Genomic DNA, 116,824 nt, shown 5'->3' on the forward strand with positions numbered 1-116,824 from the left:
CAGGTGACCAAAATGTTCAGTGATTTCACTTACTACTTTTCCCAGGAGTGGCGAGTGGATCCAGAACCATTGTGCAATCAGGAGGGAAATCATCTCTCCAAAAACGTGTCCTCCACCAGCCAAAATACATTTTGAAGCTGAGTAGGAAACATACATAAGCAGTGATTGCAACATAGTCACCACTGCAGACCATATAAAGAAAATTAGACTTAATATTTGGACTTAATGTCATATTCAGCAGCTTCTGCTGATGTAAGAAACCAATGATAGGGTGCTTTGTGCATGTGCGTGTTAATAAACTCTTTCTGCTTTTACAGTGGGACGTTTGAAAGCCATGAAAATAGAGAAGTTTCTGCTGTGCTATTTGCTCATAAACTCATAAAGAAAAAATTATGGCTTTTTACTAGACTTTTTGACCCAAGTCAAAATCATCTGGGGGAAGTGCTCAGTGGCACATAGAGTTCCCCAGGCGATGGTTTGCAAAAAAGGAATAATCACAAATCTCAGGTCTTTCCACTTTGCCCTTTGTATAGTATGAAATTTCTTATAGGGTTTTCCTATACTATAGGTTTTCCTATAGGATGCTGCCTCCCTGCGCCCCAGGGCAGCTGCGCCGAGGGCCTCCTGCAGCGCCCGCGTGAGCAAACGGCCTGCTCCCGTGCCCGCAGCGAGCAGCGGCTCCTTGTTGCCCCCGCTGCAGACTTAGACATGGAGGACAGTGCCTGCAGAGCGTTTTTAAAATGCGGTCTGGTTATGTAGGACAAACCTCATGGTGCCAAACTGACTCACCGAGATAAGAGTCCCTTTACAGTCAGGGCAATGCCTGCACCCGGCAGTGCAGTCGGGGCTACGGACAAACACGTTGCAGCACTTCAGCGGTCTGGGTGTTTGTCCCCAGGATGCAAAGTCCCTTCCAAACTTTTGTTTTCTTTCTTTCAACCAGCACACGTGATTTTCTAACCCTTTTGGCAGCACTGTAAATGTTTAAGCTCTCCTCTAACTGACGTGGCAATACAGCTCCTTTTTGTGCTGTGACATGTCAGCTAGGACAGGCCTGCCACACACATCCGTTATGAGACGGGCCAACAAGCCTGGGTTTCAAACAGCAACCAACACATGGTTTGTTCCCACTCCAACATCTGGATTAATTGCATTGCCCCCTCATTTGGCTCAGTGCCCTCATTCTCTGCACCAGTTCAGACACCCACTGGCCCATGGCTCAAGCAATTGCATTGCTGGTTTGCTTCTAATATCAGCACTATTGGTACCAACTCCTACAAACTTTGACTGGCTTCTGACCTTAGCGATACTTTATCAACCTCCTGGGGAAATCTGAGCAACTTAATAGAGTCACTCAGAGCAAATTAAATCCAACCATGACCTCAGTGGTGCTGAGGTTCCTGTAGACCAACACCAGTTTTGACCTGAGACATTTTAATTGGTCACTGCAGAAAAAAAATGAAGCTAAACAGGTATGAAGTTAATTTTCGAAAGTGCAGTTTAACTCAGGAAGAAAGTAATGGATCTACTGTGAGATGCACAGAACAAAGGGCAGCTTTGCTTTGCAAAAAGATTAGAAAGAGATCCAGTATGCTTCCTTCCTAAAAGCTCTGTAAATGCATCAGCACCTCCAGCTTTCATGGAATGTTTCTGTGCTGTTGCCGTACCTTTTGGTGGGTTTTGGGACGTTGATTACTTTTCTGTCATAGCGTGTGCAAGAGAAGTGCCCCCCACATTAATGCTTTCTTTTTCACTTGCTTCTCCTTTCTTACCCTCTCAAAGGCTTAGTATCTGGCAGCTCCTCAGACTCCCCTCTGTTACGAAAGCTAACAGCAAAGATTGTAATGAACTGCTGAAAGGCTTCCAGGCAAGAAATGCTCCGAGTTTGATTACAAAACAGAAAATACGAGTGGTGCCTTGTGAGAACGGCTGGTTTCCAAGGAGAGGAGCTGACTGCACAAGTGACAACAGTGCAACCCAGCGTGGAGGAAGCGCAGAGGTGAGTGTGCTCAGAGCAAGACCGCAAAGAGGGTAAATACGAGTGACTACAACCGCCTGGCAAACAGTCCTGTTTATGCCACTTGCTGGACACAAGGTAGTGCCTTTTGAGTACAAGGACAGGGCAAATTTATGAGGTACTTCCCCATGCACTCTTTTGTGGTCCAATCCTTTGCAAATCAGGGACTTTCTGACCTAGACATCATTCCTATGAATTCAGAAGCACTCACTGAAAATCCAGCTTTGCTGGGAAACGACAAACTTGTGGCAGGCCCAATATCCTGGCCCAAGGATAGCTGCGGTTTGAGCAAAGAACCACAACCCTCAACTTCCTAGTTTCCGGTCATGCCACACACCCTCTGTCCCACCTCAGCCATCTCTTTCCCCACAGGAAAGAATTCAAGCTTACTTAGCTATTCCTGCTCCTGAAGGCCCAGCACAACAACAATGACATATGTGGGTGTAACCACAGTTTCTACAGAGACATTTATTGGAAGGATATAAAAATAAAATGAATAATAAAAATAGAGTGTAAATTTTAATAAGATGTATTTAATCATGTCTCAGGCAAATAGTTCCACATGTGTTACTTGGTGGGAGATGAGCCCAGAAGACTGACAGCATGGCCAGATTCCCTGATGTGCCCAGATCGACCAAGCAAAACAAAGCCTTGATCCCAGAAACAGGTTACGATCCTTCTTTCTGCACATCTTTCTGGTCCCTTTGCTTCCTAAGCCTCTGTCAGATCTGCTCTGCTTGACAACAGCTCTCACCAGCACGGGCATTATTTCATCAACCAGTCACTGGAAATATGGAGTAGGGCTCTGTGTAGGTATCTGCAGAGTTCACTTGAAACATCTTCTGAACTGGAGAGTAACCCTCAGCTCATACTCTCTCGAAAGAGAGAACCTGTTCCTCTTCTCGTTATGCTGATAATGGTAGTAAATACATGCAGTATCAAATCACTTAGGTTAATACAGAATAATTGTATAAATGAGCATCTCAGGTCTTTAACTGTCTTCCTGCTGAAGTTGTTTCCATTCAAAAGTTCCATCCAAACTTAGATCAAAATTATCCTTCTCTTGCTCTCGGGAGAGTTCCAGAAACACCTGAAATGGTCAATATAAACCTCTAATTATTTCTCTGATGCTCATTAGACACTGCAACACAGCTTTGTAGGAGGTACAGCTCTGCAACACCCACAAGAGCTATGTGAAGTAGCTTTAGGAGGTGGGGAACAGACACAGTGGCTGAGACACCTGTGCTTTCTGGTTTACCCTGCCAAGAGATGCAACAGCAGACTGCCTACAGATAGGTGTTACCCATCAGTGGATTGACATAAGTAATCCTCAACTTTGCCACAAACCTTGTACAAGCAGCGTTAATCTGCTGTTTCAGGAGCAATTAGAAAGGCCAGGCACTGGCATTTTATCTATCCATCCACCCCTCTGGACAGCAATGCAACTGTGCATTCATCTTGGGTGAGTAGAGCCAGGCACGAAACCTAGGCTTGTCCCCACCATGCCGCTTTCCAGTATGTGACGTGTTGCATTGGAAGAATAATAATTAAAAAAAAGAACAAAAACATTTTTCACCACTTAACCCCCTCTCAGAGTAATCCTCCCCCTGACACACACCATGAGTGTGCACAACAGAGCCATCACCCCACCACCCCAGGCAGTTTCTCTGAGGAGCATCCTCCTGCCGCAGCGCTGGCTCTGGCCACTCTGCAGCTTTCGATCCTGCACATCCTTTACAACATGTCTAGCTTTGAAATCACGTGCCTGAGCCAAAATATTCAAAGAGAAGCTGTACTCCTCGAGGTTGAAGGTTCTTTTGGCTGTGGAGAAATAAAAAGAGAGTTGAAATTTACCACACCGTGTTCCACCTTTTCAAAAAGTCATCATGTTTTGCTCTTACCTTCCTCTAGCTTGGAGAAAGACTGAGACAGGGGCAATGCATCTTCCATTGGGACCTTGTAGACTAGCAAAGATGGAAACCTGGAAGAAAAAGAAGTAAAGGTGACTCTTGTTCTGTATTGAGCTTCTGGGGTTAAAAGTTTAGGTCACACTATGGAGCTGGACATTTTACTTTATGGATTACAGCAAGGTTGGACCTAGTGACATTATCTAATCAAATCCCCATACGGAGACTTGGACCCATTCATCTCTCTCAACCTGAGATCCTCTATTTGGTCATTAAACTCAGCACATTTTTAGGGAGGAGGCAGTTTTGCAGCCACTGTTCATCCTGTATTTTATAGTTACCGCTCCTGACGGGCTGCACTTGGGAAAATCCTCAAAATCTCAGCATGCAGAAGATCAATGTGCTCTGGGTCCTTGACTTTAATTTCCAGTAGGTAACCTTTGCCGAACTTGTTCTTCAGGTACTGAATGGAGCCAATGCACCTGCAGAGGAGGGAGGAAGCACAGTGAACGGACAGAGATGTCAGCATGGGGGTACAATGAATCCTTTGGTACCCAACCATCTGGTCATTCCCAAAGGACACTGTACTGCTTCTCTCACTATTGCAACTAAGGGAAGTCCACAGTAATGGACTCAAGTTGGGGAGGCCAGAGGAGCACCCCTGCTGCTCCATGGACCAGAGAGGGGCAGAGACGTGCTTCCTAGCTTGGCCACGAAGGGTGAGCAGCCATGCATGCCGGCCTGCGCTGCAGCCCACCGTAGCTGCCCGGACACCATGATGGCCACCCGGTCGCACACCGCCTCCGCCTCCTCCATGTAGTGCGTTGTCAAAATTGCTCCTTGCTCCTTGTTTTTCAGTGCGGCACGAATTATTTTCCTGAGGACACAGAGGGACAAAAAAAGCCAACAATTCCTAAGTATATCAAATGCTTCTAATTATACCTTTGCTGCTCTAAATGCTTCTTCTCCTAAAATAAGTATAAAAAGATGTAACAACTTCAGACTGATGTGCGCATGACAACTCTGAAAAACATGACAGAAGTTTTTAATCTTGACTCAAGCCCTTTCATGGATTCTTCTGAAACCCACGTATAACTGTTATGAAACTAAATTGGCTACTGGGCTGAATTCACACGAGGGTTTTTCCTTCTCTTTGCACAGACTTTAAGCTAGGGAGAATCAGGAAAGCGGAGTTTCCAGAATCAGGAAAGCAGAGTTTCCAGCAAAACTGTTGGCAAGTGGCCAGTAGCACTAAGCACAGATTGGGTGAACCTCTCTCTACCTATCTTTGGGTACCTGCTCTTGGCTTCCAGCAGCGTGGTGCCCGAGGCACTACTCACCAGATGCGACGCTGCCCGTTGGGGTCCATGCCGGTCGACACCTCGTCCAGGAGCAGGACCGTGGGGTTACCCAGCATGCACACTGCAAAGCACACCTACAACAGGGAAAGATTTCTGAGCCAAATCTTCCATGTTGCCTGGAACTCTGTGTGCGCAAGCACCTCTGGGCAGCATTTAACTCCCTCTATCTACGAGAACCAGGGTTCTGATTTACAGGAAATGTGAACTCAGAAAACACTAACTTACATCACCTTCAAATTGTGTTTCCTTTATTTCCCGACACAGGAGCTGTGCCAGTTTGACACCAAACCATGCAGCTCAACCTTGTCATCCACATCTCCATAACCTGAGGTAACTCTACCTTTCACAACAACTGTAATTTAAAGAAATTAGGTAATTTGGCAAACGATCTATGGAAGAACCCCTGACACAGCGACATGATTGTCTCCAACCCGACACAGCACGGACACACGTCAAAGCCCTCCATCCTCACGTGGGAGGGAACATGAGAATCTCCCAGGTAACTTGGAGCAGAGGTATGTCCACTGCCCACCAAAGTGATTTTTCATTCATGCTATGAACATTGCAGAGCTCACTACAGGAAAAACAAAACACACCTTTCTGGTTATCCCAACAGATAATTTTGTGGTTGATTTTTTTAAATGCTCCTGAAGCTCCAGAGCATTCACTATTCTGTGGGGAAATGGAAGAAAAGAAAAAAATATGAACACTTTTATTATTCCCAACTCAGCTCCCTCATCTGAAATTCCCAAAACAGTAAGAAAAAGAAACTTTCTTCCTCCTGCCTCTTCGTTTCTGCTTATTTTCATTAAATCTTAAAATTTGTTATTATAACATAAGTGAATATTTGAAGCAAAGTGTACTGAATAGGTGACAATCTCTTTTCTAAAAATAATCATTAGCATTAATATCATTATAAAGTCATTCTACCTTGCCTGCATTAGTTGAGCAGGCAGTACTTAAGCACCTTTCTTGTAGTGCCAAACTATAAAGTCAGAGGTTTTAGAAATCCTTCTCACAGGTAAAATATTTAAGAGGATTTTAGAGGTAAATTTATCCTTACTAAATGTGCATAGATGAATGGGAAATTTTCCTGACTCACTCACTCAATCAAGGCATTTAGCACTAAGGTATTTTGGCAGCATAATTTCTTGAGTTTCTTTCAAAGGTTGTTTCTGGCCCCCCAGTGAAATCTGACGTTGTAGTTCCCTCCCCATGCCCTCGGACTGGGGGAATAAAACGTTCACTGACAACTGGAACCACCTTCCCTCCGTACCGGTTGACAGCGGCAGCTGTATCCTCCTTCCTCACCCCTTTCACGGCAGCGTAGGCCTCCAGGTGCTCTTGCACCGTGAGGTTCGGCCAGAGCGGGTCCTCCTGAGGGCAGTAACCCAGGAAAGCCGGCATGTGGTCCTGAAGGTGGGAGCTTGCTCCGTCTCTCCTCAGCATCAGCACCTGCACAACCAGGCTGTTCGCTTTGCTCTCATATAGCCTTTCCCACGTACAAGTATAAGGTTCAAAGAAAGACTATGGGCTTCAGCACGATTTAGGAAAGGAAACCCAAAGGGCGAGAGAGTGATTTTGCAACCCTCATTTACATAAATACGAACAAGGTAAATTAGGGGAGATGGATCCCTTCCAAGATTTAGTTAGGCTACTCAGGGTAAATCAGCCTCCAAAGATGCCTATTTCTCTCCACTGACTGTAGAAGTTAGGCTTTGATTTAGAATTTAGTTCAATTTCTAGCTGTTTAACATCATTTAAGATTTAAACAGGTATATAGAAGAGTTGCAAGTCCATCACCTCCATTCAGGAAATGTGCAGATGCATCACTGATTTATTTCTACTTTTTGGGCTAAAGACCATGATGTGTGGAATGAACTTATGCTTCTTCTAGTTGTTCTATTCTATTACTGCTTGTCAAAGTCAGAAGTAACTCACAATAATTTACATCAATAATTTTAACAGCATAATGCATTCGGCTAAAACCTCAATCCCTAACATTGCTTGGACTGAAAATTTTTGCTCAGCCTAGCAATATAATATAGCTATTGCTTAGCTTTGCACTTGCACTTCTCTTGCGAGTCTGTCCCTTTCCTCCAGCCTACAGGTGCCTCCTACCTGCCCAGCAGTCAGTGTCGTCTCTCCAATAATCATTTTGATAGCTGTGCTTTTACCAGCTCCATTGGGCCCCAGAAGTCCTAATACTTCTCCTGAAATCAATATGCACCATTTCTTAGTAAGACTTACCATTCAATAAATATATCAGGTGCAATCACCATAAAAAAAGAGCATGCTAATACCAAAGATCTTGTAAAAATAAAAAGCAATATAAGGACCATGCCGAGAGTCCCTAAATTACTTTTCAACTCTTTATAGCTGATCCAGTGATATGAATCTGAGCACTGATCCAGGTCACTCAAAAGCCACTGCAGAAGTGACTTGTGTAGAAGGGGTTTATGTAAGCTTAGATACTGTAGAGTCAAAGGTAACAAATATGAGGTATTCCCACTGTTCACTAATGCATCAGCCACAGACCAGACATGCCTTAACCACGAAGCAAGTAGATTTGACCTTTATGTCCTCGTTCAATAGCTGAGACTCTCTAGAGAATTAACTTTATAAATATGATCATGGTCTTTAAAATAGTCGTAGTAGAACAGTACCAGTTCTCACCTTTTTTAACACAGAAGGAGACATTTTTGGTTGCCATCTTCTTCTCCTTCTTAAAAACAGAACCAGCTTGCTTTATTTTATATTCCTTACACAGATTGCTGACAATAACAACTGATTTCTGAAAGTGAGGAGAAAGAAGAAAGAATAGCGTAATATAGTGGATACCATTAAGACTTCAGTAGTATTTTTCCCTTACAAAAGGAAAAATCCTTCTTCCAAAGATCTTTGGATTCATTTTCTAGTTCTCTGAGAATATGAGGTGCAGCAGGACACTTAACCATCCTCTTAAAAGCTTTCTTCTCTAGTCTGATGGGATCCACACAGTCCACTTGGGGGTTTGATTTTCCCAGTGAGACTAATACAGCCAGAGCACTGACTTGCCTTACTAATAACTTAATATATTTTTGCCAGCAGGCTTCTTACTAATATAAAATAAAGAGAGAAGAATAACACTTAGTTTTACCTCCTCCTGACTTGGAGATGCTATGGCATTTCTCACTGCTGTTCTTTCAGCTTTAACATCTTCATCTTCTTCTTCTAGCTCCTCGGGGTTCTGGTGGCTGGTCTCTTTTCTTGGGGAAATCCTGCAAATCCAACAGGTCCATCTTAGCATTTTATTCTTTACCTTAGTTCCCACCAATGCATTTTGGATAGACCAGGGCTGAATGTCCCTCTGGTTTAGTGTTTCTTGTGCTTTCTATTATTTATTGTAGGGCTTTCTGTATTATACAAAGCAGCAGGTTGGTATGTCCACACAATGCAGGCAACACCAAGTGGAGATACTAACAAGCTCGAAAGCCATTTAGTATTATCATAACACTGTAGTATTTAAGGGGCTATTCTGGTTATAAAAAAAATCACCAGTATTAAAAAAAAATAGGGACAAAGGCAACAATTTTTGATTAAAATGTTGTCTTCAAGGAAAAGCAGTGCAGTAGGAATTTATATCTCACATGTGCCTATGGTGCATGTGTATTTATACAAACCTAAATATTGGGTCCTTTCTCAGAACTGCTCTTCCATATTTTATCTCCAAATATCGAAGTAGAAAAATGAAACCCACAGAATGGATATAAGGCTGAAAAAAAGAGGTTGCCACATTAATAGCCTTGCCTTCCGCCCTACTATGGCTGAAGCTGAAAAGATGGTGGCAATGTTATAAAGTATGCGGGGAAAAACACAATATGTGAAAATAAAGTCCATTAACATCTAGACTCAAGGTAAATCCTGAAGACTGTGAACTCTGCTAACACTTATTAATATTGCAAAAAATATCACTGGTAAAAAGAGAAACACAATTCAGAAAATAACAGGACAGCATTAAGGCATGACCTGGGCTTATTTTGCTTTCCCTTCCCCATTTCAAAACAACAAAATTATTTTTGTATAGGTGGGTAATCTGTCATCCTGATCCACCAAGATCCTCCTTCCGTGTAAAATGAGCTCAGTTTTTTTGCCTCCCTTCCTCACAAGTGACGACGTGGCAGCAGTTAGTGCTCTCTGAATGGATGAGCTGCAATTTGGGTCTGAGCCCATCCTGAAGCTGTCAGGAGATGCTCCATCCCAGTGCGGCCGCTGATCCAACGTGAAACTTCTGTCACATTAAGCGTGGGGGAATTGTACACGTGTTTACATTTGGCATCTTTTAGGAAATGAACATTCCTAAATAAAGGTAATCTTAAATGTTTTCTTACTGCAAAGACAGCTATTAGTACGGAATTCTTTGGAGTCACATCAGTTATTTCAGGGTCTTCTACAAAAATCTGTAAGAATAAAAAAAATACACAATGAAGACCTGTGATTCTTTAGTATAATGCTGGCTAATGTTAGAACAGTTAAGTACAAACAGCAAACACTTCAGAAATATACAAAAGCTTCTGATTTACTCAAAATGTTCAAAACACAGATGAACAAATTCCAGAAAATATCACGGTGCTAAATACAAGCATCAGCTTCTCCTTTTTAGGAATACTGGTCTATCACAGGAAAACATCTGTTCTCCTCTCCTTTAGGGTCCCAATGGAGAAGAGACAGAGGGAAACAAGAAAGAAGAAGAGAGTCTCCTATTTGGACTTACACTCTTAAGTCATTTATAGCACAGAAAGATATGGTCTTGTGTGTAGCTGGAGGATTTTGCTAAATTAATAGCTGCCTTTCCAGTACCACCTCTCAGCTGAGACGGAGTAAAGCATCATGTGAGTATTCTTAATTCTCACTCTTTCTATGCAAAGTCAGAGATATAAGCTCAAATTTTCTCTTATGATTGTTCAAGCCAAGATATTTGACTTTGTATGGAAAGAATTAAGAGTGCTTACCTAATCTATAGTCATGGCTCAACTGCAAGAGAAGTAGCCCCTAGCAACAGTGAACAGCTGGAGAAATTATTTCTGTTCTGAAATGGCCATCTAATGATGCACTCTGGTGACTCGAAAAGTCCCACCAGTAAGAGAAAACTAATGACCCTTCCTAAACACAGTTTGCAATTACCATCAGATTTTGTCCTCAAGAATACATGCTTTTGTTTTATGTACAAATGCATCTCGTAGCTCAGCACCATAGCTTACCTCCTGGCAGTTGATCACGAAGCCCAGCAGTGGGTGCAGAGGGAACAAGAGAGACATGATATAGAGTGAAGTTCTAGGATCCAATGAGTAATCCATGACTCTGCCGATAACAAAAGAAACCAAACCTACCTAAAAATGAAACAAGAAGGCAACTTAGTTGACAGAAAGTATTACAGCTCTTCACCGGTGCTAAGAATTGCATGCATCAATATTTTTAGTTCCCTGTTGAGTTGCTGACAATGGGCAACAAACACAAAGGCAAGAAACACTGAGGGTTCAGGAGCTCCTCAGCAGTCTCTGCCTGAGTGAAGGCTGCTGCTTCGGATCTGCCGGAGAAACTCCTCCCCAGATGCAGGCCTGCTTTGGGCAGGAGAATGAGGTACGTGATCCCTTCCTCTTCTTTCCCAATCCTGGTTTATACCAAATATTCCACCTTCTTTGATATCAGGCTTAGGCTTTCTGTTTCTAACCCGAGGACTCGCATCTCAAAGCTTATGTCATGCAGACGTGAGGTATTGAACAGAGCGATAAATAACCTTACTGACTTCCAATCCTGCACCAGCTCAGTATGGGTCCAAGGGTTTCCCCTGTTCATGGCAGGTTAATCATAAGAGGGGGAACTATGTGGATCGCTTCATGGCTCTTCCTGGGACTGGCTGCCTTGTTCCTACTTCCACAGCTAATCACCCTCCCATGCAAGGTGGACTCCTTAAATAGGCACTTACACCCTGGTTACAAACTGGTTGAAGCTGGTTAAATAATTGACCAGAACAACAGAAATTCCCCATTGGTTTGGTTTTGAAACTTCACCATGAGCAAAACACTGGGCAGGAGAGAAAGAATTGCAGCATTTGTAATGAATGATCTAAACTGTGAAATGACTTCTCTTTTCCAGAGGGGTGAAAGCAAAGGGCTGGGGGAAAGTAGAGGGACTGACACTGAACAGGAAAAGGCGAGACCAGTTTGTTATAGGATTGCCTGCTATAAAATACATGTCTTTATCTATGTCCTGGATATACATTTGGTATTTTGACTTCTAATTCATCCTCAAGAGCTCAAAATATATTTTTGTAAACCCTATACTACATTATCTAGCCATATACTTACCACTATCAGGATAAAAGACCAAAAATCACAGTTCCATCCTTTGCGAAACAGGAAGGAGATTAAATAGATGAAGAGAACAATAGACATTCCATAGCCAAAAGTAGCCATAACCTATAAAGGAAGAGCTTTTATTAGAGAAGATGGAATGGTGTAAAGAACCAGAAACCCATGCACATCAATGTGGTTCGGTTTAAATATACATACATTAAGATCAGAGCATTCAGAAATTAATGCAATTACTGCTGAGTATAAAGGACTACAGTCCTTTCACTCCATAGTGAATCAGTGACCACCAGAATTGTATTTACCAGCAAAAAGAGGCTGCCGACGCTCCCAGAAATCTTGTTACTCATTGCGAACTGAAGCCCAAACATTGAGAAGAGAAGGAGCCAGCTCAGAGGGATGTCCACCAGTGCCTGGCCACACCAGTACGCTGAGGGCAAGAGCCCTGAAACCCGTAGCTGGGAGCGAGCTCCTGTCTATGGATGCACACAGAAAAGGGCAGCTTACTGCAGGCCCCTGGTTGACCAGTTACACCCTTGGGAACAACTCCATGGGAGTTGTTGTTGTATTGGGAACAATATAAACCAGGATTGTTTTTTTCCTGTCACCACCACAGTATTATTCATCTACTGGTTGTGTTTCTCCACTTGTGATAGAGCACAGTGACAGCGCCATGTCCTTGACCTCAAACAAGATGCCTTGTTGTCCAGGCAGCCTGGCCCTGAAACACTAATGCCTCCCCAGGACCAGCTCACCAGTCCACTTCTCTCCAACCTCAGCCTCTGCCGAATGCAAAGCTGCTTATGTCCATCTAAAGAAAAATACCTCAAACAGCATGCCACATTCAAATGGCCTAGTGACAATACAGTTGCAATCCCTTCTTCCCACCCAAGACCTGCTCCATTTCAAGGATTACCTTGTAATCCTGCAAGTAGCCCATTGCAAAGTGAGGAGGAAAACCAGGGAACAGAACCAGCATATAAACGAGGTAAAAAGAAACAAAGTAATCCCAGAATTGTGCATCTATCTGAAAATAGAAGAACAAACCATTTGTAGAAAACAGACACATCATAACAGATAGATACCACAGTTAATCTTACTGCATTTTCATGATTTAAAATACAGTACTAACACAAAATGGGATTTGATGTCAAATACTGGGGGGAGAGAGGTTTTCCCCTTAAAAGACTAAACATAGCCCTACAAAGGGCTTGCCACCTGTGAGGAGAGATGGGTAGTGTAGGTCCCACTCCCATTCCAGATTGTGATAAACTACACCTACGGATCAATTGGGCCACAGCTTGATGAACGTGACACAGAGAATAAAGGACCTCCTTCTCAGCCCTGGAGAAACCTCGCAGCCTCCCTCTCTGCTTGGCACCCCTCAAGACCCACAAGGAAAAAATTAGCATTCCCCAGATGTTCTTGCTCACTTCCCTCTCCCCTCCAGAGAAGCTGCTGCTAGTCCCAGGGACTGCCCAAAATCAGATGTGGTGCTGGTGCTGGGAGATTTCTGTCGGGAAAGGAGGAGGCCCATGAAAGTAGTAAGGAACTGTCAAGATAGAAGGTTATGGGGAATTATCTCATTTTACAACTAAAGGTTAGTCTACACAGCCTTTATTGATGGACTTGAACTCACAGCTGTCCATGATGGATTGGTCACGTCCTATCAAAGATGCTATTATGCAGCTTCTGGTCCAGAGCTGGTTTGCATCCAGCTATTTGAGAGCACAGGCAGAAGCTGTGTAGTTGTGCATGGACAATTGTTAAGTTTATCCTTAGGATCACTCCTGAAATCAACAGTGCTTGTTCCATAGCCACCGCTGATGAAGGTAGATCATTTTGTATAAACAACCTCACATGGCTTCCTCTTATTGAAACCTTAAGTAATTTTAAGAACAGTTGTTTGACACATTCTGGCTATCAGACTCTGACACTTACAGAGAAAAATGGATGACTCCAAATCCTAATACGCGCAGTGGAATTGAAAGTTCTCAGCAGAGCATTGCTAATGATGTTCACGAGCACTGGAAAACAGTTGATGGCCTCCATGTGGCATAATACACTAAACCTGTAGTTCTTCAAAGAGCAAGAAAACAAGATGAAAACCCAAAGCTTTTTTTTTTTTTTTTTTTTTTTTTTTTTTACTGCAGGGAAGCAGTAGAAACGAACATGCCAGGGGAATCCAGAGCTGAATGAATTTTGCCTATACCTCGGCTGCTAAAAAAACAAATTACCAGGTACTAAAAGTCTGTCTAACTGTATTACAAAAATAGTAAGGTTTGAGGTGGAGGACTGGAGAGATGAGGCCTCCTCTAGCATGTAGTCTACTGGTTAAAACACTTTCAAATCTTTGTACCCGTATCTTATTCAATAGGACCATCACACAGGTTCAACAGAATTGATTGTAGCATCTTGCTTAATTATTAAATTATTGGGAAGAAATGGGAGGAGGAGAAGAAAAATCCTTACCTGACCTTCTCGAGACACTGTTATAGCCCCGTTGTGTTTTAACTCCTCTGTGATATTTTCTGCACTTATAATTTCCACTGTTAGATCTTGACTCTCTAGAGTGTGGATAAAGTCTTCAATGCCTGATCCTAGCGTGCAAGCCAAAAGTGGAGGAGTCATAATATTGAACTATTAAATATTGAATGAGACTGCCTTTTTCTTTTTTTGAATCCATGATAACCAAACGAAAACAGAGAAAATCTAATGACTATGGAAGTCAGACAGCACCTATGAGGTAGGTCATTGCACTTTCTGTGTAATGAATGGATTCTGGTCTCAGCAACTGAAATTTTGCATTGTCATTTTTTTGCTGCTCTTCTTGACCTACTGCAAAATGTCATTTCCTTTCTGATGGTCTGATGAAGTAACAGTATCATACTCTAGCAAAATAACATAGAATAACACACACACATAGAAATGTCAAACGTAAAACACTGGAAGTGGACCATTCATTTGACCCAGCATCAGTGGGCCTTTACTGGAGTATGGTGCTTGCTTTCAGGATCCCACAGTTCAGAAAAACAGAAATTGTTTAGATAGAGGTCTGGATCTGGGGCATGGAATTAACTGGGGAACATCTTGGGTCCCCTTTAATCCTATTTGCTAGGATATCCCTTTTCAAGTCAGTATCTCATCAGCTGCTAAAGCAAATGGAGGCTTCAGTCACAACCCCTTTAGAATGACAATTTCTGTGATCTTCTCTCATTGAAACTTTCATCACCTCTTGTATTCTCTTCCTCCTACAACCATCTGCCCTTTCACTTATTTTTCTTGCAACAGTAAAAAACCCAAGAACAGAAAATAATGCTAATCAGCCTATTTGTTCCACACACCTGTTTTATTGAGGATGAGCAGGGTGGTAATCTCTGAGTGAGCCTTCTTGCCAAGTGGAAGAAAATACTGTGCAGATGACAGCTCCCAGGCACTTACACTCTGCCATGCAGCAATCAGGGCCATTTGCAAAACCACAGGAAGCAGAAAAACCACATAGAGCAGCAAACTACAATGAGAAAGAGATGAATAAACCTTTTGAAAACAGACATTTTGCAGACTGCATTTCTGTATTGGAAATAATATACTACGTTTAGCTTATCCAACACCTTTGCTGTTAAAAATATTTTAGCAATTTTATTTTCAGAAGTTCTAAAACCTTCCTCATTCACAAGAGTACTCAAAATTCAGCAGGAAGAGGGCCTCAAGATCTAAGCAAGTCATATTTTTAGAGTCCCCTTCAGACTTGCCTAAGACATAAGTTTTTCATAAGCCAGCATTTCCCCTCTGTTTCTTGTGCCCTGCCGGGAAATGATAGCATGCCAAACTGAAGACCAATGAGACCAAATGAGTTCAGGCACTGACAAGGTGAGAGAAGTTAAAAAAAAAACACTATAGAGGAAGTTTGAAAGTAATATTTTTTCCTCCTCTCCTTTTATACCCAAGTTTATTTTAAAATCCTCTCCCCCACCCAAAATAAAACTGTTCCTAAATGGGTCTTTTCTTCAGAAAGAAAATGGGGTTTCCCTTGCACATATCACTCCATATAGGAAAGAAAATGCACAAACTAAACGAGGTCTCAAAATTGTTAAAAATCAAGTCGTGGCTGAAAAATCAATGATTGGAGAGGCGTTTGTGTGTGAGGGAGATTTTATATTACTGGCACTGGAAAGGAAGAAATTTTCTTGTTCTCTGAGTGAAGCAGATCACCAAGATCATTCATAGCTATGACCTGATTTCAGTTACTCCAAATGTTCACTGAAATGGGGTGTGAAAACTGCAGCAACTGTGCTGTTCACATCACTTTCTGAGACTTCAGATCTGCAAAAGAGAAGCGCTTTGGTACTTACATTGACCCGAGGTTTTTCAATGAACCCTTAAGCTTTAAGAGATGAACTCGTGCCATGGCATAGACCTGCTGCCTCCAGAGAGCCATGTCACTCACAGTCGCCTCTACGATATCCGAGAGCAGCAGGGCACCCTGCTCCAGCTCATCCGGGGACCTTGTTCCTGCCTCTGCCCACTCCTCGCCAAAGACATGGTTATCTGCAGAGAGTTTTCAACGTGCACAGTTACAGTTGAGATCAGCTTTTACATTGTAATGTGTGAAAAAATAAGAGTGCCCTAAACAGCGAACTATTTGTGGCATGGCAAATGTTACTGTAAAGCAGCCTTTCTCTTTATCTGAGAAGTGTTTATTTCGGAGCCGTGATCGTACCTTCTTGATGAACTGTGGTTTCTTCCTCCAGTTTCAGGAAGACATCCTCGAGGCTTGTCATGTTAACTCCATAATTGATAACTCCCTGGTCAGAGCAACTGTCGAGACCGCTGAACAGATCTGCATGACAGAAATAATGCAAGTGCCTTCAAGGTATTCAAACACAAGCACAGATCTCTGGAGCAGACTCTGGTGCATCTGAAGTTGATCTGACTGAACCATCTCCTGGTCATAGGGAAAACGATAAAGCAATGAACTGACAGAATGCAAAGGGTTAGGAGGAAACTGCCATATTCATAATTCTTTGAAGATTTTTTCCATTTAGCAACAGAGTTTCAGACTATGTGTCCTCTGATGCAATGGGGCTAAGGGACTTTCAGCGTGAATGCAGCCGTGCATCATGAGTTACGGAGAGTGAAGGTCTTCCCACGTGCAGCAGCAAGCACAGAGCAATACAGGCTGCATGGGAAAGGCTGCATACACATTCTGGCTCTTTGCTGAGCTGAAAGAAATAAAATCAATCTTCAAATAACAACCATACACTAAGCTCTGAGGCTACTGAGTTTCCTCATCAAGGTTCACCATTACAAACAGAAGACAAGCGTTGTATATTTTGATCTTAAATGTTTGGAAGTTAAAATTGTGGGAGGGGCCGGGGGGGAATAAAATGGAACAACTATAAAAAGTCCTTACTTGACTTTCATAGAACTTCTCCTTTCCCATTTCTCTCTTTCTACATTTCTAATTACCTTTTTTCATGGCAATGCTCAATTATTTTAGTATACATTACCTGGGAATTTATTCACATTTTCCAAAGGCAGTTTATATCTCAGCTCATATTGACTGTGTCCTGAGAATATGGTGTTTGGGATGTGCCATTTAACCAGAGCTGTCACATTCTCTAAGTCACAAGACTCACTGACATGGATCCTGTTCAATTTTAAAAAGTAGATGGTTACTTTTGAACAAAAACACTGTATTTGCTAGGATGTATTAAATCAAAAGCTCAGCATACTTCCTTCATCCCTTACTCTAGAGTAAAATAATGCTACTGGTTGCTAGGACTTCTGTAGTTACCTTAAATGATAGCCAATCCCCCATTTTTTCTTCAAGAACAGAGAAGAGCCAACACACTTTAGCCTCCCATGTGAGATAAAAGCCTTGCGATCTAAAGAAACAAAAAGCCAAGAAGTTTATACTGTAGAGCAGGGATTCAAAACACTTTTGCAACTGAGCCTCATTTGAGAAGATCAATATGTTCTGCACTTTTCTGGGGCCGGTTCCCTTTCCCCCAGCCCACTACCATGGCCTTTTTGGCTTCTGCCACCCATGGAATGGATGGTGCAGTAAACACAGAAACATTCATCTCCCTGGCATGCTATCCTCAAACTCAATTCCAGCTCGAGCACGTCTGCCGGAGCTCAGTCATGTGAACTGAGAATCTTACCAGGGATACACACAGGAAAATAGCAAATATCCTAGAGAGGTTAATTCACACAACATGATTAGAGGAGAACAGATTTACAATGAACTTGGGTATAACGGGTATTGCCAGGGAAGCAGAACAAATGCCCTGCATTGCTAAGGAGAGTTTTTTATTCCCCTAGCAAGGCTAAGTCTTGCTGTCCTTATTGACCTGGAGTTTCTGTTAAAGGCAAAGATAGCAACTGCCTAGTGCTATCAGTGCCAGCAGAAACATTGTCATGCATTTAACAGGACCAGGATTTCATTCCCAGGTAGTTTGGCCTGGGGAAGGACTTCGTGCTCAAGGCTTACTCTGAAGAGAAGCTCCTGAATGAGCCCGTGCTTACCTGCGAGGATATCAGCCTCATCCATGAACTGGGTGCTGAACAGAATCACTCGCCTGCTTCTGTGCTCCTTGAGGAGGCTCCACACCTGATACCTGGAAAGGGGATCCAACCCAGCCGTCGGCTCATCCAGTAACAAAACCTACAAAAGGAAGAAATTGCCATTTGAAATCAGACATTCTTCCTGGCCAGGAGTTATTGCATGTCTTGTGGTTTTTGGTATTCTCCTGAAAACCTCAGGTCCTGGAGTCAAGAAAGGCCATCTTTTATGCAAAGGCAACAATTCTGGGACCTGTACAGTGACCAGGGAAGTATCTGTATTAAAACTAGGCCAGCAAAATCAGGTTTATGAATTTACCATCTTTGAAGTATAATCATAAGAACTTTAAAAGATACTGAAATCACGGGTGAGCTTGTAGTTAAGTATGTGCATAACATTTCAGTTAGGTTGGACCCAGCCTTCCAAATATTACACAGCTGCATCTGCTGCTTTACCTGGGGATTTCCAAGCATGGCTATTCCAACGGATAACTTTCGTTTTTGTCCACCACTCAGTTTCTCAGCTTGAGTGTCTTGAATGTTGCTGATATCCAGCAATTCCAAAATGTTTTGCACCTAGAAAAGCACAAGAAAGTCCATTTCAAGCACCAGTATTCTTTTGGTCCTTTTTTAGCCATGAAGGAGATCTGATTGCACCTGAAGGTGAAATTTCTGTGTGCGCTCACTGAGGGTGAGCTCCTACACACACTGACCCCACTGTTGGCAAGAACGGCTGCAGCAGGGCCTAGTACATCCCCCTCATCTCCTTGGGATGAGCAGAGCCATCACCTTGGTTGCACCGAGCCACCAAACTTGCCCACCCCAGCTTGCATTCTGGTTAAAGCTGGATACTTGCTTTTGTTTTTGGAAGAAACTGTCAGCTAGACCTTTCATATTTCCCAATGCAAAACAAACCTTTGCTGAAACGTGGGATTTGCCTACAGTCTAACATTTTCATCAGAGCACTGTGCAATGATGCTTTTCAGGAGAACATGCGCACTCACCTCACGCTCTACCTCTTTGGACTTGATGCCCTTGATTTCAGCAAAAGTCCATAAATTTTCTTTCACTGTTAAAACTTCAAACTGGACGTTGAATTGTGGGCAGATGCCAACCATCTCTCTAATTTCTTCCCTGTCTCCCATTTCAGATAGCTTGAAGTCGTATATGGTTGCAGAACCTGTTTACAGGAAAAAACACAATGAGGTGGAAAGAACTTTTCTTTATCCACACAGCTTTTAAATCAAGCCACCCCTCCACCATTTCACCTCTTGACATCCTACCTTCAGAAGGCAAGGTAAGTCCACTGAGCACATTTAACAGCGTCGTCTTTCCAGCCCCACTGTGACCAAGTAAGGCAGTGATCTGGCCCTCATAAATATTTAAAAATAAACCTAGAATAAAAACATTAAGTTTGGGAAAAAATGAGCTTTTACTTGCTTCTGCTCATTGTCACAGGCACCAGCAAGACAAGTCAAGAAATATAAAAACTAAGTAGAAATGATCTGTCAGAAGTGCATTAAGCAAACTGAGGGATAGAGTTTTGCAAATCTAGAGCTAAATTCATAAGAAGTTGCTCTGGATTTAGCAGAGAAGACAGAAGTACAACAACTGAAAAACAAAATATCAATTGCATCAACTAATATTTTAAATAAAATTTCAAGCTATACAATTATTGCTGTTTTACTTTGACTGAAATGTTTGCACAACTATTTTTCTTCATCTTTAACAGGAATCAATATCACAGCTTTCATACCTCTTAAGGCTTCTGTACTCTTGTCTTTCTGTTTATAAACTTTTTTAATATTGTTGAGTCTAAAAGGAAGGTAAGAAGAATATTATCTCAGGATTTCCATTACTACATTTCCCTGGTAGCCCTTCACACATTCTTATGCATCCTAATTCCCAGTGTCTTATGTCTTTTTGTGTCATTCCTGTCATTTTAAATAGACATTGAGATTCAGTAGGATTTTGCACAAACACAAATGTGTACACAAAGGGGAATATCAATATGTGGCATGCAATAACGGAGCATCAAGCCTTTCACGGACAAGGTTGAGCCCATTGCAACAGACCGCCCTTTCGCTGCCCTCCGGCTTCTCCCTGTTGTCACTAATGAACCTTTAACAAAGTCCACAGCAAAAAAAACCCAAGTGAAGGGTTTATCTGAATTTCACCACTCGTGACTGGCCTGAGTTACCTATTTATCTCATCTGCATTTTAACTCTAACTTTTCTCCATGAAATGCTTTGCAGAAGTGTCATTAATGTGAAAACTGCCCAGATAAAGCAAAACAGAACTGGTGGCAGAAGCAGGGGTGGTGTTAGTGGGAGCACTGGACCTGAGCTACCGAACTAAAACAGCGTGAATAGCAGCTCCTCTCTCAACCTGATGGCCTCCTTCCCCGTGAATTCGGGGGGCACCGGCTCTACATCATCACCGAGTAGCTCCTCGGGGCTCGCTTCAGCCTGGGGCCTCTCTCTGGTGGAGCCTCTCCTGCTCTTCACCCAGTACGAGGACTTCAGGCAGAAACAAGGGGGATCGGGGATGCCGTATTTGCCTAATAGGAAAGCGAAGAAAATGACCTGCGATCAATCAAAAACACAGTCAAAGCACTGTTCTGGATCAAACACTCAGGAGGGTCTGAAAAATACTTGGCTGCCTCAAAATTGTTACTTCGTATTGCTAAAAAGAGAGTTTGGGGAATTTTCATTAGTGTGCTTGGGATCTGGGCCAAGAAGGGCAGGTTCAGGACTATTTCTAATGAACTGTCTTTCATTCAATGAACTAAGATACTGTCCAGTACATTACAACACTGTTTTCTCACAAATAATTCTACAGCAACATAAGAATAATAAAAAACCACTAAATACTTCACCGCCTTTGATATAGGAATTACCAGTCTAGGCCAGGAGTAGGAAAGTCACTCAGCAATATAATATGTTTTTTTAGAAACCAAAGCCTATACTAGCTGACACAAACAGTGGAGCATCCTCTCATTTCCCTGAAGAGCTATTACACACAATCAACATAAATCAAAAGTATACAAGAAAAAACTATAGTTGTAAGTATACATCATACTTACCAGGCAGAACTTTATCAAAGTAGATAGCTAACAGCAGATACAAGACAGAGTCAAAGATCAGCATAATGTAAGTTGAAAATAAAAAGTATGACTCCTCCATAAGGTTAGAAAAATAGAAACCTATTCCATATTTTTCTAAATGGAAAACCTGAAATAAAGGACAAAGTAGAAGAGTTTTCAGGCTGGAAAACCATGAGCTTATCATCAAACTATAGATGCAATGGACTTGTTAACCCAGAAATCTTTCAGAAGTGCAGCACTGCCCCCCCCCCTTTTTTTTTTTTATTTCTAGTGAGAAAAATAAACAGATTTACTCCAGTTAGAGATCCTATGTTTCCATTCAGAATTTTCCAGAATAATCCAGATCAGAATTTTATAGAAATATGATATTGGATATAAGAAATACAATATTGGCACACTTACAGAATTGCGATGGTGTGTGGCATCTAATACAAAGACGTTATAATTTTACACAATGACTGATTTAAACCTATGGCAAATTTGTAGTAAACTCAGTGCATCTTCTGGTGGTGCACAATTCTCCTCTCTGACAGGAAATCAAAAGATTAAATAACTGGCTCTGACTGGAGCCAGAACGCGGCATTTGGAGCTGTCGAGATGCGACTGGTGGAAGATTGAGAAACAGAGCAGAATTACCCCAAGAGGGGATGGAAGAGGGAGAGCCATGGCAGAAAACACGAACCGTGTCTGCACAGAGTTGCTGTTGCCAGGAGGAGAATCGCTGCAGCAGGGGCAGAGAAAGGCAATGACCGAGCAGCAAAGAGCTGGCATCTCCGAGTCAACTCCGGTCTGGCCCAGGGATCAACCCCAGCAGATAATGGTGCTCTTGAGCCGTGGCCATGAGCTCTCTCTCGTTCACGTTGTGTGTGACATGGACCATGACTTCCTTTCTGTTCATCAACTACTTAAATTAGGGAATGTGGCTGAGAGGTTGGAGCCCCTCTTTGCTGCCCAACTGCAGGTCAGCTCACACTGAGATTTCTAAGCAGCACGTGGAAATAAATGAAAACTACCCGCTGAAGATCTTTTGAAATGAGGGCTATGACTTCCTATGTCTTTCTCCACCACTGAAGCACAGTAGGGTCTTTTATTGCCATTACCTGTGATAAAATGCACTCTGCCTTCACCCCAAGAGGACCCAGCTATTGAGAAAGCTCGATTAGGGAGATAACGCACCATACCTTTGCGATTCCAGCATTAAATGCAAAAGGACAAAAGAGACTGAGAAACCACTTCACAGGTTCGGAAATATTTTCTACCAGCACTGCGAGGCTTAAACATCCAAAGACAAAGGTGAAGAGGAACCCGATGGAGCTGACAATCTTAGAACTCCTTAAGAGGGAGCAGAGCAGGAAAACAAAGTGGATCTGTAAGAAATGGGAATTTTTCATTGGTAAGATGCATTTCCAACGCTACCATCCCCAACCTGAGACATGGGACATGGCAGGTGTGTGCCAAGGGTGTGCACCAGAATCACTGTGCTGAAGGGGCTGTTCTCCTTCTGAAGTGCCTCTAAGGCATATCAGCACGTACATACAGGGCCATTTCAACAACTGAAGGAACATAAATATCCTTAACTAGTAGCATTTCTACTTGCCAGGCAAACAGATCTCTGGTGAGCTGAGTCCATGTAATAAAAATACACCAGAATAGTTCTCAGTGGGTAGATCTGAGGTTTTGTTTGTAGCCAGTCTACTGCCTGCCAGATCTTCAGGCTGTAATTCAAATCACTGCCAATTATGCAATACAACTGAGTCAGAGAATCCACTCATCTATTTTTATTGGCACAACCAGGAAAAAATACAATTCTGAGTGACCGTGCAAGTGGCTCTGGAGTAATGTTTAGGCTAATCAAAATATTAATAAATTACATGGTGAGAAAATTTGGCTTTAAAACCCCAACTTACACATGCTAGGCCATACAGGAAAAACAGCAGTACGATTGCAGGAAAGCTGCTAAGGTAGAAAGCATCCTGCACAGTGACGGCTGTCAGCAGGCAGGACATGACCAACACATAGACAGCATACAGCAAACTCCAGGAGAGCCTGAAGATGGAAAGATGGTATTACAATTTTAATTAAAAATTGTTGTTCGAGCTTCATCTGCATGGGAGAACCATTTAAAATTATAATATTAAGTATTTCCCAGGATGAACTCATTCACATTCTACATAGAGTAGACAGCATGACTGACTTTAGGTGAAAATGCCCAAAGAGGAAGAATACCCCCCACTCCCCAGCTCAACCCTTATGGTTTGTCCTTAGCACTGGAGTGAACTTACAAACTCATTGAACTTGTGAACTCATTGTGCAAGTACCCAAAGGTACATTGATTTTTGGTAAATAGGTACTTTAGTTATATTACTTAGTTTTACTATTGAGGAACTCACCAAAATGCTATATCTTGTAATCCCATCATCTTCATCAGCACTTTGAGCTTCTTCTTTTCTCTTACAATATTCATTGATAAAAAATGCATGAATGAAGAGAAACACATCACTATAGTAATCATGAAATAACTGTACTCCAACGTAATTGAGGAGATGACGCTCCGGGATCTCATACGAACACCAGCAATTGATTTCATTTCTTCCCAGACGGAATGATTTACCACCCCCTAAAGGAATTCAAGGTAGAAATCTTTCATATAGTGAGGTGCAGTTTTATAATGAACCTTCTGATTCATCAGCCCCGGAATTATTTTTAACGCAGGTCTATATAAAGCATAAACAAGTACAGCAATAAGCCCTGTGGGAAGTGCTCGCCTGACTCGCTCAGCTGTCTGCTCCTCAGTCAGACTCCCTTGTAGTCTGTTGAGAGAAATAAATCCTTCATCTCATCCCGAGGTAAATATCCAAAAGCACAAATGACTCACACTGCCCAAGATCCTGTTTCTCTCCATGGGTATGAAAACAGTCTAGATGGCTGCATAGCTAGACAGAATGACCCCTACCCAGACACATTTTTGAGGTAGAATTTGGAAAGAAAGGGCAAGAAATGACAGACAGGCCTACTCTAAAAGAAAATCATCCAGCAGGCATTCATACCACCCCAGCTGGATAAGGACCCAGTTTCCAGCAGGAACTGCCTTTTCTTTGGAATCTGGGATATTCTCTACATCAAATAGTAGTATTGCATTCGGTTCACAGCCTTTAAGAGCAATTGTAATTTTGAAGAGAAACAACAGTAAACACAAATCTTCAAAGCAAAATTGAAAGCATGTTATTTTTTGCAGGGAACCTCGAGGTGGAGGAACTTCTGATTCCATCCAAGTTCCTGCTGCCACTGCCAATAATATTCCAAAAGTCTCTCAGGCATCCGAATGATTTCAGATATTTGTTCTTCCGCAGAATTTTCTGACACGCCTATCCCTTGCTATTGTCATAGAGCAATTTGTCTTTTCTAGACCAAGTGGAAAGTAAAAGGAAACACACTTCAGTTCATAAATTTGATTTACCTCTATAATAGCAGCGTTGATACTGGACTGCAGGGACAGGAAACCTTTGTACCAATACCTCGGGCTGTGACAGTATTGTTCTGAGAAATTATAACAGGTATCTGCAAGGATGAAAGGTTGATATATATGAATTACTCCAACAAAGCTATGCCTGTCCATGCCAGGCAATCATATGCTCATAAATATATGTTTTGAATTACCTATGAATCCAAAGTTCTCATTTGGAATAATCACATTCCCAGTAGGAAACCTGAGGTGATAGGAGAAGTTGTCTTTAAATACAACCCCTATAATTTTGTTATTTGAAATCCATGCTTCCTCCAGGGCTCTCTCATTTTCCACTGCCTCTAATTTTATACCTGTGGTTTATAAGAAATACATTGCAATAAGTTTCAGCAGGTCTGAAAAAGTGAGCATGGGCACTGGGTATATATTCTGCTTTTGTCAGCTTTGCAACTCCCCCTTTACAGTTCTTCTCACCCGATGAGGTACATTTGCAGTACCTTTAGATAATTCACACTTAACCAGTTGAGAAGAAGGATTCCTCAAAATAATGAACCAATGTGTCTTAATAGTATTATTCTATATAGTGAATATCTTGTAAGGCAGAGCTGCTTTTCACAGAAGCATAAGCTGAGCTCACTAGTCATTTAAATACTACTAAATACTAGAAGAAATATTTGGGAAAATGGGAGATTTGGTATGAATTTTCTCTATTGACTGAAGATACTTAAACCCATGAAAACACAACACAGGTACAATAGGTTAAATAATGACAAATCTAAATATTTAAAAGAGAAAACCTACCTATCATTATGGAGTCCAAGGCCACCTTATTCATTATCTGCCTTGTGGTCACTGTTACGGGCGTATAGGCAACAGTAACCCCAGTAGCATCATAGACAGGATCATCAAGTTGCCCAAGATAAGTGTAAGGCACTTCTGGATGGCGGCTCTTCATTGTGAACAAACCTACTATGACTATCAGAGGCAGAAAGAACAGAGACAGGATCCACTCCTAGGCAAGGGGAAAAAATGGAGAAGGGAATTTAATAACATAACAATATAAGAGAACACACTCTCTGTGGAATTAAGACATAAACAAGAAGCACTGGGTCACCCCAGCTTCTTAGAGGTGGATTAACTAAGAATGTCTTTGCACCGCGTACATCACTTCAGTGAATTACCCTGCCCAAAGAGCCCATCGGTGCTTTCATACATTACATAAATGACATAAATACAATTTCTTATAAAAGCAAAGTCTCACAAAGTCTTCATTACCAGCTGGGTTTTTTAACTTTGCAGAAAGAAATTGGGGTTTAGAGAAAGGCAGGGAATGGATGCTCTTCAGTGTTTAGCTTTTCACTGTTTTGTTTTCAGTTTTTTAACTTACCTGAAAGCTCTGCATTTTCATCCTCCATTTGATAAGCACATTCTTCCACAAGAGAATTTTTGTTTGCTGGAATATGCTCATATTTCTCTGAAGTCTCTTCATCTCTGAACCTACGATTTTTTTTTTATTACTTTCAAATACAACAAAAAAAAGAACAGCAGTGACTGTTTTATTTGCACAACCTTTGCAATTATGTCAGTGCATAGTATTCTTTTTAAAAAACATTTTATGGCAAGAGAGAGAACTGAAGCAACTTAGACCGCGCCACATGGATCGATGCCCCAGCCCCGTGCGTCGAGCACAAGGCCAGCCCCACAGCACAGCTTTCAGCAGCAAGGGACCGCTGCACCCGGAAAGGCTTGCGTTGTCCTCAGCATACTCCTAATCCTTGCAGCTCAGCATTAATGATTATAACCAAAATTTCACGTTTTGAGGTTTCTGCATTAAGGGGGTAGGAACTATTCCTAAGTTGGCTTCCAAGGACCTTTTTGCCTTCTTCGGATGCATCAGGGATATGATGTCTGGTTGCTTAGCTGGTGTATTTCCCACTGCGGCATGCCTGCAGCATGAGCTGTACTTCGCTTCCTCAAACGCAGTGCAAAGACCCCACAGAGTGGTCTGCTCTTGCACAGGGATTGATACCACTCCTGCTTTCTGCCCATGATACGCTATTTATTTTGGAGAGCTGAACTATCTACTCCAACTCAAATCTTCAAATTGGGAGGAGGTATTTATGAAACGTAACAGAGAGACCAGACTGCATGATCCATTGGCTTGGGAGGCCTTAATGTCCAAGAAATGACAACTTTGTCATTTAAAATCACCAAAATCTTTTTGCGTGTAATTCTAATCTGCTATAGGCTTCACACCAAGAAGTGTTGAGCAACTCCTGGATGTGGTACAGGCTGAGCTCATCCTGAAATCGGTTTTCAACTGAAGGCAGCTTGGAGTTATGAAAGAACAAACCCTTGGACACACACTCAGAGAACTGTTGCAGTCAGGGATATTCGTGGGAGGAGAGAGAGAGAAACCAACAGCCACAAACGTGCCTTGGTGTATTACTCCAAAAGACTTGGCATCATCCTTAAACATTTCGGGCCAAAGCAAAACAATAATTTGTTGCCTGGATAATCATTAATGGTGGTACTGGAAGCTTAAAAAACTAGGCATAAAGAGGGTTGTTTGAATCACTTTTGCAGATGAGATATGCTCATGTGAGCTGTTAGTAAAATAATCATGAGTAATTTAGCAGAGTAAAAGGACTTAATACCCAAACACAAAAGGTCTATGTTTATAGCCAAACTACTCTTCTATCATATATGTAGCTAAAAAACACTTTCAAGCAAAATGGTTTCCTGATCTTTTGTAATTAAACTCTCAGGTAGAAATATTGGAGTATTTGTATACCCAACCCTTTTAAACCTTCGTAGCATATCAAAGGAAGATGCATGTTCTCCTATTCCCTTTGGGAAAACATCGCCTTGTGGTGCTGACTGGCATGTTGGGGTTTATCTTCTTCCAAATACTTATATAAATGTTTTTCCTCTCCCTTATTATTCTCCACTCTACCTCTAACCCTACCAATAGCTGCATTTTATCACAAATGGAGGGTGCAAAGGAGAGAGAAAAAAGACCAAGAACACACACATGGGTTTCTCGGGCAAGGAAATGCATCACAAGCCAAAGTGTTTACAGTAAAGTTTCTTATTCCTGTCCCTCTGGAGACACCTTCCGTGAGGAAATTGCGAAGTTAAGTTCTTAGTCACTTTGTCACCTAGCAGAAGTAGGCTGTAAGTTGAGTATACCACCACAATGCATTTCCACACTTAAAGTAGGATTTCCGTGGCAAGTAAGGTAGATTTCTAGCCTTTCTTTTATTTCGATATTCATGCAGAATAATGCTATCTTGACATGCTGACGCACAGCTGGAGTTTCAGCTTCGCACCCAGAAACCCTGTGCAGGAAGGGAAGCTGAAGCTTCCGGACCCCCCGGACCTCCCTGCCCTGCCCCAAAGCACCGTCAAAGGTCAAACACTCGCTGGAAAACTTGGCAAAACTGACTTCTTGCGTCTAAGTATTTCAGTGGGAATTTTTAGAAGTATAAGATGGACGTAGCTTTTTAAAAATTCTGTGCTTAGTTTGCTCGGCATGTAGGAAAAAATACACTCAAATATACTGGATTGCTTAAAATACTGCAACTAAGCTGAACTTTACCACATCCTCTTAAAGCAAAGATGCAGAAATATATGCTCTGTCATAAACTGAAGCCTATTTATGCACTATTTCATATCAAACTAAGGCTAAAAAGACTTTAAACAGTCAATAACCTTTATCAAAAGTTTAACTGAGCCTTTTAGAATGAAAGGCTCCAGGTGACCTACCTACGCACTCATATTCTCACACAAAATTATTTACAGAGTTATTAATTATCAGATGTTTTCATCCCTTTTAAATAATTCTTTAATCCAAAAAAAAAAAAAAAAAAAAAGACAACTTACCTTAATGGGAAGGTTTGAAAAATATCCCGAGTCCGTAGCTCGTAACGTGCCCGTAAAACACCCGCCGTTCAGCTTCCCCCAGACGGACTTGCCTGTCGCTGCGGCGCTTCGCAGGCTCCTCTGCTCGTACGCTCGTATTTTTTAATCCTGGCGCTCCTGCCCAGAGGCATTCCTCATGCCAGCACTTCGCTTTTCACTGCCTTTCCCTTCTTCTCCCCCCACTCTCTCTTCCTCCTTGGCAGATCTTCAGATTTATTTATGTTATAAAAAGCAAACAGAGCATATTGTTGTCGAGCTGCTGAAGCAGATTCTCTGAAAAGTTACTCAGAAAATTCTTGAGTCTTAGCCAAGAAAGGGAAAAAAAACCAAAACAAAACAAAAAACACTTCACAAACCTTACAAAATCCTTTATCTGGCAAACTCCGTTATGTTTCTCAGTGCAGCAGCAGAGGTTTGAGTCAAAAGCAGTATTATGGCACACCGCTCGAGACGGAGGAACAAATGTTGACCCTTGCTTATCTCCGAACGGCCACGGTTTTATTTGCAAACAACTGTTTCAGTGAGATGAGCACCCGCGTGCCAACACCAGTGACGCATTGCCACCTGCATGGAAACACTCCTGCGCTCTTTGGATTACAGGAGAGCTCATAGACTTTAAAATAAGCTTCTCCTGACTAATGGGTGCGCTTCTAGAGAGAAACCTTCTGCTTTCGCCCCTAGACTGGATCCCCAGCTCTGGAGCATCCCTGCTCCTCCTCCGCATGTCCCTCACTTCCCAGCTGAGCAAGGCTTAAAAATCCAGCAGTGGGAGGGAGCAGCAAGCAGCCTTGCTGGGACAGAGGTTGGGCTTGCAAACGTGAAGGGGGCCGGATCTGCTTCCCCTCTGCTCTGCGTAGAGAAAAAGACAAGAATAATAAGGTTTAAATAATGTTCAGATGTCTCAACCAGACCAAGGCAGATTTCAGAGGCATAAGTCAAGACACAGAATCAAGTTAAGACCTGCCTCTGGTATATGCCTCCTAGGTGTAGAAACCCTTCCTCCTCCTGTTCACCTCCTCCTTGCAAGGGAAAAAAAGAAAAACAAATTTTTGTTTTAAGCAGGGAAGTAGACATATCAGGTCTGTCAGTGAGTCTCAAGCAAAGACACTTCCCTGCCCATCTCCTTAAAAAAGGCACTTACTTTTGAAGATCCCCATGAAAAGCAGCTCTCTGGGTCTGCGCGGTGGCTTTCCCCAGCAGGAGCAGCCCATTGCTGAGCCGCTGCAGCCACCTGCTGGTACCCGCTAGCCCGCTCTGCCTGCATCCGTGCCTGCATCCTCCATCTGCATCGTTCACACATGCTTCCGCCCCTGCATCATCCACACATGCATCATCCACCTGCATCGTTTGCACATGCATCCACCCCTGCATCATCCACCCCTGCATCTGTGTGGCCTGGGGAGCTTGCAGCACAGGTGAGGGTCTCGCTGCTGCGCCTGTCCCCAGGGACAGCACTGCCCCAACCCCACGCGGGTCCCAGCCTGTTCCAGCAGGCTGGGGGCGTCGGGGGACAGGGTGCTGGGGCGCACAAGGAAATGCCCAGCTGCCCAAACAGAAGGACAGGTTATTGGTCTGCTTTCCATTTTCAGGTTTTGTCCTCCTGAGAGGAGCAGTGGGGTGAGGTGGGACCTGGTGGGAGCCTCCTCCGGCTCTGTCTTTCCCCTGCCATGAGAAGCAGGGAGCAGCAGTGCTTTGGGCTCAGCGGTGATAGACCCGTGACCCCACATGCAGACAGTACACAGATGCTCAGCACCAAAGTCTTTGAGCTCAGCATACAGGAGAAAAAAGAGATAACAGCTTTGCACCCCCAAGGGATGAGCAACCATCTCCTCACCTCTGGCCCCCAAATTCAACTTAAACAAAAGGACCGTGCAAAACTGGTCAGGACCTAACATCACTCCCCTCTGCGTGTCCCCAGGGGTAGGGATCGGAGACAGGCCAAGCTGGCCCAACAGCATCTGAAACACATAGTGATAGCTGCTTTGGGGGGACAAAACACAGTCCTGAGCACTTCCACTTGCCCACGAGCACCAGAAAGCACCACCTGTAACACCAGCCAGGGGAAGTTTCTCAGCACCAAGAAGGCTAAAGCTCTGGTTTCCACACTCTGCGAATGAGTGACTGTTTAAGAGACATCCTCGCCGTTCACACATTATTTCCCCCTACAACTGCTTCCACGTGCACAGCAGCAGCATCCACGCCTCTTCTCCACCAAGCAAGCGAGTCTGGTCTTTCAGCTTGTTTTGGTGAGCTGACTTGTGAAGTAAAATTTGTTCTGGTAGGGTTATTCCTCAACAAAACAAATCTCACAAGTCAGTCTGAACAGGGGTACAGATGAACTGCAGATACCAATGGCAGAGAATCAAGGCTTTATTTATTTAAAAAATATATGTATTTCTTTGGTACAGCAGAAAACGTGCAGAGCTGTATGTGTTGTGACACTGATAACCAAGTCCCAGGGCTGTATCAATACACATTAATAATACTGATAAAATATACTGAAAGATTTCCTTTCTGGCTTAAAGGGCTCTGGGATGAAGTGGTCTTCAAACCTGAGCTCCACTGGATGCTGCATCCTGGTCACGCTCCCTGGGGTTCTTGGTGAGCTCTACAAACACCTGCAATGGACCACAACAGAAATGATCCAGTTATTTCTGAGGACCTGACAATACCAACACTGATCATACTTTTTTTTTTTTTTTTTGGAAATGAAGGTAATTTCTGATCTTGCCTATAAAGTTTTCTTTTCCAGCTAGATTTATGCTATTTCTTTTGACTTATACGAGATACATTTCTCGTATGCACAGCATTCTCATTTGCAAAGGTTTAAATCAACACTATAAAAGGCTGATCTTTTTTCTAAAGTATCAGTACCTGTTTGCCATTTCTGGAACTTATTTACAAATCAACATTTCCCTTCAAACTGTACAGTGAGATTTGAATTTAATTGCTTCTTCATGATGCCTTTTCAGCAGTAGAGTAACATCTCACTTTCAGGAGTGTCCCTAACATTTTCAATTACATACTTAACTGCAGTAACTATTTCTTCTCCAAAAAAACTAATTTAAGCAATAATTTGGCAATCTTTTTCCTGCATTTCAAGCTCCACAACAATAAAATATGCTTTATAAACCAAATGAAACTTTCAGCAAGATAAAAGCACAGTGCATTCCTACTTTCTTAACTCTGAGTATGCACACAGTGGTAAGGGCTTTCCCATTTCACTTTCAGCACTTAAGCCTGGCTAAGTCACATTTTTGGAACATTTATCTCTGACTCCCGGTATGCAAGAAGCCCAGACTCCTAAATAGCATGCTCTGAATCACACCTGAAGCAGCCCAAAGCAGAGGGTGTGAACATATTCTCAAGCCCTTTCTGCACTATGTAACTTTTGCATGACCTACCTGTTGCAAGGTGCGCAAAGACAAGCTGTACTCCTCAAGCCTGCTATTTTGTTTAGCTGTGGAGGGATGGAGAAGGAATTCTTAAAAACCAAATCTGAATGAGCAATTTGTAAGCAATCTTCATACTCAATTGATTGTTTCCTTTTACCTGCTTCTAGCTTGGAGAAAGACTGGGACAGAGGTAGTACATTTTCCATTGGTATCTTGTAGATCAAGAAAGAAGAAGAACTACAAAAAAAAAAACAAAAACATCATTTTGTGACTCGGCACCGTGGTTTAGGAGCATTCTTATGGCTACTGTATTCTCAGGTAAATCACTGAGCAGAGCCACTAGGAGCAGTGCAGTGGCTCCACAGGGTGTCCGGCCAGCTCCCCAACCCCGCGCAGCCCCGCGGTGCAGCGACCTTTCCTGCTGAGCCGCCGCGGGGAAGAGCCGCAGAACTTCGGCGTGGACAACATCGCTTTGCTCCTCATCCTTCATTTTGACTTCCAGGTAGTAACTTCCGCCAAACTTACGTTTCAGATCCTCAACTGAACCGATGTAGCTGTAGAGGAGGGAAGAAGGAAAACAGTGCTCTAACCATCATAAGCAGCAAATAAAGCTATCACCAGATGTAAGCAGCAGATATACTGCTCTTCTGCTCTTATTCTTCAGCTATTTACACCACGTTCATTACACACTTGGGTCAAACCAAACCAAAATGAACATTTTCTATTAGATTAATAAGAGTAAACTAAAAACATTGATTAGGACAGCGCCTGAGCTGGAGGCAACCCAGTGAACGATGCTACGCCAGTGCCCACCGTAGCTGCCCCGACACCAGGACGGCCACCCGGTCGCACGTCGCCACGGCCTCGTCCAGGTAATGCGTGCTGAGAACGGCTCCCCTCTCCTTGCTTTTCAGTGTGGTCTGAATTGCTTTCCTGGAAACAAAGGGACCACAGTTATTTCCAGGAACAGCTACGGAAAACTTCCTGTTTTATTTTTCCTCTCAAAAACCAACTGAAACAATAAAATAATAAAAAGTGGATGACCATTTAAAAGACTTCAGTAGCAAAGGAAATTTCCATTAACAAACAAAAGACCAATGCTTTCCTTACTTTGCTCAGAACAACTTCTATAATATTGAGTTTGTACAGAGAAAGCAGTTACTAAATACTTTTTGTGCCTGCTTTAACTAAAATAAATGATTTGAGCACAGAGTTCATTTTCCTTGGCCTAGCTCTCATTACTGCTTAAGTTATCTTGCTTAAAGATGACATGTGAATGCTAATGCAATTTGTCATGTCAGCATCCCTCCAAATTTTACAGTTTCAGGTAAAACAGCTGTTGAAAAATAACCATAAATACTAGAGCTGAATGGTCAACTAGTTTTTGAAAAGGAAGAAGTATCTGTAATTTTGTTGCAAGCTCTGAAGAAATTAGGAGTTTCTTCTTTTGTACCAAATGTATGGTTTCAGCTGGAGCCTACTAATATTTTTTTGATGACGCTATCACTAAGATCAAATCTGATGGCTAGTAATGGCTTACTGCCTGCTGAGTAAGGGGTTTAGTAAGTGGTACCCTGTGTAACTAGGAAAAGGGAAAATATGGACATACTCTTTCACTGAAGCAGAAGCTATTTGCTTGTCCAACGGTTACTACAATAATGAGGATCAGACCCATTCTGTCACAGCTGTACATCCGTAATCTATTATATGCCTCTTTGTTCTGCTAAAATAGCACTACTCACCACATACGGCGCTGCCCTTTCGGATCCATGCCCACTGACGGCTCGTCCCAAAGCATGACTGTTGGGTCACCCAGAACGCTCAGCGCAAAACACAACTGAAATGGAAAGACACCAGGGTAAGGTCTGTTTTTACTTTGCCTGCGCAACTACACTAGAACCAGGGAGCCGTCTCTGTACATCTTAATTCCTGTAAATCTTTCAGGAGCTAAATCTCTTCATTCTAAAATACAGCAGGAACAGAGATTCAGAAACTGCCCCCAGCTGTTCTTCGTTAATGTTTTAATCTTACAAAATCAGCTTCCCCCAAACATCCAAGTCTGACAAAGATTTAAAAGTGGTTTTCCATCCTATTTACTGGCAGATGCACGTTACGGGGCACAAAGAAGTGATTACCTGGTAAATCCAATTTGTGGTTACCATTTATCAAACACAATGCCTTGAGAGTGGGGAAAGAGGAGAGTGGGGAATCCTGCCAAACAGGATTCAGAAGATATTGATGAAAATAAACCAGGCTAGAAACATACTTGCAGCATGCGTTTCTGTGTTAGAAGGAACCAACTCCCTTGTAAGGGCTATAATAATGCATGCTCCAGGTCTCTTGTGGCACAGAAAGCAGTGAACATCTCTGCACGACTGGGGGACAGAGCAAGGCCAGGCTGACTTCACTCCCTCCTTGACTCCATGGATCTCTCGTTAGCATGTCATGTTTGCAGAACGGGTTATACAAGACAGAATTTTAGGCTTTCTTCCAAGAAGAAAATTTCTACTGAGTGAAACAAAACTTCTACAATGTCAAGGACCACATTCTGCTCTTGCTGACACCAGTACAGAAGCCAAATAACTCCATGAGCCTGAATGAAGGTTTTTTGTGCATCATATTTGAGAAAGAAAGAGCAGGGATTTGGTCAATTACAAAACACAAATCTAACATACCTTTCTAGCTTCTCCCACAGACAATCTCTTAACTGCTGTTTTTAAAAGCTTCTGAAGTTCCAGGGCCTCTGCTATGCTGTGGAAAGTGGAATAGAAGACAACTAAAATACATATCTCCATTTGCTAACAGTGTGGTCTGAGGAACCCTGGAATCAAAGACTAATATACTCATCACCTTGGGTTACTTGGTGATTATATTCCTAGTTCTACTGATAAATTAAGGAATTCTTGCAGAAACTCACGACAGTAAGTACGGCTAGTCAGAGAAGGGGAGTTATTAATGTAAAGGCCCAAAACTGAAGCAAGATCAGATGCTTTCTGAAGCTTCTCTAGATAAACTAGGGTGAAAATCTTCATAGACGAGGGATTCAAACACTATAATGTAGCAGACCTCATCTGAAGTCATGTTCCTCCAAGGTAAGGAGGCAAATTCATTGCAGGTGCTGTCTCTTATTCACACCAGCCAGGTTTATTAGTGAAACCACTCCCTGTCTTTTAACTCTGGAGAGATGAAGAGCTGAAAACAGAAATCATTTGGCTTCATACCAATTGATGTTAACAGCTGCATCTTCTTTCCTCATCCCTTTCACGGCAGCGTAGGTCTCCAGATGTTCTTGCACCGTGAGATCTGGCCAGAGCGGGTTCTCCTGAGGGCAGCACCCCAGGAGCCTGGGGCTGTCCTGCCGTGGAGAAGAGGCAGCTGCATCACTGCCCTTGATCAGCACCTGCACAAACACACACCATTGAAAGTGGTCTGGGTTATTCTGGCATGAACAAATGAGCCCCTTGGAAACTCTGTAATGTTTTCTCCTGTATTGCAGCATGAAATAATGTGGACCTCATAAGCATATGGAAAAGGAAGTCCAGCATTATTCAACTGATAATCTCCATCAGTCATGACATCTGCTCATCTGAATGCAGGAGGGTGTTGTACAAAACCAAGGGTGCTTACCACCACAAGCACAGGCTTTGGGTAACAGTACCAACATAAGACTATTATCTCCTAATAATACTTTTTTTAATTTCAAACATTCAGTCCCAAATCTGTAACAGCAATGGTATTTCCCTCCAGCACATTTCATTAATCATCATGCACATAATTAAATGATGGATTGTTACTGGCCCAACCCTATTCGCATTTGGTTTTAATTTCCTGGCTTTGCAAGGCTTTATAAAAAAGAGTGCTGTTTTCTAAGATGTCAAAATTTTTTATAGTGCTTGTGAAATTTCAAGATGGGCTTCAAATCCACATTGAAAATTTTGCGTAGCTCAAACCTTTGAGACTATAACATTAGTTTTAATGGAAACTAGAATGCATTTTGAGGCCATCAACATTTTCTTTTTATTTCTGTAACTATCCAAGGTTGAGTATAAAAAAATTCCCTGACTACAAGGCTGCATTGCCGTTCTGCCTTTTCACATCCTTCATTTATAATGACATCAAGGTTATTGCCCAACTGCTCCAAAGAAATCACTTACCTCCCCAGCAGTCAGCGTTAGGTCTCCAGAAATCATATTTATAGTTGTGCTTTTTCCAGCTCCGTTGGGTCCTAACAGTCCTAATACTTCTCCTGCAACAAATATGCAGGAATTGTTAATGAGATTCTCTCCCCTGTGTGCTAGACAGTATCTAAAACTACAAAAGAAGAAAGGGATATTCATTAACTTATGCCAGAAAATTAAACCCACGAATGTAAGAACCCGGGTGCAGAAGAGGCAGTGTGCCTTAGGCCTGGTTATACATGAGAAAGTTCTAACAAAAACATGGTCTCCAAATGTGACCTTCACATTAGACAGTCAATTACAAGGGTTGCAGCAAAGCACTTGAACCTTTTTTAACACTGAAAGAGAGATTTTTGACGGCAACTTTCTTTTTCTTCTTTGAAAAGCAGCTGGCTTTCTTGTCTTCATATTCCTTGCGCACACTGTTGACAACGATAACAGGATCCTGTGTAGAAACAAAATGGGAAATAAAAAACCCTCCTGCTATCATGAGACAGCTCACCTGTTCTTGCCATTATGTATGACTCTAAAGAGAAAGATACTAAACTAAAAATCCAGGAAACAGAACAACAGAAAAATGGAAAAAAAGTAGAATGTGATAAAAATCTAGTTCCAGTCTTTTCTGCACCAACTCCCTCTGCTGCCAGGGGCATTGAGGGCTCGACTGCAAGGTTAACACTTGGAAATCAAAAGATCAATAAACAAAAGTGCATAAACTAAGAAAGCAGAGACAGACCAGAAGATGGAGCGTGAGAAAGGAAACAACCCAGAACATTGGTTTTACCTCTTCCTGTGGCAGAGACGCTATCACACTCCTAACTCTCTCCCTTTCAGCTCGAACTTCTGTAGCTTCCTCTCCTGGATGGTCCCTGTTCTGGAGGGCGACCGCTTTCCTGCAGTGTATCCTGCGAGCAGAGGAGGACAGAGGACGTACACTGTGAATCACTTCCAAGAGTGTTTTACAAGTTTATTCCCAGGGTAGCGACAGCACAGTACCCCGCATGATTTATTTGAATTAGGGGTGCCACTCCACAGACAGTATTTGCTCAAATATTTATTCATGGAGGGGGGGAGGGCAAATCACGGTGATACACATGAGAAAATAAAGGATAGCATTAGCTTTTCTTCAATCAGTATTTACTCTTCCCCTGCTCAACACATGCCAACAATCTGTTCAAGGAACAAAATACATGACCCAGATTTTTAAAGCTATTTAGGCATCTAACTCCTAGTTGATTCACATTTATCAATGTTTGAACAATTAAATACTTAAAAAAAAATCAGATGATCAGAGAGCAGTTAGCAAATAATCCTGGCTTGACAAAGCTTTAGAGAAACTGCCTGTCCTGCAGAGAACAATACTGAGGCATTTGAAATGGGGTTTACATGTTTGATTTCAATTTACGGTTAGTAATTCAGCCAACTACAGCGAAATATCCTGAAATCACAACTGTGAATAAAAAAAAAAATAACATTTATTATTCTCTTGAGTACACTGTAAAATAACTAACTTGATATTGCAACATACTGGACTGGAATTTGCCTTCAGATACATTCAGGGAAGCTCCAACAAGTTAAGTCTGAAACTGTAGTGACCCAAAGGAATACAAAATTCCTCCCTTAGTTCTCAACCGCAACACCCACCCAGGCAAACTGGTTAAAACTAAAATTTTGGCTTTATTCACACTTTGCACATTTTTTTTTAGGCTCACAGTAGGGCTAACTGGGAGTCATGCTCTTGCTCCTTTACTTCTGCTGTCAGAAACAAGCAACGAGGGCCTTGCCTCGCTCGGAGGGCCCGAGCCCACCGCGGGCACCCACGCAGCCTTGGCCCTCAAAGCACACCCACGCTGCTCTGCTCGGCACAGACCTGAAGATGGGATCGCTTCTCATAACTGCTCCTCCGTATCTCATCTCCAAACAGCGAAGGAGAAAAGTAAAAACCATGCACTGGATATAAGGCTAAAAAAACAATAATGAATTAGGTTGGTACGGAGACAAGTAACACCACATTTGATTAATTTTAACTATAAAGCGATGCTGAGACCTATCTCATTTACTTCAGATACTGAAAAGGTAGTCATGTAGGTCTAAATTAAAGCTCAGGGAAAGAAGTTAAATTGAAGCTTCACATACATTTCCATTTCATAGGCAGATCATTTACGAAACCCTTGACTTTATACTGCAGTTTTAGCTCAAATGATCAGCAACCCAAAGGACTCTTTTCGAGGTCCCTTACAGGATCAGAGACCACATCTTTCTTTTGAAGAAGCAGCATTACACTGTTAGTTCTTTAATAATAACTTTTCACATGTTGTCTGAAAGTCTGCCTAGGTTCTGCCTTATACATGAGCTCCATTTAATCCCCTCATCATTTTCCACATATGGTATAGCATTTTATGGGCACATGAGACAAGCCCTTGATTCCTTGGATTTACCTCCCCTTCATTCAATACGAAACTTTTACCACATAAACCATGCTTCATTGATGGGAAGAGTTATGCAAACCCAGTGCAAGTCCATCACATCAGAGCAAGAACCTTTTACGAAATAACCATCATCAAATTGCTCCTTACTGCAAGGATAGCTACAGAGATGTTACTCCGTGGTTTGTGATGACCGTAACTGTAAGTAACGTACAATTCCTACAGGAAAAAAAGTATCAGTCGATTAGAAAAAACTCCTTAGCGTGGCTCCATTTGTGCAGGGTGAAAACAGACATTTGGCACCTAAGAGAGGCCCCATGGAGCGCGACCAGTATGCTTAGCCCGCTATCTCCCTCCTGGCAGTGGCAAAAAGCAGCTGCCCGGGGAAAGGAGCGTGCAAAGGTGCTCAGTTCTGCCGCCTCCCATCCTGCCCCACACGCACTGCAGTTTGCAGCAAGGTACCGGAGGGAGAGAGCCGCAGCACCGCTCCAGCCCCGCGCAGTTTAAAATGTTACTGATACGTCACAGAGCAGGATCAAAGTAAGTCTGGATGTAGGGAGATTTGGCTTTTTTGCAGGATTGAGGAGGCTTGTTCTGTACCTGTTTTTCTGGGCTCATACTCCCTCAAAGACCTATAGCTTCCACGGTTATGGCTAAAATGCAGGTGCCCCAGGTCAGCCAAATTAGAACAATCTTTTCCATCAATACTTCTCTCCTCCCAGTGTTTTTGTTTCCTTTGGTCAGTTCTCCCCATCACCCCAGTTCCTCCACCCTGACTCCCTTCCCCTTCCCATGCTAGTTTTTCTGCCAAAGTACATTTTAACAGCTTTTTATAACTAAACAAAAAGGATGAACAATTCGAATTTTGGTCACTTCCTTTACTCCCCAGCCTGAATGATTTCTTTGTTGTCTTTTCTCACTCTTTTGTCTCTTGGACAGTTGGCACTTTGGGACAAGGAACTTGGAAAGTGCTTCATTTACATGAGTAGCACACCCTTCTAGGTTGTGCCACAAAGAAGCTGTATTTACTTTAGTAGAATATGTTTACTTACAGGTAAAAAGAAGGTGATCCAGCCCAGCAATGGAAACATAGGAATAAAAGCAGAAAAGATCAAAAAGATTTTTTCTTCATGGTTACTAAACATAAAGAAAATCAAGGTAATCTGAAATAAAGCAGAAAAGATATTTCTAAAATTCATGAGCTGTTGCTAAAAACTAGTTTGTCATAGATTTTGGTTATTCTGCTGAATATCAGTATGCTTGGAGCGAAACCTCAGGTGGCTTGCTGTGTAAATCAAATATCGCAGAGTGAAGATTCATTTCACTTACCAGAATAAGGGTGAAAGACCAAATATAACGATTGTTCCGTCTCTTTTGAAATGTAAACGCAATTAAATAGACGAGTAGAACAAGAGATACTCCATTACCAATGATGCAAACAATCTAGAGAAAGAGACTGATATTAGTGACAAGGAGATGGATGTGAATAAAGTAAAACCCATCTACAGCTGTTCACTTCAGTTAAAATACTGAATGATTCTAGATCACAAAGCACTTTGAACGGTATCTCATTGCGAGGACAGCTTCCTGATTCCCATCGTACAGAGAAATATCCTGAGACAATGGCTTAGAGGTATAGTCAGACGTGCTGAGTAACTGCAGCTGATGAAGACAACGTGCACTGAGATGGCAGATGAACAACAAATGATGATGATGATGATGCTGGCACTGAGGAAACTCACTGTAAAATAAGAGAGGGGAATTTGTAGCTGACTGTTTTGCAGCAAATAAAGTATTCGAGCTTACCAAAGAAAGAATCATCCTGGCATTCAAGATGGTGACGTGACAGAACACAAGCAGGATCCCAAACATGATGCTGATGAGGGCCCAGAAGAGAGGGACGTCCACCAGCGCCTGCCCACACCAGTATGCCGAGGGGGAGAGCCCAGTGAGCCGCAGCTGGGTGCGAGCCTTGAGCTGCAAAGGAGAAAGGGAAGCACTTCAGCAGAGCTGTAACACGAGGCATCCAGCTTAGCTGGTGGGGGTCTGGAAATAGCTCAAGAAAATAGAGATGAACAAATCCATTCCTGCTCACCCTCTTCCTCTAAATACCCTCATTCCTCCCTCCACTCCCTTGCACAGAACATTGGAAAAAATCACCATGAAAATCTAAATCAAATTATCTCGGGGGGAGAAAGACTGGTGCTATTTCTGACCACAAACACCCAGGAGGCTTTCAGATACCGAAGTTAGCTGCCGGTGGAAGCTGAATGCCCACAGGCAGGACTTCAGTATTCAGAGCCCTGAGCTAACTCCAGAGGAAAAAACAAAAAAAACCCACCAACCAAAACCCAAAAAATTTCCCAACTCCAAAATCTTCATTAATTGACAGCCAAATTGTTCCCGGCCCAAGCTAATTCTCTGAGATGAAGGCTAATGAGCTTTGACACAATGCTATGTTCACGTGGCTGTATTTCTTCTGGGACACCAGACTAGTAACCCTGGCCAGCCTACTGCGTAGAGACACTGTTCATACAGAGGCCTCCTGTACGGAGAGCACTGTGTTGTAGACATGTATGCTGCATCTCCCCTGTGCCTTCAAAAAAACCCAACTCCCTTTGTTTTTTCTCCCTAGGATTCTGAAACTACAGAACAAAGTGAAGAGATTAAAATCTATCCAGAGACATCACATTTGCATTCATTTCTCCTTTCAGTGCATGCTTTTTACCTTGTAATCATCCATGCTACTCACTGCAAAGTGAGAAGGCAAACCAGCAGTCAAAATCAGCATGTAGAGGAGACACCTGGAAAAAATATCACTCATTGTAGATGGGTCTTGTACCTATGGAAGAGAAATTCACAATTCAGAAATCATCGATAATCAACACTTCCCCAGTAAAAAAATCTAGCTAGCACAACCAATATTCATCACACCTGCATGCGCCATGTGACACATAGGCAAAGCGCCATATAGCACAACTAAATAAACAATGAAACAATAGTATTTATGGTAAATCATTTCAGTTTAAGGACACAAAACAAGGTAATAAACAGAAGCATTTAGCTTCTTAAAATTTTCAGGAAGTACTTTAATTACTGAAAATTGTTGAGGATAAGGATCATCCTTTTTCATGCTGATGCTTGCCAAATGGAGGCTAAAACACGATGGGGCCTACAAAGTGCTAGGTGCTATTCTCCTATGGCATTGCAAACACAGCACAAGCTTAAAACATGTCTCATGGCACTGAAACCCTATGGAGAACTTAAAAACAACTAGAGAAAGGAATTCTCTTTAAACAACCCATGTAAAGACCACTGAGAAATGCCAGTAACTGACCAGCAGCTGGACTTAATACTGCTGACCACAGCCCTTTGAGCTTGCTGGTCCCACCAGGCTTCCACCCACCTTGCAGTCCACCCATCCAGTCCTTATCGCTTCAATTTGCTAACTATTTCTAATAATTTCCAGCAAGAAAGGTAGGACACTTACCATAAAAAAGGGCTCACTCCAGATGCGGATGTGCGCTGTGGAATTGAAGAGCCTTAAGAAAGTGTTGCTGAGGATATTCATCAGCACTGGAAAACAGTTGATGGGCTCTGCACTGCACATGATCGTGTATTGGTAGTGCTGAAGACATAAGATCAAAAGACATTACCTTCAGGCCTATGAGAGTTGAGAGGAGGAGCTAACTCTAGCGAGGATTTTAGGGAAAAACAAGGATAAACGCAACCACGTTTTTAGGAAGAGTGAGAACGCCGAGACCTGAAAGCATGCTAACAGTGATCATTAGCAAAAAGATGGATAAAGACAACTTTTTTTTGGAGAGGAGCACAAAAAACTTTGTTGATACTCTTCTTTAAAGACTACTGTAAAAAAGCTTACAGTGGAAAGAACATGTTTTCTCCCAGAAATAAAAAGCTTCCAGGGATTAAACAACTCCAGGGAGAGAAGTTTCAGTTTATTCTGGGAGGGTGGAGGACATCTCAGAGAAATCTCAGAGGAAGAGCAGGGAGCTAGTGCAGCTTGAACCTTCAATCCTGTGTGCCATCTGGGAGAGATCCTATGGACGGGCAGAGCTCAAGGCTGCCATGCTGCCTGCAGAGCCATGAATCTAGGCAGGAAAAGTATTCTCAGTATCCCTATTTCTCTTGCACTGAGAACAGTAGGACTCAGTACACCTTTGCAGAAACTCAGAGGTGGATTAATGGCAATGAACACAGGTGACAGTGTCACTCCTCTGAACACTGGGGAGCACCTGCATCAGGGTCCTGCTGAGCCATGCAAACAGAGCTGGAGCCAACATCAGGCATTTATTAATTAAATATGATCCCAGCTTCCCACAAACAGAATTACCGATAACATCTAATACGTCAAATAAGTGTTTTTCCCTTTTCTGATCTTTGCATTTCACTGTGCCTCATTTAAACACATTTCAGAGAATCCTGTTGACACAGAGGATGAAAGAAGAAAAACTGTCATTCACCTTGCCTTCCAGGGATATTTTTATAGCTCCATTATACAGTGGCATACTTGTGATGTTTTTCTCAACAGCTATTTTTGGCACTATCTTTTGTATCTTCAAAGCATGAATGAAATCCTCAATTTCTGATCCTGAAATCAAGCCAAGAGTAGAAATTAGAATAATTGGAAGGTTTTCTTATAGACCATTTCTTACAGACAAGTTCCCACTCGTAAAGCAAAGGAGAAGGATGTTGAAAAAACCCATACAGATCTGAGCAAAGTTTCATTTTATTATCCTTTCAATTTTTATTGAACTGATTAAACATAATAAATATCTGCATAGTTAATTTCATTACTGTTACTTTAAAATTATTATTTTAAATTTTGGGTATTCAGTTATCATCATTATAATTGGATTTGCTTTTGCTCAAAAGAAAACACCTCCCAAAGCCACAAATGTATAAAGAAACGTACAGAAAAAGTAAGAACAGTTAGTTTTATCAACTCTAAGAAGACTTAGAGAGCTGCAGAAAGCAAATCAACATCACATGTTCTTCTTTCACCTGTGTCATTGAAGATGAGAAGATTTGTTGACTTAATATGAGTTTTCTCTTCAGTGGGAATAAAATACAAACTAGCAGTCAGTTCCCAGTTACCGAAGCTGTACAACAGTTGAAATCCAATAATAAAGATAAGCATAGGAAAGATAAATATTCCAAGGAACAGCAATCTAGACAGAAAAACAGACCATAAATGGATCCAGAAGCATTCTACCTTTCACGTATGACAGTTATGTGATACATGCAGAGGAAGGCAACAGAAGATTTAAGAAGGGAAAACTTAAGTAATTCAGAGTTCTACCAAGAGGTTCTAACCGCTCTCATTACTGTATTTTTTTAAAAACAATTTCCAGCTAATTCTTAGTTTCCAAAAAATCTCCACCAGTTTTTAAGCCTTCCCTCAGTCACTCCAGGGTACGTTCAGATACTTTGACAAGTATCAATGCCACAGACTAAGCAAGAGCTCCCATACTTACAAGGACCTGAGTAATTTTCCTTCATGCTTTAACTTTAAGCAGCGAACTCTTGCCATCGCACGAACTTGTTGTCTCCAGAGCTCCAGGCCGCTTACTGTGGCTCTCCCTCTCTCCGAAAGCGTCAGAAGGCTTTGTTCCATCTCCTCAAGGTTAAAGCAGTCTCCATCTTCTGTGTGTTCATCACTAAAAACACCATCATCTACAAAGAGGTTTCAAAGGACATGTTTTAAGCCCGAACAATCAAAAAAGATTTTCTGTTCTAAATCTAAGAACACTCATTTTTAGCAAGAAAAGAAACAATGACAGAGAAAAAGGGTGCTAATTTACACAGAGCATAGTTGGGTGAATTCAGACTGGCTGAACCTGGGCTCGTATGGCTACATATGCAACATCTTAACTGGTCTTGCGAATTGCCCTCTGACAAGTTTCTCTCTTCCTACCTCCAGGTCTGGGCAGTATAACTTTCAGAGTCATTACAACACCATTCTCCAATTCTCATACTTAAAAGCCTGTGAAAATTGAGACTGAATCATCTAGACTTCTCTGAAAGGATATTTGTCACTAAAGAAAATCTGAATTCTTAATGTAACTGCTATTCTTGACCCACTGAAAACTATGAAAAGTCACATTTAATAGAAACTCAGTATGGATTCAGTTTAAAAAAAAATGTATATTTGGAACCTTAATCACGTCAAGCTTGCAAATTAGAGTCAACATTTTACCTTCTTGATCAACAGCTTCCTCACCCTCCAGCTTCAGGAAAACATCTTCCAGAGTTGTCCTGCTAACCTCATAATTAATAATCCCCTGCACAAGACTGCTGTCGAGATGGCTGAACAGATCTGCACAACAGAAACAGCACAGTCAGATGCAACCCAGGGACCGAGGCTAGTGCTGAGCAGAAACACAGACTGGCATGATTATCGCTGTACTTTCTGGGCTTCAAAACCACTCATCTGCATAATTTAAAAGCCACAGCAAAATGATTGTGCTCTTTAGAGGTAAGAGTGAAGAAGTATAAAATTCAGAGTTCTCAATTACTACAGGCCTTCCTGGCAGGAAAATCTTGTCTTGAAACCACAGAAGAGTCACTGGAAGTCCAGGCTTTTAAGAGAGTGGATTTTAGTTTGTAGATTAGTTGGCAGATTTTCTTTTGTTAATCTGCAGTATTAGTACCTTCATTAGAGGTTTTCTTTAAAGCTGATATTTATGCAGCTCTGGGCTCCCTAATCATATGTAGTACAGATAAGGGAACATAATCACGACCTTCTCAGCAACTTTGCTCTCTGGTTTTCCCACCACTGAGTGTCCCTTTATAACCCCAGTGCAACTACAGGTGTTTGTTACCTGGGAAGGTAGCAGCGTTTTCCACAGGTAGTGCGTAACACAGTTCATCCCCCTTCTGTCCTCTGAACATGGCATCAGGGATATACTGTCTGACCAGGGATGACATGACATCAGGGTTACAGAGGTCATTTACGTGCATCCTGTTTGTATTAAGAAGCAAATGCAGAGTCATTCAATAAGAAAAAGAATGCATGTTTCATCCAGTTAAAATACTAAAACAGCAGTTGTTCTTCAAGCCATGGGGAAACCTTCAAATCTAGGCAATATTTCAATGGGAATTCTTATAGACAACTTCCATCTCTGCAGTGCCCCTGTTTTTACCACGCATACAAGAAATAGTTGAGGTTAAGAATAATGATCCTGGTCAGCAATGCCAAACCAAGAACACAAATTAAAATCCAAAGAAAAGCAACTTTACATTAAAGTCATTGTATGTCACTGGCACTACAGAGTATGTGGAAATTGCAATTCATCTTTCTCTGGTCCCCTTTTGGCTGCTAGGAGGTTGCAAAGTCATCTTAGCTACATGTTCAGAGCTTTCAGGATTGGGTCCAAAGCAAAGCAGCTTGCTATCCAAAGCAAGACATTTTTGGCAGCCTTAAAGCCTTCTAAAATGAATTGTCAAGATTTCTATTTATATGGAAACTCTATAAGAGACACAGACCCTATGAGCAAATACCACATCAACTAGAAGAAGGTTTTCATAAAAGTAAGTGATGACCAAAAAGAGAAGAATTTACCTTAAATGATAGCCAACTCCCCATTTTCTCTTCAAGTAAAGAGATGAGCCAACACACTGTAATCTCCCATTTGAGAGAAAAGCTTTCCGATCTAAGGAGGTATGAATACAAAGGATTTAAGTGGGATTTACAAGAGTATAACAGACCAGCTTCTTTCAGCTCCTTCTGAACTCAACAGTCATTTTAATAATGAAGTCAAGAGAAGTAAAACCCGGTCAGTGCTGAAGTTTTTTGGGTTTTGCTGTTGTTTTTTTTGTTGTCTGCCTTTCTCCTAAACACCAAGGTTACTCTTAATTATTCATTCTTACATCTTATAGAAAATTTCCCATGCAGTCCAAGAGCAATAAGGAAACAGGACAGCTATTAATTCAGACAACATCAATAATTTGCATGGGTGCTGCTAGTGGCAAGTTCAGATATAATATAACTGCTTCATACTGAAGCAGTGGGTGAACTGCAAGGTCTTGGAAGAGTACTTCAGCCTGGTTTTATCTTTTACTCAGTCCAGGTTGGGTAGTCGCTATCAGATAAAACTCGTCTAGCAAGCATAGACCGCATCTCATCAGGACTCCGTAGGTGGTGCTCTGCAATGGGAAGCCCTCGCTTCCAAATCATATTCAATCACAGCATGAAAATCTGGGCTCACCAGCATGAATATCAGCCTCATCCATGAACTGGGTAGTGAAGAGCGTCACGCGACTAGCTTGATGTTCCTTCAGAAGACGCCAGACGTGGTGCCTGGAGGAGGGATCTAACCCCACTGTTGGTTCATCTAAAAGCAAAACCTGCAAAGGTGAGTGAGATCAGATCTTCATGATCCTGGGTGTCCAGCCAGCATGTCCATGTTTACACAGTCCCATTTGAATGCTTTTTAAAATCTCATTCTAAAGATAAAATGCAACCCCAAATGACTGCCATTTTTTATTGCTCTTTCTCCTAATTTAATATTACACTTTTTGTTTAAAATACGGTTTTCATTGACCTAGATTCCTTGTTCCTTTTGGCAGCCAGGTGAATTAGTAGGTGAGCAGATTTTTTTGAGTGCCAAGGGAAAAGAAGTACAAATGTCTGTGCCAAATCACAATGCAAAACCATGTACTAAACCTTTGTGTATGCATAAATACGATCTGCTTCCTACCTTTGGATTCCCTAAAATTGCAATTCCAAGAGACAATTTTCTTTTTTGTCCCCTACTCAGAGTATCAGGATGGACATCCTGAAGATCGGTGAGATCCAGTGCTGTCAGAACTTTCTGCACCTTGGCAATACACAAAAACAAAGGCCAAACTTCAGTTTCAAGGTTTGGAGACCATCTGCTGAAAATACACACTGGGAAGTAGCAGCTGAGCCTGCTACAATAGCTCCAAAATATTAGGCACTTTTTGTTTCATATGCGGCTACAGACAGTACACAAGAGTATAGCTTCAAGATTTAAAACTTAACTGCTTTAAATGGATTTCCATTGAGACAAATATTGCAAATCAGACTGCTAACTCTTATGATATGGGAATAAGAGAGAATTAAAACACACTTCTCCCCTAAATCAGGGCTAGTCTCATTTTCAAAGAAAGAAACACTGGTGATAATCTTTTATAAATCTAGCTCAACAAACTCTTCAAGATGCTGTAAAACAGAGGCCAGTCACCAAACACATACTAACCTCTTGCTCTACTTCCTTCTTCCGAATCCCTTTGATGTGAGCAAAAGTTCTCAGGTTTTCCTTCACTGTTAAGACTTCAAAATGTAAATTTAATTGTGGGCAAATCCCAACGATTGCCTGAATTCTTTCCATGTCCTGTATTTCAGATATGTTGTAGTTGTATATCATTGCAGAACCTGTACACAGGAATAAGTGAAACAAATTTTATACTGTACAGTATTTCCCAGTCATACAGGGAAAGCACACTGCTTTGTGTTCATACCTTTGACATTAAATCCAGGATTGTGACTGTTTCTCAGACGTTTAAAAAAAAAAAATAAGGTGGGAAAAATAACTTTCTGTTGTCCAAAGCTTTTAATACCCGTCAAAAATATTTCAGAGCACCAAATCTCTCTCTTAGGAACTAAAATATATTTCCTGTAGATATGCAGCTCAAGGAAAACATTGGACATCCAGATGGGAAATAACCATCTGTGCAAGTTTGCACACCCAAGCATATCCACAAGGGATATATAAGTCCTGAAGCATTTGTTGAGGTAACAACCTGCACTGACAATGAGCTAGACTAAATGACCCAAGAGAAAGCTGCTGCTTTTTTTGTTGTTTCTTTGTTTGTTTCTTCACCCTAGTAAACTTGAAAGCCAGAGAGCTTCTCATCTTCAGCATATGGGTCCATCATCTTACCTGCTGAAGGCTGGGAAAATCCGCTGAGCACATTTAATAGAGTAGTTTTTCCAGATCCACTGTGACCAAGTAATGCAGTGATCTGGCCTTCATAAACATTCAAGGACAAGCCTAGAATATAAATAGGATAACATTAGAATGAAAGTCTGTGAAGGAAATAGATTTGTACCTGTAGTTTATTGCCAAGTATGATAGAGGAGGGTCATTTCTTTTGAAGAAAACAGGCAAAAACAGATCCCAAAGCATGGGTTGCATCTTCAGAATTTATTTTACATGTTGAGAGGGTTGAGGTATTTTTACATAATGGTTTATGGCTGCAAATACACAGCTTTTGAGGAGACTCCTGCTATTGCAAAAACTAATAAGTAGTAATTTTTCTGGAGTGAACAGGAAAATAAGATAACACACTTTTAGGAATCTGCGGGTAACTTGCACCAACAGAAATAACTGCTGCATAATGTATTTTAACTTCACAGTGCTGAAGGCAGAATTAAGTATATCCAAAACATTTCAAAATAATTTTGATTCATAAATAGTGCAAAGTGAAATTAAAACATTATAAAACCCCTCTTACCTCTTAGAGCTTCTGTTCTCTTGTCCTTCTTTTTGTATGTTTTTTTAATACTGTTTAGTCTAAAGGAAAGGCAAGCAAGCTGTTACTACTGAATCTCACAATTCTGGCATGTTTCTTCTGCCTAGAAGTAACCTACAAAAGCTATTGGAAGGATATTTCTCAACCTCCTCCTCAGATTGATTCTGCTTGCCCTCATCAGAGGGTTAGTATATTTCCTCATGAAAAAAACTGCTTTATATAATTCATCTCCTAAAAGCAGATTTAGTTAATGCAATTTTCTAAATGATGGCAGAAAGTCTGAAAGTCGAAGTCAACAAATGATAAATTAATGAAGCAGGAGGCCACAGGGAATGAAATATTACATGGTTGTATAATCAAAGGTGATCATAATGCACATGTGCAACAGGGCCTGATGGCCACAGCACACAAAGCCCTTTTCTTTCATTTCCTAACTTATGAACACTTGACTTAAAAACCTTTGTAGAAGTTCCTTTAGCACTTTTCCATCCCTAGGCTTGCCATCCTTCCTTTCCCTGGAGCATCTACAATGATGTATGTATTATTTTAGCAGGTATGTATTTACTTTATAGTCATCAGTTTTGGGCAGCAAAAGCAATGGGCCAAACTAACTCCATAAGGATGTAAATAACAGTATCTTATTCAACACGCTCCATCCGTAGAACTTAAAGATGATGGCAAAGGGGAACAGACTCACTGCCGCTGCTCTGCAAGGAGGAAATTGCTAGGCAGCAGGTAAGTCACTGGCACAACCAGGAGCAGACGCTGCATGCCCTGCTCAGTGTTTAGATCCAGAGGATGGCATATCCAATAAATGTCCAAAAGTACCCATAGGGAAAGAATGAACATTGAACAAACTCTCCATTTGCAGTATAAATTGCTGCCAGTTTTTCTCACATAAGCGACAACGAGGACTCCAGAGTGCTCCACACATCCAGTGGGCCAAATTATAACCTATTATGAGCAATAAGGACTTCTCTGCTTTCAAAAGAAGTGACAGAAGAATATCCAACCATTGACCTTACTGTATTTTAGACAGCTCATTCTAACATTCACCAGTGCAATAGTGACTATGCTATCTAGACTCAGATATAACATGTAGGGGTTGTTTTTCATGCCTACAAGAGTCTTTACCTGATTGCTTCCTTCCCATCAAACTCTGGGGGCATCGGCTCCTCATTATTACTGAGGAGTGGTCCATGGCTTTTCCCACTGCCAGTTCTCTCCTCCGTGTATCTGCTCTTGCGTTGGAACCAGTATGATGGTTTCAGGAAGAATGAAGGAGGATACTGAACTCCATATTTGCCTAATTCAGAAACAGAAAAGGTGAAATATCACCCCAAAATTGCTATTTGACAATTCAACTTTGACAAATGCCATATTCAGCCATCTCTTCTTCTACAGGCACAGAATAAATGCCTTTTGGCGGAATAGAAAGCTTGGTGATTCCTGCAATCAAAGTTGCCCACTTGTCCATATCTGTAAATGCACGCAGGCAACAATCACAGCAAAGACCTTGCTGATCATCTCTTTACTTGTTTTTAAAACATATTCTGAACCAAAGTCCTACAACATCCTTTTAAAACCCAGTGGTTAGGTCTGCTGGGGTAGATGTGAGGGATCTCAGTGCCTTACTGCAGGATTTAGGTTCCTTTTGGAGGCTGTTTCTGAGACAGAGCCAAATTAGGTAGCTATATGCATCCAGCCTTTGGGAAAACAGGATTCTTCCCAACAATTTCTTCCTCATGAATATGGCAATTCTAGTTTTCAGCCCCTCATGTAGTGTGGCATGGTACGTTTCCATCAAGATGCTGTTCCACAACCTGACCAGCTTGCTTCTGAGACATCTTTTTTGCTGTTCCACATAGATTAGAATTTTCTCAGCTCTATCCCACTGCTACTTCAGCACCTCACCCTCTACGAGAGGGGAGGGTTATAGAAAAAAAGTGCAAGTAGATTCATATTCTTTCCCTTACATTTCTACTTACCAGGCAAAACTTTATCAAAGTAGATGGCCAACAGCATATATAAAACACTGTCAAGGGTAAATATGATGTATAGGTTAAAGAAAGGGTACAATTCTGGTGCAAGCGCTGCTCCATATTTTTCGAATTTTATAACCTGGGGGGGGGAAAAAGTACAAATCAGATGCAACACTTCCTTTAGCCCGAGAGACTATATGCAAGCCCCTGTTGTGTTGTCAGGACCTTTTCTTCACCATAAACCAATGCCTACTTGTGATCATGACCTTGTTTTCAAGCTCTGCAATACTTTGTGACCAGAAGTATCAGAAGTGTTCCACTAAGCAGAATTCAAATTTTGTGTAGAAATTACTACATAGGAAGGGTGACGCCACATGGTATCATCCAGGGAATCAGTCAGACTTCACTGGTTCTTGCTGAACTCAGAACCCGCCGGACACATCCCATTGTTGCAACATTTTTCTAGACACAGAAATTTATGGTATATACAGAGCTGGTAAAATTCACGATGCAAATGAGAGTCTAACTGTGTTTGTTACAAATCTGTATGTTTATACTTTTTGGAGTCAAGCTCTCTTTTTACAAAACACTTAGCACAGAGTTGTCCTGATTGGGTCACTGTAGCAATGGAAATTACATATGACAGCTACCCTGTCAACTGTCCCAAGTCTGCAGGGTGTTTGCTGTAGGTTAAACTTTTATGATGTGCTGGTTTTATTTTGAGCATACCTTTGAGATCCCAGCCGTAAAGACAAAAGGGCTGACGAGACTAAAAATCCATTCTGCAGGCAGAGGTAGTTTTTCATACAACGTCAAAAAGCCCAGACATCCAAAGATAACATGAAGGACAAACCCCAGAAAACTAGCAATATTATACTGCTTTAACAATGAGCTGAGCATAAAATAGAAGTGAATCTGCAGAAGAGAAAAACAGTAATTAGCAGGATGCATTTTTGCTGACGATTAAGGAACACCACAAACAAAAATCTAACAAGCAACATTAGAGACATGGTTGGGTTTGGTTGTCCTCTACAGATCACATTCTTAGAAAGTGAAATCAAAGACCACTGTGTGCACATGGCATCTCGCAAGGCTCGCCTCATTTAGCAGGTGGCTGTGATATAGGGACAGATGCTCAGACCCCTCTCTGCCTCCTGAGTAGGCTGGACATGAGGCAGCCCCAGCCCCAGCGCCGTTCAGCACCAGACTTTCCATTAATGTTACTGCTGAAGCCTCTCTCTCTACTGCAGGTATGTTAAACCTGGGATGATCCGTGCACTCGACACTGGTTGCCCATGCAGTCTCTAAAGAAATTACCATTTTTCCTTGGAACGTCCCTGCTCTGTATAAAATGTGAACATATGAAAATTGAGAAGTTTTTGATTTGAAGTCAGAACCTCCCAAAATTAGAATGATATTTTAGCTTACCAATTTTAACAACAAAACCCTAAGCAGCGCAGCAGCAGTTTTTTTGTTACTTCCTCCTACAATGCCCTGCCCTAGAGTATTCTGTAATCTAAGTTTATAAATACTTTAATTAGCAAGTGGAAAAAAATCCTTGCATCATTTAAAAACACAGAAGCAGACTTACAGATGCTATGCCATAAAAGAAATAAAAGAAAAATATTTCAGCAAAGCTGCCTTCCAAGAAAACTTCTCGAATCGTGACCACTGTCAGCAGGCTTGATAGTATTGCAATGTAAACAGTGTATAGCAAGCTCCAGGATAACCTGCAAATGAAGGCACAGTTATTTTTATGTCTGTAAACGACAGCAGTTGCCATGACATATCTGGTACAAGACACTCTTTTTAATGCAAATGCTTAGTAACTCTCTAAACACGCTTCCGTGTACAGTTTCTAGCCCAGCGCGCGCCAGCAGTGTGCTGTGCACCTGCGAGGCTGCAAAGCCCCGGACGTCCCCTCCTTGCCAGAGGAGGTGCAGAAGCGTTTTTGCTCCCTGTTGCACTGAGGTGGGAACACGGGGTGCTGCCTTACATCTACCCACGAATCTGCAGTGCAACGGCACAGGCAAGAAGCCAAGGGGCATTTAAATGGAGGCTCTGCAGCCAGGACTATTTATTATGTTTTTCCTAATGACCTAATATAATCATGCTTAGAAGGCTTTGGAAGCAAATCTTTCCTGCTTTGGTAGACCACTGATCATTTCCAACGTACTCCTAAATTTCTCATTTCCTCACTTTTTTGTTCTCTGTGCTTACTGACTCATTTCCTGTAGGCATACGAAAACTAGACTCCAAGATCTTTGCTGCATGGAGCATGCTCTACCTCTCTGTTTGGAGGAGAGAAGACCTTTATATAACAAAAACATAAATCCGGTATCAGAGTAACATGCTTGGAAAATCAGGTCCTCCAGCAAACGATACACTACCGATAAAAGCAGCACAGGTTTTTATGCATCGCTACAACAACACGCGAAAGCTTGCTTCAGAGAGTCCGCGCACACGGCTAGACGATCACAACCGACTGCTGCTGGCATCTCCTGGATTCCTGCTTCTCAGCTGAGTGGTGGCAGCAGACCCATGTCCATACCTGACATACACGCTCAGGTAACGTGCTTACTTACCATTGGGAAAGTATAAAGAGCTCATACACTGCAAGTTATTGCATCTCATGACCAGCAGAAGAAACTCTAAGCCCTGGTAGCTTCACTGCTGGCAGCCGGGCAGTTGAGGACACTGAGCCCATGCATGGCAGGTGGTCTCCTGCTCAGCCCGTCACTGGGGCTCCCCGAGTTTGGAAATGAAGCTGAGCTGCCCTACGGACTGACACTTTTATTCTAGCAAATACAATTCCTGCAATTATGTCCACTTTATCTCCTTCTATTAGACTTACCAGAATGCAATATCTTGTAAACCCATTGCTGTCATTAAAACCTTGAGCTTCTTTTTCTCTCTTGTAACCTTCATTGATAAAAAGTACATGTATGGAGAGAAACACAATAGAACGTAAAAAATGAACCAAATATATTGAAATTTTTCTAAAGGCTTCATCAAGGGTGATTTCAGACGAATGCCACTAATTGACTTCATCTCTTCCCAGACAGAATGATTTGTTTTCACCTAAAGAGCAGAAATTAGCCATTAATTTGATTTTTCATAATGAAACAGTCAACATCAGAATAAAGACCTATTCATAAGCATTAAAGTTATTAGCTTTACAATGACAATGTTAAGTTCTTAAGTGGCAAATTAGTCTCAATATTTAATATATTTCCATATTTCCATGTAATAAATAACTATGCTGCCTTGAGCTATGAGTACAACCATGATCTAAAAAAACCCAGATGGAACAGAAACATAACAGAAGCAGTACAGAAGTTATAGTATAGCTAAAGGACAGGAAATGCACAGCTTCACTGCTCTGTAAATATTGTGTTTGGAGTCAATCAGTTTTTTATGATGAAACAGCTTTCCACTGAAAAACAGAGTTTGGAAAACAGTGAATATTTCAAATTTATTTTTCAAAATGGACCAATTTGATAAAAACCAAAATCTCAAAAACAAGACAAAAGTTTTGGCTATGGTGTTTCCATTCATTTTACTGTAACTTTTCCTGTAAATTTGCAAAAAAATAAAGGAAAAAAAATGAGGAAACAAAATGACTTTTGCCTCCACAAAGGGATGGTCAATCTCTAAGTGAGCCACAGTCCATAGTTACTCCACGGCTTGGTTCTGACTGCTAATTTTCAGTGTAATACAGGAAATCTCTTGTACCCAAATCATAGGTGCAATTTGCCAAGATGATCCATCGTTCCATTAACTTTTGAATCACACTAGTATTTAAAAATTAATGATCACAGAAAATGAACTGTTTTTTTTTTTCTTTTGTAAAGTTGAGTAACTTGGAAAAAACAAACAGAAAATATATTTTCCACCATGATCATACTTACTTCTATTATTGCTGCATCAATGCTGGACTGCAGTGATAAAAATCCCTTGTACCAGTATGAAGGAATGCTGCAATAGCTTTCTGAATAATCGAAGCAGGTGTCTGTAGGAAAAAAAGAAAATGAAGCATTTAACCTGTATATGTACATATACATACACATACGCATATACATCTACACACACACACACGTGTGTGTGTGTGTGTGTGTGCGCGCGTGCGCGCATATGGTGGGGGAGGTGACAGTATATTTAACCTCAGAGTTAGAAAATTAAGATTTAGTATTACTCAGTCTTTCCCCTGGAGCTGCCATTTTCCCCCAAGAATGATGCAGTTTTGGGAGTTGATGGCTCTGGCTCCATGGACCACCTGATGCAACATCAACATCGTCTTCACCGTGCTGCAGAGCCAGCCAAGCTCAGCCTTCCCAGCACTTCTGGCAGACACTCTCCTATTCTGTTTCAGATGGTTTATTTCTTTTAGTCAGCAAATAGGGGTGCGTTTGGTCTTACCAAAGAAAGATGTGGACAAATGTGTGTGCATGTTTATTTTTTAATATATTAAATGTGTATCAATATATTGATATGTTAGAAGTAGGTTAGTGCACACAATGTTCATTTTCAATGCATGATCTGACACGGTATGACACAGAGGGAGCGTGAGAGCAAGGAATTTTGAGAATGTGTGTTAACATTTTTTTCCTGCCATTTAAATTTCTTTTTAAGGAAACAAAAATTCAAAAACCCAATTGTTATACTTTCTTGAAGTATTTAACACATACAGCCTAGATCCCTTCCAAGTGGCAAGGCAGCACAGAGATTCATCTAAGCAGTTTGTTACATAAAATCAATTCTACAGGTTCATTTATTTCTGTTACCTATATCATCAAAGGCATCATTTGGAATTATCACCCTGTAGCTTTTAAATCTGAGACTATAGGAGGAGTCATCCTTAAAAACAACACCAATAAGGTCTCTACTCAAACTTCCATTTGTTTCCAGGATTTTCTCATTTTCCACTTCTTCTGTTTTTATACCTGTCATTTCCAAACAAAACAAAACAAAAAAAACACAGCAGAATTTCTGATTAGTGATACAACAACATGAAAATACGTGTCAGCCACATTTTGTACTCCTATAAATTGTGTCGGCCAATCCTCCCCCCTCCCCAGTTTTGTTTGTTGTTTTTTTTGGGGGGGGGGTAGCTTTTTTTTAAGGTATGCAAGGGACTCTACTCAATATATTCTGCAATGAATTATCAATAAGAGGAGATTCAATAGACATAGAAGGAATTTCTCTGAAGCCTTTCCCCCCACTGTTAAATAAAATACTTTGGTCTGGAAAGACTCCCGGCCATCTCCCTGATCATCAGTCAGGTGTGTGCATTGTAGCTGGGCCAGCATGAAATCAAATCTTTGGCCCAGAGACAATCTGCTAAGAAAGGACCAAAAAAGGTGACAGCTGCAACCAGGCCCCTAACACCAATAGTGCAGACTGAAGTACTCGTACCATCAGGGTGGAACAGATACTGTAACTATAAACAAGGATTTAACAGCAGCATTACCCATCATTACAGAATCTGAAGCCACTTTATTCATTATTTGCCTGGTGGTGCTTGTTACAGGTGTATATACAAGTTCAGCTCCAGTAGCATTAAAGGCAGGATCATCTAAGCGTCCAAGGAATCCATAAGGGATTTCTTGCCGTGGGAGAGTGGATACCATTATTGATGATATGAATATTGCGAAGATAAAAACCAGCGACGTAATCCATTCCTAGATGAAAGGGAGGAAATAAAGGTGAGCAACAGCACAGTGTTTTGAAGTTAGGTGGTATGGAAGAAGTCTGGTCCTGCTTCAAGGACTCTTCTCATTAAGCGCTGATCTGACTGCAAGGTCCAGGTCCTCCAGACATTAATGTTTTCTTTTTGTAAATGAGGAAGAGCTATTTTGCAGGTGTAATAATTTTAGAATAAAAGGAATGTTTGAAGTGAAAAACATGTTTTCTTAGTACCAGAGCCAACGAGATCTGCAGATCATTTTGTACCAGTAATTGTGAATTGGACATTGTGTTCTTCTGGACAGCGCAGAAATCAGATCAACAACTGAAAGCAATAAGCCAGCTTTGAAGCAAGCTGTTATTATGCTGTGATATTGTTGTGTCACTGAAATAATTGTAACTGCTGACATTTTCCAGAGAACCACATTATCAGCTGAGGCTTTTCATACACCACCTGCTAGAAAAACAACACAGCATAAAAACACTTCACAGTGGAAATCCTATCTTCTCCTTGGTAGGACAGATACTTGCCTGAAAACTTTCCATTTTCATCCTCCATACCATAAGAATATTTTTCCATAAGAGAGCACGAGTTTGTTGAAATATTTTTGAGGCTTTCTCACATATTCTCCGCATTTTCCCAGCTAGGATGAGAAATAAAAGAATATCATTTAGAATAACACAGATTACTGAAAGTTAATATATTCATTTGGGTAAACTCCACTTCAGAGAAAGCCAAAGAACATGGCAAAGGTTAAGAGCTTTCCCTGTTTTACAGTTTGGACATCCAAGGAGAAGATCAAAGGAAATGGTCCAAGATCGCACAAGAGGCCACAGAGCTGTGCTGGACACAGCTGTCTTTCAGATTCACAAATTAATCCTACTTCATCCCAAAGAGACTTAGCAGAAAGATGCATTTAACTAGCTATAATTTGATTCATCAACTACATAAAATGAACAACAGAAACGCTATTCTCTTCTGTACTAAAAATTTGAAAGGAGTGGCAAATAAAAGAAAGAATGTTTAATTCTCAAAACATTTTTTATCCAGTTATTCAAAGCACTTAAAGTATCTATAATTCGCAGCAACAGCGTGAATTCCAGCTTTTGAGCACAGTAGTTCTGGTTTACACCGCACATCCAGCTGAGCCTCAAGCCCTGCACTTTGTGCAGCGGAGCGATGCACTGCCTCAGACACGCGGAGTTTGCTGGCAAGCCACCGCTCACGCCGCCGGTTCCCGACGTCGCAGCGAGCCCCAGAGCTCCCCGTTACGAACGGCCCGTCTCCCCGCACGGACCACAGCGGGAAGGCAGCTGCCATTCGGGAGGCCAAGTTAGAAACTTCGGTCAGATGCTAAAAGTGGCTAAAATAGACGCTGTCACCATCTCCCTTAAATGAGTTAGAGACCTACTTGTCACGCTTTCACACAAACGCTAACATAACTAATAACAGCTCTGATATAGCTAGAGCAAGGGAATATTAAGAAAACACTGGTTTGTTCCTTTCTACCCACCTAAATACTAAGCAGGGAAATACTGGAGTTGGGGAATTCTTATTTCAGCTCCAGCTTTGAGCACACAGCCACGCGGCAAACATCCGGGGCAGGACCAGCAGCAATTTCAGAGTTACACCACCTTCCCAGAACAAGAGCTGGGGAAGGAGCCTCAAAACATATTTTTGTATTTTATCCTTTAGAATGACTGAAACCCAAACCAAAGCAACCTCAAATGCACTGTGCTCTTTTCCCTTTGGACATCATTTCCTGATTTCGCAGATTGGGCAGCTGAAGTTAATAAACAATTCTACTACTCTGTTCCCTTCATTGTTTGTTTTTGGAAGAATTAAATATTTGCATACTCCAGGGGCAGGGGATCCAGAAACTCTGTTTACCCTTCGACTGTTAGCATAAAGTCTTATCTCCATGGAGCTCTGCTTTTTTTGCCTGAAACTTTCTCCTGTACTTAGACATCACAGTCTACTATGAAGGTTAAAGGCAATTAGGAAATGATTTCTAGGAAGTGCTACTTTTTTGCACAAGTGTGGATTTCACTCTTCACGAACCAAAACCAGCAGCCCCTCAGCAACAAGATATTTGGGCAGTAAACAAAGTTTCACGCTGGAGTATTTGGGGAACAAGAAAAACATTATGGTCTTGTAAAAATTGCACTGAATTTCTACAGACATAACAGAAAAACTTCATTAAAAAAAGTCTAACTAAATTTGTACCAGTTTTATCCTGACAGCAAAAATAAGGTTAAGAAGCACATATCCCCTGCAACCTGAAACATTAAGTTGCCAGAAAGTCAAACAGACGATGATGCCTACAAATGCTGTATGAACTTTGTCAGGAAGAATTTCAATTTCAATTTGATATTAAAAGACAAAATTTCAGCAGGAAAGATGCATGCCTACATCTGCAAGACCTGAGATTTGAAACAGCAGGTTTGGAAGACATAAAACAAACAGCCAGAAATATATTTTGAAGTAACAACATTTGAGAAGCCATTACCTAGAGCATCACTTGTAAAAGTAATGGTATCACTAAACGTCCCTGGAAAAATTTCCTATTTGAGGACTCAATAAATGCACCCACACTTCTTGTTCTCCAGGAACGCAACTCCTAATTACTGCAGTAGTGGGAATTTGTGTCTAGTCTTGTTATATCAAAGGTTGTCCCAGGAAGGCATGTCCCATATAAGCACTTCATTTCTTCATTTACTTACAGTCTCAGGGATTTCCTAGTTGGCACCTCCTCAGATTTTTCTCTTAAGAAAAATTAACAGAGCACATTGTGACTAACTCCTAAAAGCTGCTCTTCAGGATTACTGGCAGGAAACTTCCAGTGCTGGCCAGAAATACAGAAACGTGGGTTGCATCTTGCTGTGCTTCCAAGGGGAGCCGCTGACTTTCCAGGAGGCAATGATTAGTCCCTGCATGGAGGGAGCGCGGAGGTGACCACGTTCTCTCAGTGCAGTCCTGTTTACAAATTACTGCAAAACCAAAAAACTGCAGCTGGCTCCTAAACAACCCTATCTTTACCACCTGATGAATGTAAGACAGTTTTGTACTAATTCCCCTCTTTAATACACAGTTTTTAAAACTTTTTTTTTTCCTATTTTCAGCTGCAGAAAGTTAGCTCTAAACCTGTCCTGTATCAGAGTCCAACATTTTAATTTATACAGAGAAGGGAACTTTGACAATCCCCATTTTTAGAAGCTGTTACTGATGATAGCAAGGCCAGGGGAGGGAGGGGAACGAAGGGACAAGTAGTTAGCTGGCAGCACCTAGAGCTGGAGCCTTCAACCTGCAGTGCTCAGCCTACAGCAGTAGATCTGCAGCAAGAATCACAATCCACACACATCCAGAAAAGGAGAACATTTTTGTTCCTTTGCCTCTTAAACATTTGGAGAGTACAGCTTTTGTTCTTTTAACATAACACTGTATTAAAAGAATAGGAACAAAAATCATGAAATGAAATGCAACCCCCCCATGAAAATGCAACAGGTATAGTTTTTTCTGCTTACAAAACAGAAACATGGAACTTCTTACCTGGTAATGTGTTTTCCATTAGAAGTATGTCTCCTGCAGCTCTGAGATGTCTGGGCTCTTCGTCTCTTTGCGGTCCTGGAGATGGTTCAGCACTGTAACACAGCCTGCTGGCCTTGCCTCTCTCCAGCCTGACGTCACGGAGTTAGTTCACAGTGGTGCGAACGCTCTCAACATTTCTGGAGCAACAGCAATGATTGTGCTAACCAGTGAGCTATCTGGAGTAACACCTACAAACCAGATTGGCCTCGAGCTTGGAGATATTAACACTACATTTTGCTGCATTTTAATATGACGCATGCATAGTGTGTAATATCATAGCACATTTCTACAGGGCTTACAACCTATGTATATATCATGAAATAAAGTGAAGAAGTATCAAAACACAAGCTAAGTGTGAATTGACATAAAAGTCATTTTTAAGAAGAAAAATACTCGATTGTAAAAAAAAAAGTCCACTCAATTTTGCCATACTGACAACAAAAAGACACTTTCCAACAAAATAGTTTTAAAGGAAAAATTCCGACCGGCTTAAATGTTTGTTCATGCATTTACCTTTGCTAAGGATTTCCCATGTGCTCCGATCAGACTGGTGGAGAATTGCAGCAGGAGTGCTGCTGTGTGCTGAGATGGGGGTGGTCACAAGTTCCTGACCTTACTCCAGCTCGGTGGTGAAGAAACCAAGTCCTTGCCTGGTAGCAATGAATTATCTGGAGGGAAAATCTCCACCGCCTTTTTCCTATCTTGCTTAGGGACTGAGTCAGCAAGTATTGCTTCCTCTGCAGAGACGACTCCTGTGTCCAAGGACCAATGGTATTTTTTTTTCTTGTTTTTCTTCACCCCTTTTTGTTCTTAATTATTTTTGAGTTTCCACTCCTTTTCATCGCTTTTCCAGCAGCTGCCACACAGCTGGAATCAGGACAGGGAATTTATTTATTTTTTTTAATAGGTTTTCAGTGGATTTACTTTCAAAATAGGGAGGTAAGGAAATCAGATAAGCCAGGAAACACAAATGAATTGGAATTGTGTATACCCACATGACAATTCAAGTAGTTAGAAGAACGTAATTTGATTGTGCTGGAACTTCAACAGCTTAAGGACTCTGCATCTGATTTGCAGAATTAGGTAAAGAAAACAAAAGCAATCTGGCTGTCGCTTAAGAAAAGGCCGTAGCTCTTTTGCAGCTGCCGAGTTTGTCATTTCCAAGGAATGGGGTCTTTAGAAGAAGAAAGCATTGGTACTTCACTAAACAGTATTATAATATTTCACACCCACACGCACACCCACAAACACACTCTCTCCTTGGAATAGCTGGCCTAGTGCAAACAGCTCTGGCATACCTTCCTATCATCTCCAGAAAAAGCATTTTAACATAAAAATGACCTCTGTTCTTGGGACTCCTTTGGGTTTATCTTTCTGTGTGCTGGAGGACTGCTCGGGCTCTGCCGATGAGCTAGGGCTCCACATAAATCTAACTCTTTGGAGCTTCACTGAAAAGCAACTAGATAGCACGTATCATCACAGAATCACAGAAGGGTTGAGGTTGGAAGGGACCTCTGGAGATCATCTAGTCCAACCCCCCTGCTCAAGCGGGGTCCCCTACAGCATGTTGCACAGGATCGCATCCAGGCGTGTTTTGAATATCTCCAGAGAAGGAGACTCCACCACCTCTTGGGGCAACCTGTTCCAGTGCTCTGTCACCCTCACAGTGAAAAAGTTTTTCCTCATGTTCAGATGGAAGTGTCTGTGTTTCAGTTTGTGCCCGTTGCCTCGCGTCCTGTCGCTCGGCACCACTGAAAAGAGTCTGGTCCCATCCTCTCGACACCCTCCCTTCAGATACTTGTACACATTGATAAGATCTCCTCTCAGCCTTCTCTTCTCCAAGCTAAACAGGCCAAGCTCTCTCAGCCTTTCCTCATAAGAGAGATGCTCCAGTCCCCTAATCATCTTTGGGGCCCTTCGCTGGACTTGCTCCAGTAGTGCCACATCCCTCTTGTACTGGGGAGCCCAGAACTGGACACAGTACTCCAGATGGGGCCTCACCAGGGCTGAGTAGAGGGGGAGAATCACCTCCCTCGACCTGCTGGCAACACTCTTCCTGAGGCACCCCAGCATACCATTGGCCTTCTCGGCCACAAGGGCACATTGCTGCCTCATGCTTAACTTGGTGTCCACCAGCACTCCCAGGTCCTTCTCCACAGAGCTGCTTTCCAGCAGGTCAACCCCCAACCTGTACTGGTGCTGGGGGTTATCATCTTAAAATCCTGTCAGTAAGATCACTAAGCAGCTGCACCACAAGGTTTTCGAGGAGGGAATTCAGGGCCAGCCAGAGACAACAGCCCTTCCAAATCTACCAGGAGGAGAAAGGGATATGGACATGGAGTCAGTGCCCTCAGAGGGGAACACTCGAAACAATTAATTTTAGAAAAAAGGAGAACTGAAAGCTACAGAAAACTGTCCCCTGACCCCCCCCCCCCCAAAAAAATAAAATAAAATCAGAACTAGGGGCTTTCTGAAGATTTCCAAGGCAACAAACACTACAGGAAAATTAACTGATCTTCTCTTTATAAAATGACAAGCTATCCCTAAGACAACACTGAATAAAAATTAGTATGAAAACCTGGAAAATTCAATCAAGTGCTGGCTTGATTTCTTCAGAATTAATTTTTCCTGATGGGCACAGCAGTGTCCTCTCTAGGCACAAGCACGAACTCCTGTTGTTGCATTAGGTCCTCAAATGACCTGCAGTGCTGGAAGCGAACCCGTCCTCCCCGGCCCCACGTCTCTTCAGCAATCATCGCATTTCAGGCAGGGGCCTGAACCTGCAAAACCCAGCGCCTCTCCCCTCGCACCCACCCAGCCACACAGTGAATTTGTCTGAGGCACTGATCCAACTGAAAATGAACTGCTTTTCTTGGTGGGGTGAGTTTTTAAGTGGATAAATGTGATTCATCTCCACAGATGCACAATTACCAGTGCCGGGAATATGCAACTGCCTTGGGATCACTTTTAGCCAAAGTCCGAAGTTGCACTGAACTGATCTGGCTGTGAAATGCGACACTGCTGTGGGGTGCTGAATCCAAAGTATCGCAATATCATTTTTTTTGGTGATTCATTACCACCAATTACAAAACACTGTACTTTCCTGAATCTAATTAAAAACATGATCTTAATCCCTGCATTAAAAAGCCAGTGATTAAACCCACCGTTTTCACGATCTATTCAGCCTCATCTTCACAACTTGGAGTGGCAAATAAAACTAAAGGAACTTAAACAAAACCAGGAACCCCACAAAACCCACAGACCAAACACAAATAAGGACCAAATCCAATAAAGGATTTAGGTGTTAAAAGGAAGACTCGGGATTTAGATACCAAATCCCAGACTGCAATCCAAAAACCTTCCGTCTGAGCTGCTGTCCCATCCTCTCCGGCCTCACCGCGACGGCCGAAGCAGCCAGCCCCGTGTCCCAGCGGGAACCCAGACTCGGTGCTCTCTGTGGAAGCCCCAGGAGCTGCAGGGGAACAGCTGTTCTTCACCCAGCCTGGCCGGACTTGCAAAGCTCACTTACCTTTATGCCCTGGGGCTCTCCAAGGAACATCAGAAGCCCTACTTCTAGCACAGCAAAACACATGCATAATAGAAACACAAGATTTAACAATCCAATCCTCCTTTATTTCAGTAGCACTTTCTGCTGGAAAAGGAAAAAAAAACAAGAACATCTCAACTTACTTTATAAATACAGCAAAGTGATAAATGAAAAAAAAGCCCACAAAATAAACCACAAATGACTCAAAGTACCCAACTGCGACATCAGGATGAGCATTAGAAGTATAACACATTCAAACCTTTACCTTCTGTTTCTTAGTACCAGAAATACTGGCCGTCCTCTATGTAACAGACTGCGCTCACTATACAGACATATTTTTAAATAAGGGCTTTCCTTGCTAACGTGAACAAGATTAGAATTATTAAATTCCCCCATATAAAAACATATCCTTATACTAACCCTACATTTACTTTGGTAAATGTATCTTCAAAGTTTTGTATATACTAGCTAATTACTCCTCACAACATCCTTGCAAGGTAGGTAAAGAATCATTATACCTGGGAATGCTGCACCAAGTTAAATCATTTGCCTCAAGTCCCACGGGCACATCACACTCAGAACGTGAACCTGAATCCAGCACTGCCTTGTCTTCCAGCTCTGTTTTATATCCTAAATCACAAACTGGCTCTCATGATGGTATAGTTGGGATTCAGTTCATCACTGATAACAGCTGAACTGCAACAGAGGGACTCATAACTTCAGGAATAAAGCGCTTTCTTGGGTTTTCAGGCTATTGTATTGTTTGATTTTGCATCCATTTTTCTCTGTTCTTGCAATTATAGATATTGAGTGACACTTTGTAAGACTCTTGGTTACAGTACAATACTATTTTGGCGAAGTTTTGGGGTGGTATTTTATACCACATTGAAATATGGTATTGCCAGATAAAACAGAAGATCCTACCCAAATATGCAGTTAACTTAATGAGCCAAATTCTTTGTACAAGTAGCTGTATGAATGCAGTGCCACCATCAACTGGGTTATGCCAGTATAAACAAGAAAAATACCAAGCTGAGCAAATCTAGATGCCAACGAAGTTTTCATGTGGCCCATTAGAAATAGTCACCTACCAGAAAAGTTTCAGTGATGTTATCCAAACAAATATTATGGTATAGAGTAAGAATTGCTTTACAGCCTATTAACTATGGCTGTAAATAAAAGAGAATAAAATTGAGGAAAGATGTCAAGGATAACAAGTCAAAACCGTACTTTCGTAACTTTATGTGAAAAGAGTATGCTGCACATTGCTAGACATATGTACAGATGACACAGCTGAAGCAGTTTTAATACAATTTACAAGGAGAGACAAAATTAAGAAGTGCAACATGATTTGGAGAAAACATTTATCTTGTACGTATATTCATGGGAAAGTATCATGAGACAAAATTCTCAGTCTCACCTTTATTACAGAGAAACATTCAGAAATACTGGCCAGCTGCAGGGATGTAGATGGGAGCAATTGGCTGGTGGATTCCTAGGTGCTAAATAAAAGAGAGCAATAGGACTGCACGAATGAAAGGGCTGAATTTGGGTCATTTGTCCTTTCTGACAGGGAAGCTTCAGCCTGCAAAAGATTGCTACTGGAGCTGCAGTTTACACACTAGTGCTTTAAATCAGTTCATTACCACTATTTCATTTGCAGCACACCAGAACTGGGCACATACAAGTACCCATTGCATAAGGCTTATCAGATTGTCTGCTCTCCTATGGGAATGGGCACCTTCCCCTTGGGAAGCAAACCACAGTCAGGAGGCACATGGGACATCAAGATGTTTGTGCAATTCCTGGGCTCAAATTTAATTACAAAACAAAATCTATACTGTTATATGCAATCATAAGGGTACAAAGGAAGAGGGAAGATTTGTACATATAGATTCATGTCTTCCCATACTGAATTAAATAACGAAGTTTCTATGGATACTGATGAAAACAGATTTGGGCTCTCAACCTTCTAATAAATCATTACCATAAATATTACCTAATTATTGCCTGGTAATTATACATAGTTGGGAAACAAAACTTTGCCTTAAGCCATAGTCTTCTGAGTTTTGACAAGAAAAACAAGGGTATTTTCTAACTTTAGCGTGAGCATACAGAATTGATATGACTTATGAAGCCAATGTTTTGATATAAATGCACCACTAAATTTGTTCATTGCAGAACACAATGAACTATTAACAATCTTTAATTTCACCTCATAAAACTAAATAAGCAATGATACCTTTGTGTAGAAAAACAAAAATAATGCATCTTATACATACATCTGTCACATCTGAGAATAAAGGATCACATATTCCACTCCTATTAGTCCTCCTACTGTAAACTAAAGGCACCATTCCTACTGATGAGGTTGTGCATTTGGACCTTATGCTTTTGGGTTTACGAAGCTGAATGAGAAACTACCATGCCAGGAAGAAGCAAACATCCATGTGCTGAGCACACTACTGCATCACTTACTGCTATCACAACAAAGATGGATTATAAAATATTGTTGCATGTACTTACAAATTTGTTGTTAAGAACAATGAAAACATCTAAAAAGGACTGTGTCTAAAAACAGCTGGCAGGATAAATGTGATTACACCCAATAAAAGAATTAGACTGCATTGACAAAGACTAGAAATACTGACATTTCTGCAAATATCGTAACTACACAGTTATTATGTCTTTGTACTTTTTCCAAAGGGGGGAAAAAAGCATCCATTACTGTATACCCCATTTAACCCCACAGTGCATGCACTATAAACATTAATGCCACCCAGAATGGCAGCATGATTTAGTCAGAGCCACCAATTTGCAATAGAAAGGAATATACGGTTGGCGAGTGCCACATTATATCTGTAAATGAACATTTATACATCAGCTGGATACCAAGCTAAGCTCATTGTTTAATTTAGGACCCTATTCACAGCGAATACAATACTTCGGAGTGATTTTTCCTCTCAGACAGGAGGACCTCCTCTAAGCAGGTGGCAGTGAAAGAAAGCTGTGCCCTTGGCTACAGACCTATGACCGGCACTTCTGCGTGCAACAGCAATGCCCACAGACGGCACAGGGTAAAGACGGCCACTGAGAAACAGCAACAGGACCCAGTGGGGCAAGATCTATGCCAGGCTACTGTTTTTGCCAAAATGAATCGTTTTCCACAAGGCCTGCTTAACCTCACACATAGCCCTGACACCAAATAACTCCTAAGCCTGCAGAGCTGATCAGCATCACTTCAGCATTTAAACGAGCTCTCTGCATAGCAAGTGGTGAGTATGAACGGAGGAACAAATGCGAGGTGGGTGCTGCCGTAAGAGCGGAGCAGACTGACCAAGACCAAGAGGTGATGGATTGTGTCTTGGCAGTTTCTTCTCACTCCTCACTTGCAGTAAACTAGAAAACAGTGAGCAGAGAAGGAATTTCTGAACTGACAAATTAATGATGGAATTATTCATTCAATCACTATTCAGCGAGCATTATTCATACGATCAGGAAGGTGGAACACGCTCCATTTTTCCAAGTATTGTTTTCTTTTTGCTTCCTCACTACAATGTTTTTCACGCACCTGACACCTCTCCTAATGCTCAACACGTAGTACAAAGGATTATCAGTTGTACAAAACATGAACTGTGGAGCACATCTACTGAATCTTAGAGAGTTCAAAAAACAACTCTATCCTCCTGTGTTCTTTCCCACCAAAGTGTGCTGTTCAATGTGCCAAAGCTGCTATCTTCCTCCTCTTGTTCTTTAGCAAGTTCCACAAAAACCTAAAATTGACAAAAAGGATATAAAAATATCATTGTTCCTCGTAAGAACTTTCACAGTCACAAGACGCAGAATTCACGGTAAAAACCTTGCAAATACAGAACATATTGCTTCATATCTGCGTATGTATTTCAGTTTTTAGTATTTTGGTGTTTTCTCCTTGCTTCTACCCCCCCGCACCATTTCTTCAAGAACACACTGAAAAGGAAGTTGAACCAAACACAAACTGAAGGATATTTATTGTCAGCAATAACCAATCCAGAATAAGCAATAATGAGCCTCAGCTTTACCCTCTTTTCAGAAACAAATTTCAAAGCCTATCATTTAAGTAGGTGATATTTTCCGTAATGACAGTCACTGCAGTTTACATGTTTTATTTCAAAAGAAAAGGCAAAAATGGAAATAATGCAATCAGTGGAACTGACAGCCCAAATCTGCTTTGGAAAATGGGGCCTCAGTTTCCCAGAAACATAAGAATGGGAGTCAGCACAGTCAACTTCAGCTAAATGAAAGGTGGACATCACGTTCAAGCTATCTTTACAGGGTTCACCCCGGAGCTTCCCCCTCTCACTCCTCCCTCCACTGACAACAAAGATTTGCTTAGACTGCATGCCTGACTTCTGTGTGGCAGAAGCTAAGTGAATCCACCCCCAGACACTTGTGAACATATATCTAAAAAACTGTTCCATAACATGTTCAACTGGCATGGTTTACCTTCACGAAATATAATGTGCTTTAACATACCTGTTCCAGGGTCGCCTGAGAAAAGCTGTACTCCTCAATGTTAAAGGTATGTTTTACTGTTAAGAGAATTCACAAGAGTGAATATGCATTATCTGAGACAACTTGATTTAAAATATTTTAAGCTGGTACAAATGCTTACTTTTGACTTCACAAGAGACAGAGTTGAGGACAGCAACAGTGATTAAAAAAACTAAATTAAATGAATTTGAAATGGAAATGTGAAAGTGACAAGCTAAACCATACACAGAATGAAGGCAAAGGTTTCAGTTACAAGAAACAGAATGATTTCTTTACATAATGTGTGGCAAAACACTTAATTACCTTCTTCCAGCTTCGAAAAAGAATGTGAAAGTGATTGTACATCTTCTTTAGGAATTTTATATGCCAAAACAGAGGCAAAACTGAAACAAATAAACAAACCAAAATTAACTTCAGGTGAAATTACTGAAAGCAAAAATATTAAAACACAAGTGAATTTACTTAAATCCATTTTCTAAAGGCCACTCCAGGCATTTTGACCTAGCCATCATCATACAGGAAAATAATAATGATCCAAAACTAGGAGATCAACTGGTTTATTACTCTGTCTCAAAGCAAGCAGGCCAAGGTGCATCAGCTAAGAGTCCTGAGACGACCCTAGGATTTTTACACTCTTTAGCTAAGAGTCAGCCATTTATATTCTACCTATAAGTTCAGCTCATGAAAGAAAATCTGTGCCAGGGGCCTAAAAAACGTGTGATGTTTTGCCTTTAAGATGAACTTAGCCAACTGTCACAAGATTTCTTTGGACTTTCTGCTGCATCCAGTGGTTCCTGCAACCTAGACTCCAGAACAGGGAGCTGCTTTACCATATGGATTTGTTTCCCCAAAAATAAGCTCTCCTCCCAATCCTCCGCATTTGAGGAAATTTGCTTTTTTATGTAATTCCTACAATTCCCTTTTCTCAAATTCTCAATAATGGAAACCAAACTAGACTACAGTAACCCTAGAGTTTATACAACAGAAATTCCAAGCTATTGAGGGGCTCAGTAAAATGCTCCTGAAAAAAACAAACCCTGAAACTCTGAGGTATCCACAGAAAACTGTCAAACATTTGTACATAAGGGACAGTGATTTAGTGACTCAAATATTACCCACATTTCCTGGATGAAAGAGGGGCCCCTACCAAGAAGGAAGCTGTCAGGCAACAGCTATGCAGAAATCTAGTTTTGCTTCCCCTGTGCCAAACATCTGTGCACACATTGCTCAGAGATGCACAGCTCTGGCCATCAGCGTTAGCAGTCTGTTTTACTAACTTGCAAAACATTTCCTCTTTTTCAGCAATGTACAAATATTTTTTTCTAATTTTAATATCATGGCAACCCTTATGAAGTACTGATAAGTCACTGACAAATAAGCAGCTTGTATTAATATGAATGTTTTCTGCATATTTACTAAACTTTACCTTTCTTGACGATTTGCATTTGGGAAGATGTTCAAAATTTGTCTCTGAAGATACTCCAGCTGTTGTACATCCGCTGTTTCTTTTAATTTCATTTCCAAAAAGTATCCTCTGCCAAATTTACTTTTCAGGTGTTGAACGGTACCTATACATCTACCAATTGGTAGAGAGAGAAACAGGTGTTGTACATGTTACACCTCACTCAAAAAGCAGACTAACATTCAACAGAACCTTGTACAAGTTCAATTATGCTGCTCTAAGTCTAAAATGAAGATAATTATCTACCCGCTCTTCCAAAGAAATGTATTCAGGTCAACAGAGGTCTTATTTTCTTTTGCACAAAGCATGCGCATACGGGTGGACTGCACAAGCCTGCTATACCTGAGCTGCCCAGACACCAGAATGGCCACTCGATCACACACAGCATCAGCCTCTTCCATATAATGAGTGGTCAAAATAGCTGCTCTCTCTTTATTTTTAAATGCTGCTCGAATTGCCCGCCTAAAAAAGAAAGAAGCAAACTCGAGAACACAACTGAAGCAACAGTGAAACACCTCTGTAGCCGCACATAAAATGTGGGAAGGTACTGTCAGGGGAATCATAAAGAGAAAGCTGCAGTCCTCCCTCCATTGTACAAAGCTAAACAAATTCACTCTTAGCTTTCTTCTGGTTTCTGAAGTTTTTCAGCTGCTCTAGTTAAGAGCAAATTACTGAAGTATCAGTATTTTACAGAGATCTGGACAGGCAAAATTTCCCAGTACGAAGAGCATTTCCATTACGTACTAAATTTCTTCTCTCTCATCAAATGTGTAGTGTGGAGACACACTTACACCAGCCCGGTGTTTGATTTGTGGAGTAAAGGCAGCCACCTTGTTAGACTGATGTCTCTTTTTAAGGGACTTGCTGAAGCCACCGAGACATCTGACACATTACAGCAAATCTTTGTTTAGTGTGAAAGGAGTACCTGTGATGGCCAAACAAATCCCCTTACTTCAAGAAGCAGCATTGCTCTCAAAGCCACAATTAACACCTGAACTTCTCAGAGATGACTCAAAACTCATACTTGTTCTTATACACTATTTTACTTTTAAGATTTTTCTCTTGACTTCTAAGCTTTTAATCTTCAAACTATTCTGAGAAAGGACACAGATGAGGTGCATCTTGCATGAAGGTACAATGTTGATTCCCTGTACTTGGCTTTCTCAGTGTTCACAGGAACGATGCACAAATAAACAGGAAAAACCCAAGTATCTTTATATATAAGCCTGCTTAAGTGTGGCACCAGATAACACTCACCACATGTGCTGTTTGGCTTTTGGATCCATTCCAGTAGATGGCTCATCTAACAACGTAATCTGAGGGTTACCCAGCATACTCAATGCAAAGCACAACTGAGAGGAAAGGAAAAGTAAAGGATAATTATGCTACAGCTTTCTGCAAACACTGAATACAACACCTTTAAAAGCTTTTCCATACCTTGCGTTTCAATCCTACTCCTAGCTTCTTTGTTGTTTTCTGCAGGTGGTCTTTGAAATCCAGGGCATTTGCAACACTGCAGAAGGAGGAGGACCACACATAAATGGCCCACATACGCCAAGAGTGCAATCTCCCTAAAGACGCTTTAGCATTCTTTGCACCATACAATATTTAAACATTTTCATTTAAAGAACTCAATCACAAATATTTTTATGATTTTATTGCTTTTTCTACAGTAAGTATCTTCCAGTGTTTTATAAGTGAAGAGAACAGACTTTCTGATATGACCTTTCCTATGAATTGACAATGTTTTACCCCCTTGTGAGAAATGGGCATAAATCCATCAAATGTGAGAGACAAAACAACCTGCCCAGTGTCCCAGAGGAGTCTGTGGTAATAACCCAAAGAATGCCTCTAACCACTGGACCACCTGTCCTTGCAGCATGTGCAAAGATCATCATTAGAACTTCACTCCTTGTTCAAAACATGTGGCTGAATACCCTTAAGTACTATACATCCCAGGGGAAATAACCAAATATACAAATATCAATTGAATTTTGTGTTGCTGAATCTTTATCAACTAAACTACAAGCTAACACCTGCTGAATTTGTTAAAAGGACCCTACCATAAACTGGAAAAAAAATATTGCACTAGAAAAAGGAAAAAAAAGTCACAAGATTAATATAAAAATATTTGAGGTTTTAGCTATATTTTCCTTTTCTTTACTGAACCACTTACCGTTTTAAGACTTCCTTTATATCAGTCTGACTCATTCCTTTGATAGAGCCATAAATTTCAAAATGTTCCTCCAATGTAATATCTGGCCAAAGAGGATTTGTTTGAGGGCAGTACCCCACAAATTTAACTGAATCATCTTCACTATTCAGTCCAAAAGAATAATTTCCCATCAGAACCTGCAGGAAAAATGTATAGACTTTACTCAGTAATATTTTCACAGAAATCTCACAACTTTTTATAAAAGTTTTTATAAAGTTTTAGCAAAAAAGGAATTATGAAACCTTGTACTAATAAAAAAAACCCACTAGATTCATTTTCTATTTAATTTGCAGCATGTAATATACCTGCCCACCAGTCGGCTCAATGTCTCCAACAAGCATATTAATTAACGTGCTTTTCCCAGCTCCATTTGGTCCTAACAATCCCAGTATTTCTCCTAAAAAAGGAATGACATACAAAGTATTGCCTGGGAGGTCCAATAAAAGGAACTGTGAATTCAAAAACAAGACCCATTTTTGTAAATGTGGCAGCTCAACAGCAAGCAATTTAACTCAAACCTTTTTTGACACAGAGGGAGACATGTTTTGTTGCCACTTTCTTTATTTTTCTCCCAAGAAGAAATTCCTTTCTTTCATCATATTCTTTATGCAAGCTGCTGACCAGAATTGCTGGTATCTAAGAGAAAACAGAGATGATGCTTAGGTCAGTAACTAAGCAAGTGGGGTTGGCGCATGGGCTCTCGGTCAGTGCCAGGAAGTAGAAGAACATGGCTTCCCTTGCTATGGGGGGGTTGAAGTCATAAAAAACAACCCCCAAGTGCCCTTTCTGGGGTCTGAGGTGACTGAAGGAAGGGAAGGCTCCAGGAAATACTAGATTTTAATTTTTGGTAACAATGGGGTCACCTTTCATACTGCCTGCTGGAATTCAAACCAGAGGCATGGCATTACCTCTTTGCCGTTCTGGCTGCTTAACAGTTCTTTGACTCGCAGTCTCTCTGCCTTCACATCTTCATCTTCATTCTCATCATGTGGGGCATCTGGGCATTTCCATGTTTTGGCTTTTGTAAAGTATTTTCTAAGAGGAAGAAAATAAAATCAAGCCTCTATTTCAGCATTCAGATCAAACAAAGCTCTCAGAGAAATCAGTGGAGATTTGCCCTCTTAACTGATGGACAAAGCAATTTGTGTTTGTCAAACACAGAAGTAACATGTTTATGTAGCACATCTGAGAAGCCCCAAAAGGCAAAGGGAGAGAAAGAATGATTGCATTTATGTCATTTTTATGCCGAGTTCTTTGTTAAGAGTATCAATTTTCTAGTCAGGCAATGAGAAAGGAAGTTCATAATCATCTGCAAAGCAACAAACAAGTCTGCTTTGTTAGTGCAAGTGAACTCCATCCCAGTGGGCAGGCAAGGACCTTCCCTTCTGTTACACGCTTTCCTGGATTTTACACCAGTTGTTTCTAGTTATGCATTATTAGAAGAGGCAAATCTGAGGGAAAAAAATCTCCCATTAACTCTATTTATGTGTACATGATGTCCGTAAGAAATTCCTCATTTTGGACTGAGAAAACTTGAAGTAAAAACCATACTTTTGCTCTCTGATGACTAAATTTCAGGCAGCTGAAGTTAGGAGAGCAAATTCTTTAGGCACTTGGGATGGGATATAACTATCTAACTCTGCGGATATGCCAAGGGAAAACCAATATCTGCAATAACTAGTCATGGTTCCCTTCTGTAAAACTTCTAAACAGTTTTCTAAACACAGGTTGAAAGTCTGAAGCTGTATGCACCTATTTTAGAACAAAATAGCATTTTATTTTAACAGAAAACATTTCTGTCAATGACGCATTAATATAGCGTTAAGTGCTAATAGAAAATGGAAGCTGTAGGGATCAAATCAGTGCTTCCTTGTCAAAACATTTTATAACTGCATAACCCTGTGGTAACAAAAGGGATGTATGCATTACATATTCCAGTTTAACTGCCAGTGTTATTGTTAAAAACATCTTCTTCAAACTATTACTTTTTAAAAATCTATTCAACGTAGAGACAAACCTGAAGAATGGATCCTCTCTAATTGTTTTACCTCCATTCTTCACCTCAAGACATCGCAATAGGAAGAGCCACATTATACACTGCAAATAGGGCTAAAATAGACAAAAGCAATTACAGTTAATCAAAGCACTGGTAGCCATCTCCACATGGACCCTCTCTTTTGTCTTGCCCAGTTCATTCTCACTTCTTTCACAGCCTCTTTTCACCCTCTGCTTTTCCCTCCATCTGGCTTATTGTTGACAAATTTAAGTTGCCTTCCTCTAAAGCCCTCTAGTGCTGGTAGATGCTGCTTAGTGAAATGATACTGAGGACTTACAACCAGAGCAAACGTCTATTTAGATTTGATGGCAATCATTTGGTCTTTGGGAAAGAGAAAGGACTGGCCCCTTCTCTGGGCTTCTTGCTTCATCAGTACAAATTCCCATAATAATGAAGATTAGTAGCAGTACCGTTAATAACACTGCTGAAGCAGATGTTGAGCTGGAGAGGCCAGTAGCTTTTACTGATATTGTTCATGCTGTACTAGGTTGCAAAGCAGGAGGCTACAGTGATGCTAACCATTAAATCAAATCTTTATTAATCTTAAAGCAGGGACCTCCCAGCAGCAGTTAATATTTCCCTACGGCAAACAGTCACGCTTACAGCTAGAACTGCTACCAAGAGTCTGTCCCATGGGTTGTGGAATCCTTCATTCTTTTGCTGGTCTTTCCACGAGACCTGACAATGCAAAAAAACACACTCAAGTAAACAAATATCCACCAGAGGTTACCTATTCTACATCTTACTTAAATCTCAAATCAGCCATTTAAGCATTTTGAGCTCTACAGAGATCGTAGTTACACTAGTTTGAAATTAGTAAAATTGCGTAAATGTTCCTGGAGTTGCTCCCAATTTAGAGCCACAGACTGCAAATTAACCCATCCGCCCATCACTGCGTTTGCCAGAGATGGTCCCACAGCAATCAACGCATCAAACTAGCTCCGTTCCACAGGCTGAGAAACAAATCATTTTCTATTAAATATTTAATAGAAGACTTTTTTCTTTTATCATTTTAAAACTGCAACACTAACAGGAAAGAAGTTGATTTTTTACCAGCAGTTGCTATTCTTAATGCATTCAGTGGCTATTGATGACATTAGACAGCTACGCAGATAACCGCTGTCCTACTTACATGCCATTAGAGTAAAAGACAATCACCCAATTCTAGCCATTAACAGGTGTTCTGGAGAGGATTTTCTGAATTCACTTACCTTTATAAAACAAATCAGACAGCCAATAAGGGGATAGATAGGAGTGAAGACAGAGAAGACATAATGTAGGATGCTGGTTGCAAGGTAATACCCCATAAAGAAGGCCACTTCAGTAACAACAGTACAGACCAAGGCTGTCTACAAAGAAAGGGAAAAAAAATCCATTTTTGCTCAGCTCAGACTCTTAAGGTATAAGTTATCTAATTAGAAGCAAATTTTTAAGGCTTTTACCTATGTCTCTTTATTATTGCCATATCCCAAGGTGATAAAAGTTTCAAATAAGGACACCCATTCAAGTATAGTAACTGGAAAGTCTGTTGTGGCTTTGCAGTTAACCTATCTTCATAGCTAAACAAAATCAGGATAAAGTTACTCACCACTGAAAATATAAAGGACCAAAATTCTTTTGTATTTTGCACTTTTTTAAATGTGAAGGAGACCACATAAGTGAACAGCACTACTGACGGGACATAGCCAATCAGACAAAATACCTGCGAAGATTAAAAAAAAAAAAAAAAAAAAGTTTCTCAGCAAATATACAGCAAGGACCTGTGGCTGAATTTCTTGTATAAGTATCAACTGGGATTATTTTAAGGTGGAACTCTAATTCTGGACACATCTTTGTCACTTAATTTGACATATTTTTCCACACTGGTACATACAGCAAATATTACTAAAGATTCAAATAAAGGAGTGCATGGATGGGTAGTAACTCCATTCACACAGAATGGAAGCTTTGAGTTTCCTTTAAGTTATTTCCTATTTTTTAAAATACAGGCTCTCATAAACGTTGGCCTCGAGATTTTGGTAACTATTAGGAATTCCATCTGCAATTTTATCATTTTTGCAGAAATTAAAACAAGGGTAGATGCACTGGTAGAAAAATAGCTCTGCAGTTCTATGACCAAATACCAAACATGACTAATGCAAAGGAACAGATTCTGGGAAAGAAGCTAGGAAAATCTGATTCTTTTCAATTGCATCTGAGATCTCAGAAAAGCCCTTTTTGAACATAAAAGATACGGAGACTTGTACTCTCCAATTTAATCACATGTTGCAATTCATTGTCAAGCTGGTCTGTGTTCAAAGACATTGTAACTTCGTCAGTAAGCAGCATGCCACTGAAAAGCAGAACAATTATCAAGTGGTAAAAAAAACAAGTAGTGCAGATCTAGCAAACAAGGCACAGAAAGATAGTATGTATTGCTGGAAGAGCCCAATATTTTGAATTTCAATTTTATTCCAGTTCTGAATGAAACTCCAAAAGCCCATGGCAAAAAACAATATTTTGCCTTTGGCGCAATCTGACTGGTGTGTCTAAGCTAAAAGCCCTGGACACATGTCCTCAGGGCTTTCCAGCTCCTGGTTTCCCATCAGCCTGCTAAGCAGCCTGCCAAGAAGCTGTCATGAAATCAAGCAAGGAGACCCAACCCTGAGTGACTTCTCTTACAACTGTGTCAAAATCAGACCATCTTCACCAACATCCAGATTTTATCAGGCTTCTTCTGTGAACATGGGTTGGAAAAATTCTGCCGAATCCTCAGTTCTAATAAGAATAAACACTTGTGAAAAATAACATTAACAAGGTCCTTACATTCCCTTACATGCTATGATCCCCAACTACACTTACCACAGCAAGGAACTTGCCAACATAGAAATAAACACCGTAGTGAAATGCAAACAGGCTGCCTATCATCAGGACAAGAATGGAGAAGAACAGTGGGAAGTCAACAACTGCTTGTCCTGTCCAGTAAGCAGATGGATAAAGACCCGCTATCTTAAGTTGTGTGTACGCTTTGATCTGCAAAAGGAAAAGAACGTCCACAACGTTAATTCTCGCTGGTAAGTGAGCTGGACCTCATTCTTCACTCCAATACAATTCTTTTTTTTTTTTTGAAGTGAGGTCAGAGTAATTTACCTAGATATTCCGGATCTAAAGTTTTTAGCTGCCAAAGAAGCATAATGTACTTCCACAGGATGCAAAAACACTTTTCTCATATTTATTCTACGCAACGTAGCAAGTACCATGCTCATGTCTGCATAGTTGTGCCTGCCTTGTTCTTCTCAAGGCAAAAGACAGTATTTAAAATGCCTCTTAAACTTCTTCAAAAAACTGAAATCTAGGTTAAGTTCTTGTGCACTCTATGAATCAACATTGCACTGCAGCAATTACTGGCAGGTAGCTGCTGTATGACCATATCCCCTCAGAAATTCTCTTATATGGCTAGATATGTGCTTTTCAAATGTGTCTCAAACTGCATATTTTAACTGAAAGTTTACCTTATGGTTTTCTGCATTCTCCATGGCAAAATACGGTGGCATTCCAGTAACAAAGATTCCTAGTAAAACAGATTGAAAATAGAGCTCTAGCTTGAAAACTGTGTCAGGAGCATCCTGAAAAATAAAACAGTTTTTTTTGATAGGAGGAATAATAACACACACCCCCACACACCCCTACCTCCACACACACCAAAAAAAGAAAAAAAAAAAGAGGATACTTTGTTATACATGCTTTTAAAAATTCTTATGTCTGGAAAATATATTTATATCAGATACAAATTTTCACTCCTTATACAAGTTGTTTTTAACAATATTGATTTTAGTATAGATTACAAAAAAAAAAAAAAAAAGAAGAAAACACAACAAACCATTTAACCATGGCATATTCCATTCAGGTGCTAATGCAAAAAACTCTAGTTCATCAGCTACACAGTAATACCAAGAAATCTAGAATGCGTGTGACAAGGAATGCATTAGTAATTGGAACAGGTCTATAAGTTTCAAAACATACACTATGTACATCTTAAACTCATCTGAGCAGTAGCAAGGAAGGAAAAAAGCTTATGGAATTTTCTGGAGTATTGATAACTTGCAGTACTGAATATACTACTAGAGTATTTATCCAATGCAGTATCTTCTGCAGTATCTAATACATTACTAGAGTATTTATCTAATGCAGCATCTTCTTTACTCTCCTGCTTGCCTCTAGCCTTTCTAGAGTTCCCCTGCCTAAGGCTATTCCCTGCACTGCACAGGAGGAGGCAGACCTCCAGTGACCCCATGTTCAGCCTCTCAAAATTGCAGGCAATCACATAATAGATATTTTTCATAGGCAACAAAATCCCAGCATGTCATCCTCTTTCAGAGCCCCTCTCCCTCCATGTCTACATCAGTTATAATCTGCAGAGTGAAATTCTGGCTCCTTTCAAGTCCTCTTGAATTCTGTAAACATCAGCATTGCCTCACGGAGAACCTCCTCTCTGGGCTTTTGTTACCAGGGTCCAATCCTTCCCAAGAGAAAGAGCAGCATGGAGAATGGGCCTTCATGCCACAGTCGAGCCCCAACCACTGGCTCACCAGTTTCTCCCTCAGTTACTGCGTGTTTTCCCAACAGTGCCTCCTGCCCATGGGGAAGCTTTGTGAAGGTCTTTAACAACGATGTGCTGCCCACTGCACGCTTAAATGCAATTGTGCCATGAGCTCTTTTAACAGTCTCTGCTGCAGACACGGGTGCTGCTTACCGGAATGAAGGGGTTGCTCCAGATTTGAATACTCTCAGTCACGTTCAAATTGCGAAGAAGTAGATTGCTAACAATATTGATCAAAACTGGCAGGGAATGCACCATGGTACTGTTGAATACGACTGTGAAAAGGTAGTACTAGAAAAAAAAGTATTTGATGTATTAATTATTCTGCATGAAGGATAATACCCTGAACAGGGCTCTACTATGGCCAAAATTAAACCTGAACATTGATAAAAATCTTTGCATAATAAAGTATGCTTTGTAGGGAGCTCTATACTGCTCAGGCTGGTTAATAACACATAACCTAATTCAGTAAAATAGCCATGCTCATACAGAAAAAATCAATTGGAATTAATTTCCAAAATATTTTATGAACTGTGGCATTATGACAAATGATGCTCTACCAACTATAGTTCTGAGAAACATGAACGCAGAGCCTTGTGTATCCTAAGTTCTCACTAATGCATTTAAAAAACAGGCAAAAAACTATGCTAGTGAAGGACTGTATTGTCATACCAATATTAACAGTTGCAACAAAGAAAAAAAAAGGGAACGAGAGAGAGAGCTGGTAAAGCATTTTCTTTGTTAGGGATTAAATACAATTCAAATATCCAAATCCTTTTGACGCTCCACCAATGACAATACTGAAGTGAATACTTACAATCCAAGATACTCATTTTTATTTACATGAGAGCACTATGTAATTATACTTCTGTCAAATTGTATAATTCAAACTGCATAAGGAAAAAAAATAAACTACATATGCCAGGTCTCTTGTAAAGCAAAATATTTCTCCTGGCTTTTTGCATCTTTGTGGGGAAAAAAAGGGGGTGGAAGTTTTGTTAAACCACTATAATTATCATTATGAAGAACACTTATCTTGATAATATTCCATTCTGTTAACACGTGAATCTCTCAGGCCTCTGGTATTAGTCATATTTCCTTCATTATATTGTTCAATACTTGGGACATTTTAAATTTTGACTTTTTTTATTAAAAATAACCCACAATTTCAATCTGTGGAGTTGTCCCCAAGTATTCATATGAATAGCAAAGATGAAATCTAATTCTATCACCTCAACTGAATGACCAGTGTCAACCTCATCAAGCTTATCCTGAACGTGATTGTCAGGAAATAATACAACAAAATAGTCACCAACCAACTACTGGTCTTTGGGATGTGGCAGTGCAGGTCCATCTTACTTACCTTTCCTGATTCAAAAACATTTAAAGCCGCGCTGTGTGGTGCAGCTGAAACGTAATTACTGTCATTGACTATCTCCAATAGGATGTTCATGCTCCCAAGAGAGTTGACAATGTCATCGATATCTGATTCTAGCATAAGACAAAGAAAATGACATTACTACTCATCACCAGCTTGGAATATTTTACACAAAATTATCAATCAATTTTCCAGTCAACAGCAGCAAACTTTTCTCACTGATATAACCCTATGATGAAAGATCACTGTTTCCTTACACATGCCTACCACAAATATCCTCTGCTATTTTGAACACCACAAATGTTTTGATTTCAGCTTCCCACTCAACAGCCTCACTAGAAATAAAGAATAATTTTTAGCTGCATTATCCAATTAAGTTGTACAGATCAAATGCAGCAGTCAGGAAGTGGAGGCGCCAAGAAACATTATCAGAATACTCAAAGTTTCAACGGTACAGAGAATTAACTAACAAGGCAGGAAATCACTGTCATTCTGACATGGTATTGGAGGACTAATGTTGTAGTAAGTACAAATTCTGGACTGATCAAGTATGGGTTTGTTTCTATTGCACATATTGTGGCTACACAACTCTAAACATTCTGAATTGAAACAAAATGGGATTTTCCAAAGTGTTTTGCACTCAGACTTTAATGCTGACATATCTGAATGTCTCTGATGTAGTATCTGTCCAATTCATTTACAACAGTCATTCTTCTTTATCCAGAAATAGCATGGGAATACTACACACACAAGAAGGAGGATCTCTGGACTGATAGATACCTACTCTCTACCAAGTTTAAAACTCTTCATGCTAAATTATTTGGAATAATTTCAAGGAACACTTGCTCAGAACATAAACACCAAGTTGTACATGCTACCTTTCTCCACAGTCTGCAAGCTTTCTTTCCCCGCAATGGTGAAATACTACATTTTAAGAGATGAGCGTAACTAGGAGCTATCCTCATGGAGCTGGCATTTGCTGTCCTACCTGTGGAGTTCTGTAGGAGGAGACGAGTTCTGTACTTGTGATATTTCTCTCCAGGCTTCAGCAAGTACAAATCTGGGGAAAGTTTGATAGGAGCTACAGAATTTTTGAAGTAGTGGTGTATAAGAAACAAAAAAATCTGAGCTAAAAGAAAAATCAGAAAAAGCAATAACCTGAAAGAAATAAAAGTTTCATTTTTATTAAAATTCATTGAAAGCAGACCCAGTTTATGTGCATGTTAGTTGAAATAACATGTCCTTCACCCCAAAAAGCATGTATTCAACAGTAACAGAGAGTCTCACGTTTGTTATTGTTTAAATGTAACTACTAAAATATATTAAATCACATCCTCCAGTTCCTCTGTTGTCATTCAAACAGGTTTTGAGAATTTTGTATGCAAAGAAGAAAGCCCCAATACTTACACAACTCTCACAGATTTATTTTCCCGTCTTAGACTAAGGAAGTGAACTTTTGCAATAGTAGAAACCTGCTTCTTCCAAAGAGCTGTATTGCTCGTTATAGATGATTTTGTCTCAGAGAACACCAGAAGGCTCTGCTCCATATCATCAAGTGATTTTGTATCCATTTCTTCCTGTACTTGCTGGGAATTAAACACACTATAATCTGAAAAAGAGGAAACTTATAATAATTTGACTACTCTGACAGCACTATTGACTATGCAGTTTGGAATCACAGGGCTGGCAAAAGTTTGGTGGCCATCCATTTTTCCTCTGACTTTTAAACTGGAATTGAAAGTAAATTCAAAGGAGGGGGAGATACCTCAGCCCTAAGTGCAGGTTACAAATATTAATGTCAAAGCAGATAGTTGGAAATGAATTCTATTTCGTGCATCTACAATTGTACAAAAGTACAAACTTCCATAAGGAAGACGAAGCATATGGCCATAAATGGTGGTACTGTAATGCAAAGTAGTTAGATGCAAGTACACTAGATGAAAAATTAAACACTACAGAGAAGGCCAGTAAAAGGCTTTTCCACTCCTGATCCCCCTGGAATCTGTTCTCACCCAAATCGCTCTTTGCTTTTGAATATTTCAGAAGTTTGGAATAACGTGATCGGATGCATCCTATACTGCCTGATGGAGTGCTTACAGGTGGATTTTTTATTCTTCCGCTGTAGTGAAACTATTTCAAGCTGTGCTATGGCGTAGACAATTGTACACTAATTACTAAGACTAAATTGAATACAAGGGAAAACATAAAAAGAAAATATTAGAGGTCTGTCTCACCTGCTTGATCAATCTCTGCTTCAACTTCCAGCTTCAGATATACATCCTCCAATGTTGTCATGGAAACACCATAAGTAATAACACCCAAATGTGAATGAGTGTCAAGATCAGAAAATAAGCCTAGAGGAAGAAATGAAATATATTGGTTGCTCTGAAATAGGATTACATCATCTGCCCAAGACATTTTCATTTAAGTTGGACTCTGCATCCCTAAAGCCTCCAGCACAACAATCTAAAAAGCAAGTACAACATAAATATAATTTCTTGATTATGAAGACATAAATCAAGGCTTGAGAACCAAGGTGGTGATAAGCTCCTTTAAGCGCAAAACTTTCTGAAGTGTCTGGTCAGGTAGGGAAAATGCTGCACTGGTTTCCCAAAGCTGTGCTGTTTACAAAAAACAGATCACCAGTCTAGAGTCTACTTGTGCTTAGAGCTGCCTATCAGCTGGCTCCAAACACATCTCTCATGCAAACACCAGCGCGGGGACAGGAGAAGAACTCAGGCTACACAGATCTGTGCCCAAGCATGAAGCGATTTTACAGATAAAACCACTGAATAACTTCACGTTAAAAATTACCCACATCTGTAAAGCTACCTTAACTGGACAGGATATTCTGGGTGATGTCCATAATTTGAAGACCAAAATTACATTCAGAGTGAGAGCATTCATTAGCACCTCGGGACAAAAACCATTTTCACGCTCTTGCCAATCCTATAAAATGAAGCACTCGACAAAACCAGGAGCTTCAGAGTCAAGGTTAAACTGAAAGAAATGCAAATGCATAACAGTGGGAAGGGCAACTAGGACACCCAGTGAAGCTTACCAGATCTCTAATTTTTTCTACCTCAGTGGCAGAGATACATTCCTAACCTCTGCTCCTCTTTAAAATAGTTTGGAGGAATTGATTCTATCTTGCATAAAGATGCCTGTTTTTCAAAAGTACACTCAGTGACTGCTAAAGGTAAAGTTAATAAATTATTAACTAGTTAAATGCAATGAGAAAAAGATATTTATGAAATATGAGCCACATTCACATCTGTATTGGTTCTGTCTCCTAGTTTTTCACATTGTGAAAAGTACATACTGTTTCTTCCATTTTCTCCTGGGAGATGAACAAGGAGCCCTGTGTATGACTGATCAGATAATTGCTGCCATCTAGTGAAATCAGCACATTTGTTCCACTCTCCCTCTTCCACCAATGAATTTTAATGTAATGACACAATGTTCTTTCCGGCTCACAACAAGAGGGATTATTGTAGGACTTGTGCCTTTCTGGCTTCCTGCTGGAGGCCAGCCTTGTTCATTAAAATGTTCTGCAATAACAAGATGAGGCTTCTACAAGACAATGGCATTCTTGGCCAAAAGGCCTCTCCATTTCTGCTAAAAAGCTTTTCCCCAATATTTGCTGTTGGGTTCCCACACCACTCTTAATATACCACAATCCCGTTGGAGGAGGAGAGGAGGTCCTCTCTCACCTGAGAAAAATAAGTCAGTGAGAATTAAAGCAAAGACCTCACTGACAGATCTTCAGCAAAATCATAGCCAAACAACAATTACGTATAGAAATGCATACATACAGAAATGATAATATAACACCTCCCAAAGTAATACTAGCTACAGCCATGCTTGACAGATTTCTCTTCTAGATTCTTTCAACCTTGCAACCCCCAAAAAGCACCAATACCTGCAAACTTGTCCATGTCTTTGAGCGGCAAGGTGTACAAAAGCTGCTGATCATTCTCTTGTATCAGGCTGGCTGCAGGTATATGCTGTCTTATCAATGATGTTGTTGCTTCAGTGTTGCAATATGCATCTATGTGCATACTAATAAAATACACAGAAACAAATGGGATTTAAAAACTTGCTTTTCTCCTTGTATCCATACCAGAAACATTAGCCAGCAGAGCACCAAACATTTAGTACGAGGAAGATAAAACGATCTTTTTTTGCTGTTTTCTTTTTTTGTGGCGGGGTGAAGCGGGGTGCTATCTTACAGATTTCAACAGAAAAAGTGGGAAGATAAATGACACCATGTAGCAGATATCACATAAAAAGAGTACCTCAAACGGTAGCCAATTCCCCATTTGCTCTTGAGAAAGAGAGAAGATCCAAGGCATTTTAACATCCCTTGAGAAATCACAGCTTTACGATCTAGAAACAAAATCAAAAGGCCCTTTGAATCAGAGTACTGGCAATTTGCCCCCCCCCTTGTATTTCAAATAATCCTGTACTCCAATGGTTGAAGGAGCATCACCTTAGGTACTGTAACGCAACTGTTGCTTACAGACGGCCTCTGCCCTTCAGGACTGTATCACCCAGCATCACAGCAGAACTTACCAGCAAGAATATCTGCCTCATCCATGAAATGAGTACTGAAAACTGTCACACGATTTGCTTTTCTGTTTTTCAGGAGATTCCAAACGACATGTCGCGAACATGGATCCATACCTGCAGTTGGTTCATCCAGCAGTAAAACCTAGATACAAAATAAGAAACATTTTCAAATCTATATTCACATCTCAGAAAATCCTACTTAAGTAACAGATATAGGCCTTTTTTACTTGAAGGCTGCTATTTAGTTGTTTAAAACATCTGGAAAAAATTCTGAAGTATGCAAAGCAGCTATCTTCACTACTTTTTGAACACGTACATCACCTGTTGTGACAAGGGGAAAAATCACAGTAAGTTAATGCATTTTATTCCTTTTCTAATACAATTACATTTAGCTACCTATTGACTCCTTCTATTAAGGGACTGTTAAATATATGCACATGCTTTTAAAATCACAGTGAACTTCACATTTATTTTTAAATACATATGTAAAAGCAGTCTCAATTCTTATAAGCCACAGATACACAAGTCTGTAACACAGAAGAGCAGTACAGCTCCATTCCTCGCTCCATGTGCTTGCTTACACGACTTTGCAAGAAAAGTCTACTGATAGTGGGTTTCTCTGTTGCAAGCTAAGCGTTACCTGCCAGACACAATTCAAAACTTTTCATGCTACCTACCATATGAAGTGACCAAATCCATAGCTATTGCCATCACCTAAACTATTAACATCCTGAATCATAAAGGATGAAATGTTTAAGCCATTTTATCTGTCTAAACCACAGATGAGAAGAGGGAACAAAATCAACAGCTGCTCACAGTAACAACTTCTGCATCCTATAATTTTTTTTATATATATATAATGTATATAAAATATATATTAAAAAACCTCAATTTGAACAAAAAACAACATTTAGGTGTATTAGAGACAAAGTCAAGAATTCAGCTGTCACACTCACCTTTGGATTCCCAAGAACAGCAACTCCTACTGATAGCTTCCTTTTCTGCCCTCCACTTAATTTTTTAGCTTGATTGTCTCTGATAGGCTGCATATCCAAATCTAAGAGCACTTTCTGCACCTTTGAAAAATAAGAAGCAGAGTTATTGTTAATAAAAGCAAGGCACTATCATTTTTTTTACAGGATTACAATTCTCAGCATTCAGATTAATTGTTTCCAATGCACAAAGTATTTGAACTGTGCACCTTGCTAACAAAGCTGAAAATCAAAATTGGGGACTTAAGCAACAGCAAAACTGTTAAAGTTAGCAGATGCCTATGTTTGTACACAAATGCTAGAATTTAAATGTTTCACAAGCATTTTAATCTCCTAGGAAAGATTATCTATTTATCTTTGTAAAAATATCTGTCTGCATTCTGCCTCCTTACCAGTTGTACTGTAAACTAACATTCCTTTGAACACTTGTCTTAAGGAAGTATCTTTGCAGCGTAGGGCCGTTCTGCCCTGCTAGATTAAAAATGAACATGTAACGATGATACTTAGGTCTAGTTGACTTACCTCTTGTATCAAATCATTCTGAGGTATTCCTTTAATTGCAGCAAATACGGATAGATTCTCTTCCACAGTTAATATATCAAAGTGTATATCTAACTGAGGGCACACACCAGCTATTCTTCGTACTTCAAGCATTTCATCAATTTCAGAGACTTTGTGTCCGTAGACAGAGACAAACCCTGAAAAAGCCAAAAGTAACCAAATGAAGTTCTTTTTTTTTTTTTCACACTGAGACAGAAAGTAGGCTAACATGGTCAGTTAAAAATGGACATTAATCTAAAGTGAACACTTTTAGACAGAAGCCAAAGAAAAAGTTAGCGTGACTTGGAATAACCACAAAGGTTAATGTCCCCCATTTTCAAAAGAAAGGTTGAAAGAAATCACTGAGTAAAATATACAGTCAAAATTTCCTAACGTCAGGAAATCTCACCATCCGTCGGTGGACAAAGCCCACAAAGGATGTTCATCAGCGTTGTTTTTCCTGTTCCGCTGTGGCCAAGCAGAGCTGTAATCTGGCCTTCATAGATGTCAAAGGATAAATCTAGCCCAGCAAGGCAAAAGCAACGGAAAGAGGAGGCATTAGTGATGTATTTGCGTTACCTCACAACAGACTCGTATCACAGAAGTAAATTCAAATACTGACATATTGGGTATGCATTTACACTCTGCTCAAAGGAAGACCTTACCTCTACACTTTGGTACAGCATGGAAAATACTGCAAGAGCAGCAGCAAACAAAGCTGGGGACAGTCACCGCTAGCACTGATTATGGCGAGACTTCATTTTAAAAGCAGTACAAGGTTTCATGCCACATGGGAAATGACATGAAAGGGAACAGGGAAATGGGGCAGGGAAGATCGCATTGCTTAATGACAGGGATGGAGGAGGAATAAAGACCAAGATGTCACTGGATTTTCTCTTCGTGACAGAAGGGCTCCTCTTTTTGTGATACAATTTTAGATAGATTACTGCCAAAGCGGTGAGAGAAGACACACACAAGCATATCTGGCATTCATGCTCCAAGTCCCACCCCGCCAAAAGAAACCCAAAAGCCAAACCGAAACACAAAAGACCACTCATAATTCAGTTATTGCTCCTCTGCATCTCATAAGCAGCTTAAAAACTAAAATGCTCTTACTTCTGAGAGCCTCCACAGTTTCCCCCTTTTTCCTGAATGTTTTCTGAACACAGCTGATTCTGAAAGAAGACACGTCATTTTATAAACTACTTTAAGATCTTTATATGTCATTTTGATCGATCAACATTCTGCAACAGTCACAAAAAAGAAGACCATGCTAAAGTTGCACAAAATACATTAGAGAGCCATAGAGGCAAATCAAGAGACAGGAGATCTTGAAGGACTTACTGCATCTCCACACTGGTATCAGAAAGCTTTTTCTCAACACCTTACTAGGTTATAGTCTATGATGAGAGAGTAATTTCAAATCCGTATTTCTTTCACGGAGCAGAACAATGCACTAAAGACTTCCCAAACTAGAAAAGAGGGCACAGCTATTCCCCAATGATTTCACAATCTGACAGAAGATTTAACAGACAGAATATGGAAAAGAGGTGTTAGTACAACAGACTCCAAAGATGCAACTGCTGACAGCTCTTGACAAAAATCAGGCAAAGGAACACAGATGTCTTTCTCTCCAAGAAAGGTAAAAACCTTCCTCCCAGCCCCACTGTTTTTCAAAGCGGAATAAAACAAAAAGAAAACCAACCAGTTTATCTAAAAGAACAATGTGAAAGATGGGTTTTGGAGATGCATTTGAAAGCCTGGGAGGCTTGTCAACGAGGTCAGAGAGTGAATTACAAGTGTAAAGGATGGGGAGGAGACTGATGAATGTAAGACAATGAAACCTGTATGTACAAAGGTGGCAAAAGATGGGGGAAAATGACGGAGAGCTAGTAGAGGGATGCTATGAAAAGAGTCCAGGGCAGATCAGCAAGGCAGAAAAGGCTACAACATTCTTGCATGAACATCAGAGCATCAGGAGAAAAAGCAGACCCTTCAACCTGTGTTGGACATCCTAAGAGACATGGATAACAGAGACAACGCAAGACTAATTCTGTTCACTAAGCTCAAGTATTTATTCAAGCCTAGTAGAACCAACAAAGAGGAGTGAAGATGAAGAGTTTCTCTCAGGTCACATCATACTATTCTATTGGAAAATAATGAAAACAAGGACTAAGGGAATGATTCTGAAAATAAACTCTGAGAAGCACTGGAAATACATGACAGTCCAGATGAAAGACAACAGGCAACATGAAACAAAGCATGAAAGATGAAAGCAAGCAGATCAATTTTTTTGTTTTCTTTTACCCTCTTACGTATGACATCTGGGGTAAAACAACCAAGAAGTTCTCCAGTTTACGGAGAACTTAGCCTTCCCATAAACCTAGGATTTAACACTCTCTCCAGCAAGACTCGGATGTGCACTAACGGAAAATAACTCTCCCAGAAGAGTAGGCGTTTCAACATCTGCAAACACTTATGCCTCTTGTGGCCTCAGTGAAACTGAAGGAATGGAAAACTGACTGTTTTTGAGAGGACTCCAATTGAAGGAATACAATACACAAACAAATCCTTTCTTTAAGCTGAGTGATTTATCCTTGGAGGACATCCATGTAGTTGATGATGGGGCTTCATTGAAAATGGAAAATAGCTGTGCTGTGTGTGTGGAGAACTATCTGCAATGCATACCATATGCTATTTGAATCAACACACTAGAAAAACAAGAGCAATTTTCAAAACACACTTTAAACATCAGGAATTCAGGTGATCTGCTCAACTGAACTTGGGGAATGGGATGAGTCATACCTGATGGCTTCTTTTCCCTGAAATTCAGAAGGCACAGGTTCAACTATCTCACTGAAACTTAAACTGCCATTGATGCTGCTCTCATACAATTCCTTGTAATTTTTTCTGCGCTTTGACCAAAACGAGGGCTTCATGAAGAAAAATGATGTTCGGCGTAGTCCAAACTCCCCTGAATAATAACAGGGAAAAAGAAAACTTCTTAACAGTAACTGTAGACGTATCTCAGCATTTGAGTTTTGGCTATAAAACCTATGAGCAATCCTGCTGCAAGTTTAGGAGCCAAGCCCACGTACTGATGCTGGAGGGATCTAGGCAGCCAAGTTTACGCTATCTGCATTTAAGCCATCATTCCCATCAGCACTCCTAGCAGATTCTGGTTTAAGTATTTAAATATATGCAGAAATCTTTTTCTACTCAGGAAAAATTCCTAGTACTGAAAAAACGGTGACTTAAATACATACAACGTAAAGAAAGAGAGATCGCAAGCAAAGGGAGCTGAAGGGCCTAACCAGGGATTACTAGCAAGACTAACAACTTTGTTCTATACTGTGTTAAAACTACTGCTGTCACAAGGAAAGGTCTGGAACGGGCAAAGTAGTCTTTAATTTTCAACCCTGTAAAAACAAATTGCAAAGGCTGAGACACTAGTTAACCCAGCAAAGAAGCTATTCCTCTTAAAAAGATTGTCTGATACAAAAAAAAAAAAAAAAAATAGCTGACACATCTAAAAGCAATCAATTCTAACCATGCTAATACTGTCCTCACATCTCAGTTTTATTACAATAAAAGTTATTTCAGCAAAAAGTAGTCAAGCCATAATTACAAATATATTTGTAAACAGCAGACATCATCTCCTTCTCCATAAAATTGAAATTAGACAAACACCACACTACTACAGCGCCAAGAGGCTGAGTAGTAATACCACAGTATGTCGGAGCCACTGAGAAAGGACCTAGTTGTTCAGAAATACCACCTAACTCTGCCACTGATCTCAAACTGGGGGCTCAGGATTTCAGGAAATTGTAACATTAGCACAGTTCAATTCAGTTTCTTTCACGAACATACCTGGAATAACCTGATCAAGGTAGACAGCTACAAGCAGATAAAATATGCTATCCAGCACCAATAAAATAAGAGAGATAAAGAGTGGGTAAGGACCATGATTTAGATTTGAAAATGTTGCACCATCTTCATAATCTTCTAGATGCATGACCTGCCAACAAACACGGACAGACTGAAATGTTGCAGACCTGCAATTTTATCAGTCGGAATGAAATGACAGCAGGGTGCAAAACTTAGGAACAGAAGAGATCAAAAAGCGACAGAGATCACAGCAACAAACACAGAGTAATAGTTGCCTGATGGTCTACTGCATTTTACTTGATATTAACATTGCCATAGAGACTTATTAAAATAGGCAATTCCCACCCCATCATCAGTTTTTAAAAAAAAGAATTAAACTGTTTAAGAATATCTACACCACCACCTCTTTGAAGGTGATACAAGACAAATGATTGCTACGAGGCTGCAATCCGAGAAGTACAAGGTTATTTACCTCTGCAACGCCAATCAAGAAGGTGCACTGACACAAGGGACTCAGAAGCCACACAAAAGACTTTGGGAAATCTTCCAGCAGGACAATATTAAGACCCGCAAAACCAAAAGCCAGCGTCGCCAAGAATTCAACTATACCCACATTTTTTGACTTTTTAAATAGAGGTGTCAGCATAAGTGCAAAGAAAACCTAAGAACAAACAGATCAAAAAATACAACAAGGTAATATATTAAAAAAATATAACAAAGCATAGAAAATATAAAGTAGAAAGACCATAACTTCATTTTTGTCTCTGGTAACCAAATCATGTTCCTGGAATAGCCAATTCAGCATTAACCCAAGACCCACATGTCCTTTAAAAACAGACTACCAGGAGCAACAGATTTCCCAAAGATGCCAGGCAAGGGACCTCAGAAGAGAACTATGAAAGAAAAATACGAAGCTATACTTTGCAATATGCATACACATTCTAATTAGTAAACCTGTTTTAAGAGATATATAGTAAATAAATATTTTTAAATTGTTTGATTATGAACTTTGACAAGTAATTTGCTATATTAAATTGATTCTTGAGTTTAATTAGGGTTTTAGCATCATACTATATAGTAATAGCAAATGTTTAGAAGTGGGCATGGTTTGGGACTTCAAAACAGTACTGCACTGCATTTTCTGTTCAAAGACAGATGATGACTACAAATTCAAATACTTTGGTAAGGAAAGCTATTCCTCATAGCCACAATCAAGACCTGCACAAGCCCCTGAACCAGAGTGGACTACAGAAAGGGGATGGGGCACCTAAGATACCTGGTTATTATTTTGTTCTAACAAAACTACATCCAAGTTGTCTAGAAGAGAGAACGGTATCAGACAGGAATGAAAAACTCTTGGACAGGAGGGCCAAATTCAGTGAGATTCAGAATACTTACTGAAGAGATTCCATATAGAAAAAAGAGAAGAAATATCACAAAGGCACTGCTCTGGGGAAAGAGCGAAGAGGCTGTTGCAACGACCGCCATAAGAATGGACACGACGAAAATCAAACTTGCGTAGAGCAGCACCCAAGAAAGCCTACAAGCAAAAGGAGGGGGGGAGGGGAAGACACACACACACAAAAAAACAGTGACTGAATTCACAGTCTGAATTACTCACAGAAGTAGCTAAAACTACAATTCTTTAATATTCCTGACAGCTGCACCAAAGGACAGCCTTGCAACAAAACAGCCGCCCCCAAAAGAAAAGAGCTCTTGTAAATCTCAATATAATTGTTCGAAGCATTAGAGCATGCCCATCGATACCGACTGCATCAAAAAGAAACAATTAGATGATTCATGATATTTGTTGAACTTGCATAATTAATTCCCTAGTTTAACCAGAAGAGGGTAATTGAGTAGTATGTTTCAATAATTAAAGAAATTCTATTTAAAATTTAATACATTAGTCAGTCCAGTAGCTGAGCAGGATAATAAAATACTCTTCTGTATAAAAACAGAGTTGAAAGCCAGTGAGCAAGTCTGAACTGAGGAAACAAATTCTTACAGGTGACACTGTCCTCACAAGCAAGTTGGTCAGGTTTTTTTCAGCGGTCTATCAAAGCTGCATTACCAACATGCCTTTGCAGATCACTCCCATTTTACACAGGGATTCCCTGAAGCCAAAAATCAAAATGATTTTTTCAAGATCGCAAATTCTTAATTAATACTGATGCATGAGGAGCAAGTGAGGACCGCTAGCCAATACTGCAGGTGAAGGATATAACTCATTCTAAACAAGACTTGTCACAAAGGAAATATCACCAAAAAAAAATTAATGCCAAAAAAGAGCTTTGATTAAAAAAAAAAAACAGAACAAAGGGAATCAGACAAAAACCAATCACAGCTGGCTGTTACGATGCACCAGAACAAGGTCCTAAGATGTTGTGGGCCATCACTGCTGGAAGTGCAAAGCTACACCTATAGTTTTATCTCTGCAACTACCGATGTTTTCAAATTAGTACATCCACTTATGTGGAAAAAAGTATGTTGTATTACACAGGACAATTTCCATCACAGCGGAGAAACAGCTTAAAACCTGTTGTTCAGACTTCTCTTTCTGTCATGTTAAAATTACAGAGTTAGATTGGATTAATTATGGGTTGGAGAAATGCTGATGATAAGTTCTGAAGAGAGATGGCACGTTACCTGTTTAGCCTCAAGAAAAGGTGTTACTGAGCCAAAGCATTAAAAATGACAAAACAAATTACATAAAAATCTCATGCATCATTTTATTCAATCCCTCCAAGTCTGGTATAATTCTATATTTATAAATGAAGCAGCATTACTCTAGTATTTATTTACAAAAACTATTTCTATGATACTATAAGTATCTCTGTGTTAGATTTTCCAAAGCACTTCATTCTTAGGCTGCTGCAGTATCAATCTGATCAACTGAAAACAATTAGTGAACTAAGAATAGGATAGATGGGGTTTATTATAAGGCTTTTTTTTTCTTTTTTAATTTTTTTCTAGAATGAACAAGTTATACTGAATACTCACATACCAAAAGGCAGTATCATGAAGTCCCAATATTTTTAAGAATTCCTTCAACTTCCTCTCCTTTTCTGCCACAATATGAATAGCCAAATAATACCCAAATGGTGAAAAAGCAATTACTAGGTAAATTAAAATGATTGCACGAGGAAAACTGTCTATTTCCATCACTTCGGCCTCTCCCATAACGACAGCTCTTGTTAATTCAAGTTGTTCCCAAACTGACTGATTAGTCTTCAGCTAAAAGGAAAAGAAGGAAGAGTCATTCTTGCATCATTTCTGATTTTACATCCCCATCCCACTCGGAAGAATGGCAGTGGTTTTGGCAGGTTTTGTAACCTGGTAACGGACCGCAACGAATAAGGGCTTAGATTGGTGAAAAGTCGCTACTGCTCAGCTGATGCACAGTTAAGTGTCCTCTCGGCTTGGACACCTGTGAGAACACACATTAGTGCCGATCTCCTCCACTGCAATTTAAGCTGACTTGTTTTACCTTACACACTTGCGATAGGCAGCTACCACAGCTCATCTGACACGTGGCAGCTCATAAAACTCTGCTAAATCAGTTCTTCATCTGGGTTATAGCTTCACTGCCTTGGAAAGATCTGGAGATTTCGAGGAAAATCTGAGACCTTAATTTCCTCAAATCCCAGTCCGAAAGCACAGAAATAGAACATCTGAAGAGATGGAGATAAAAAGGACAACAGCTTTGCAATTCCTGTTACCTAAAAAGATGGGACTTACTGAGAGAGGTGTGATGGGAGAGAAATACTTAAGAAGGTATTATTAACAAATACTGATCAGGAACAAAACAGCAAGGCAGATTTTACAGCAGCAGAGACAAATGAACAGTGTTTGCAGCACAAGAGGGAGTACGCATGTGCGTGCGTGGGGAGGAAAGCAGCCCATCACATGCTTTAACAAAATGGGCAGTGGTTTGAAGTACCATTTTGGGGTGACCACTGTCAAACATCTGTCTTTTAATGATTGCTACCATATATGCTTCAGACTCATTTAAACACAAAAAGACAACAAATGTCCACATTATTCAACTGGACAAGAACATTTCTGTACAAAATATGGCAAACCCCACAAAAAATATCCTGCCTCCTCAATGGATGTAAGCTAAAGGTTGGTAAGGTATTTTATACAGTTAACAGACAACATCACAAAAACATTCTGAATGAAGGCAATTCAAGGATTTGAACTTCTTTGGTCTTATTACACTCTTTATTTACTCTTACCTGTATAATTGCTGCATCGATGCAGGCTTGCAGAGCTGTAAATCCTGAGTGCCAGTATGTTACAGATTCACATCCTTTCACCAAGCTGGAGCAACTGGCTACAGAATAACCAAGGCATTTAGAAAAGCAAAAAGCTGGAGTTACAGCTGTCCTACCCCCAGTGTACAGATGTCACAGGTTGATGCAATCCCTTGTAAGTGGTAGAAACAACATCCAAAAATATATATATACACATATACATATATTTATATACACACACACGTATATATCTAAAAAACATAAAGGACTAATTTGCAGTACCGGATTCAAAAGGCACCCTTTCCCAGAGCAGTCAAACAGCATGAGGGATATGCTGTTAAGCTTATAACTGTTATACAAACAGTGAAAGGATAACAGGATCTGATGAGCTACCAGATAATCTTCTGGATGGTTTATGAAGTGCTGTCAAAACCCCCCCGAAACCTGAGAACAAAAAAACCCATGGAGCATTGCTGTCTCCTGTGTTCTGAACACCTGCAAAGCTGCTTTACCGAAAAAGCCAAGTCATGCCAGGATGCAGCAGGTCCACAGACTCGCACGCTATGCGGCAGAGAGCACGTCTGCACAGCACAGTGCGGCAGGGCCAGCAGTGCCCCCGCCAGCACATGGCCTGGCTCCGAACCACGAGGCGCCAGCAGCTCCGACAGGGAGAGCTGCAGAGCTGCTCCAGGCTGGCACTGCACTGAAGCTAACCTGTGCATCTTACTCATTTCTGCATTACGCTAAATTACACAGCACTCCAAACAGCTTCATTTATTGTAGCACGCAACAACAGGCCAAAAAAGGAAGAATGAGGATCTGATTTTCTAGTTTATTCCCTTAAGAAGTAAAAATAAGAGCGGGCACACGTACCTCTTGACTCCACGTAAACAGAAGACATGGTAACAGAATCAGGAAATCTAAGCTGGTAGGACATAGCGTCGTTGAATACTACGCCCACAAAGTTTGAGGGTTTAAAAGCACTAGCCTCTTGCAGTTCTTCTTCACTTAAATATTCTTCTGTGATTATGCCTGCAAGATAACAAATTATCACGTTGATTTGGGTATCAGCACAGCAGCAAGAAAAACTGTGTAACAGTTTATTTTAAAGCAAAGTCATGCCAGTCATTGATAATTTGTTTGGATTTGGATATATATAGGGCTATGTTTTTGTCCTGGTAAAGTAAACAAGTATTCCCATGAATATAAGCCTGCAGTAGTGCCATGTTAATAGCGGGGTGAGTAATTCAAAGAAAAGTTTACCCCGGCACCTTTCCCTCAGTCCTTTTTCCGCATTTGTCCTGTTCCAACAGCTTCTGTGCCCCAATTCTGCAGGCTATCTGAGAATTTATTTTCAAGTACCACTGCTTTTCAACAAGGGCAGATCAACTGGCATAGAGGGTTAAAAATACAAAAATATAATATTTTGCCACTGACTTCAGCAAAGGACTTCAGCTCTCAGCTCACAGAAAGCACAGCAGCAGTTTTAAGGGAGAACAGACTTTGAAGACAGAAAAGGGAATCATTTACTAAAAACAGAAGAGGATATCCATAATGAAAATGCAGACATCAGGCTGTGCTATATCTTAGAGATACCTTTGAGGCATGAATACCACAAGGAAGAGAATCAAAGATACCAAACTAAAAATACATCAGAGTGGTTTTGGATAGATCAGTTACCACTAGCTATGTCAGCTATGTAGAAAAAGTGCTTTAAAAAAATCACTTTTAAAATCAAGGAGATGACACAGTGTTAATGGGAACCATCATTTAAAAAGTCATTGTTTTGACAGTAACAGGGTTGAAAACTCAACCTGGAATATCTGCAGATCAGCATCATCTGTTGAATTGACCCCAGGATGTCACAGTATAAGTACTAATTAGTTCTAGAGAGTTTCAGTGGCTTTTGGTACTTTGCATTTGCTCCAAAAACCTTTCCCTTAGCTATGTAACACCTGTGAGCTGTAACAGGAACACATATGTGGAAAACGTGAACTACTCTGAGGAGGTGATGCAAGAATATTTACCAACCAAACGAAAAATGTCTTCACAGTCTGTTCTCTTTAGCTGTGATGGAAAAGAAATGCTCTCCAGTCTGTCAGAAGCGGACAGGACTGATCCACCATTAGCAGCAACAGAGAACATCCTCTTTAAACACAAGGCACAGCATGAGATATACTTAGAAAAATAAAATGCTTAGGCATTCCGTATACCATCTTCAAAGTTATCGAAAGCCACTTTCTTCATGATTTCTCTTGCCATGCTGGTTGGCGGCGTGTATCCAATGACAAAATTCACCAGCAAGGAGGTATCTAGAGTACCAAGATCCGTGTCAGGTACCTCGCCGTATTTCTTATGTGGATACATCATGCTCATGAGTATTAGCCAAAATAAGAAAAAAAGTGGGAAAAGGATTTCCTGTACAAAAAAAATTAAAAAAAAGAATTTAAAAGAGAAGTAGTAGAAAAAAGATTTTCTGAGTCATGCAAAGTTTAAAGAAGGGACTGTGTCTTTAATCGCTTGACTGCAAAGATTCCTTAATGATTTCAATGCAATAACAGATTTAGTGCCTTTAATGCCAAAACCTTCTCTGTAGCACTGTAGCAGGATTTTAACAGCATGCATTGATAACTTAAGAAGCTATTTTAAGGTAAAAAGGAATAATTCTACCCACTCTAAGCATCAGTAGATTTATGCTATTTAGAAAAAAGCAAAAGACAGACCACGAACCATTAAACAAGTCAAGCCAAGCACTGCACTGGCTCTTGTTCACCTCAGAACTTCCCTTAAAATATCATACACATTATCTGGGCATATGGCTAAACCTTTAGAAGAGATTAAAACCTTTTAAAGAGGTCCAGTCCTGCTATACCAGTCAGCTATGATCCCTAGGAGGCATGCAGACTTTTTTGAAAGTGCACTAAGATTCAAGGGTATCTTCTAGATAATGCCTTATGATCTTACGATACACTTCCAGCCCAAGGATCATAACAGCTTCTGAAAAAGCCTATTTCAAACCAGAAATCAGAGCAGACCTAGAAGCTTCAGAAATACTGTGATGAAGCTGAGCATTGCCTCCAATTCAGGAACCACTTAAATGCAGAGTAACTGCAGACACAAAGATGACAGTAAACAGGCACTCCACTTACCTGAACACTACTTTTTTTAGTCCTACACTTAACAAGACAGTTCTTGAATAAAAGAGCTTTGGTTTGTCTCCATACTCCTGCCTCTCTCCAAGTACTTGGTGCCATTTTTCAAGACTAGTTTGCTTAACAGAAAAATAAACAAACAAAAAATTAAATAACAAAACACATAAGCCAGGCAGTTACAGCATTCATTACCTCTAAAAAGCACTCTCCAATATACATGCTAGACCCATTACATCAAGAAGTTGTTAGCACTCATTTACAATCAGAGAGTTGTGCAAACAGGGCTGGGAGAGACCTCAGGATATCATCTGAGCGATCTTCCGCTCAAAGACAGGATCAGCTCTATGCAAAGCAACAAGATTCAAGCTAACCTCGGCTTATTTTCATTTTATTACACAGATATTATAAACAAACGTATTCATCTCAGTGCATAATTCCAACATCCAACACACGAGCTCAGGGCAGCTAGCCAGACCGATGCATTTAAGAAGAGAGACATATCACCCCAGGCAAACTGTTCAATTTACTGTGAGTAATCCTTTTTACTGCAGCAGATGCCATACTACTTATTTTCCTAATTTACCTTTTCATTAGGCAAGCAGAATGAACACTAGTGTAGCTGAACATAAACGTTTGGGAAAAAAAAAAAAGATTTGAAAATGCTATTTCAACAGGCACCATTTAAATTCCACCAAGACGTACCTCGTCAGCAGAGTGAACGGTAGGTTGGGGAATAATCACATTTTTATTCCCAGTTCTGCCACCAACTTGCTGCCAGAGGTTTGAAGTCACTGTTTAATCTCTATCCCCACTTCCTCACCTATAAAATTGAAATATAATCGTTAACTGCCCAAGAAAGATCGCATGAGAACAAGTGCAGGTCTTTATATTATGTGGCAGATACAAGCTACTCTAAATGATTACCACCACCATTTCTAGATCCTATCTTACTAGCCCAGCTAAGAAGATCAGTGCCAAACTAGTTATATTGCAGGGTCTTGCAAACTCAGGGGGGATGTCACTTGTCTAGCATCTCCTTCCAATGGAAAGATGGTTGGGATGACACAAGAAGAAACCAATCAAACAGCAGATAGATGGAAACTGAAACTCTCTGTACCAAGATGTTTTCTTCTGAGACTGCTCCCACATGGGACCAAACACCTTGGGCCATGAGTCTTACCTGCAGCAATACCTGTATGCCATAGGTGAACAATTCAGTCATTTTTCAACATTTGAGTCAAAGCATAGTATGGATTTTAAGAATTATCTATATTCCAGGTTTTCTGGTTATCGACCCTTATTCAAAGAGTCAACAAATGTTTTTGGTGACTGCACATCCAAAGCAGTTCCATAACAGGACCCGGCTGCTCTGCTATCTTTTAGACAACACACAGTTCAACGCTCCTTTCCTGCTATATTGTAATATGGAAACCTATTTTGGGAATACAAACATTATCTAACTAAAATAACATATGAGGCTGCTCAGATGTGAGCACCACTGCTATGAGTTTAGCATGTGCAATGAAAAACTTTAAATGATCAAACTGCTTATAGACAGGCATTTATATCAAAGCATGCATTTCTTTAAGTGTAGGAGGAAAGAGAGGAGGGGAAAGACATCTGCAAGCAAACAGAAGCACCACTCACCGCCCTCTCAGACTCTGATGCTGAACTTGGCTCTGCACAGGCAGGTTCGCAGATGCTCGGAGCCCGTTGGGTCAGTGGTGCCCTGCAAGGCAGCGAGGCTCCAGCCAGGCACATGCAGCGTGAGGGCCTGCAGGAGACATGTTTGCAAGTCCACTGAAAATGATCCTTGGGAACAGGTTCCAGTCAGAGCAAGCAACTAACTCCTAGAGTGCCTTTAATAGCACTGAAATGAATTCTACTTTAAAAATTAAACATCTTTTTCCTCTTTCTAGAAAAAACAGAATGCTTAAATGTCACCATAATGCCACTAATTAATTCTCATAGAAAAAAAAGGATGCAACAGCACTAGGTATTTTTAAGCGAGAAACACTTTAAAATGACAGAAGAGAGTTTTAAAAAGAATCAAGAAAAGCAGCTATTGCTTACAGATTGTAAAAATCAAAGTGTTTCTTCTCTCTGTTCACAAGTAGTAAGCCCTTGAACTTCCACTGTTTGAATTTCAGGAGCTCATTTCAAGAGCATTTACAAGAGGAGAAGCTCCACTGGCTTCCTCGCTGAATGCAACATGACTGGATTAAAACAACATAGTCTTCCTCAGTCACGCTTCATTTTAATGAAATCCAGAAAAGTGGCAAAGCTGATTTAATCACATATAATCACTAAGGTCAATGACTGCTCCTTTCTTTCTACCCAATAAAAAAACCAGAACAAAACAGAACACGATATCATTTCTGCACATCCATTGGAATGCTTTCATGCTTTAATTCACAACATTTAGGTGGAAGGAGGAGTCACTGTAAGAACATTAATTCATTTCCTGGTATTGCATCCAGGAAGTCATCACAGCAAAGTTTCTGAAACTACATTATAAGTAATTAAAAACATTGAGAACTATCACTTGAATGCTGAAGAACTGTATCTTGGCAAAAAGTGCTTTCAGAAACTTCAGATGAGGAAAATGAATGCATATGCTGAACAGAAAAAGGAGCTGCCAAGACATTTATTTGAATAAGTATACTAGACAAAATGAAAAGACTCTTAACCTGCAAACATCCTCAACAACTTAGCCACTTCCCTACAATCTTGCACTGATAGGAGAAGTGGCTGAAGCACAACTGCTCATGGGAGTCTCAAATCAAAGCAATCTCAAGGAAATTACTGGTTTTGTGCACTTGATTCTACATTTGAGATACTGATGATTCTTACAGGAGAAAAATAATGATAATGCAATACTCAAAGATTTCCCTCTTTTCCCCAGATGTCAAGCTGACAATGGTCTGTAGCGGTCAATTTATATGATTTTGTGCTTCAAATCACATTGCCTTGTTTTTCAAGCTAAAGAGAGTGTGGGCCTCAGCCAATTGAAATGTGGCTTAGGGGAAAAACAGGAAGTATTTCAATGGACAACAATATCTGCAAAAAGATAAAAAAAACTGATTATCGACTGTGCTACAAGCAGATAACAGACTAAATGATATGTAAGAAAAACTCCGATATGCCTTTTATTGGCCTTGAATTACTTAAGCTAAATACTTTATGCATTTAAAAGCCAGACTGAATTCCTTTCCCCATCTGAATCCCAAAGGAAAGGGACGTTGCTTCTGCTGCTGAGCACCAAGACGACGGGCAGCTGCGGAGCGCTTATCCGCAAACTCATCGTTCCTTAATTGCGGGGTAACGAAATAAGAAGCAGCAGCACAAACGCTCGCGGCGCTGGTTACAGCCCCGAGCTCCGCCTGCCCCAACCGGCCGCTCTCCGGGGACTTTCGGCAGGTCGCTAATTGCAAGCGCCGAGACAGCACCGGGGGAAGGGACCCTCCTCGCTTGCCCTTTCCTCCCCAGCCCGTTAGACGCTTGGCCCTTGCACGATTTCCTCACGCTTGCAACCCACCCCCAGCTAAAAAAAAAATAAGTAAATAAATACAGCAAAGCAAACGCGCTTTGCCAACGCGTTTACTATATAGTAATGACGCGCACCGACTGGCAGAGCAAAACTCCTCCTCTTCCCCCCCCCCTTTTTTTTTTCTCCCACCCGTTTTATCCCCATAAACACCCCCCACCGCCACGGCTGCGGTGGCGCATCGCCTCCCCCCGCCCCCATCCGCAGTGACCAGCGTGGCCGGGCCCCCCCCCCGCCGCCGCCTCCCCCTCCCCCCCCCGCCGGGGCAGCGCTTCCCCGAGCGCTCCGCTCCGCTCCGCTCCGCCGGGGGGACTCACCGCCCCGCGGCGCCCCCGCTCCCCCCGGCGCAGCGCAGCGCGGCTCGGCGGAGCACGTCGCGGCGGCGGCGGCTGGACGCAGGGCGAGGGGCGGCCGCGCTGCTGCCACCGCCCCCGGGGCGGAGCGGGGCGGAGCGGAGCAGCGCTGCCCTCGGGGGACACCCCCTTCCCTGAGCTGCCCCCCTGCAGCACGACCACCGCCTTCCTCCTCCTCCTCCTCTTCCTCCTCCCCTGCAGCGAGCCGGGGTTTTTAAGGGTGCAGCGGGAGCCGCCGTGTTAAATGCAAGGCCGCGCCGCTGAAAGCTGCCCGCACCTGGCCGCATTACCAAAAACCACAGTCAAAGCATTGAACATATTGCCTGGAGAACGACTGCTGAATTCTGATCCCTTGTGCCGGCTCCCTGCATTGCCGGCTCCCGCAAAAGCAGGAATATGCTGACGGCAGGAATATACTGACAGCCGTGACGCTGCCTGCTGAGTCACTCCTCCTTCCGAGCACGCATCGGAAGGGCCCTTCGTCTTAGTCGATGACCAGCCTTTTGCGGACAAGTGGGATGTTGCGGGATCAAAAATACGGAGTTCTTAACTATCCTGTTCACAACGTTGAGACACCAATTTGGCAGGCTCATTTTTAAATGCCTACCTCAAGTTCTTAAGAGAAAGGATGAGCTGAAAATTAAACCCAGAGGTATTGCTGCAGAAGAGATGCTGCGTGTGTGTTCAGGAGACTGTGCAGCTCCTTGCGCTCCACAAAAATATTGCTTGCAACAGCTTCCTCCAGAGGAACACGGTATTTTGATGGACGAGATTTTGAGCTAGTATTTCAAAATGCCCATTTGAGTTGGTTTTATGTACCTGGTGAGTGCTATACAAGCATCACATATGTTTGCGTTGAAACGCAGCTGTATAACAACAATTTGGATTCAATATTTTTACCTGGAAAACTGCAATCAAGTGCCTGCTTCCACGTCTGGAAGAAGAAAAGGGTCTCAAGCCACCTTATTAAATAGAAAGCTCGGTTTACATTTCTAGATACCATGGCCGCACGCAGAAGCCTTTACATTCACACTTTCACATGCAATGGTGATTAGGAATATTCATGATTCAGGATATCTCATCTGCAGTTTTGCAGAGTCTAGTCCACTGCATTCATACTCCTGGACACAATAAACCATCTTCCACCTGCCTCCTCTGCTCCCTGCTGTGATTTTCTGCACGCTCAGTACCATTACAGGGAAAGCAGTCTCAAAACTCAGGGGGACACCTATGCCCAACTCTAGTCAATGACTTGCCAGCGTCTTCCTTAAGAGTCAAAACCATCCTTTGCTTGGCAGCTTCCAGGCAAACATATCCCTGTGGTCCAGGCACCATAAAGGAGGCTTTGTGGATGAGAGTGCTTCCACCAGGTGTCCTCCAAGAGCAATGCGACTCCGAGCACAGCATAGTGACAGCTTCCCCGAACCTGATACCTGCTTATTTCTATGTAGCGCATCAAAACTAGTAGCTGTGAGGCAGCTCCCAGGTGGTTGGGTTCAGGCATCTGCAGTTACATCACATTTAGAAAATGATCAAGTCTCATCTCATGTTCTTGCTATTGCTCCTTTAGAGGAAAAAAAAAAAGCCATTGACAAGGGCTGCTTTGACTAGAAAATTTTCTTTTTTCTTCTAATTTCCACCCAAAGAGTATTAGATACAAATACTTTAAATAATGCCTAATTTTGCCTAATGAATGCTGAGTAAATACAATGGCATAACTTGAGCTTCAAGAAAAGTAACTTATCCTTCATCTATCTAGCATTAAATATAACAGAAGGCCTGTCTAGGACTGAATTTTTCTGGTCACTTTGATGTTTGCTGTGGTGTCCTTTTATACTTAAAACTAACTTTAGCTACTTATATTTATGTTCTACCCAGAAAGTTTTGAAATCCTGGCAGTTTAGGGTATTTTAGCATAACAGCCCCTCATCGGTAGGCTGACACCTCTTGTTCACCTCAAATATAGTCCCTCAGGGAAAGAGCTCAGAGCTTGGTATCTACAGGAATAGCCCATCTTAACACCATTCATAGCAACGGCAAAGTGAACAGTCTGCGCAAAGCACTGAAGTGGTTTCACATGCAGTCGGTTCAAATCATTGTGCCCTTCTGTGCCACAGAACGCACAGATGTTTCAGACTATGTCATATGGGAAGATAACATGACCTAAAATACGTTCTGGTCTCAAATAGGTGACTCTAGCAGCAGTAGCTAACACCCCATCACACTGGGCGTTGTTGCAGTTTCTGGAAAACATGGCATGATGTCAGTGTGCCACAAAGCACACGCGCTGCAGAATCTAGTACAACAAGCAAGTCAAACGCAATCCTCAGAATGGGGAGAGAGCTTGCATAGAGTGATCATCACCTAAAGTACTTCAATGCTTTTCATCTTCAAAGCACATTAATACCATTACCTAATTAATTTTTACAACATCCCTGTATGTTCAGGTGCCTTAAATATAATCTCCATTTATAGATACAGAAAGCCAGGCAGGAGTTATGCAATTTGTTGAAGCCCAAAAGGAGTCTGCATCTGAGAAAGGGATGCGTATTCCATATTTAAAACAGTGGTAATCAGAAACATCTCCAACTTTTACTTCTTGGCAAAAAACTTTCAATTCAACTCAAGAGAAAGCAATTTTACTTCCTTAACTGAAGTAACGTTTTAAGCACCTAAAACCAGGCAATGGGAATTATGCAACAAAGCTGCATGAATACTGAACAAAGGTTCGATGGGTACAAACTATCCTATCATCTTTACAGAAACTTAGACTATAGAACTATAGTTTCTACTTACCTCAAAATGGCAAAGCTTTCACTTCTACATCAGGGGTCTTTTCATCAGCATCAGGCAAGGGTGCAGTCCATAACAAACATATTGAAAGATTACACCTGGCAAAACAGTTAAGCATTAGGCAGCAGACTAATATTTGTGCATTTATTTTAGAATTTTGGATGTTTCTTTTCCCTGCTGCTGAGGGAGTTCAGCGTAAACATTCCATAGTTGAAACAGTTGGTGCTTAGACTAAATTACAAGTCCTGAATGATCTGTTGAGTAAGTTTGAGTTGGAATTCTCTTAAAGATAGTAGGTAATTCATGAGGGGTGGCTTTGAGAACAGCGAGGTCTATCTGACCACCGAAGGGGCTGGGTGATCCAGGCTAGTGCGGGAACTGTGTTACCTGCTCAAGGAGTTTTCCAGCTCAGTTGGGCTATAGCTCTTGAGAGCACTCAGTGCTGAGTGTGAGGCTGCGAGCCCTCGCGTTTGCTTGAACAGTTTAAGGAACTCAGAGTAGTTCCTTGCGATAAGGTTTGGTAACTTTTGTGCCAGAGGGCAGGAAGTTTTTTCTTCAGTTATAAGGCAGCCCCAACCTTTTCTCTTTGCTTCAGCGGTTAGTCTGTCTTCAGTTTCCAGATATCCAACACCTAAGCGTCGGAGATGGTTAAAAGAGACAACAAGAGATTCATGTAAGTAATGCTGAAAGGCGGCACTATTTGGAGCCAGTATAGTCACGGCTGAAGCTAAAGTGATAGCGTTTCACTAGCTCCTCCTTTGAATGCTGTTTCTGCATGGCATATATAACTGAGCAGACAGAGTTTAAGTTTTGAATATGTAATTCAAAAATTTAAAGAAATTTGAAATTTTGAACTCAATATCTTGCCAGTGTTTATGCTAGTAAGTCTCAAGTTTGTTTTCTGTACACAAATGACTGACAACTCATGCCAAAATGGTGAGAATTTTTTCCAATTCTCATCACTCTCCGCTGATTTACTAATCTACGTTGTACCAGGAACTCTGAAGCCACCGCAGCACATGTAGAATAGCACTTCTTCCCTGATAAACTGTGGATAGACATTCACTTTCTTTTTGGAGAATCTTCTTATGGAAATGCTTCACTGAATACTCGTGACTTGCTCAATGTTGTACACAGCTGTTGGATTCTCACCTAAGGAATTTAGTGAACAGGATATTATGGAAATGGTTGTTCAATATGCTGAAGTTCTAATATGCTAATAAAAAGTGCTTCAAAAAGAAAATGTGAAGTAACTGCATTTCCTTTCTTTGAGTAGTTAATGACTCAGCCTTTAATTTAAAAAGAAAAAAGTGAACATTAAAATCACAAAGAACCCTTTTGCAAATTCTCTGCTAGAGTCCCTGCTTATCCTGCTAGAGAAATGACTGTGCAATATATTCTACACCTGAATATGGAACAGAGCAAGAGAAAAATGACTATGTCAGAACAGCCATTATTTCTTGAAATCAAATATGGGAGTTCCACGGATCCTTTGTTGTGCTGTGCAGAGAGGGAAGAACAAGTTCTGCGTGCAGATAACAACCAGATGGCCATAGCTGGAACGTTATACTTGGATTTCAGTTTTGCGGATCCCAGGTCTTCTCCTGTCGCTACACTTTTGGCTCTAGCATGGCTTTTATGTCACAGGTGGGAAGAGGGTGCCTGTTCTGACTCCTCTTCACATTCATCAGAGAGTCTGCAGAAAACCTAGGAATGCTCAAATGATTTTGTCCACGGATGCTGAAACTTCAGGTAAGCAGCTGTTCTTTCGCTGTTTCTCTTTTTATCAAAGCATTGCAAAACATGCTGAGAATCAGAGGTCTACCACATACACTGCTCAGAGATTCAAATACAGACAAAACCGAACTCTGTTTTACATTTTCCTTTGGACTTACCATCTGCTTATTAACTGACTTGAATACTACTCCTTGCCCATTTTTTGTTAATGTTTAGATCAATTTTCTCATGCAAAATGTAGGCTTGTGCATTGGTTACGTTTGTGCCTTTACTCCTCTGCACTCTCCCGACCTTGGAAACGTCACTTTTGCAGGGGAGACTGTGCAACTGCAACCTAAAGGCTACTTTACTTTGAGTATTACCAGTCTCTGGCACGCTATTCAGGAGGAGATTACTCTGTCTGGACTGGATCTAAGAATACCTTCACTTTCCAGAAAGCAGAAATAAAAAAAGAAACAGCACTTATACCGTAAATCATACATGCTTTTGTCATGCTATAAGAAGGCACAGATGTTCTCAACCAACAAAAGGATTCTTCTGCACCCTAACTGGTGGTCTGTAAGTGCTCTAACATGGTAATTCTCTTTAAGAGTACTGGAGGAGAGCTGGTGCCAGGTTTTCTGCCTTGTGCTAACAGCCTGGTTTCTCACTGCTGCAGGACTGCACTAAAGAACTGTTCTTTTATTTCTTCGAAGGATTGCTATTAGAGACTGTGCCAGGTAGAACCAAATTATATATGAAAGCGGAGTGACCCATTGTGTCCCAGTTCTAACAGGAGACAGCATTTCCCATGTGTCCTGCTTTTCAATAGAACATAGACTGGGAGAATAAAACCACAGTAATATGCTTGTGCCTTTTTTTGTTATTGTTAGTTTTGTTCGGCTGCAAGTCAGCATGTGGTATGGTACATCATTATGAACAACAGGGGTGCCAAGCTGTAGCAGAAACCACATCAGAAACTGCTGCTGCTTCCCAGCTCAGTTCACCTATTGTAGTTTTGTCCTGACAGAAACAAAACAAAACTGTTAAAAAGGCAGGTTGTCTGGAATTTTTTAGGTTTAATTAAGGATTTTCGTGCTGACCTGGATGTACCTGCTAGTGCAGGTGAAGCTGGACAGCAGATTATTTAGGCCTTTCCTTCAGATCAGCTTTTCTTCCCTTCGTCATGCAAAAGAAGTCTAAAGGGCACTCAGTCTGACAGTTGCCACAGTTTAATCTAGAGACCACCTCAGAAATCAGGTAGCTTTGCCTGTGAACCATTATTCCATCCTCTGGAGCAGATGCAACAGCTCGTAAGAAGACAGAAAATACTTTAAAGAGGAAATACATTCCATGTTTACCGGAAAGGATGTGCTTGCATCAATAAACCTGCATATAAGCACAAAGATGATGCATCCACATCATCCCATGTCAGGGAAGCTCTTCAACAGTAATTCTGAGCACCTAATTTAGAGGCTTAACTCCTTTTCCTGAACTATAAGGAAACTAAAATTAAACTGTGTGAACACCAACCTCCTTCTGTATTTCCTCTCTACTGTTTTTAAAACTCTGCAGCCAGCGTACCTATTTCAACACCCCAGCTGAAAAGGGCGTTTTGCCAGTCTACCAAAGTCATGAGCTCTTTGCCACCAAAACTTACCTGAAATTTAGAAGCAGGGCATGATTATGAAGCACAGAGCAATACTGACAGTCATTTATACCTGTGGAAAAAGAAAAGAGGTTAAAATGCTGTTCAGAACAGCAGTATTTTGCACCTCAATAAATGGTTATCCAAAATGCAAGTCCTTTAAGAGTCAGTTTTGCTTATGGCACGCAAGCCAACCTGCATGAACACAATTTTACTTTGTGCCATTATCCACTTTCTATGACCACATTAAAATTGGCTCAAAATAAAATTTCATAAAAGAAATTTCAGTGTTGGCCTAAGACCTGGCACAGAGAGATTCAACCCAGAATGAACTTTTATGGGAAGTTAGAAACCTCTGAAAAAAAAAAACAAGTTTTCTAAATGAAGCATCCATATTCTCTTAACAATATCAGTGCCAGAGGATACAAGGATAATACATACATTGTATGCAATGCATATAGAATACTGTAATTATAGCCATGTCTATACAAACATATATTCATTCGGGTCATGAATGATACCTCATGTTTGTAGAAAAAAGAATCAAAATGCCTATTTTAAATCAGTTTTGCAAAACAAGCAGAATTACATCAAGCTCTCATCCAGAAAATACCAAAGGGCAAACTCTGCTTTCTTTGCTCATACGAACGTTAAGCAAACTCTCATTTTGTCCGGCTGTGGCTGAAGAACCAGGGTAGCTGCTGAGGGAAGAGTCATGAACCGCCCTCAGGTAATTGCTGCCAGCATTGGTGGCAATTTGTTTTCTCAGGACTGGCACTGCAAAGATGCTGGATCAGCAGGCATGCAAAATTTACACAGTGCAGAGGGGTCATCCTGTAGCAGGCTGTTTTGAAAGGCAGGATTTTATCTGCCTTACAGGAGTCTAGCACTAAGCAAAGGTGTCCCTCCAGTTAATGAAATGCAGCAGAAAGCAGGTGGTTTTCACCACCGTTCATACTGCGTATGGCAGCATCTTCTCAATTTAGTGGTTGTTAAACACTCGCCCAACACTAGTTAAGTTCCTTTCCCAGTAAATTTTGCTGTACAGATTATGAAATATAATTTCCTGTTTTAGGAAAGCGCAGCATTGGCTGACTTTGTATTAAGGCATACTCTAGACATACATGTCATTTAAAGAAAATTATGGTTCCTGCTGCCAACCCAATAAAAATATCCCTTCAGACAGAGGCTGCTACCTGTCCTTATTTAGCAGTGCTTTTCTGAGAATCTCACATTTTGAGCTGCTAAGCCTCATTCAGTGTTTGAGAACATTTTTATAGTAGATTCCTCCTTCTCTTCCTTCCTTTCCCTGGCTGTCCGATAGGCATGATCTTCTAGCCCTCAATATTTGAGCAACTCAACTCCTTCCCTTGTGCCTTCAGTACCTGGAATTTCCAGGTCGCCTCCTCCCCAAATCCTGGGCAGGCCCAGGACAGCGTGTAGCACTACAGCTATTACCAAAAAGTCAGCCAGCAACCACAGCCGAGACAGGGCTGCATGCTTGGCCAAGAAGAGCTCCAGCTTTTGCAGAACAGTCAGGCAAAGGAGCTCCAAGGTGCGCAGCTGAGGTGGGCAGCGAGGCCCCCAGACACGATGGTTAACTTCAGAGCTTTAGGCCACCCTACGAAGCACAGCTCACAAGCGATCTTCACTTTCAGCACACATTCAAGGCCCACTGATGTCAATGTTTATATCGAGTCATTCAAATTTGTATCATGTTGAACAGGAGCACAAAATACTACCGCAAGCTTTTGACAGACTCTTCAGATGTATTCACAAAGAAAACAGGCTCCAGTAATTAACACCAGATCATATTACCCTGGGAGCTACATAAATATAATAAAGGTTTAATAAACCACCTCAACAAAAACCATTCACGTGGTGGTTGTTGTTGTACATACAGAATGATAAAGACCATCCCTACCCCGAAGAGCTTACAGACAGGCTCTAGTCTGGCAGCGAGGTTTGTCTTGGGTGCATTCCCACACAAAGCCCTCTGTTCTCACGGCGCTCAGAACTGGAGCCTAAAGCCCTTGTAAACACCTATCACTCACTCTCGTACTGGTAGTTTGCATGGGGCTAGCTTCACTAAGTCCTCTAACAGAAAGCCCCTTGACAGGAGCGTGTACAGACAGACCTCTGCATCCAGTGGGGGAATCCAGAGCAAAGAATGATTTATGGTTGAACTTTTACTTAAAAAACAAAAACAAAAAAAACAACAAAAAAACCCCACCCAGCCTGCAACTCATTTTGTTGCAAAAACTAACGGCTTAGGGTAAGGAGCTTTTAAGCATTAGTCCTGAGAGTTTATTTCTTGTCAGCTTGATACAGGCACCATCATTACTGGTGGAACAAAGGAGTCAGGAAAAAACAGCAAAAGACAAAGTCCAAAGTACAGAGCAGTACTGCAAGGTGAAGGAAACATACCTAAGCCAGTTAGAAAGCCGCTGCTGAGGAAGGATATGAGGCAGGTGACTTGCTATAGACCAACATCCATTGGGCCAAAGGGTGTGACTACATCTATCATGGAGTTAATAGCAATCAAATCATTGTTACTGAACAGTGTCACAGGTCTGGTGGCTCTTGCTCCAAGGTACATGTCTCTGTTCTGCCCCCACCTCTACCTGCCTAGGAACAAGAGACAATTACACCAAGATGAATGCTATTCAGTTGGCATTTATTTAATTAAGCCAAAAGGCACTCTTATCTTAAAGGAGTCATTTAAAAACGCTCTCACTTGGCTCTCTGTATAGTGTGTACGGTGCTTTCACTAAACCGTATGAAAGGGGTAGGGTATTTGTGCATGGAGAAGTACTTGCCGTTTCTCTACACAGACACTCAGCCAAACAGAATTTAGAAGGTCAAGAGTCTGAATTTGCTGATTACTCCTCCTCGGGACAAAGCCAATGCACACTGCTAGACGTTCAAATGAGGGCAGGCAAAGGACCTGCAAATCTTAATACAAAGGAGACTGAAGATTGTGGATATGACCCCAAAGATATTTAAATTTCTAACTCCCAGGTGGAGCTGAGCAATCGCAGGCCCAAGAATATGAAGCTCTCTGGGTACTGTCTCAGAGAGGCTGGTTGATGTACACTGTTCTGAAACAGCTGCACTGAAAGGACCACGAGCGAATGCTGCAATTCTGGCAAAGCACAAAAGGTCTGCGACTAAAGACTGAACTAAGCGTTCATATGATACATAAAGGATGTATTTTGGTCAATTACTTAACCAAAATAAACAGGGAACCTATTATATATATGTGCATGTAATAGAGAAGGAAATCCAGAGAGGAAAAGAACAAGCAATATATTAGTAGGATCAAAATCTGCACAAGCAGTCAAAAAATAATAAAAATTCAATGCTTAGCTCTGCCCTCCATCATGCCAACCCAGGACAACACCTAAGGCATATGACAGAGGGCAGGGGAGCTCTGATGAGAGCTTTCTGCATACAGGGCATGTCTTGGGGCATGAACCTCTCTGCATGGCAACCCAGCAAAAATGTGACCATGTAAAACATACCTGGTGAAATTTCAGGCTTTTTACAAGAGACAAAAATGTCAATCAGAGCACATCCATCTCTGTCTTCTGATGGCAAATTTCAGAAAAAAAGGACATGCAATATAAGATATGCCATATAAGAACACCTTCCCCAGACAGTGATACAAAGCTGCTTTGGTTTGTGTGTCTCCGTGTACTAATCTCATATTAAAAAAAATTAAAAAAAATCCTATCTTGCTCTTACATCTCAAGGTCTGCCTCTCTTAGCAATTCAAGATACATCTGATAATTCTTGAGCCTCCATCTCTTTATCCCATTTGTTTAGGTTAAAGGAGACTAGTCCTTTCACCCTCACCTGTCCTGGAACAGCAGGCTCAACCCATTATTCTTACCTACCACCATTTACAGCTCTAAGACTTCATTATTACCCAGGTTAAGTTGTAATTTGCTTTGCTTATTAGGGTTGTCACTTTCATGAGCTGCGTGTACTTCATGGATCATTTTATCCTATATGAATTCCTCAGCTATCTGGTTAAAGCCACAAAACCACTTTCACCAACTCCCTATTCTATGTGCATCGGCATAGTGTAGTTTAACTTCTGCTAACTGCGATATTCTCCTGTCCTTTTGATCCAACTATTCAGGATATTAAGTGAAAAAAATGCACTACGTACTAATGGCTATAAGAGAAAATGCTTGAGAAGAAAGAGACAGAGGAAGTGCAGACAAAAGATAAGATGTAGCTGAACTCTCAGGAACTCTGTTTGGCTTTCAGAATGCTCGCAGCCTACAATTCCCTTTAAATTGGAGAACAAAAGAATGCAGGATATCGTTTTGCACCATTCAGGCTGGGAGAGAGCAGATGGTCTTTCCTCCCATAGCTACTAGTGCTTAGGATGGCTCATTGTTTATCACCTCCTCTCTTGTAAAGCAAGCACGTTATTCTCTTTAGCGTCTGCACCATTTGCTTTGGCTTTTCTTCAAGCTCCTTCCCGAGATGTTCCCTTGGGGGCATCCTTTCCTCCAGCTGGTCCCCCTTGTCTTAGAGAATCTCCTATAGTTTCTTTATCTTCTATAGCAAAGAGCACTTCCTTGTCAGCCTGCCCCATATCAAACATACCCTTTATTGTGCTTACTCTTACTACTCTTCGTTTTCTTCTGGCATGGCTGTATCAGAGCTTTGTAGCCCAGAAGCATTAGGAAAACAACTGGCAGTGCTGATAGCTGTGATATGTCAGCAGTAAGACAGAGGAGCACCTTACCTCTCAGAGCTACTGCTGCACACCTTCTGTGGACTCAGGCCAGCACCGCTGCATTGCTTATCAACTTTGGTTTCAGTGTTTTCTTCAAAGCCATAGCAGAGCTGTCCACTTAAAGAGAAGAATCCAGAAAGCATTTAGTTGGTGTGGGCATACATTTCCACTCCACATCCAGTTACCTCTGCTTCTCTATTGTTGCTCACCACTCTGTCAGTTAAAAAAAATTATGGGATATGTCATGGGGTACTGTCTAGGGGACAGGATCACACTTAATGTCATTCTCTTGCCTAGTGCCTCTAAATGCCATAATTACACTCTCACAGGAACAGACTAAGCCAAACCCTCTTTACACTTGCCCCACAATATCCTTCCTTTTCCACAGTTTCCATTCCCATGGAAGATGATGATGGCTGGAATCAGCATAATCAAATAAAAATGCAAACCGGAAATAAAGGAAACAGAAATAGCCACTGGGTGATGCTTTAGAGGTACTGTTGGAGCTCATCCCATCTCCCTGCTCTGTGGAAGCTGACTAATGAAGCGCCTTTGCTCTGCTTGATGTCTTTATTGGTAACGTGTATTGTTTTTGGAAGATCCCACTTCCCAGGCACCGTGACTTCTGTCCTTCCCTGCACATAGTTGTCATCCAAAATACACAACAGCTTTAGAGGTCCACTTTACAGTGGCAATAGTTACGGCATATTTACACTGTGTGACATTCCGTAAAAACTGTTATTTTGAGAACAAATATCTAGTCTTAGTGTACAAGAACCTCAGAGGTGTTTCAGACATCAATTTTGCTCCTTTCTGTTTCACACTGTATATGCCATAACAGTTATAAACTATACATGTGAACAGCATGTGGTAGACCAGGATCTGTTTTCTAAATGTCAGTGCAAGAATTCTTAATGATGGGATATGAGCTAGGGAAAAACATATTCCTCTCCACTGAGATGTAAGAAATTGAAATAGAGAGATAAAGAAACTTGACAATAGTCATGCAAGAGTAAAATGGGAAATTTTCAAGGAAACAGCACTCCTCTTTTAGCTTGCCATTGTGTGTGAACAGATTGCTGGAATTAATTTTTGGCCTGTAGATTGTTCACAAGCAATCATTCTAGCAAACATTGAAACCGAAGCTTCTAATCGTATTTTTACCGGACAGAAGTGCCACATGACATAGCATGCCTTCCAAGTGCCCTGATCAAAGTCAACACTGAAAATGAAGTCTTCATTTTTAAAACAAATACATATTTCAGTGTAAATCTGTTTACAAATGTGATGAGATTTTTCAGTAGTGTCCTGAAGCCACAGCATGTTTATCAAATTTCTGTGCAGCAAATTCATTTCTTAGCATAGTAATGAAGAAGCAAGCTGAAAGCTGGAATAAACAAACCATAGATATGTATAAAATTTGAATGATTATATACAGATAGTAAACACTACAGGAAAAAGTTACTGTCAGACACATATTTAGAAATCAGATTCTTCATTCAGCCTTACAAATTGATCATAAAACCTTCTTTTCATTCCTTGGAGCTGCTTTATTTTCAGGCAGCTTGCAGTATATACTCTACTTAATTGGTTGCTCAAAACTTCTGTGGGTTGCAGTAAGTGTTGCTTGTAGCACGTGAACCTCCCAAGTAGCAAATGCTGATCAGAATCAATACTGACTTCACTATAATCATTACAGATGCTTAAGGTATGTCATACAAGTGTACATTAATGGACCATGAACAAAGCAAATAATAGTGGCAGAAGCCCTCTGATGGTTTATCACTGTGATACGGAATTAACATATCCTACGCTCTGACGTACACTTCATGTAGACAAACCGGTAAGTTACTTTATAAAAAGTCACTGCATAGGTATGTATACAGACATGACGCTACTTATTGACACAACAAAATGATTAAAGTTATGTTCCTCCTGAATTTAATTATATGACTATACAGGCTTGTATAATGAACCTAGCTATTCTGTCCACTGCCTTTCAGTTTTTAGATACGTAACCATGCAAGAAAGGATTTTTCTGTTCTGCTTCAGCGTCTGCTCTGATGAACTAACTGCTACACAGCTAATCAAAGCGTTTTATTGTAAACAAAGCCAGCAACCAGCAGCTCAAGCTGTGTTTAAAAATTACTTAAAAAGTGCTCAGAAGACAAATGGCCTTTTCCACAACTCAGAAATGCTTTTGACCAGAAGAGATGGTTTGAAAACCAGAGACTTGAACCTGTTACTGAACAGGAGCAGGCTGAATCCTAGCTAGGGAAAAAAGAAACTTGGTCATATTATCTACAGACTTTAGAATTTAAAAGTGAAACAGATCTGTCACTGGGAAGCTAAAAGCAGAGGCCTTCAGATAGAGCTAGCACAAAGGCTGGGCACTGTGTTCACCAGAGCAATCTTGTTGTCAGTGCTGCTTTGTTTAACAATAGAGATAAAAGACTTTTGGTACCACTTAATTCAAAGTTGACATATTAACCTATTCACAGCACTGTGGGCTTGATGCAATTTCTATGGAAGTCCACAGGAGTTTGTCTATTGAGACTAGTTCTAGTTAAACCAGGTCACACTTTGACATCATCATTTGTTTTGGTCAGGGATGGATTTACTGCAGGCACCAGGGGAGGCTGCAGCTGTCTATAATCGCCTCGTGCAGATCATATGCTTTGGGGTAGCAACTGTGTGGCTGTACAGCCCAAACCTCGCCATCCATATCGTCTCCGTCCCACCTTATCCTGCCAAGACTTGTCCACGAGATGAACTTTATACAGAGTTGAACCATATGCATATGAATTGCTGCACAGCACATGACATATGGACAAGTCTTTACAGCTTCCAGCCTCAGACTAAACTAAGCCTAGAGAAAATTTTGCTCAGCATTGGCAGGGTACTGCACAAGAGTGCCCTAAATTCAGGGAAGGATTGTAGGCAATAGCAGTAACATTCAAGTCGCCCTGCATGTCTGTGGGGTAGGGGGAATAGAGATGAAGTAAAAAAACAATTAAAATGTACATTATATTTGGTGGATTTCAGCAATTCACCACGTTTCTGCGTTCTGCTGTGCTGTCCCAGCCCATGCGTGCAACGGAGACGTTCTGGAATGCAGGACTCTGTCTGCCAGCCAGCGAGGGGGCAAGCAGAATGCTTTGTAAAACTGCAAAGAAAAAAGGACTCCACCCTCTATAGGAAAAAATGCATTAAAACAACTGGGTTCTTGTTCTTGCTTGATGGATGTTCTTCAAATGGCCATCCAAAAAAATTCTTCATGAATATCAAAGGAATAGCACTCATTTTGCCCCTACATGCAAGTTAGCCTAACAACCACTCATTAGAAAGATTACAAGTCAAATTAAGAACGATAGCTTCACTACACATCCTCATACAGGCAAGGTCTACAGGACACAGTTGGCTTACTATGGCAATACTCGAAGGCTACCCATGCTGCTGCTAATTTAGCTTATAGCTACTGAATTGTAACACTGCCATTTGTAATGGGTTAGTTAAGGGTTTGTCAGCATTTCCATCGTAAACCTTTCATTTCAGGGATTTATTGCTTGGCTATAAAGATCTGCTCTAGTTGGAAGTTTGGCATGAAAGATCACATACAGCAGCATATTTCTCTCACCCCAAACAATCACTTTCAACATTAGAAAGTTATACAAACATATCACTAATTGAGGGTTACAGTCTCCTTTAGATTTTGGCCCTTACAGCTAAAAATGGCAAAATCCTGATGAACTACAGCCTAATGTGATCTCAGTCACTAGGGGCACACTGGGAAACAAAACAGTGTGAGGTTGCGGTATAAAAATCTGCTACAATACACATTTTCCAGCCCATGAAAAAAGCACTGGTGGCACTGCTTATAATTACAGACGTGTTCTCAGTGGAACCTTTTTACACAGTTTTATACCTTTGGCATTAATATTTTGCTGGGGTTTAAACAGACATCTTTGCCACTAATGTAGCTGTAAGTGTTTTTTTCAAGGGCCCATTTCTTCGCACCTCTTCTCCCCACTCTTTCTTTTTTATTTCTACCTCCTCCAGTGTTCCCATAACAAAACAAATATTTAAAGTGTTGCTGTAGGAAGGCCAATCTTTTCTTTTCCTTAGCGGCTTTTTTAAAGTGGGGTTCTTAAGCACGGACAGGGGCACATGTGCTGCTGCCCATTTAACAGACTCCAGCGTACAAGCGATGTCTTGATCACTGTCCACCCAGGTGACGCTGCTACCCATCGCACTGAAAGTACCTTCTGTTCGCTCGCTGTGATGGTTTTCGCACGGAAAACCGCTGTGAGCCCACCGGGGCCGAGCCGACTGTCGTGGCTCTGACTGTGCAGCCACCACCTCAAACA

At 41.0% G+C, this 116,824-nt stretch overlaps 3 protein-coding genes and 1 long non-coding RNA gene across 4 annotated transcripts; all 4 read right to left on the reverse strand.

Annotated features, from left to right (window-relative positions):
- Window positions 1–2,530: 2,530 nt before the first annotated feature.
- On the reverse strand, window positions 2,531–26,260 carry LOC106485986 (ATP-binding cassette sub-family A member 10-like). Its single transcript, XM_067308669.1, has 38 exons — window positions 26,159–26,260; window positions 25,573–25,783; window positions 24,966–25,124; window positions 24,766–24,866; window positions 23,699–23,925; window positions 23,216–23,354; window positions 22,490–22,675; window positions 21,288–21,435; window positions 20,591–20,762; window positions 19,959–20,017; window positions 19,486–19,596; window positions 19,207–19,382; window positions 18,659–18,778; window positions 18,167–18,305; window positions 17,433–17,523; window positions 17,146–17,285; window positions 16,356–16,475; window positions 15,988–16,183; window positions 14,980–15,146; window positions 14,108–14,235; window positions 13,577–13,714; window positions 12,552–12,662; window positions 11,941–12,111; window positions 11,629–11,743; window positions 10,526–10,650; window positions 9,656–9,724; window positions 8,948–9,039; window positions 8,425–8,545; window positions 7,962–8,079; window positions 7,407–7,498; window positions 6,562–6,740; window positions 5,882–5,957; window positions 5,265–5,359; window positions 4,682–4,801; window positions 4,266–4,406; window positions 3,919–3,998; window positions 3,783–3,838; window positions 2,531–3,107 (listed from the first exon to the last, which is right to left on the reverse strand). Exons 1-38 carry the CDS (start codon window positions 26,258–26,260, stop codon window positions 3,009–3,011), a joined length of 4,890 nt encoding a protein of 1,629 aa, XP_067164770.1. The 3' UTR covers window positions 2,531–3,008.
- Window positions 26,261–31,101: 4,841 nt separating this feature from the next.
- On the reverse strand, window positions 31,102–61,780 carry LOC106485979 (ATP-binding cassette sub-family A member 10-like). The gene is made up of 40 exons (XM_067308635.1): window positions 61,770–61,780; window positions 60,433–60,560; window positions 57,414–57,526; window positions 56,668–56,878; window positions 55,982–56,140; window positions 55,109–55,209; window positions 54,052–54,278; window positions 52,789–52,927; window positions 51,927–52,112; window positions 51,204–51,336; window positions 50,350–50,521; window positions 49,198–49,256; window positions 48,624–48,734; window positions 47,940–48,115; window positions 47,418–47,537; window positions 46,926–47,064; window positions 46,280–46,370; window positions 45,540–45,679; window positions 44,915–45,034; window positions 44,193–44,361; window positions 43,720–43,886; window positions 43,179–43,306; window positions 42,185–42,322; window positions 41,423–41,536; window positions 40,501–40,671; window positions 40,024–40,137; window positions 39,747–39,857; window positions 38,845–38,913; window positions 38,139–38,230; window positions 37,053–37,173; window positions 36,596–36,713; window positions 36,245–36,336; window positions 35,312–35,490; window positions 34,766–34,841; window positions 33,833–33,927; window positions 32,904–33,023; window positions 32,504–32,644; window positions 32,248–32,327; window positions 32,100–32,155; window positions 31,102–31,313 (listed from the first exon to the last, which is right to left on the reverse strand). Exons 1-40 carry the CDS (start codon window positions 61,778–61,780, stop codon window positions 31,242–31,244), a joined length of 4,959 nt encoding a protein of 1,652 aa, XP_067164736.1. The 3' UTR covers window positions 31,102–31,241.
- A 2,302-nt stretch (window positions 61,781–64,082) lies between these two features.
- Window positions 64,083–98,420, reverse strand: ABCA5 (ATP binding cassette subfamily A member 5). Its single transcript, XM_067308175.1, has 39 exons — window positions 98,347–98,420; window positions 97,642–97,763; window positions 96,706–96,910; window positions 95,366–95,524; window positions 94,475–94,572; window positions 93,241–93,470; window positions 91,632–91,773; window positions 90,706–90,894; window positions 90,216–90,363; window positions 89,151–89,319; window positions 87,462–87,520; window positions 86,755–86,865; window positions 86,328–86,503; window positions 85,770–85,889; window positions 84,817–84,955; window positions 84,540–84,630; window positions 84,164–84,303; window positions 82,476–82,595; window positions 81,649–81,850; window positions 81,230–81,399; window positions 80,227–80,354; window positions 79,017–79,154; window positions 77,776–77,889; window positions 77,126–77,296; window positions 75,873–75,986; window positions 75,496–75,633; window positions 74,888–74,962; window positions 74,246–74,337; window positions 73,137–73,263; window positions 72,747–72,864; window positions 72,534–72,625; window positions 72,190–72,365; window positions 71,451–71,526; window positions 71,271–71,365; window positions 70,356–70,475; window positions 69,978–70,127; window positions 68,855–68,934; window positions 68,534–68,589; window positions 64,083–67,791 (listed from the first exon to the last, which is right to left on the reverse strand). The coding sequence occupies exons 2-39, from the start codon at window positions 97,744–97,746 to the stop codon at window positions 67,684–67,686; spliced, it is 4,941 nt and encodes a 1,646-aa protein (XP_067164276.1). The 5' UTR covers window positions 97,747–97,763; window positions 98,347–98,420; the 3' UTR covers window positions 64,083–67,683.
- A 3,949-nt stretch (window positions 98,421–102,369) lies between these two features.
- On the reverse strand, window positions 102,370–107,769 carry LOC106485982 (uncharacterized). Its single transcript, XR_001292825.2, has 3 exons — window positions 107,714–107,769; window positions 104,341–104,435; window positions 102,370–103,108 (listed from the first exon to the last, which is right to left on the reverse strand). It is a non-coding gene; the product is annotated as an uncharacterized lncRNA (long non-coding RNA).
- Between the last annotated feature and the right edge of the window lie 9,055 nt (window positions 107,770–116,824).

Source organism: Apteryx mantelli, chromosome 19 (genome assembly GCF_036417845.1).
Source record: "Apteryx mantelli isolate bAptMan1 chromosome 19, bAptMan1.hap1, whole genome shotgun sequence".
NCBI classification, from domain to species: Eukaryota; Metazoa; Chordata; class Aves; order Apterygiformes; family Apterygidae; genus Apteryx; species Apteryx mantelli.

Coding starts and splice junctions, on each gene's coding strand:
- LOC106485986 (XM_067308669.1), bottom strand. CDS start 26,260: ATGAAGAGACTTCAGAGAAATATGAGCATATTCCAGCAAACAAAAATT. Junction 4,802..5,264: donor AACGGGCAGCGTCGCATCTG/GTGAGTAGTGCC, acceptor CTGTGTCCTCAG/GAAAATAATTCGTGCCGCAC. Junction 3,108..3,782: donor CTTTGAATATTTTGGCTCAG/GCACGTGATTTC, acceptor TGACCATTTCAG/GTGTTTCTGGAACTCTCCCG.
- LOC106485979 (XM_067308635.1), bottom strand. Junction 50,522..51,203: donor CTTTGATAAAGTTTTGCCTG/GTAAGTAGAAAT, acceptor TTTCTGAATTAG/GCAAATATGGAGTTCAGTAT. Junction 40,672..41,422: donor GTAGCATGGATGATTACAAG/GTAAAAAGCATG, acceptor TCTCCTTTGCAG/CTCAAGGCTCGCACCCAGCT.
- ABCA5 (XM_067308175.1), bottom strand. CDS start 97,746: ATGGCACCAAGTACTTGGAGAGAGGCAGGAGTATGGAGACAAACCAAA. Junction 87,521..89,150: donor CAGGGAAAAGAAGCCATCAG/GTATGACTCATC, acceptor GTCTTCTTTCAG/AATCAGCTGTGTTCAGAAAA. Junction 84,631..84,816: donor TGAGGCAGATATTCTTGCTG/GTAAGTTCTGCT, acceptor TTTTGTTTCTAG/ATCGTAAAGCTGTGATTTCT.